Here is a 144,179-nt window from a genome sequence, read left to right as displayed (position 1 = left end):
TTAATTGTTTTCCTAACTTTGTTTCCTTTCAACTGAGAGAGACTGTAGTCACAAATACTTAATTACTGTTTTTACTTTCTAGATTTCAGTGAATGCAAATCATGTTAATGCCTATGAAATATTTCAATGAAAGTATTAAAGGGACAAGTTTTTGAAATAAGGGAAAAGTAGTGACTTAGGTAAAAAATATCAAAAGATGGTTTGTGAACATAGCCCCAGTAATCTTTTGTTCCATTAAGAAACAATACACTGTATTCAACCGATTAACATACATGCCCCACCCGGAAATTTAGCAAATATGACCACCCCATTCAGTGCTAGTACAAAACAAAAATATAAACAATATACAGATTATATGATAGCAAACTAACACAAAACTACTGTGATAAATCACAAGACGTCGTCTTGAATATTGCACACCAGATGTGAGACTATGTTTTAGTCCGAGTAACAGATACATTTTAAATGTATTAAACTAAAACATTTGGAAAGTTCACGACTTTACACGAGATCAATGATGGGCGTATTATGTTCACCAGATTAATCAACGATAGCCTGCAACAAATTTTCTAGTTTTATTTGTTCTTTTGGTTTACTTTTAGATTTCAACAATAATTCAGCTATTTTTACAGACAGACAGTTTACCGAAACATCATTCCTGGGAAAGATCAGTGCTAGGCTCCCATCCTCCGTCTATCAGAGAGATGTTATTGTAATGTTAAATATGTGACCTTAAACACATAGAATGTAAGTTTTCTAATGGCGCGGCTCATTTTGGAAATTTTATAAAAAATATGTGTTACTCTTTAGACATTCAGTGCGGGCACAATACAAAACATAAGCTATATACAGTTTATATAACAGCATGTTAGACATTCAGTGCAAGTACAATACAATTTCAGCTTCAGGGATGTTTATGTGCGGTTACGGATCTCCCTAAAATAAATTGACGCGACCATCAGAAAATATAAATAACGCCTGACCAACTTTGCTCAATAAATAAATATGTACTTCTGTGAAGAAAATCAAGATTCTACATGAAAATGAAATTCATCTTTTAAAAGATCTGTCCGAAACTTGCGACAGCACCGCACTGCAAAATTATGCCCGGTCGTGGGATAATGCAACAAGTTCAAGCTTCCTTCCAATATGTCGGCTTCCAGTAAAATGATTGCATCATTTTGTTCCGTGACTCAGCGTCTATATTAGTACTCATTTTATATTTCAAAATACTTAGCCTTTTTAATTGTCTAAATATAAGATTCGGTGCTACCTAAAAGGTAGAATTCCTTACAAAATCACCAGTGCCCCTTAAAATTCAAAGAAGTGGCGTTATTGCAATGGTTGCAAATATCTGTAATTACGGATCCATATTATGAAGTTTATGCTCTGTTATTACAATTATGATACTTATATCAATGCTAATTTATAATTTCTAAATGCAAATTACGTTCATTTTGGAAGGAAGAATGGGACCAAAGTTCGGCCAAGAAACACTGCTATGGTAGACCTCTTGTATGGGAGAATGACAAACAACCATTTACATGTACAGTTTTTTTTTAATTCAAAACAAAAACTGTTTTTAAAAAGTAATTGATCAGAATTTTACACAGAGAAAAACGCTGAACACAGAAATTCTCGAAATCCCATGTTTAACTTAGCAAATTACTAACAGTCTATGGCTTTTTAAAGGTTTATATTTTTCATCTCTTTAAAGTAGGGGTGGTGGTAGCATGTAAATTCTCATTTGTAAAGCCAACAATTTTTTCCCAAGTGTAAAACACTGGCCAATGATTACTTAGACTTACACAGTCTGTTGAGATTAAACATAAATTTCCATTCTATTAAAAGAAAAAATATGTCAACAGGCCCATTACAAAATTCTCTTTTCCTATTTCTGTGGCCTTCTTTTACTGTGGCTTATCTCAAGAGTTGGAGATAAGAGATGTTGTAAATTTTTCAAGAAAGTGCTATCAAAGAGGATTGATTTTATGGTCAAGTGCTTTACTTTTAAAACTTCTCTAACGACTGATGCCAGTCTAATGATTACTAAGCTTTATAGATGCAATGTATGTAAAAGGAGAGGGGAGCGATATGTGCTTTTTAAAAAGTCCACGCCTGTTAATTTTGACCCCCATTTTTTTGATAGTTTGATTTACTCAAACTACTGTACAGGAAGTACATTGGAATCTGAAATCAAAACAAAACCTTTTTAAGCTTTCGTACAAATGATTTTTGTAACAATATTTGCAAAATTCATGTTAAATACATAAAAAATAATAAAACTGGTGAAACTAAAAAAGTAAAAAATTCTGGTGGGGATCGAACTCCCGACCTTTTGAATGTGAAGCGAGAAGACTAACCTTTATTCTACAGCGGAACAGTGACATCATATTGTATAAACATATGTATATAGGCTGAACAACACTAAATCCAGCTCTTCTTTATTTCATATAAAATCCACTTACTTCATAACGGGTTTTCGATATTTTCTGGCATATCAGATTTTCAGAGACCTATATTCCCATAAAGAACTAGATCGTTACTTTAGAAAAACAAAAAGAAAAGGGGGTGTTAACTTTTATATAAGAAAACTACAGTTTGGTAAATACAACCCGCTGAACTTACTACTTTTCGCTTCTTTCAGTTTCTCTTTTCGAGACATTAAATTCTTACGCCGCCATTTTTACCCAGCATGCGATAGGAACATGCCGATTTCAATAGAATGCAAAGTGATACATACTGAAACACGGTAGGTTAAAAGTAAGCACGTTGCTGTCGAGAAAATGCACTAGGAAAGGAAAAAAGATTAGTACTATTTATATTTGGACTACTTGTGACTAGACCTGCGGAGGCTTACATTCTATTTGGTAGTGATCAGCCTATAAGAAAAATTTTTTGTTTGATTTTTCCATGAATTTACATTCATTCTCAAGGTACACCTATTTTACAATGATTCTGCTTTGTTTTGTTGCAAAATACTGAGAAAATATAGAGAAATGACAATTCATTACAGGTCACCCCCATCCCCAAAAATACACGAAATTTAGCCCTGTGCAACCATAATTTCAATTTATTTTATCTTATTCGTCGAATTTTCATTCAAGATCCATTTAATCGTTACGATGTTTGTCCTTTTTATTCAGAAGCATGCTAATTTTAGTAATATTTAGACAATTGTAGTGCTAAAATGCGAGAAAAGACATTTACTAGGTCCTAAAACGGTCCAAAATAGAGCCACCTGGTCGAAAATTCAATCTCAATTCCAAAATCACAGGAAATTTAAGAGTTTTCAGCCATTTGTCACCGTTTTACATCATAAAAAATAGATTAATGGCATTTTCACTGATTTTCGAGGAGTTTGACAAAATACCATGTATTGTCCCTTATAGGCTGAACAACACTAAATCCAGCTCTTCTTTATTTCATATAAAATCCACTTACTTCATAACGGGTTTTCGATATTTTCTAGCATATCAGATTTTCAGAGACCTATATTCCCATAAAGAACTAGATCGTTACTTTAGAAAAACAAAAAGAAAAGGGGGTGTTAACTTTTATATAAGAAATCTACAGTTCGGTAAATACAACCCGCTGAATTTACTACTTTTCGCTTCTTTCAGTTTCTCTTTTCGAGACATTAAATTCTTACGCCGCCATTTTTACCCAGCATGCGATAGGAACATGCCGATTTCAATAGAATGCAAAGTGATACATACTGAAACACGGTAGGGTAAAAGTAAGCACGTTGCTGTCGAGAAAATGCACTAGGAAAGGGAAAAAGATTAGTACAATTTATATTTGGACTACTTGTGACTAGACCTGTGGAGGCTTACATTCTATTTGGTAGTGATCAGCCTATATAACAAATTTCAGTTTCGGCGGCGTAATTGAAATTTATGTAAATACATTTTTCTACATAGGAAATATATCGGGAACTATTTTTATTATGAAACACTTATTTACATTGTTATTCACTGTTCAAAAGAATAAGCGGGACGCTTTAATCATCCTTAAACAGCAAGCGTCTACTGACTCCTATAAAAACAAATAAAATACTGTTAAAGTATGGAACTATTTTATTCCAACGGAGTTTTGAAATTATAGGACTGAACAAAAAACGAATAAGGATTTGTTTCCGTATGTATTTATTGGAGGAGGTGTATGTCTTCGACAACCGTCCAAAAACGAACGAAACATGTTTACACAATATCATTCAATAATGAATATCAATAACTATTCGCAAATGGCATACTTTTGCCACCCAGGCCTTACGAATGCCAAAGATTTGTCTCCAAATACTCCTTACATGGCCTTTCTGCCTTTCTGTGTAAAATAATCGAGCGTTTTTTAGCTGGAAAGTTATATTAACTTCTTCTGGAAGCTCTGTATAAAACATTAAAATATTTACAATATATTCTGCCTTTAAGTAGATACTGAAAATGTATTATAAGCTAGAAGAGATTGGAAATCTTTGTAAAAATGGCAAAGGTCATATATTAGGAGTACTTTGTGAATATTAATATCATTCAGACCATTTTAAAGCTTTGTGTGGCGGCATCTTTGTCATTGATAAAACGTATTATATTTGTTTCTTTAAATAACTATGAAAAAATGGTATGAATATGGCAGAACGTCGTGTCTTCCTTGACATGTTTTACGTGTAAGTGACCACAAGGTGACCATGTAAAACATTTTGCTGCTATGTAAAGTCGCGTCAAATCCGGTTTGCTCAAACAGCTAAGAATTTTACAAAATAAAAAAAATATATATACAGTACAACCTCTCCAGAGCGGCCCTCTCGTAAGCAACAACCTCTCTATAACAACATCATCAGAATTTCCCTTAGCTGAAATATACTATCAAATTAACCTCTCCAAAAAAAACAACTTCTACATAACAGTCAATATTTGTATCTCCCAAAGGGTGTTGCTCTACAGAGGTTGCAATGTACATTTAATAATTATCTTTCGCATAGTTATCGCACAGATCATTCACAGTAGAAACCTTAGTGCAATTCACAACACAAAGTTTAGTGTAATGTGGTTTTGGCGTGTTCAGTACTTTTTGTAAATGTTTTTTTTTTCTAAAAAGCAAGCCACTTATAATATCTAAACAGTATGCTTTCCTTCTTATTTCCCGAACAAACGTGTTTGAAGATTTGATGTTCAAGACAAAAATACCCGTCGTTACACAGTTAATACGATGAATTTTCCTGTAACAAGAGGGGCGGAAAAAATAGAAAAACAGGGATTCAAATTTGGAGAGTAAGACAGTTGTTCCACTTAACCCTTACCCTGCTCAATTTCTGTAGTGAATTTGTCCATCTTCCAATTTGTACAATACCATTAACTGTTAAAAGGGATGCATAGCAAAAAGATACCGATTGAATGGCGTGCACTGCAGGTCATGATCACACTGTTGATTATGATTTGCACTGGTCGCAAAGGAAGATCAAGCGAGTCCAGCATGACAAGTGTTAAATGACATTTTGCTGCAAGAAAGATAGCTCAATCTAAACTTTAGTGGTATGAGGCGTTGCCATGAATCAGATAAATATTATGGAAACAAACGGTCTCGCGTCCCTGGGGCTGAAATTAGGACACCTAAGTTGTTTTGCCTGAAAGAAACTCTGAAATCTTACATGTAAGCATTGTTTTTATTGGTTATATAGCACTAAAGAAATGAAATGCCTATTTGAAGGTACTGGTTTACACTAGCAACAAAATAAGTAAACTTACATGTGAATAATCTTAATAGCAGTAATAACTTAAACAATTCAAATCAACACCTGAGTTTGAAATGAACCATGTATGAGCAAGTGTGAACATGCAGCTTTGATGATGTTACATTGTCAGAGTTAAATAATTTAAAACGTCAGATCATTCTCAACACTGTTTTCATACTAAATGATTTTCAAGACAAAACTTTTCTTCATTTTGAATTTTAGTTTGACAATAAAACAAAAGAAGATATTACTCTAGCTTTGTTTTCTTTATCCGACCCACATATGTAAGAAATTTCACTCTTATTCCATTTTCCTTACTTGACAAGGAATGTATAGGCTACGTTATGGCAATAACAATGAAAGCACTGGCTGTATAGATGAAAAATTTAACACATAGCTGTTTATTTAGATAATTTGCAAAATAAGTTCTCCGTTTTAGTTTGGTGGGAGTGTTCTGTAACTTTTGTTTTTGTCTCACTGTTAACCTGCATAGATACCCATACCCTTTAAAAATAGTTTTATAAGACTTTTAGCATGGGTTTTTGATGGCAAGCCCTTATAAAAGGAACATTCTTTATTTGAAATTCATAGGGGACAGATCACTTACAAAAACCACTCCTACATTACCCCTTATCCATATTTATGAATTAAACTGTATTTAACAAATCTCTGACGTCAAGATTTTTTCCGTCCAATTTCACCTTTATGATGTGGCGCAATATTGCTGGATATTTAAGATTGCACAAGCTACTGGCATTATTGCTGACAGCTCAGAACGGCTATATGCACGGACTTTTGATTAAATCATTTTATTACTAGTTGCCTTTGTATTTGTTTGTGTATTTACTGTTTGTTTTTGATAATTTCCTTTTATCTTCTTCTTAAATGTATTTTACCAAAGACAAATCAGTAAGTGAAATAAAGCCGTTTATCTTTAAAAATAGTTTTGACCGGAGCAGGTGTACATGCACTTTGAATAAATGAAAAATTTAATTTCTCGGCAGGGAGTGTGTTTCCACTAACTAAAACCTTCGTAAGAGCCAGTCGATTCCAAACGTTCATATCTTCTTTTATTTCATTTGTTACTTGTACTTCCCGCCTTTGACATCTACAGTTCAGGAAATAATTTTACACTTTCCATTTATCACTGTCTACTCATGTCAAAACTGAAGGAAAATTACTACAGAATTAACCTACCGTAAACATAGATGAATTATCTCCCTTATGATAAGTTGATGACGTAAAACAGTCGTTCAATAAAGTGAAATATGTACTACAGTGCAAATTAAATTGCTTCATTGTAATTATTTGTGAAGTTAAGACCATACAATAGTAGAATGTAACTAACTAGGAAACATGAGCTTAGTGTGACAATACAGACTGGTGTTACAGTGGATATCATGTAGATATTTAGAAAACATGCACGTATTGCAATGACACTAATTGTTGTATTTCTAATATATCATATAAAGTCGTCCAACATTGCATAAAACATAAATCAAACTGACGCAAACGCATGCGCTTTCGGAGATGTCAATTCCAATAATATAATATGATATGAGCCGCGCCATGAGAAAACCAACATAGTGGCTTTGCGACCAGCATGGATCCAGACCAGCCTGCGCATCCGCGCAGTCTGGTCAGGATCCATGCTGTTCGCTTTCAAAGCCTATTGGAATTAGAGAAACTGTTAGCGAACAGCATGGATCCTGACCAGATTGCGCGGATGCGCAGGCTGGTCTGGATCCATGCTGGTCGCAAAGCCACTATGTTGGTTTTCTCATGGCGCGGCTCAATTATGTTTGTGCTACAATGATCGTGATAAACATTAACATGTTGATAATTTTACTATTGCTTTATTAGCTTTAACACAATAAACCAGAAAGAAGCTCCAGTTTCTGCAAAAGGTTACAGTTGCTTTAACAATAAATCAGAAAGAAACCACAAATTATACGAAATTTCACTTAAGAAATAATAAATCTGTTCCTGTAAGTTATCAGTCGTTTGGATGCTACGCACTCGTGATTCCTAGCTCCTGCCCATATTTAATTAACTGATAAAATTATGGGGACATGTTTATTATTTCGATTCTAACAACGCAAATAATTCGCATTTTACAGTACTACATTTTCAGTGTAATACATCATTCGGGTCATATGCTGTTACAATTAACCCCCATGATTAGAAAGTGACTTTAAGATATTTGTTTTTTATTAGGCTATTTGAGAAGTATTTATAAACTAGTAATCTAACAGCTCGCTAACTAATTCTGAAGTCAATACGACTTATCATAATTATGTTTTTGAAATGTTGTTTACAATGGTTTGACCGTGGAATAATTCGTATGTAATGGAACAGACGTAGAGCTCTTAGAGGGTAAAATGTATCGTCAAATCATATTTTATCGAAGATTCATATATAGACTGTTTGCTATATCTTTATATATCAATCAATGCGAGTCCTGTTAAAATCATATCACATGTTTGCTGTCAGAGATCTGACACTCTTAACAAATGGGCACAGGTTTTCAGGGCACTTTCATTTAGTCGCACAAATGTTTAGAGCTCGTTTTCTTTCCTGGGCGAGTCGGCTCACATAAGGTTTACGTACAGCTTTTTATTTGGCATAACATCTGTGTTCGTACGGGACTGTTAAAATTTACTATTTGGGGTAAATAACAATGAACAGACTTAGGAAAAAGAAGATGAACCTAACTTTCGTGGATATACTTTTCCTATTTTGCAGTATCAAACTTGGTTTTTACACATCATGCTGTTGTTTGGTATAAACTTTGTATATTGTGTTACATGTAACAATAAATGTATCTCAACGGTATTTATCAAATAAAACGCTCCTCTGGTGTTTGTAAGAAATGGTGTAGAAAAGCAGATTCGTCTCTATCTGATGAGTCACGGTATCCAGTACTGTGCCCTTACTCATAAAATCTCGAGCATTTTACCGGCTTATTTACGACATTTTGAGGGAATTTAATTTTTCCTTAATTCGCAAACTTTAAACTTAAAAAAAATATTTTTTGGATGACTCTGGCATGTATACGGACTTTTATCTAGAAGAGTACTTTCCCTTAGATTGGTTAAGACGACTCACAACTGTTAAAAGTTATAAACAGCTACCCAGCGCAGTTTCACCCTCCTAAAATCTGTCAAAATATGTTAATTTAATTTTCTTCCATGCAATAAAACGCTGGTGACATGAAAACGTTTCTTCTCACTCCGCTTGCGCATCATTAATACACTCAGTTCCAAAAGAAAGTGTGCACTTAGTTTTCTGTTATTTTTTCTCGGTTATTTTCAAGAAAACTTATAATGTTAGGTACCATAATTTAAATCAGTTCGTAAACAAATTGGTGTGCATTCTTAGATTTTGGAGTTATACCTGAGAGTTAGTGTATGAAAAAATGAAACAAACACGTCGGGGAATTTTTTGAAATATTTAAACTTAAAAAGTGCACACTTTCTTTTGGAACTGAGTATACTTTACACTAATTTATTTTAGATCAATTGTGAAGCAAGTTCTACATTGTATTAATCACTCTCGAAATCCATCGCCACGAGGGTATGAGAAAAGAGAAGCCATTCACTCAGTCATATACTTCTCGCTTCCCACACATCACCATTCTCTTTGTAACTAATACCATAAGGGTGATATTCCTTTGAAACTGAAAACTTAAGATCATGCATGTCCAGGTGGGGGTATTGGAAACTTCAAAGTTAAACTTGTCTCTCCTAAATATATTTTTGTTTCTAAATTACGATTAACAATTGTTAGATGAAGGCTAAAATGACCCTCAAAATTAATTTTTGATAAATGTGTTTCACCATTTCTGGAAATTATAGGCTCACCATATTTAAAATATCACCAAAGAACATTGTAGTTTCATTCAAAGTGTCATCAATTTTAGACTAACGAAAGAAAACCCATATGCCATATTTTTCATTTTTTGTCAGAAAATATGTAGTAGATCAATAAAGATAAATATTTCACTGCTTTCTTTTCATGCCTGGTTGCTAGGTTTCGAAAACCAAAGGCGACAGGACTAGTTAAATAAATCATTCATAACAGTTTGAATATGTATCAATCCGCAAAGATAAATGCAAAATTCATAAAATATACTTTTAGTACATTATTTAAGAAATGAAATGATTTTGTTCGGTGTTCATGCGAAATGAACGACAGAATAGGATCGGCAAATCCATTCATGTTCAATTTGCCGATCCTATTCTGTCGTTCATTTCGCATGGACACCGAAAAAAAATAGTTTCATTTCTTATATTTACATTATATTTCCTTTCCATTTGTAAACTATATAATTTTATGAGTTGCATATAATTTTCAGCATTTAGCATTAAAATCAGCTTCCCGACCATTCTGTTTACCAGTCGGAACAACTGCGACGTCATTTAAGGTAGTTCTGCACGTTTGGATCGACTTTTTTTCTACAATGTAGAATTTGATTAAACCCCGATTTTTCAAAACTTCAGAATATACCTAGAAAATTCAGCAAATAAAAAAGATAGGGTCGTGTGCTTGATTTTTTGCTAGACTGATTTGAAAAATATGGACCTCACGCAATATTTTATAATGAGAGTCTATGGGAAAATCATAACTTTCATAACATTTTCGCGAATAGAAATTTTTCTACAATGTAGATTTTGATGAAACTTCTCCCAGTTGTAAATAAACATATGGCCTATAATTTTTTGAAATAAAATGTATAGGTCCGTGTGCTTATTTTTGAGATATTTGACCATAATTAAAGCGAACCGGACATTTCACGCTAATTTTAAGACATTATTTTGAAAATTTTAACGAATCCTTTGTTTTAGTATCATATTTTGACTTGAAAAATATAGCAACAGTGCCACTGCAATAAATGCACTCACAGGCTTCGATTAATTCATAGAATGATTTTCATTTCCGTACGCCGAATCCAGGCTTTATTCTACGTTTTCCGGATAAATGACGTTACGCCATCACTTCCGGTATATCAAACGTGCAGAACTACCTTAAGGAACGTTTTCCCTGACTTTACGCGGACGTCGTCAAAACAGCGGTCGGTTATCACTAAGCAGCGATGACGTAACTTTCGCGCCTTTCCTTTTGCTGTTCATACGAAATGAACGTCAAAAGTTTCAATGGAAAAGAATAGGGCGAATGTAAATATTCGTCAATGTCGAGCTAATAAGGTATGGAGCACTGCGAATGAAAGTCAAGAACCAATGAAATGGATAATGATCTGCAAAAATACCTCAAACCTTCAGTCTTACAACTATTTTTATTGGGGAGAATCCTCTTTGTTTTTACCATGTGCATTATAATAGATCAGTCTTATGAAATGAAACAGTGTTCTTTCTTAAACTCTAGAAAATTTGTCAGTTCACACCATCATCTATTTAAACATATCTTATTTAATCTATTTCAGGTTGTAACCCTTAACACTCTAAGTTACATGAAATCTTAATTAAAATACAAGTCTTGGAGTTTGTGAACTCGTGTTTGAGATCTGGTTTTATGTGACATGTCACGACAGCGACAACCAGCAACAAAGCCGACAGAGGTGGCAGACGTCCTTTATATAATCAAGGGAACTGTGTCACGAACTTTGTAAAAAAATGATACTGTACATTGGGTAATATTCGCGAAGGCTTTACATTCGCTAATATTCGCGAATGATACTACTCGCGAATTCAAAGTGCTAGTTAGCATTATTAGGGAAACTGGCCTCTTCTCTCATACCAGCGTGACGATGGATTCTATCAGGAATGAGGTGTCGAGAGTTGTAGAACTTGCCTCACAATCGACCTAAATAAATCCTGTAAAAGCACTCCCCTTTCCCAATTTTAGACATTAAAAAATGTTGCTAACCGAACAACACTATTTACAGTACTGACATAGCTGCTTCATGTTTAGCTAGAATGGTATTAGAATGATATCTGAAACGAACTGTTACCTATGTGTAGATAGAGACAACGAAGTAACTGAATCCATGACTTAATTATATTGATGGTTTATAAAACACAACATGACTAAAACTTAGTCACAACTGAGACGGAAGTACATGAATTCGTGACAGTGGAAACAAACATGTCTCAGCAGGAATATAAATATACATTGTGAACCAATTCGTGATACACAAGCAACACGACACGAGCTCCTAAAATATTTTAATGGACAAATTGTTCCACATTTAAAGCTGCAGGCGCGGATGCAAGGAAAGAAAGTTACTGCAAAGAAAGTTACTTTACGTTGTATCTTGGGAGCTGCAGAGTTCAGGACAGGAATACGTACAAGAGAGGGTACCCCACCATCCTACCATCCTACCAACTCCATCCTATTAGTAAGGAACATAAGTATGAAAAGGTGACCTGCACTACATTTTAGTATACACTTTGCTGATGGGTACATGTAAAGGATGGCACACGATCTCTCCCAACTCTCTGGGTCTAGGCGTGTGTTTTTAAGATTTTTAATTCAGTTAAAACATTAATATTGCACCTACTGAAAACAAACAAAAACGATCAAACTGGATTCATGTGTGAAAACGAAATGTGACTCTGTTATATACCAAAAAAATGCCTGTGAAAGTAGTTTTCTCCCCTCTCCTAGTTTAAGTATGTAGTTAAAGGCCTACTTAATTTCTAAAATGGTCTAGTCTTATCATTTAATTTGGGTAATACCATTTATTATTCGGTGTTCACTGAAAATTTATTAACTGAATAGCGAACATTGCAGATCATGATCTTCTTCTGCACTTGTCGCAAAGGCAGAATCACTTGCCGCCAGCAGGCTAAAGGTTAATTGTATTTCAGTCCTTCCTAGAAGAAATAAAGATCATTTCAAAAAGCAAAATCTCACTAAATGATATAGAATAGAATAGTTTTATTAAGCAATAAACCTGACAAGATTCATGAGCATAGCATCATAAACAATTCATAATCTAAAACATGGTATGGCAAGATGACAAAAAGTACCGATTGGATATAAGTTTCACTGTCTAAATAAATTGTTTTAACGGGAGAGACATCATGTACTGGATCAAGTTGTGTTTGAAATAGTTGTTTTAACATAAGTTAGTGTTGATATGCGTTAATATCGTACAAAAACAAAAAATTCAAATTAAGACAACAGCATGTATATCACAAGTGTACGTCTACATACCTTTAGACCCTATTAGTATTATTCAAATCTTTGTATATATACATGAAAAAATTACGTACATCATTAATATTATCACTTTTAAGTAACTGCAAAAACTTAAAAAAGCTAGGATGACGCCAGAAATAATTTCTGATATTCTGTTTTCGTAGGCTTAAGAAATCCTTGCATTCCATAACGAAATGATATTCGTCCTCAAGTGCATTACACCTTGTTCATTTACGGTCATAGTAAGGAATACTTTCTGGTTTTCTCCATCTGCCTGTTTCCACTGCAAGTCTATGAGAGGCTAGTCTTAATCTAGATAGTGCAAACCGAATTTTTTTTACAGTTACGATGTCCAGATATTCGTTAAATTTGAAGTCAAATATATTTCTATAAAATATAGCTCTACTCGATTCATTTAAACTTGTTCTTAATTCTTGTACGTATATGTCCTCAATACGCTGTTTCAACTGAGTCAGACGCAGAAAGATGTTGACATCCCCTACCCCCTGCGAAAGCCAGACCTCATAATAACCTAATATATAAAGTAGAATTTTTGAAAATCTTTGATTTATATGATATATTATTTCATTTGATACCCTAAACAAGTATGAGATCTAAGCTTTGTAGTACCTGTGCGGTTTTGCAATATGTCATGTAACATACGTAAAGTAAAATTAAGGTGATGTCACTTTTTGAATTTCCGGTGAATAACAAAAAACCAAAGAATATTCAGTTCTTTCCAAAAACTGTTATATTATGATTCAACCAAATAGTTTCCATTGTCTACCAGAAAGGAACAATTCTTATATCTTAATATTGAGATTTGATACCTTTATAACAGACAGTAAACTAAAACAATAGACATTCATATGTGACGTCGGTGAGCTCAACAAAGCAATTTCAAGCACATATATTAATGTGGAATGTAAAGTAAGTTACACACTACAATATCCGTCCAAGATACTTTCAAAAACAATGCATTTGCAGAATAGAGAGATAAAAGTAATTTTGACAGCTCGTGAAAACTAATGACAAATTTTGACAGGTATATGATGACTCATGACCTAATTAATTTTTTTCTGTTATTTCTAACTTCCAGTTTGATTTTCATAAAATGGGTATTCTTTACTGTAGCTTACAACTCGTACATTAAAACAATAAAAGAATATATTGTTACCTCACTGTCGTTTTGTCTATCCATCTCTCGTACGAATTCCTATTGTTTCAGTCATTTGTCAGTAATTAGAGCAACTCACAGTGTTGCAATCAACAAAACACATCCCTTATTTTCACATAGATATTGAGGATTTATCTAATGAGCACATGTATTGGAAACACAATTTCAATACCGACTGTGTATTGTAATAATGCTAAACTATCTCAGCCGTGACATCTCCTTAAGGAACACATATATGAATGGGGCCGATTTTGATTTAAAAGGATAACTGGATGAAATCTATAATTAAACTAGCTCAATAAAATATGTTTCAGATTACACGTCAGTCCTTAGCAAAAGATTATGAATATAAAAGATTAAAAAACAACTACAAACGCTGCTATTTGTTATAAACACTCAAACCAAAAAGTAATATTATTTATTCTAATATGCTTTTCTCTGTTAAAAAACTCTTACGCTAGAATGACGTCACGTTAACGTGCGGTGACGTCAATGCTTTTGTTGCGGCCAAGAAAGAGCGCTACTGTATTTTATCTACTGTTTTACATTAGGGGCATATTAGAATCGAAATATATCATAGCAAAACCGTGTTTTAACACTATTTATACACTCGGGCGGTAATACGTCGTACAAATATATTTCCTCCATATACAAATAAACACGGGAAACAGATGGAAGAATTATCTTCAAGTTGATTTACAAGAGTAGCTATGTTCTTTGAAATGACATATTCTCATGTTTATTGCACATGAAATATCCTAACTTATTTCCTTAAAGTGATATGCCCTTTAGATGTTCACCATCTTATCAATTAATTTGAACATATATTACCTTTTATACATTGTCACAGAGGGCATTTTCAGTGTGAGGTATCAACATAATTTAAAAGACATTTAGAACTTAAGACTTTAAAATATTCAGTACAGGAATAATCTTAAATAATCGTCTCCTATAATGCCCCAAACTTTCTAAGATTTTTCTAACATATTTTTATGCATATATCTGTATATAAGATCCTATGGAAACAAAAACCTCAATGCACCAAAGGAATGCAGACTGTAAAAAGACATTTAATCAAGTGTGTTCGAGTCTGATGTTATGTTGACGCATAAAAATCAGACAAAAATGTTTTTGGATAAACCATCATAAATTCTCGACGTGAAAGGTAATCTTTGTAGGTACCAGGGATATGTGCGGGCCTTGCTGTCTTGGATGGACTGGGAAAGCCAACAACATATAGTGTTCGTTAGACAAATTTGGATGATTGTAATGCTGATGAAGCTCTCACTGAACACTGAAAAAAATGGTAACATATGTGGATTTCGATTTTATAAACATAATTATAGCAATATTAAGTAACATTGAAACTCAGGAAGTACTATGGCCATTTCACTTGACTAAGACAAATCTATGCAATGGTCTACTATCAAGTGATTTAAGCATTCGAAAATACTTCAACTTGTTTGTTATTGTAAACGGTATTAAAAGGATATTCGATATCTAAAGCAAAATAAATTGCACACCTTTGTCAGCTTCAATTAAGTGCGTAATTGTTATCAGAAATGTTGATTATGTTTACATATATTACAAGTTTGTGTATTTTCTTTCATTTTATGTCCGTCGAAAACGTATGATTGAGGATAATTATGAATAAACGACTTCTTATCTTATCTTATCTTATAAAGAAAAATAAAGTGTCTGATGCGTCTCAAGCAATATTTAAGAAAATAAACGCTCTTTGAGCCTGTAAAATATGCAGAAAATCTGCTTATTGTAGCTGCACAGTAATTTTTGACAAATTATCTTATACGTCTGAAGATATCACTTCCTTTTCTAAACAATTTGCTGTGTTGATATACATCTGGCGGCATGCCTCTTTAAAACTATGTAGTATGACCTTTGTTAATACGAAGCTCTATATAGATACTGTACATGTTTCTCTGATTGTCATTAAACTATTGCATTATACTTTGCTGATAACTAGGTTTCAAACCAGTGCAAATTAGCCTCGTTCTTGGACACAGTGTTGGTATTATTTCAAAGCCTTTGGAATCATAACGTCTATTTAATATTAATGTAAACAGAGTTTCATTTTAACCGGGGATTCTTGCACATTTCGTAACCATTGAACCTAATCTGCTATTAAGCTCCCAATCTTCTGACATATTTGACAAGACTTCACAATTGCAGACTTTAGTTTTTTGTTGCGGTAACATTAAATGATGTTATTAACAATGTACATTTGGTATTGAATGATTAAAATTTTTTTGCGAATTGCGAAATATATAAGTATCTGAAGAAAAAAGTCACAACAACAAAGGAACACCAAAATAATGCTTTTCAAACACAAAGTTAAGTTAAGACTTTACTCAAGGGAAACAACCTGTTTATATAGTGAACATAGTTTATCATCTTCATTATTTAGTAATATGTCTATCTTATCTACAGTAAATGATGGCACACTAATGCACTTAACAGTTCTCATTTTTCTAGACACTTGCCTTATACTTTGACACACTTATATATATAGGGCAAAGGACAAGTAAAGCTTTATCATAACATTTCACATTGCAAAATTCTGTGAGTTTTAACTTAAAAAAATACCGCATTTTGTTGATAAACTTTGTTAAACTTTGTTTCATAAAATGTAAAACTTCCCAAAGTGCATTTCTAAATTTGATGTTTTCAAAACTTTGAAGCTTTTATTTTTAGTTACACTGTCTGGAACATTGACCTTTTCTTTACAAATAAGTGACAATATGATAGAGTTGTGTAACGATTTATAGCAGGAGCAGCTGTGCTTTCTGTTAGTCTCTGATGATCAGATGTTTACATTCATTTTGAAGGAATATCTTTTATAAATATAGGCCTACGAACAATGACTTTTCTTGAGAGACCAACCCTTATATGATGAACTAGTGTCTGGAAATAGGTTGTTAAAAAGTCACCTGTAAGAAACTGAAAAACATAACAGTGTATCACAGTACGAGGGAGATTCAATAAGTTCAGGCATTGGTCTTCGTATGCCCATATTACCCATCAGATCAAGACAACGTTCATGCTATCCCTTCAAAGTAATCTCCTGCACAGAAATACACTTTTGGATTCGTGCTATCCATGCATCCCAAATGCTTCCAATGCCTCTGCATACTGTTGAGCCACTGAAACATTACAGACCATATGTCACTGCTAGTGCCATAGCGTTTTCATTTGAGCATTTTCTTTAGCAAGGGAATTAGGAAAAAGATCACAGGAACTTAGTTAAGGAGAATAAGGTAGGTACTCCAGCTGATAAAAATGTCCTTGTTATAAGAATTTTGGGGCATTTTCACGAATAAGCTGTATACCTTTCAGACGTTTATTTTGGCGTTTATTTTGATATATTTTTATAGCTTGTAAATACTTTATTTTGGTAGAATTTGCCGGTGATGGTTTTACACTCTACAAGGAATTTGTACAGCGGGGTCACTTAAACTAAAAAAATGACATATCAATCCTTCCTGGCTGATTTTGACTGTTTTGCAATGACTAGCCTTACCTGCCTTTTATTCAGCCTTTGTTATTTTTGCGACGCTTGGACTAAAATTAATAATATTTTTAGCAGTTTTTTGGCGCAGTCTAAACGCTTTATTTCAAAATATGGGGGAACCCATCGAGCACAATTTTTATTTTCAAACGGTCAGACAGGATGTTATGTACGGTCCCTTTTCAAATGTCTACAGTATGAGTTATTTGAGAAATAGTATTTCGACAATCTTCTTTTACCATACCCCTAACGGCAATAATGTTTTTCTTTGTTGCTGCAACAACATGTTTGTATGTAGTTAATTGTCTTGAAGATTATTTTGAGCCCCTTGAAAATGTTTAACACAACGAAGAAAAAAGTTCTGATCGTCAGGACAAAACTACCATGTATACGACACAGTTCAGAAAATATCTCTATTGGAGATATCCGCAAAGAAACCCGTGGTTTTAATGTAAGTCCAAATTTCTATGTTTTACTTTACGCTTCGTTATAACGTTGAGATATAGCCCCTGAATACGAGTGCATATAATTCAACAAATTAATCAGATCAGATAGTATGCTAAGTAAACATCCGTTTTCAGGTACATGAAATTACTATTTTGTTATGAACAATAGTTTTTCTATGAAAGACTTTATTTAACAGCCCTCGCAGTAAAGAATGATAAAACTGCAATAAAGGAAAAACGTTAGGATTTCTTTGTTAAAGACTTCCCACAAGTCAAAGACCTACTTTTCCCCCCTGTGAGCTTATGTATGAAAAGCTATACATGTACTAAAAACGCAGGTGGATGTTTTCCAGTTTCTAATTTTAGCTTTCTTAAATGCACTCAATCTTTTTTCAGTATTTGTTTAAGGTGGGATGCGCCTAATTTGAAGTTATTGGGTTCCGTTTCGACATTTTGTTTAATATAAAATTCAGCATATTCCTAATAGAATGCGTATTTTACTTATTTGATATTTCTGAAACTATTTTCTCTGCAAACCTTCAAACACGACCATTGACGTCCATTTTTTTTATAAATCATGATTTCACGTCCGTCAGACTGTTTCCATACACTGTCAGTGTGGTCTAAACGAAACTTAATACATCAATTACTTTACATATGGAAAATTGATATAGAGATACATTTATTCAACTTCATGCGTACAAAATAAATATCCGCACCTTGGCCTCATAAATGACTCTGTGAAATTGTAAAAACTGTATTTCTAGTTGTTCTTTCTTTCAATGTAAATCATGCAAAATTATCATTATGGAAACACAGTAGAATACCGTTGGCTGTAAGTATATACTGGTATTGTAGCCACCGTTTTCGGTGTTAAATACTAATTTTGCTTTGATAAATCACCTAAATCACCGCAATATAATTTTTGCTACATATTTTTCTACATAATAAATTAGCGGTTATGTATCGCAACATTGAACTGATTACATATGAAAGTTCATTCGTTATTTTTTAGTGATTAATAGCAAGCGATAAGTTAAACGTATTGGTTTGGTGCAAGGAGGTAAACACTTTGATTATATAATATATAAACGTCTATCCAGGTCATCACGAAATAGTTATAATCTTTGCTGCTTTACATTACTGGTCTCATAGTCTTCCAATTCGACTGCTTCCAAAAAGGTATAGACAGACGTTTTTTTTTTTGTCTTAGTCATGACAGTTAAATCTTTTTGTTAGCCACGCCAGGTGTTAACCAGAAAATTTACGTAATGGTCACTGAGTCACAGCCATTTATGTGAAACACAATACCACATTTTACACAGAATTGTGACAGTGAAAATATATGTAATGATATGACAGGGAACAAGTCTGAAACAATCGATGCTCTTTTAAAGTTTCAATCGAGGTGCCTTTCCTTTGATCACATACTTCTTTTTTATACTACATATCAATCGCCTATGACATACCAGCCAAATACCTACATGTCACTCTACAAACTAGACTGTGTTACTAGTACAAATATGCGACGTTGTTTCAAAGCCTTTACTAGCGAAAACAATACAGGCTTTTCTCAACATGATTCCTCAATATATTCTTAATCTGAACCTCTCTGACATCACATATTAGTCAAACATCTTGCTTCAGTTAGTAAAAGCATGTCTTGGCATTCGATTACTTACAACTATTAAAGATATATATATATTATTTTTTTTTGGGGGGGGGGGGGGGGTTAACGTCGCACCGACACAATTATAGGTCATATGGCCACTTTCCAGCTTTGATGGTGGAGGAAGACCCCAACTGCCCCTTCGTGAATTATTTCATCACGAGCGGGCACCTGGGTAGAACCACCGACCTTCCGTAAGCCAGCTGGATGGCTTCCTCACATGAAGATAAAGATATTTTATAATTTAAATGTTGTTCACGATTAATATTGAAGGTTCCTGGACACTTTTCTCATTACCATTATTATTTACGTCGGGTCTAATGTTATATTTTAACGTAAAACAACAGAATTGGCAAGTTGAAAATGCCACCAATGAAATGCTATTTTTACGTAATACATTTGGTCTACTATCCCCTAAAATTTCTCAAAATTGTACTTCTTACGTCATTTATCGCCCGGGTGTCAACGCGTCTTTGTAGCATTTTCAAATTAACTATTCCCTGCCACCTTAATTGTGAAGGACTGTATTGTCCCCTAGTACTGTCATCGTATAATAATCTCACCTTTTTTACAATACAGACAGTTGTGAAACATGCTTCAGACTAAAGTGTCTTAGCAAACTCACACTTTCACAAAAACGGTGACACCGAATTCCACCACCTATCAACACTAAATAATGTGAATCGTGTCGTAGGGATTGTGTTAAAAACCACATTAGTCCATAATTCACACGATCTTGTGAAAACAATTTTTACAGCAACTGAAAGCAGAATATACGTATAAGTTTTAGTGTTAGTTTCAAGAAAGGTTTGATTCAGATGTAATTTGTACCAGGGACATGTAATATCAAATTTCTAAAATTAACATACAAGTACAGGACCATAACTTTGACGTACTGAAGATAAGGGTGCCGTTTATTTCATTTCTCTACTAGTAAATAACCCAAATAATCTTACCTGTTAGACCAAAAGCTACATTTTCATCTGTAAAAACTTTAAAAAGTCAATTGAATGCTTTAACTTATATATATATATATATATATATATATATATATATATATATATATATATATATATATATATATGAAAACAGAGATTTGAGTATATATATGCAAATGTTAAACAAGTACGAATGTGTAGTACAATTCGGGCTCGTATGTAAAGCAGCATCGAAACTAATCTGATTGGGTTAGTGGACTTCTTTTGGCATTGTGCATGTTCGTTTGTACTGTTAGGCGCTTTGCCGTAATTGGTCTGATATATTGTGGTGGTGGTTTAGTTCGTATAAATTCTCTCTACTATAAATAATTTATAATGCGAACTTGTATCCTAGCGGATCTCACGTATGGTAAAGTCAACTGTTCTGAATATAATTATATCCCTTAATGCAAACTATCTCTATATATTCAAATTTCAATGTATCCTTGAGATCCAGTTAACTTTCTGAGACAGAAAATATAGCTTCACTGGTCCCAATCAGTTAAAAAGACTATAATGTCACTACTGACTTGTGAGACATGAAAACAGAGATTTGAGTATATATATGCAAATGTTGAACAAGTACGAATGTGTAGTACAATTCGGGCTCGTATATAAAGTAGCATCGAAAGTAATCTTATTGGGTTAGTGGACTTCCTGTGGCATGTGCTTGTTCGTTTGAACTGCTAGGCGCTTTGCCGTAATTGGTCTGGTATATTGTGGTGGTGATTTAGTTCGTATAAATTCTCTCTACTATAAATGATTTATAATGCGAACTTGTATCCTAGCGGATCTCACGTATGGTAAAGTCAACTGTTCTGAATATAATTATATCCCTTAATGCAAACTATCTCTATATATTCAATGTATCCTCGAGATCCGGTTAACTTTAAGAGATAGAAAATATAGCTTCTCTGGTCCCTATCAGTTAAAAAGACTATAATTTCACTACTGATTTGTGAGACATGAAAATAGAGATTTGAGTATATATATGCAAATGTTGAACAAGTACGAATGTGTAGTACAATTCGGGCTCGTATATAAAGCAGCATCGAAAGTAATCTTATTGGGTTAGTGGACTTCCTGTGGCATGTGCATGTTCGTTTGAACTGCTAGGCGCTTTGCCGTAATTGGTCTGGTATATTGTGGTGGTGATTTAGTTCGTATAAAGTCTCTCTACTATAAATAATCTATAATGCGAACTTGTATCCTAGCGGATCTCACGTATGGTCAAGTCAACTGTTCTGAATATAATTATATCCCTTAATGCAAACTATCTCTATATATTCAATGTATCCTCGAGATCCAGCTAACTTTCAGAGACAGAAAATATAGCTTCTCTGGTCCCAATCAGTTAAAAAGACTATAATGTCACTACTGACATGTGAGACATGAATATATATATGCAAATGTTGAACAAGTACGAATGTGTAGTACAATTCGGGCTCGTATATAAAGCAGCATCGAAAGTAATCTTATTGGGTTAGTGGACTTCCTGTGGCATGTGCGTGTTCGTTTGTACTGCTAGGCGCTTTGCCGTAATTGGTCTGGTATATTATGGGGGTGATTTAGTTCGTATAAATTCTCTCTACTATATATATATATATATATAAAGAGAGAGAGAGAGAGAGAGAGAGTATGAGAAAATATATGTTCAAACAGTGTCAAAAGTTTAATTATAAACCCGAGCGCTTTCGGCTTTTTAAAAAAGCCTTTTTCAAGGGTAGCATAAATCAAAACAATACAATACCGGCGTAAATACCGCCTATATAGTTCGAACAAAACTGATAAAATAACCAAATGTCAACACAAGAAGAGTCAACATTTTCTCTGCATCGAAATGGTGGTTGCTTGTTACATCAAGTGAGCATGCACATGTTGCTTAGGGTGAACAATTATTACCACATAGACGTCCCCACTTTGCTTCAAACGTCATGTCTTCCGAAACTTCAAACCTTTGATTTTATGGAATGTTCAGTATCAGGCTTGATTGCGCATATAAAATCGTCCTCCACTAGCGTTGATTACAGAACAGAACTCATTTGAATACCTTTTAACACCTAATTTAACTAAATTTGGACTAAAACAACCAGTAGGCCTTCAAGCCTTTGATTTTATGGAATGTTCAGTATCAGGCTTAATTGCGCATATAAAATGGATTTTATAGTTGAATGATTTTTCACTAAGTGAACGCACTTAACTTACTTATGCATAGTGTGAAATAAAAAATGTGTTCAAAATAGGTTGCATTTTAGTCTCAAAAAACAAGTCTTCCTTTTGTTTTCTTTAATCGTTCCATAACAATGATAATCATACAACATGGAATAAGATACATTATTCTTTACCTACTTTTCTCGTCCAATAAGCGATTCCCAACTGTGACACATAATCGCCCTATATGTTTTTCGTATTGGATACAGTGACTGTCCAGTATGAGCCGCACCATGAGAAAACCAACATAGTGCATTTGCGACCAGCATCGATCCGCGCAGTCTTGTCAGGATCCATGCTGGTCGCTAACGGTTTCTCTAATTGCAATAGGCTTTGAAAGCGAACAATGGCCAGTTCAAAGAGTTATAAAATGCAATGTTTCGTCATCCTTCTGGGACAACATTGTCTTCGTACACCTGAAAGTGTTACCTTCTACTGCAGCAATTACAGCAACTCCAAACACTTTATCAGTCATTAGTCGACCCTCAGATCCTTCAGGCTGATAAATTCATTTTGTTTTTGATAAATAATATTCATCTAGATCATTGCCATTTTAATGATTAATAGTAAGAGAATGTTTGTTAGGGTGAATTTTAAAAGTTTGTTTTAACTGAGGGTTGTGCCAAACTTTGTTACTTTGATTCATTAAGTTCCGAAAATAGATGTTTTCTTGTTTATTTGTTATAATATGTCTTTACCATATGTTTGTTAATACAAATGACAAGGATAACGCTTTAATGAATAGGTAAATTTGAAACTTTAATCATTTTGACGTTTTAAGCTGAAAATACGGTATTAGTACACAGCTATGTGTTGGCCGATAAATTACAACAGTGACACATTAATTGTCTACTATTTTTTAACAAGAATGCTCGCGACATAAATAATTACCATTTGTCTATAAATATGTCACAATAAAATACAGGTGTCATAAATTAGCTGATTTCAGCTTAATATAAATAATTTGTACATTTATCATACCGGAATTAACAATAATTTATAGATTTCAGAAAGGTATGCCCTACTTTAACCCAGTTACACAAGGTTGTCATCCGAAGTCGACAAATTCAGCAGTGAGTCCATGTGGTGGTATGAGTGATATTTTACTAAACAAAATTTACGTAAATGAGATGGACATATACATGTCCTTTATTATAGAAACGGATTCCTGAATTGATGGCGATACTTATCAACTCAGATGTTTACACTCCCAACCCAATGGACCTATTGTTAGGGCAATTAGTTTTCACCTTTTCAAAATCTCTCTATACTTTAGCAGACGTGTATTCTTCCCATCCTCTATTCTCTGTACTTGTGTTTCCATACTCTATCTAATACATTTTAATAGGAAAATGGGCTTAATTATTGCAAAAAAATATATATCAACATTAATAACATATTACTAGCTTTAATTTATGTAAGAGTCCATATTTCCTTTTAAAATTTATATAAAAGAAAAATTGTGTTTCTTAGAACAATTGTGATTAGAACGTTCCACTTTTCCGCATACCCATATGAATATATCTTGGCATCATGTGTTCTCGACAGTCTAACAAAAACAGGCATATTTCAAAAATAAGATAAATTCATCTTTCAAATTACCATTTCCTCAACCTTTTACCCCTTCCTGATCATCCTGCTTTAAAAAAATGCATGTTTTTATTTTCGTTGAGTTGATAGTAACACATTTTATCAATGGCCTACTTTCTAGTTCCAGGAAGACCCTGTCATATTTTCCCGAGCTATATTTAGAAACTGATATTATTACCAATTCTGTTAAAATCACTGTTGTGAAACTGTGTCATTGCAAAAAGTATATAATTTTGAAATATCACCTGTTTTATAAAAATAGCATTTATCATTATTTTCTTAATATTTCTAAACTAAAACAATGGGTATGCACAAATGATATGGTTGCCCAGCAACTTATCTGACAATTGAAACAAGTGAATGAAGTATTGCCATGCAATACAAAGTCCCCTACTGAAGGCACCTAATTTTCCCTATAACAGGATAACAATGAACTGGTATCAGTCAATGATGTATAAACAATATTGTACTATATATACAATATGTTATAACAACAGACTTGGATTAAAATGTGCACATATAAAAACCCACAGTTGTTTTCATATTGAATTGTTTTGGCTGATTATAAAAAGTTATCATATAAGTTATTTACAGTAACAACAATGGGAAATTAATCCTACAAAAAAATCTATATAATATAAGTCCACAAGAAACTCTTTACCAGGTAGAGATAGGTCAAAAACACCTAAAAAATGGATGTAACATGCATGTTCTACCACAGAAAAGTGGTCTCGATTTTTCTCTACCGCCAGTAATAAAAAAGGTACAATAAAATCTATTTATAGTAAAACAAAGGGACGTAATTCTACAAACAAGGGTGCCTCATGGTGGTGAACATTTGGTCCAAGTAACATCAAAATCCCTCCATGAATTTGACCTTTGACCTCTAAATATGACCTTGACCTTAGACCTAGGGATCTGCTTCTTGCGCATGACAATCCGTCTTACGTTGGTGAACATTTATGCCAAGTTACAACACAATCCCTCCAGGCATGAAGAAGAAATGCTCCAGACAAAGTCATTCTTGTGTCTGACCTTTGGTCTCTAAGTGTGACCTTGACATTAGACCTTGGGCCTGAGTTTTGCGCATGACATGTTTTCTCATCCAGGGGAATATTTGTGCCAACTGATATCTAAATCCTGTTTTGCATGACAAAGTTATAGACCGACAGGAAAAAAATCCTCTTGACCTTTGATCTCAAAGTGTGACCTTGACCTTTAAGCTAGGGTACTGGGTTGCGCACGACACGTCGTCTTATCATGGGGAACATTTATGCCAAGTAATATTGTAATCCCTTGATGGATGACAGTGTTCTGGATCGGACAGGAAAAAAAACCTTATTGACCTTTGACCTCCAATTATGACCTTGACCTTTGAGCCAAGGGTCTGGGCTTTGCGCACGACATTGTGTCTCATCATGCGGAACATTTGTGCCAAGTAATATCAAAATCCCTTCATGGATGGCAGAGTCATGGACGGGACAGGAAAAAAAACTCTGTTGATCTTTGACCCCAAATTGTGACCTTAACCTTTGAGCTAGGGGTCCGAGATTTGCGCATGACACGTCGTCTCATCATGGGGAACACTTGTGCCAAGTGATATTCAAATCCCTAATGAATGTCGAGTTATGGACCGGACACGAAACAGATCCTGTTCATGCTATGTTAACATTTGACTGCTAAGTGTGACCTTGAACTTTGAGCTAGGGGTCTGAACGTTATGCAGGACACATCGTATTATTATGAGGTACATTTGTGCCAAGTAATATTAAAATCCCTTCATGGATGGGAGAGTTATGGACCGGAGAGGAAAATAGCCCTGTTGACATTTGACCTCCAATTGTGACCTTGACCTTTAAGCCAGGGGTCCAGCTTTTGCGCATGACACGTCATCTCATCATGGGGAACATTGTGCCAAGTAATACTAAAATCCCTTCAAGGATGGGAGAGTTTTAAGTTCAAATGGGGACATAATTTGACCAAAATGCATATCAGAGTTATGGGACTTGATGCTATCAACTAGTTTTATAACCCCGAAGGCACATGTGAAGTTTCAATTCAATATCTGCATTAGTTTTGGAGATAGTAACTTGCATGTAAAACTTTAACCAGATTTTTTAGGTCCAAAAGGGGGCGTAATTTGCTAAAAATACATGTCAGAGTTATGGAACTTGACCCAGTGAGGTAGGTAATTGATCTAGAAAATGAAAAATTAAGTTTCAAATCTATATTCCTTTAAGTAATAGCTGTATGTACTTGCACGCAAAACTTTAACCAGGGTTTTCTAAGTCCAAAAGGGGGCATAATTTGGCTAAAATGCAGGTCGGAGTTATGGGACTTGATGCTATCAACTAGTTTTATAACCCCGAAGACAGATGTTAAGTTTCAATTCAATATGTGCATTAGTTTTGGAGATAGTAACTTGCATGTAAAACTTTAACTAGGATTTTCCAAGTCCAAAAGGGGGCATAATTTGCCCAAAATACATGTCGAGTTGTGGAACTTGACCCAGTGTGGTTGGTATTTCATCTAGAAAAAGAAAAAATAAGTTTCAAATCTATATGCCTTTTAGTAATAGCTGTATGTACTTGCACGCAAAACTTTAACCAGAATTTTCTACGTCCAAAAGGAGGCATAATTTGGCCAAAATGAAGGTCAGAGTTATGGGACTTGGTGCTATCAACTAGTTTTATAACCCCGAAGACACATGTGAAGTTTCAATTCAATATGTGCATTAGTTTTGGAGATAGTAACTTGCATTTTAAACTTTAACCAGAATTTTCTAAGTCTAATAGGGGGCATAATTTGCCCAAAATACATGTCAGAGTTATGGAACTTGACCCAGTGAGGTTGGTAATGGACCTAGAAAAAGAAAAAAATAAGTTTCAAAGGTATATGCCTTTAAATGATAGCTGTATGTACTTGCATGCAAAACTTTAACCAGGATTTTCTAAGTCCAAAAGGGGGCATAATTTGCCCAAAGTACATGTCAGAGTTATGGGACTTGACCCAGTGAGGTTGGTAATAGACCTAGAAAAAGAAAAAATAAGTTTCAAAGGTATATGCCTTTAAATGATAGCTGTATGTACTTGCATGCAAAAACTTAACCAAGGTGTGACGCCGACGCCGACGCCAGGGTGAGTAGAATAGCTAGACTATAAAAGGCTTTCCACGGCAATAGACAGAATTTGAATCGTAGTAAATGCTTTCCTTTCTATACTTATTCCTGTTTTAAAAGGATGGCAGACAGCAGTATGCATTGAAAAAATGGACAAATTTGGTGGAAAATAGATGGATTTAAATAGGACTTAACAGGGTGGCGAACCTAATTTGGCCGGAGAAAGGACTTAATCAGGTGGCGGAAAGAATCAAATCAATTAATCATACTTGAAATCTGATTTTTTCTATTAGTTTTCAAAGGCATTTCAGATCTGTAAATAAATCATGAGGAAGTATAGAACTTATAGAAGACTCATGTTGTTTGAGTTTTTTTCGTGAGCGGTAAAAGAATAAGCATCCTAGCATAGGCCTATGCAACGGAAACATGGACTGTACTTAAGGTTGTTGTTGTTGTTGTGAGTGTGAAGGAAAAAGAAGCCAAACAAAATAACAACTGGCTCTGTTTAATTCATTTTGGTGTCCTCATGGAAGCAAGTCCCTTTAATGTGGTTAGAAAAATGGTCATGATAATGTTTCATTAATCAGCTAAATAAATAAAAAATGTATGTATCGGGGGCGATCCGTCCTAGAAAGTTAATACGATTTGTTTATATGTATATAAACATGTATATAAGAAACTTGCCTTTTCTAAAATAGAGATGTTTCACTGCAATAAATGGCTGCAGATACAAATCATCCTATTAAATGAATGCTCATCTAGATTTTGATCGGACGTCCATCAACACAACAAGTATACAACCCATATAGACAATCACTGGAAACATGGCGACAGTAAGAAATTTGTGAACCGTTGTGCCAATCGATGGAATCTGTGATGACAATTATTTATCCAATGCCGCTGAAAAATATGAATGAAACAGCAGCACAACGGATGTAAAATTATGGTATTGAACTAATATGTGATACTCCTCAGAAAACAAAATTCACGAAGAGAAAATGACTTGTAAGGTGGCTAGAAAATACAATCTGGCTGTCAGACATGCGTATCATGGAAGTGTAGTCACCCATATCATTTCTGATACCTTATAACAACGACTATTTGTTTTACAAATTTAACTTTTAATGTTGACCTGGAGGTATTCACCCACAATTAGCACGAAAAATAATGAAAGAGCTGAACATTAAAGACAATCTATGACAATGCACTTGAACGCTAACTGGACAGGTCAAGACAACATACTAGTATTATGCCCGAATCATGCAAAAAATTACCAACTAAACAGGAATCCAAACTGCCATGCCCTTATGTGCGGAACTAAAATTAGCTATAAACAAAATTTACGTGTACGAATTTTGCTATTTTAACTAAAACCTACTTGTTCAAAGGACAAAAGGATACAGTACACTTGTTTATACAGTTTATCCCAAACACAGACCTGCACTGACTAAACAGACGGATACGCTTCAAGGGGGTCCTCTTTGGTGGGACCCTGGTAGTTAGAGGTTTAGTAAAGACATTTTTTTATTTATTTATTTTACTTTATTTGCAACTCTCGACGCTTGGGGACGGCCGATGAGAAGCACATTTTACCTTGAAGTATATAAGCGCAGGTCTGTTAAGGGAAGCCGACCGAGACGACACTTCAGCCGACATTTTTTATAGTCAAGGCTACCTAACAGTTAAAGGGTTTTACTTTTATTTATTTTATTTACTTTGTTTTACCCCTTAAACCAATATAAAGCATGTACTTGTGCCCCCACAACAAAAGTACATAGTTGCACAGATTATGAAGACGTGGCTGCAGGCATATTATCTGCCAAACCAGAGATATAAACTAGCTATTTTTTATTTTGGGGCACAGACTGTCCAAAATTAATGTTAAACCTTGGATATATGGGCATTCTATCCAACAATTAGGGGCCCAGCCAATATTCTAGGGACTAAGGGCTACTGGGGCCCTGCTTATTTATATCCCTGCTAACGCACGCTTACACGCTTATAATCAGTCTATATATTTATCATTACATTTTTTAAGCTGCCGTAACCACTGGACGGCAGTATATATAATTCTTTTTAGCTAATAGCACATATACAAATAATTCCGCAACCAAGCATTCATGCTGACATTTCAGTCATTACACCACAAGGTACAATGAAAGGTACAATAGCTCACTGCTTTAGCCCACAGCGCCGCTGTTAAACTTATAAAGAACGAAAAACAACTCACAGCGCCCCATTAACAATTTGCCCATATCTTTCCCCTTTTTTTATTGATTCAAAATAAGCACAAATAAAATTCACTTAATAATTAAAAAAACTATTAGAATTAGAAAACTTATCTTACATAATCAGTGCTCAATGTGGGCCTTGAACCTGTGACCCCTCACACTTCGATAGTTTTTTTATTATTATTATTATTATTATTATTGTTATTTTTCTTCAGTTTGATGTGTTATCAACTGAGCTCGCCGGGTGGTTGTACTTGAAAACAAAAATAAAACGGGCTAAAGAGTGGAAAATGATAATTATTTGAATGTTTACACTTGCTTTCATAATATAAACAATATTAGCTGTGGTTCAAATTTAACATGCAAGCAGCATTTTCAACAGCCCTGGCAGACCAGACAATATGTGTGTGTGTGTGTGTGTTCGGGTTTAACGTCTTTTTCAACAATTTTTCAGTCATATAAACGACGGTGTCTACTTGTAGCAGTGAGCACAATGCCCAACTTTATAGTGCTGCCTCACTTGAATATCACGCCGTAGACACGTGGCATGATACCCCACCCAGTCACATTATACTGACACCGGGCTGACCAGTCCTAGAACTATCCTCTTAATGCTGAGCGCCAAGCGAGGAAGCTACTAGTACCATTTTTTACGTCTTTGGTATGACGCGGCCGGGGATCGAACCCACGACCTCCCGCACTCGAAGCGGACGCTCTACCACTAGGCTACCGAGGCGGTCAGACAATATGTGCACGCTCTTGAAAGCTTATAAGCTGTATAGTACTTACGGTACATATCTCCGCCCATATACATATGACGCTATTTGGACAATTTTTTAGCACTTGGCCTACAGTTCCCTCTTTGAGAGCTACGCCATTGACCTACTGTCTACAATATATCATTCTTAAAATATTACTTAGATTCTTTTTATCACTGAATTGAATTTAATGAACTTGATTAAAGAATACGACTCACCCGGTTCACCATTCATTTGTGTCTAAGAGCTCCCATCAATGAAGATGCACTTTGACCTTAACCATTCCAAAAGCCACGATAGCTGCTTGGTCCACATCCTTATTCTGAAGATCTTTATAGGCCTACCAATCATAATCCTTCAGGTTGTGGATAACTTCTCACGACGGAATTAACTTGCATTTTCTGAGTCTTGTAGTAAACAACTTCTACATACATTTAATGAATACCACGCGATCATCGCTTATATGCAAGATAAATTCAGTGAAAGTCTAATTTGTTCCATTGCTGACGAGGATTGAAATGGCCATTCGAACCACAGGCACTTGGTTGCACTGATGGTATGTCGAAAATTCGCTTTTTAAAGAATCTTAAAAATTTGGTCTCAGGATAGATATAAAGTGAATGTAATAATATCTAACCTAAAATTTTAACTTTTTTAATAAAAGGGATTCACTTACAGTAAATAATGTTTTTGAATACAGGGAGCACTGGTGCACGTATTAAAACCAACAAACAGTAGGTACAGGCCAATATAAGAAAAAATACTATCAGTGCAACCAAGTGCCTGTGATTCGAACGTAGCAAATCCAAAAACGAAATTCACGCTTTTTTCATTACAAATTGCGTCCAAAATACAAAGGGAAATAACTAACGCGCGACTAAATACTAAAATACTGTTCTCGACGCGACCTCCTTACTGGAACAGGGGTCCATGAAAAATAAACAGGTTTATTATGCACAACGGGCAACATAAAACCCATTATTTTCATATTCATCAAAAAAACACGTTCATAGATTGTTTGCAGATCCTGATGTCCAAACAAGTTTAAATCTATCTTTTGAATTAACATGAATAAATTTTGAGCTTCTTAAAGAGCCAACTTTTAAGACCGTAGTTTAATCTTATTAGGACTAACACATTTCCCAATTATGTAATAACGTTTATTAATCGTTCAATGGAGTTTTTTGTTCATGCATTGTTTACTTTAGTGTTTAGTTTAGTGGTCTTGATCCCAGTGGTGGTCGAACCCGTGACCACCTGGTTGAGTGGCCAACACCTTAACCACTAGACAACTGCTCCCATCAGTGAGAAAAGTGTGATAAATATTTTTCCTGTTTTTAGTATTATACCTTGTTTTCCAGTACTGTTAAATTTCCGGTTTGATAAGCCTATAAAGTATTTCTTACTTTCGTTCCCAAACTTCTTTTGCGCCCGCCCGCTTAGCTCAGTAGGTAAGAGCGTTGGTGTACGGATCGCGGGGTCGCGAGTTCGATCCTCGGGCTGGGTGTATGTTCTCCGTGACTATTTGATAAACGACATTGTGTCTGAAATCATTAGTCCTCCACCTCTGATTCATGTGGGGAAGTTGGCAGTTACTTGCGGAGAACAGGTTTGTACTGGTACAGAATCCAGGAACACTGGTTAGGTTAACTGCCCGCCGTTATATGACTGCAATACTGTTGAAAAACGGCGTTAAACCCAAAACAAACAAACAAACTTCTTTTGTAGCATTCTCTTGAAACACCATCCAATCCCTGCATTTTTTTTTAAATTTATTTATCTTTCGACTTCAAACATTGTAACAGTCTTCTTCCATCATGATGCCTTTGTGCACGTTTTTATTTTTCGTTACTTAACTCATTTGTAGTGTTACTGATATAAGTGAAGACTGTCTTATATGTGTCGAGCAATAGTTTATATTTTAAATAACAAGGCTTTACGTAATACTTGACTAAGGATTAAATATTGGTTCTGTTCAACCGTTACAATGATGTTTTCTTGCATATCAGGTTCGGATTTCCTGTGATTTCACTCTGTGGTATCAGATGACTTGCGTAGATAAACTACCTCTATTGCATATGTATAATAGTTTCGTGTAGTAATTATCATTCTTTACCTAAAACCGGATAAATATCAAGTACCTTAATAGGTCCTCTTTTTGTCCCTATTATACATTTCTCGATTTGAAAAAAAAGTTACTTTATGAAAAAAAAATAACGTTTTACTGCAGCTGATAAAACAAAATTATTACATTTCCTTTGTCTTTGTAACGTCATGACATACTTCCTATTTTCTGTGGTAATTTTCGGGCACTTTGATAATACGCAGCTGAAGGAAAAAAGTACTTTAACAAAGTCATTTGTTTGTTTCTACTTTACCATTATTTTTTGAACTTGGCATTTAAGAAAAATATTCTATTACTGGCTGTAGCTGAAGGTGGGAATGTCCGGCTCTCGGGAAGCTGTTTACGCGGTAACTCAGCAGAGCCTCGTTGCCGCTTAAACAGTCAGTTATCCTGGAGCCGGATATTCCCATCTGCACCCACGATCAGTTAAAGAATGTGATAACTGAAGTATTGTGTACATTGTCAATAACTTCTGACTGGCTTTACATGAAAACGCAGATCTTGTCTTTTAGTGAGGAAAGCTGTTTTAAATTTGAATTCTTTCTCGAAAGGAAGGATATAACTAACTTTGGAAAGAAAAAGATTTTTCAAAGTAAACGCCTGTACATAAGATAGTCTCTATGGAGCACCCAGGTTTACTTTATCATTTAAAGTTAAAAAGTCTGTGTGGGTGTGACTATCACACTTTCAAATAATTAAATGTTGTAATCACGCAGCACGATGAGCAAAAAACAGAAGAATCTTTAAATACGGTATTATCTACAGTTTGAGGGCAAACCATTACTAACTGGCACAACGCGCTTCATGGAATTACATGCAATGTACTTGAAGTTCCGGTGCACGCGTATAACAATCCAGATTTCTAATTATTTTGTTTGTAGTATTGTAAATTGTTAGTTCTGCTTCAACCCTGATCAAGAGCGTGACGTAGCATCATTCACACGTCATGAACATCAATCAAACGATCTGCAACATTTTCGTTATGTCAGTAGCGACCTAAATAACAGATATTTGAAATTAAAAGTGCGCGTTAGAACATTTAACTTGAGCGTAAAAATCTGTGTTAATGGACACGTAATCTTAAGTGCAAACACTTGCTTCATTCTTTTATCTTTCCACACCTTCCGTTCCCGTTTTCTCTTTTATGTTACAAAAAGTTTATTGAAATTAAAACTGTAAATGCAAGATGACTTTTAACATACAAATGCCAACCCTTAATTATAGTAAACTTGATCAATGTGCACCAGTCGCTGTCAAGAGTTGTAAAATATCTGTTTAACATTTCCGCCGCAGTCTTTAAGATAAAACGGCCCTTTAATATCTAACGTTCTTTCTGTCACTCTGTTGTCACCGTTTTAAGATTTCTGTTTTCAGTTTTGACAGACGCATATTTAAGGCAGAATAATTTTATTATCTATATGTAAATAAAAGTCTAATTAAATATTTTGAAACTGTTACTATCACAAACATAATTTTCTCCCCCAATTTCTTGAATATAAATAATATAGATAGACCACGTGGTATAATTTAAATAAAATTCAGACAAAATGTAAAATCTCTATATATGAAAAAGCGGAAGAACCGGTCAGGTTACAAAAAGGATAGTTGTCTACTGAATTCCTTGAATTTGGGATATGACAGATTCCGTGCAGGAGGGATGTTGTCTGATACAATTGAAAGACGACCCGGACGTCCAAGAAAAGTAAGGTTTCTAGATGTAACTTTATTTTGTGGGGGCAAAAGCTTCACCATAATGAAAAAATGAATCGTAAAAATAATTGTTTGAACTAGACCTTTTCACAAATATGCATGATTTTACAACATGATAAAAACTGTTTGTTATGCAAGCGTTGTAATGTTAAGCATGAAAACAAACAACGATAACCTCAAAAATAAATAGCTGGCATACATCGTATGTAATTGTCATTTGTTACGACAATTTTGGAATTAAGTGATAACAATATTTTGTCTTACTGAGAAAACCTGAAATATTTCATACATTATTTTGTTGTAACGTATTCGTAATTAAAATACTACAGTCACCATCAAGGAAACTTTTGAAAGCTCTTGCCAAGATTAGTGTTGCATTATTTGTATGAAATGTGTTACCAAGAAAAATAGCAAATGCATGCTTAAATCGTAAACTATATGTTCGGATACAAGCCTGAAAACAAAGATATACAAACTTACGATATATCAACTAAACTGTTCTACAAATCTCATATATAGCGACAGTGAAAATAATAATATTTCTAACGGGCCATATTGAACGGTCTGTATTCTATCTTGTGAATACTTGGAAAGTAATGTTTCGGTCATTTCGAAAACAAAATATATTTTAACATTTTAGAAATGGATGATCTTTCTTATCAAAGTTTTATGCGGCGCAACACGTTGCACAACGTAGTCTGGATAACTCATGAGGCTATTCAAATTTTGTATAATTATGACCATTGTCTTCTTAAAACAATCAGAGCCAAGACTGATGAAGTCAGAACTTTTTACAGAATTATATTTTCTACAACAAAGATCTTCTAGTCGGTAGCCAGACTAGGCACAACGAAATGACATGAACAAGTACCGGAACCATCTGATAAACATCTGATAGTGTCTCAAAATTTAACTACAAAGTGATTTGTCTCACAATTTTTCGCATACAACTATGTCGGTTAAAACAGGATCACGCTGAATTCCATATTATGTATTTTTGCAAAAGAAACATGATTTTTCTTTAGAGTTCATGTGGTACATCAAATTAAAATGGTGAATAATTTACAAGATTTATCGATCCTTAATTTCTATACCAGGAACATTAAAATTAAATAGCAGGAAGCATAATGTAATTCTGTTTGCAGACCTGATTCAGACTAAGTACATCGATCTGAAAAATCTATCATATCAAGTGAATAGAAAATGCTTTTAATGTCGAGAAATATCAAATAATGTTTTTTGAGATACCTCAAAATATAACTGTCATCAAAGTAAACCCGTATAGCGCCTCAGCAAAGAAAACCCCTTCACAAGAAATAAACTCTAAAACAGTTTGAATCCAAACTTTGGTATAAATGCTTGATTGAAATTAAGCAACATGCGCCATTTTCATTCATCTTTCTTTTTAGCTCACCTGTCACATAGTGACAAGGTGAGCTTTTGTGATCACTCTTCGTCCGTCGTCCGTCGTCAGTCCGTCCGTCCGTGCGTGCGTGCGTGCGTCAACAATTTCGTGTCTGCACGATAGTGGTTTCATTTATGATTTTTTTTTAACCAAACTTGCACACAACTTGTATCACCATAAGATCTCGGTTCCTTTCTTGAACTGGCCAGATCCCATTATGGGTTCCAGAGTTATGGCCCCTGAAAGGGTCAAAATTAGATATTTTGACCTTGTCTGCACAATAGCAGCTTTATTTATGATTTGATTTTTACCAAACTGGCGGCACACAACTTGTATCACCATTAGATCTTGGTTCCTTTCTTGAACTGGCCAGATCCCAATATGGGTTCAAGAGTTATGGCCCCTTAAAGGTCCAAAATTGGCTATTTTGGCTTTTGCAGCCATATAGAGACTTCGTTTATGGTTTTATTTAATACAAACTTCCAAAATATCTTCAACAACAATAAATCTTGGATTCCATGACAAATCAGATCCAATCGTAGGTTCCAGAGTTATTTTATATCTGACTACCTCCCCTGATTGTAATCAAAATGAATTTATATCAGTAAGTACTTATAGGATTATTTGAAATTTCATTATTGTCATTAGTTGGACTGAGCCAATCAGGGTAGATAACTATGGACTGATTTTATGTCAAATTACCTCCCTTTACTTCAAATTAAAATGGGTATATCTCCGTAACTAATGAAGATACTGATCTGAAATTTCATTTATGTCAACAGATTTATTTGGCAGATCCTTCTTTTGTTCACTTACAATAATCTTTTTTTAATTACTTCCCTTTTACGTTACTATAAATAGCTTATTTTTAGTAACTTTTTTTATTATTGGCCGTAGGGAAAAACTGAGACCACTTTTCTGTGGTACAACATGGATGGTATCTCCAATTTTTAGGTGTATTTTGACATATCTGTACCTTGTAAGATTTTTTTTCTTTTTGGTTAAATTTCCTCCCTTTGTTGTTCCTGTCCTTTCGTGTCCTCAAGTACAGTGATAACAGGTTAGCGATATAGGGCCATCATGGCCCTCTTGTTTTATATTTAGAATCACATGTATCAAATGATAGGCTTAATTACATTTACAGGGACACATATTTGATAAATATGTTCAAGGGAACAAATCTAAATATGTTTTTAATTGTTTTGATATAGTTAAGGTAGTTCTGCACGTTTGATAAACCGGAAGTGATGGCGTAGCGTCATTCATCCGGCAAACGTTTAATAAATGTAATAGTAAATGTATTACAATGACACTGTTGCTATCTTTCTAAAGTTAAAGTATGATACTAAAACATCTGACATGTTACGAAAGTTATGATCTTCCCATAGACTCCTATTATGAAGAATTGCGTGAGGTCCAAACTTTTCAAATCAGTCTAGCAAAAGAATCAAGCACACGATCTTGTCTTTTTTCTGCTGAATTTTCTAAGTATATTCTGTAGTTTTGAGAAATCAAAGTTTAATCAAATTCTACATTGTAGAAAAATTCGATCTGAACGTTCAGAACTACCGTAAGCACCAACATGGTCACCTCTCTATATGCGTTTTATTTACTCTGAACATATGCATTTGCTGCAAAAGTCAGTGTAAATGACAAGTATTTGATGTTTTGAAAGAAGCGTTAAGTATGTGTTTTAGTCGAATCTGATTCCCAATCATACATCAAACTGTGTGCTTTAAGAAATGATGATAAAAACATTGATAAAGTTTCAGCTGTTTTTCAATGAAATATACATATATGTTTTTCAGTTCTTGTTCATGTTGTTATACATGTAGCAGATATACTGATTTCATACAAGAAGGCACTTTTAAAGGATAGCTTTATTGTTGTTAGATGACAATTTGTTTGTGAAACTTTGGATATTTATGAATATTTATTTACGTTATTTATTAGATAAGTCATAAATTTGGTTTTCATACGTCAAACCTTGTCACTCGACCTCTTTATACTAGAATAATACTTTTTGATTCTTTGTGTGAAGATGTAACTGTGTTATTGCAGAATTAGGTTAAAGCAAGCTGGACTAAAGTCTGGCAAACAATTTTGCAACCAATGCATGCCTGCTCTATATATAGGAAGGAAAGGCTTGTGTGCAGCAACTTACTCAGGCATTTTCTGCTACTTAAGTCGATATATTATCCAGCATTAAATACATATATTGCCTTTTCTTCTTAAATGATCAAGGTTAATAACATAGAGGATATTTGTTTGTTTGCAGTGAGATATCGAAATATATCATCACCGATAAGGGAGACAATTGAATATTTTCACGAAGGCGGAGCCTGAGTGAAAATATCAGAATTGTCTCCCTTATCGGTGATGATATATTTCGATATCTCACTGCAAACAAACAAATTTTCTTTTTATTTTATGCTAGTTTGTGAAGATCAACGAATTATCTGTTTATTACGTGCATAAATGTTCATATAAATCCAATATTTCATGACGAAATTCGGATTTATTTAGGCTACCGTGTTACATATGATACAACCGCTAAATTACCATGGACACTTAGGAATAATATCGAATTTATACTGTGATTAGGTTCATAATCAACAGACGATTTTGTATTTTAAAACAAAGACAAGACATTTAAATTTTTGTGAAAATCAAAATCCGCAAACATTGACAAATCGATTAATAGAAGATATTAAAATTTCGAGGTAATCCGTCATTCTAGAATAACGGAACTTGTGATTTAGCCAAACACACGCTGTAGTCAGAAAAACATACAAGAAAAATAAACACTGTGACAATGCGTAGTTGGAAAATAGCCAATTTAAATTGTCATCATGGTTAACCAATGAGAAATAACTAGGCAAATTTAAACTAACTGAAGAAAAAAAGGATGACATTTGAACACAACTGGTCTGGCTTGATGAGTGGAAAGTAACTCGAGAAATTGATATAGTAAGGTATGATGTCTGTGATAATACACTAAGACATTACAACAGCTAAATGTGCTGGCATACTATCTCCACTATCGATAGAACCAAGAATAAAAGTCAGTAGGAATACACACATATACTGTAGCCTGACATGAATGGCAAGGCCTAGCAACCAAGCTGACAAAGGTAACATTATTTCTTTTGCAAATTAATTATATAGCTAGCCTGTTCTATATAGGATTGTCTAGCAGTTTATGACTAGTGTATGGCTTGAGTATTAGTGTAATCCAGTAATTTTAAAGGCAGCAAAGGGAGGTAATTAAAGAATATATTTCAAGGGAGATAATTCATCTGGAAAAAAAAGAAGTTCGGCACTGTGAGTGATATCGATTTATATCTCACTGCTATTTTCCAGTATTTCACCAATAAGCATAAAATAAATCAAAATTTCTTAATTTGCAAGTATGACGTTAATCCTAGACAAAAAACAAATTCAAGTACAAACCTGTACTGAATACATTCATAACCTGCGGTCATTTGTTAAAATATTCATTTCTTAATGCCAGTTTTATGTCAGTCGCTTCCTTTACAAGAGGCTAATGCGATGCAGAAATTTATAAAAAAAAATGTCCTCATATTCTATGTCATGAGAAATCTTTAGCTGTAATTTATAGCTTTATGTTTTCCGTTAATTTGAACATAACCGACACTTTGTACAACTTATATCATTTAATGATTGTTGTGAGACGACAATTGTTAAATCTGTCTAAACGTGGTTGCCCAATTTACTTTATTGCCAACTGATTAATTATACAAAGACTGCGTTATCAAGGTGTCAGTAATTAATACTTTTATTGCATCTATTAATTCAATATAAAAATGGACATTGTCTTGATCATTTATAGCTTTTCCCGATACTCGTAAAGTATATTGTAAACTAGCGTTTGCATGGTATCAAATTTAAAGGTCCATTACTAAGGGAAAGTGAGTAGGCAATTTTTTTCATAGCCAGTGCATAGACTTCTGCAAGACACTAAATAATGAAGATTGGCAAGTCAAAATTTACAGAAGGTCTTTGGAACTCAAAGAAATGTATGTGTATTATGTTGAAATTTCAATGAATCGACAGAATGACCCCCCAGGTCTTTTTAACTTTCTTCATACTTGATAGAAAAATAATTGTACATATACTGCGATTTATTTCGAATTTCTACATACCAACTTTCATTTTCCAATAAAATGAAATAGTTTCTGTGCTTTTTAAAAGAAATTAAAATGTTCACTTTCCTTAGTATTGGACCTTTAAGCAGTACTAAAATCAAGGATAAAGCAAGACCACTTCTCAAAACCGCATTCCTTTAACGAACTCCACTACAACAGAATGTGTATTAACGCAAAATACACAAAATAATGTTTGTATTTTGCATGAATTTATAATGTACATGTTGTTGGATTTTTGAAGCAACCCGTCTACAATATTTTTCCGTTACAACTTCTTTTTGTTGTGGGCCTACTTTGCGATGAATGGCTCTATGGTTGTGTTTTGGGTGCTCTATGCTTCCGGGAAATCTACCCCTACCTTTTATTTTTTATTAAAAACAAACAGACGAGAATCAAAACTTCACACAATATTCTGACGGTCCTGATTTTAATTAACCCTTACCCTGCTAAATTTCTATAATGAACTATTCCAATTTTCAGTTTGGACAGTACCATTAACTGTTTACAGGAGTGCTTACCAAAAGCACATTGACTGAATGGCGAACTGTGCAGATCTTGATCAGACTGCAAAGATGTGCAGGCTGATCATGATCTAGACTGGTCACAATAACAACAACAACAACAACAACAAACGTTATTAGCAAAGGATCCTTCGTGTCCAGAGTGATAAAGGTTATAATTGGTGTGCTATCTAGTTCTTTAAGGGTTTAATCGTTTATTGGTCTAATGACTTTAAAAAGCATTGTTACACAATATGATTTAGATATATATCAGAAACAAGAATGTGTATAAAAAGTGTTATATACTATAACTAACAACGACTTTTGTGTTAAAGTGTAGAGTATGAATATAAGTGAACTTCTGATGTTGGGTGTTGTTACTTTTATCATGATTACTTAGCTTTTCTGTCATACTACTGTAACCAAGATTTATTGACTCAATTGACAATGGACAATGGACACTGTCCGTATTATTAAAGCCTTTAATAAATGTACATGTCAAAACTAATTGAGGAAATTAGTCGTAAAATGAATATTTGCAGTTTGTTCAAATAATGTATACCGTAAGCATTTCATGTAAATGTCAGATTGTATTGCAATGTTTAAAATCAACGAATCTTTTTATTTACTTTAGATTTTACATTTACTCCAGTTTCACTTATCACCGCTTTAAATGCAATATGGCATTTAAGACATATTATTTCTTTTTCATTTATCACCTTACGCATATTTCTTACCGCCCTAATCCTTCTCGTTCTTTCATCCAAATTCCCCAACCCTTCCATTGTATAAATATGTACCTTGTTGGTGGACAATTGGAGCACTCTGTTTGCCATATCTTTCAATTAAGGGGTTTACTTGTAGATGGCTTGTTTTAAATTGTGGCTCCGGTTGCTTCACTTCACTATGTTTAGTTCTTCCACAGTCTTTTCTTTCATAAAAACATATGCGGTCGATTGGTAAAGGCCACTGCCTTCCAATGACTTGCCTCTCGCACTTATGGGTGCTAATTACGCATAGCCTTGTGTACACAGTTCTTTCATGCTAGGAAACAATCAGCTGACTTACTGAAGGAAGGCGGCCCCTCTCAGGTACCCTTCCGTGCCTTAAATATTGCCCGGAGGGGCGCCTGGAACCTTCATCCACAATAAAAACTAAACACTTTTTCAAGTTCTTAAACAACTTATAAATGTATTTACAAAAATAGTTTTGAGCAGATCATGCAATGTACCATGGAATAAATGTAGGTCTTTTGTAGTGTCTGTTTGGAATAACTGATAAAGTTTGCTTATTTCGCATTGTAAACTGAATATAAACAGAAAGATTGATCATTAGCCAACATGTTTACTATGAAATGCCATACACTTTAGGGCTTAATACATCAATACAATGTGTGGTTTTGGAAACAAATTTTATATAATAGAAATAATACTATCATCATTCTGAAGCACATAGAACAAAATTCTAAAAGACGGAGAAACAAATTCTTAAGAAAAACAACCAAAGAAAACAAATTTAACTGGCATTGACAAATTTTATATTATCATATATGAAGTTGATATCTTGAGACAATTCTTAAACAGCTATATTATTAATAAATATTGCCTTAAAGTCTAAATAAAAATAAACAATAGTGTGTAGATCACGTATTAAGTCTTTCAGGATGTAGGAACGAATTTTTTCTAAAGTTTAGAATTTTTTCATATCCTGTGAGCTTGAAGAACATTCGTTTCCAAGACAAACAAGAGAAGAAAAAACAGGTCATCGAACTCATTTTAATTTTATAGGGCATTTTCTTCACCCACTGTTTAAGCATTTCTGAAATTTTGTAAAATTTTAAAAATGGTGGTACTTTATAAAACATGTATATCACATTTGATGTTATAGGGATTTCAGGTCTTAGAGGTTAATATGAATACAAGGTGATGTCAGTATTATATATGCATAAATGTCACTAACAAATCTTTTTCATATTTACATATTGACCTAATTACCCCACCCACTTTATTTTCAATGGAAAGAAAACGTATTTAGATCTACAAAAGATGACGTTCAGAATTTTCAAAATATTTTGCAGCATTAATGACATACTAGAATGCTTCAAAATGGAAAGAAAAAAAGTTGTAGTCACCGTGCATCTAAGGGATTTATTAAGCAAAAACTGTTAAAATCTGGTGAATTTTGATACTTTTTGTTCTTTTTGTTTTAATTTATATTTTCTAGATAATATAAAGTGCTATTTTGAAAACTTTTTTTTCAGTTATAGCTTCTTATTATACGTATCAGTCAGGAAAATATCAAAACCAAACCTTATGTACTTTAATAGATATTTGAAATTACCTACCCCTACCCCATTGTAAATCTTACGTCAATTTTAGGCAAATACCAGCCAAAAATAAGGATGATTTTTTTTTCGCAAATAGAAGAATCTATTTGGTTGAATAGTACATTATTAGCTAAATTTTTAATTATTTAGCATTAATTTTTGGCAAAACTTTTGTTAGAAAGCAATATTCGAAGAAACATTTTTCAAAATGGCGGATATCCTGGGAAATAAAACCGCTCATACATCCTTAAATAGAATGGCGAAACAAACACCCTCGGAATAAGAGTCAGGTAAGAAGTCCTTCCAGTATTACAGCTACTTTATGGTATTGAAAGAAAAAGCTGTACGGTGGAGAAGAATAACAATACTAGATTGCAAAGGCCTTTTGCTTGAGCATTAAAGACCTATTTAGTTACACCTGAAATATTCTATAAAGAAACACTGGATATAGCGGTCAACCGCAACAAATACTGTGCGGTAATTTGGAAGCAAACTGAATGTATTATTTAGATATTATGCTTATTTTAGTCGCTAAATCTCTAAAACAAACAAACAATCTAAGTCTAGTTTAAATGACCTGATTCTGTGGTTGGATGTAACAGGTTGAACGCATCGCATATATATATACCCTTTCTTACAATCTTACCAAAACAACACGTGGTCTAACAACCCAAACACACTTCATCGCACGTTACAATTGCAGTCCAGTTACAATTGCAGAATGGTCAGTTGAGTTTTGTAATGGTTAGCGCTAATATTGCTTTTGTATGTTTAGTAGTCTACATAAGGAAAGAAACGTAGTATTGTTCACGACAAAGAGGTTTCATGTCCGGTGGAATAATTTCACGTTAATTAAAACTAAAAAATATCAAATACGTTTCTGTTTTATTAAAACATTTAAATGCCTATCTGTCAAACAGTAGATGAGTTATGGTAGCGCCGCGTTTTGGTCACTTTTAGTAGGTCTACACAACGTCATCGTATGAATATTATAAATGCCTATTTCAAAATTTCAATGCATAAGAAAAATGTGTTTTGAGATAAGCGGTTTTGAATACTGGGTTTCTACTGTATCATATATTTCGTGTAAAATGGAAAAAAAAATCTCAGAATAAAATTAATTCGGAGTGCTTCCAAATGATAAGCCGTTAGGGCAACAATGAATTATACAATAGGTTCTAGAAAGAGTGATTTGACTTTAATAACAATAAAATCGAAGTCGTATTTCGTCTGCCTAATGCCTAATGCCTATTTGAATTTTCTTTCTGTTTTTGTAAAATAGCTCCAGTTCAGAGTATTTTTCATGAATATAGTTTAAATAAGTCCGGTCTCTGTGTTAATATGTGTTATTTGAAACAAAACTAATGTTAATAAGTCTAATTGCCAAAACAGTGTAAATTGAAACCAATTGCATTGAGAACATCTTCATAACTTTATAGCAAACAAGTAAAACTCTGGTCTGTAGCGTTTCAGTAGTATGCTCCTAATATATGTTTACGCTTATTTAAAGGGATTTTGTTGTCCAAGTTTTGCTCCAGGGAGGAGATGTACGTAGGAAAAACAAACAAATATATGCTTGTTACAACCAAAAAAATCTTGCTTCATATTTGTATAGACCATGTTCTGTGGACATTTTGAGACAGTAAGCCGCGAAAGTGTGTAGGCGAAGAACAAAAATAGTTTATATAACATGATGCAAGAGGTTGACACCTTCCAGTTTACACGATGATTTCAGTAGAAACAAGCACAACATCCGCTGACATGTGTTAAACACATATAATAACACCTTATAAAATGTTCTAAACATCGCAAATTAAGTTTACACTTAATTCAAACTAACTCACCTAATGAACATCATAGTTTTAGAAAGAAAACAAAAGACTTCTTGTTTATAAATGCATTCAACATCTAGATGCGTATTAAGTTTTTTTTGTATGCATAATTATAATAATTATGACATTGCACAATATAAATCATAAAATGTGTCTGCTTAGACAGAAACTTTGTTACATTTTTATGGTACAAATTTCTTTCATTTGTACTTTACATATTCTGTTCATATACATATGTCCCTGTCCAGACAGTACTTTGATGTTCTTCGTCTTGCATTTTATTGTAAGGTTATTTCGTTACAAGGATGTAGTCTTAAATCGTGGTTTTGATTATATAAATCGCAAAAATTTCAATATCACTTCTAAGGCTTATATATTGAAGGACGAAGTAAGTGTAAACGTGACAAAGAACAGTTATTGAATGCTGCAATTCTTAAATCTTATTGCAGTTAGGAATTAAGCCTGTCATGCATTCGCTACAAAGAAATTAAGTGCCTTCAGACACGACTGGCTTTCTTTTTCTTTTTCTTCTATAAGTAAATTCAGAAAGAAATGCTCTAAATTATTTTGGAGACAAATGCTGAAGAGCAGCCTAAATTCGAAGGTTGTTTTATTAGAGTTAGCAATCTTGTCAAAGAAAAATGATAACGAGGATATTTGAATTTGTTTTTATTGTCTTTTAAGGTCTATAAACTTTCTATAGCAAAAGGAAAATGCGCGAGAAAATAATGGTTGTCTCATAATCACGGATTCCAACAGTTCTCAACATTTCCTACCTTTTGCAATATCTTTCTGAGATCACATCACAGTTTTTTTCCTATTTTCATTATGTGGAATTTTTCATTAAAACTAAGGTCAAACACCACCACTACAATTTGAAAATAGTAAAAAGCACAGGTTGCCTTTCACAACATAAATGAAAATGTTGCAAACTCGGTTGATTGAGTTTGTTCATGGACAGTAGTGGAAATGCAAGCTACCGACTACGGCCTCAAGCCCCGGGATGAGCTGAACTCAACATTTACACATGTTACAAAGTCTCAAGTTACAGAAGATGGTTTAGTGTGCTTGATTGACTGAAATGCTTTTGCATCAAATACGACCTCTAGCATTCAGCATGGACCATGTTAAACATAAAAAAAGGTTATTTGGCATCTAAAAATGGTACTGGCATGTACTGAAATTTCTCAAATTTATATTGAACAAAGAAGTCCAACTATGCAATGTTTTAATGTATTTATGCCTAACATTTGATACGATACAAACGATATAATAAATATACGCGTACATGCTTTTATTCACACACTTTGACGAAACGTGACTATAGGCATGAATGCCTGCTGAACGTTTTCAATGAGTCTCCTGCAAATATGCTACTCGAACTTTAGAAATCTCTCTGTACAATTTTTAAAATTTTATTTTTCTCGGTATTGAAGGTATTGCAACCGCATTACACATTATCCGTATTCGATTTCAGCATTTCCCGGTATTTACGGAACGTGCTCTCATTGAGCTACATTTAAGCAGTGTGTTAAAGCCCTGTTAGAGCGAGCTGCTGTGTGTAACTGTATGAAATTTTACAGCTGTAAACTACCTGTACTTTTGTTTAAAATTACAGCCATGATTATTTCAAATTTCCACCTGTATATTTCATATAACAACATTGATTTTACAGCTGTAGTTTTCAATTTACAGCTGTAAACGACTGTAAAACAGTTCGAATTATGCAAATGAGATACAGCTGTAAAAATCTTACATTTGTAAAAATGAAAAAGTTACAGCTGTAAAAATGCATCAAGGTTACAGCTGTAGAAATAATACAGATGTTGAAAAAGAGGAAACTATTTTAAGGGACAAAAGCCGAGGTACAAAATGTGTTAGGATGAATTGTTATTCTCTAGAAAATGTAGCAGTTACCACAAAAATGGCAAAATGAAAGATCTTGTAAGTAAACAACAATATGAAATATGTTTACAGTATAGCATTTGCAAAATGCAAGAGTAGAATACAAAGGAGAAACTTGATATTGTTTATAAAACTTTCTTTGCCATGAAACATGACAACTTTGTAATTATCTCTCTTCAAATATAGTGTAAATAGTTAATGCATGTACTTATATATGTCCTTGTACAACTATATTACATGATAAAACAGTTGCACTAACTCAATAACGGTTAAAATTCCAATATCTTAGAAGATGTGGTGTGTCTGCGAACTTCAGTTATATCCCGCCAAAATTAAATTACAAATGGCTGACTGTACTCGTGTTTCCCTCCAGAAAAGTTACAGCTGTAATTCTGAGACATGACCATTTTACAGCTGTAACTTTCAACAGTATTTTTACAGCTGTATTTTTTAGAACTGCATGTTTTACACCAATTTCAACAATATTTCTGGTCATTTTCCATTTAAAGGTCTTTTACAGCTGTTATTTCAAAATACAGTTCATGTACAGATGTTTTACAGCTGTAAAACAGTTTCACTTTGTACAGGTATTTGCCTTTAGGCCTGTTTCGTCCGTGCTTATGTTTTTTTGTTTGTTTCTCTGCTATCCTCAAATGCATTGAGTACATGCACATACAGATTTTTAGTGTTTTTAAATATATTTTACACGAGCATTTTTATTTACATATGTGTCTCTTTGTTACAAATAGGTGTGGATAAGTTTTATTTACATTGTACTGTTACTTAAGAAAACTTAATAGTGTCCGGTAAATCTTGGAGATGGTGGGATAAAGAGTGACTGTTTGTGCGCAATCGTCAGTATTAAGCTTCCCAGTGCTGTTCTGCCATTTACAGTTCTAAGATGAAGCTTCACTGTGTTTTTAATAAGTCGTTTTTTCTTCTTGTCCTCTAACTTTTACTCTGCCTTTGTTTAAATATGGTAAAGGTAAAGGTCTTGTTTATTATAGCGTCACCCCTATTGAAAGGGCCAGCCAATTTGGCTTATAAGACACCTTTATAGTGCGTACCAATTACCTCCCAACTCCTACCACTATGCCAGGCGCCAGGCGGATAAAAGTCGGTAACCATTCATTTAACTAGCTCGCGGCTCACGAACCGGCCTTTTCGGAACGAGTCCAATGACAAACATCCCCCGGACGAACGGTCCCCATGGGGCTCGAACCTTCGACCTAACCAACCACTGGGCCACGGTGACCGGTTTATATGTATATAATATGTATAGGTCTATCGTTTATATATACATAAACGGCTGTCAAGTTTTGATTTTGGGATGTTGTGTTCTTTGAAAGTGGCTTATCTTGCTGTTTAAGATCTATATCGTTGTTTTCATTTTATTCGTATACATTTGTCTCGTGCAAGAATTTCTTGTGTCAGAAGTGTATCCTTTATATGCCTGAATTTGCTGTGTTACGTTTCACTGTGCACTTCATCGACCTCTATGTTTGTAATGTAGAAGCATTAAGACGAGAACAGACTAATCGATAGGACCTCCGAAAGTTAATATATCAATTAAGATAAATATCCATGTATCCTTTCTTAAATCAAGCTAGATATGATGATTACCCTGTTTTATCAACCATTAGAACTGACATCTTCAGTAAACAAGTTTAACAAAACTTCCATTTTTTCTGATCGCTCGATGTCCGGCGTCTGTCGTCTGTCTGTCTGTCTGTCCGTCTGTCGTCTGTCAACATTTGGCTTGTGTAAGCGATAGAGGCTGTATTTTTCAACTGATCTTCATGATATTTGGTCAGAATGATAACCTTGATGAAATCTAGGCCGAGTTCGAAAATGGGTCATCTGGGGTCAGAAACTAGGTCACTAGGTCAAATCAAAGAAAAACCTTGTGTATGCGATAGAGGCTGTATTTTTCAATTGATATTCATGAATTTTGGTCAGAATGATAACCTTGATGAAATCTAGGCCGAGTTCGAAAATGGGTCATCCGGGGTCAAAAACTAGGTCACTGGGTCAAATGAAAGAAAAACCTTGTGCATGAGATAGAGGCTGTTGTTTTCAATTAATCTTCATAAATTTTGGTCAGAATGATAATCTTGATGAAATCTAGGTCGAACTCGAAAATGGGTTATCTGGAATCAAAAATTAGGTCACTAGGTCAAATCAAAGAAAAAGCTTGAATATGCGATAGAGGCTGTATTTTTCGATTGATCTTCCTGAAATTAAGTCAAAATAATAACCTTAATGAAATCTAGGCCGAGATTGAAAATGGGTCATTTTGGATCAAAAAGTAGGTCACTAGGTCAAATCAAAGAAAAACCTTGTGTATGCGATGGATGCTGTATTTTTCAATTGATCTTCATGAAATTTGGTCAGAATGATTGCATTGATAAAATATTAGTCAAGTTTGAATATGGGTCATCTGAGATCAAAAATTAGGTCATTAGGTCAAATCAAAGAAAAACTTTGTGTATGCAATAGAAGCTGTATTTTTCAATAAATCTTCATGAAATTGTGTCTAAATAATAGCCTTGATGAAATCTAGGTCAAGTTTGAATATGGGTCATCTTGGATCAAAAAGTAGGTCACTAGGTCAAATCAAAGAAAAAAAATTGTGTACGCTATACAGGCTATATTTTTCAACTGATCTTCATGAAATTTGTTCAAAATGATTGCCTTGATAAAATCTACGTTGAATTTGATTATGGGTTATCTGGTATCAGAAAGTAGGTCACTAGGTCAAATCAAAGAAACACCTTGTGTATGTGATAGAGGCTGTATTTTTCAACTGATCTTCATGAAATTTTGTCAGAATGATAGCCTTGATGAAATTTGGGTCAAGTTTGAATATGGATAAGCTGGGTTTAAAAACTAGGTCACTAGGTTAAATAATGGAAAAACCTTGTGTATGCAATAGGGGCTGCATTTTACACTGGATTTCATAATATTTGTTCAGAATGGTTGCCTTGATGAAATCTAGGCCAAGCTCGAATATGGATAGTCTAGGGTCAAAAACTAGGTCATTAGGTCAAATCAAAGAAAAACATTCTGTATGCGATAGAGGCTGTATTTTTCAATTGATCTTCTTGAAATTTGGCCAGAATGATAACCTTGATGAACTCTAGATTAAGTTTGAATATGGGTCATCTGGGATCAAAAACTAGGTCACTAGGTCAGATCAAAGAAAATACTTGTTTATACTCAAGATTTGTTTGCTTCAATTTTAATGATAATTGGTCAGAATATTTTTTCCATGAAATCATTAGGTCAAACATGTTTACACTGTTATGGTGTGTTTCCCAGGTGAGCGACCTAGGGCCATCTTGGCCCTCTTGTTTACTGTATTGCTCCGAACAACGTCTATGTATATCTACGTTATTTGTACCTTTTCTCAAACACTGTAGAAATGTTTTCAAAACGAAAACGCCAAAATAACATAAAAAATACACACACAAAAAAGATTGTGTGACTTTCCTGCTCTGTTCGTGAAAAAGACCGAATGTCTCCCCGGCATAACTTCAAACTTCGGTACGCATCCTCATACAGGCACTTGCCATCCGCAAGCCATCTTGATTGCGTCCTGAAATTGTCAAGATGTAACACAAAAAAAAAACTCCAAGTAGTGAGGAATGAATAATTAGAAGTTTGTGATCTTGGCTTACATAAAGTTCAGTCTTAATTTTGTAATTTACTAATAAGACGACATGCTATTTCAGGAAAATATGCGTTTACATCCTGAAGAAGATGTAAAAATGTGACCCAGCAACTTATTTATGCAGATCGCTAGGCGGTTAATGCGAGCCAAGCCAGGAAGCTCCTGTAAATACTGGTTGACACATGAAGGCCTGATGTTTATCTCATCTTTTTGGTGTGTATGTTTGTGACAACACATTTTTTCTTACAAGAATAATGCATTTTACTTGTCATTTTTCAAAACGTCAAGCTTTTAATTTGTTATGAACGAATGCAATGACATAATATGCACAATGTGAAATTTTTAGGTGTATTTTATGTATGCTTGCTTATAAAATGACACAGAGTGCGCGTAAAATAAATTGTATAAGCTGTGATTTTCACTAGTTGCACTTCAGCGTTCTCCTTACATTGTTCAAACACTGCAACGATACATTTGAAGCATGTTTTCTGTGTATAAAAAGGGTGTACATATGTAATAATTTACATGTAGCTGCACACTGAAACCATTTTTTTTTTCTGACCGTTTATTTCGCTCACGTTCGCGTCATATTTAAACAGAAATAATATTGATTTTGCAATTTCCCGTCTTTAATACTTGTAGATATTAAACTTATTTATCAAAAACTGTTCCTTTATTTTATTCACACCAACACTAGCTATTCTATTGCTAAAACATTGTTGAGACTAGGCGGGAAATAGTGACTATAAGTTAATTATGTTTTAGTAGTATGTCAAATACCTTATAATTTAACTTCTTTTTCCACACTTTTATCTTTTTTGAGACATAACGAGCATAATTTCACCGATGTTAGTATCGTCTGGTTGTTTTACAGTGCTGCCATTTTTCATATGTATGAGCCTTTGATTCTAAATTAGAAATGCCTATCTGCACATATGGCAACTATCACTCCGGTTGAGCATATTGTACCGTAAAATTTGAAAAGGCATTGCTAATGAAACTGTCTTTACTTTGTTCGTTTTATGTCGAGACTAAGAAATTTTCTGGTACATGCTCTGGGTCATTAGATCTTGAGTTTTTTGTATACATTGAACTTTTGCTTTTTTAAGAAATTCTGGAAAACAATCTATTGGCAACGTTTGTCACTAAAGTCTTATCATTTCTTTTTGAAAACAGACAGATATATAGATTTTTGTTTCTTTCAGCGGAAGACTGAATTATCAGATGCAATAGTTTAACAAGTGGTGATAATATGAAAAATATTTGATATTTTATGTAAAACATTACCTCGTTGTTTCATGTTTTTCGGTTGTTTTAACACAAGTTTTTGAAAAATTGAAAAAACGTGACTCGCCACCAAATTTCATCTTTTTTTAAAGTTACTGTACACTGAATGATAACCTAATATCAAACTGGTACAAAAATTTATGTTAAGATAGTAATTTGACGTTCTATAGATAGATACTGCGAAAATACTTTCGTTCCTTGCTCGTTCGCTTAAAGATTTAAACATGCTAGGACTTGCATGTATAAATTCACATATAGGTTATTCAAAAGTTAATGGTTCAGGCTTATATAACTGCACGTGTGTGATATTATCATTTAATAAAGTCTATGACAGCCATATAAATGATTTCCTGCAAGGGATGGTGCAAAAAAAAAGAAAGAAAAATATTGTTCTGACCATGACATGTTGAACTATATGGAAGGTGACACCAGGAAAGAAACCTTGTTTCATCATTTATAAAGCAAGTGTCAAAATGATTAATACTTGTATACTCTGAAGAAAAAAAACCGCTTCCTCTTACTAGTATTAAAGAACTGTACCAACATGTACAGCGTCTTTGTCACGGAAGGAAAAATATTAAGGATATTTAAAGTTTTATACCAAAACGAATGCGTTACAAAACAAAACGACAAAATCAATGCGCTAAAGGAAAGTTTAAGATTTTTGCTAAAAGGGCCAATAACCAAAGGTAAAGAAATTTTGTAATTCATAAACGTTTTATATGAATGCCATATGTATTGAGCTTTCGTTTAATGCGTTACTGTCAAAAGACTACCAGGCTCGAATACAATGATACATGCTCTTGTATGATCACCCCCTGTAACGGAAATGCTCTTGTATGATCACCCCCTGTAACGGAAAGGAAAAATACATCACAAGTGACAAACTAGGTGCGATCAAAGCTAAGTATGCTTAACTTGATGAGTCGGAACGCTTATGTCAACTCCAGCTTCATGGTTGTAAAATGCAGTAAAAATGACAAATTCAAACTGTTTTATTGTTAAATATGCATATTATGCGTTATACTTGTCTTTTTACATTAAACATGCTAATTTAAGCACAGTTTTACGTATTTCCGTGTAAAACAAAGCCAATGAATAAATTCACACTGAAATTTATTGTTCTTGGTGGAGAAAGGGTCAGTTACGACAGATTGTGTAATTCATATAAATATGCACTGTTAAAAGGTTTTCACTACGTCCGGTACGTAAGGTTGTGAATGTATGCCACTTGGCACAGAGACAAATGATTTGTGTATGAAATTACTGCGTTTCCCTTTGATAACAATACATAACATTAAAATGTTGACCCAATTAATTGTTGGTTTCCAAAACGTCGTCATGTACATTCTTAGTTAAAAGGGTCATGTTACAGAGTTAAATCTTATTGATGCTGTTTCGTGTTAACACGTAAGAGAAAATTGTTTGCTTTCGGTAACATGCTAAAAATGTAGGTTAGTTAGGTTGGTATTCTTTTTTTTTTTATTTGGAGGGTGGGGGGTGGGGGGTGGGTGGGTGGAGGTGTTTATTATGTGGGACTTTTCGGAAATTATTTTTGTGTCATAAAATGAATACACATAAGGGGGTTATGCTTTTGGTGCATCAGTAAGGTGATTTTTAACCTCACTGACCATGTTTAAAGCATAACAAGTGCAGATTTGTAAAATTTCCAAGGCCATAAGAACATTTAGGGTCGGGCCAAAAATTTAGGGTAGGTCGGGATACCGAAAACAAACAATTTTCCATGATATATATATATGATATATATATGCCACATTATTTTACTTAATATTATAAATGGGTATTTGTTTACTTATTTAAGTGTATTGTATATTTTTAGTGGGTGCTGTACTACTTTATTCATTAATGTGTACCGTACTAGTTTACTCAGTAATGTGTACTGTACTAGTTTACTCAGTAATGTGAATTGTACTAATGTGTACTGTACTAGTTTACTCAGTAATGTGAACTGTACTAGTTTACTCAGTGATGTGTGCTGTACTAGTTTACTAAGTAATGTGCGCTGTACTAGTTTACTCAGTGATGTCTGCTGTACTAGTTTACTCAGTAATGAATGCTGTACTAGTTTAATCATTAATTTGTGCTGTATTAGTTTACTCATTAATGTGTGCTGTACTAGTTTACTCAGTAATGTGAACTGTACTAGTTTACTCAGTGATGTGTGCTGTACTAGTTTACTTAGTAATGTGCGCTGTACTAGTTTACTCAGTGATGTCTGCTGTACTAGTTTACTCAGTAATGAATGCTGTACTAGTTTAATCATTAATTTGTGCTGTATTAGTTTACTCATTAATGTGTGCTGTACTAGTTTACTCATTAATGTGTACTGTTCTAGTTTACTCATTAATGTGTGCTGTACTAGTTTACTCAGTAATATGTTCTGTACTAATTTACTCATAAATGAATGTTGTACTAGTTTACCCAGTAATGTGTGCTGTACTAGTTTACTCAGTAATGTTAATTGTATAATGTGTGATGTATTAGTTTACTCAGTGATGTTTGCTGTACTAGTTTACTCAGTAAGGTGTACTTTACTAGTTTACTCAGTATTATGTACTGTACTAGTTTACTCATAAATGAATGTTGTACTAGTTTACCCAGTAATGTGTGCTGTACTAGTTTACTCAGTAATGTGTGCTGTACTAGTTTATTCTGTGAGGTGTGCTATACTAGTTTACTCAGTAATGTGTTCTGTACTAGTTTACTCAGTAATGTAAACTGTACTAGTTTACCCAGTAATGTGTGCTGTACAAGTTTACTCGGTAAAGTGTGAGGTACTAGTTTACTAAGTGATGTGTGCTATACTAGTTTACTCAGTAATGTGTAGAGTACTAGTTTACTTATTAAAGTGTACTGTACTAGTTTACTCAGTAATGTGTACTGTTCTAGTTTACTCATTAATGTTTACTGTACTAGTTTACTCAGAAATATATGGTGTACTAGTTTGCACAATAATGTGTGCTATACTAGTTTACTCAGTAATGTGTACTGTACTAGCTTACTTAGTTATGTGTATTGTAGTAATGTGTACTGTAATAGTTTACTCCTTAATGTGTACTGTACTAGTTTACTCATTAATTGATAGTGTACATGTCTATTCATTAATGGTACTGTAGTAGTTTTTTCTTTAATAAGTACATTTGCACTGTTAAAGTGTACTGTACTGGTATGTTCATTAATGGTACTGTACTAGTTCTCTTATTTATGTATACTACTCTATTAATTTACTCATTATTTTATATATTCGTAACATCAAACCACAAGAAGAATTAAATCGTTCAATGTCTCCCACAATCTTACAATATGAGAAGTCTTGAAAAACAAATGTGACAAAAATCGTGCAGCTAAAATCCATTTGTCTTGCTAGTCGAAGATTGTTTAATTTAAGAACATATGCCAGTAAAGCAAAATCAAGAATACTTTCATGGAAGGTCAAAATAGTTTAATAAATGTCTTAATTATGTGCACCAGTAAAAATTAAGACGAAAAAAAAAACAGACACCAAAAATATTTCTATTACAGAAAAAAAGGATTCTTATACTTACAGAACGCTGGCACGAGACCAGACGTTAAACGTTCACTCAAGTTATACAGAAAATGGAACATTGTTAATTTTAATACAAGTTTATAAAAGAAGTAAGAACTTCAAATTTTGACATGGGGAGAGAGATACGAAATCGATGCTGAGTACCTGAAATTATTTAGTATGTGTTTATTAGCCTTTGCAGCATTTTACACATTTTTATCTAGTGTTTGTCAGGATACTGGTTATATGACCCAGAGAAGTGCCTACGCCTTTAGTATCTTGAACAATGGTTTGGGTCCAATCGCTAAGGTGACTATGTCTTAGACTAGCTGACAAACGATGTAAATTGTCCTTTGTTAAAACGTAGAGCTGGTGAGACCAAATATCTCATATATAGAATTTTCCTCTGGCTATCTTGCCTAAATGATTCGTGTACCAATGATTCGTAAATGATTTCTTATTATGAGCTAGACAATTTCAGGGATCAGGCTAATCACTAAATGTTTCAAACTAACAATCTTTAATTAATAATGATTAGCTCAAACTCCTATAGGCTCGAGACTCTATACTTGACTAGTCTTTATGTTGAAGTTCCCGTCAGACAATGTCTTTGAATCAACAACATACGAGTCCTTTCGCATAGATGCTCGGCCTCTGTCCTCTCAAACTTTATATGACTGCCCTGACTCCTGGATGCTCAGCGCCTATATGCTTTCACATGTAGCAATCAACTAACATAAAGGTATATCGCCGATGCCTTGGCTGTACTTCGCCAATAATGCTGAACCGTCTATAAGCTGGAACACTCCTACTATCTCAGTAGATTACCAAACTCTGGGTCTCTGTCTCAGCTTCCCGATGCTCAGCCTATATATGCTATCGTCTATAGCATTCAATTACCTTTAAGGTAAAACTCCTATGCGCTGGCCCTATAGCTCGAAACCTTATCGAAATTCTGCTACTCTTCTTTAGTCTACGAACTTCCACAGTCTTCTTTTTAATAATTTATCCGCCCTGACAGGGTAACTGCAATAGTCTCCTTCTCAAGGTACTGGGATAAATTATTAGTTGAATCCTCGATGTGTCTTCTTCAACCGCTGGATACCGAATGAGCTCTCTGTCATCCATCTATCTATTTATACCCCAGCAGACGTGCTATTTTTAGAACTTGTTTCTGATTGGTCCAAATTTAAACATAACGTCTTACAACGAGTACCTGCTCTATTAAATATTTGGTTCCCTTTAACCTTTGTATATGATATAATGTGCGAAGCTGGGACCCAGCCATCCACATAATGAACCCAAATCAGCCATAAATGACCCAAATTCTATTATTAACAGCAATTCAACAATAACTATAGCAATGGTAACCTGAAAAGGGAGTCAAGCACTATCTGTGCTTATGTGTTACGTTATCAATTTATCAAACATACCAATTATTCTGACAGTGTTAATGGTTTAATATTTTGCAAATGATCAACTTGAAATAGAAATGTGTACTTCTATATTTATATTTACACACCAATGAAATAAAACAGACATTACAGTCATGTATTCTAATGTACATAGCTATACTACTAACTATAGTTATAAGAGACTAAATCATTATTCAAAGTCAATTCTTGAGACTATTAAATCATTATTCAAATTCAAGTCTACTAAATCATTATTCAAAATCAAGTCATGTGAAATTTCTAGCAAGATGCGAAAATTCGATCGTAACAACTTAGTAATTCAGTGAACATTATCAACTTTTAAGAACCTAAAGGCATCAAGAGAAAAACCTATGCTCGCCTTAGATTTTTTTTTACTGAATCAAAACCAGCTTTTATTGGACTAAAGCACAGCAAGACGTTACCAACATTAACACAGGGTAGAATCAAAAGTAAATTATGTAAATACGTAAGGTCAAATATATAATTATAAATATATATAAATATAAAAAATATAGATGTAATATACTAAACCAGATTTTGGTACAATACAGTAAGTTGGTTTGTTTTAAACATCAAGCAAAAATAATATCTAATATTGATGATTTATTGTCATCATACAAGGAACAATTCAGCACAATGTTGCCTTCATCTTCAACTATTCTTACATCACAAAATGAACAAGTGCAGATTTTCTTCTATACGTTTCGTATATCCTATTGTTACAATTCCAAAATCGCAACTGATCATCAAATATTTTAAAGTAACTTTCAGTGTCAAAGTTCATCTGTTCTTAAGGCGAAACCACTTCTACCAGACCTACTATAAAGACTACGTACTGGTAGAAGTCAATCAATTAACAAATAACTTATAGCAAAAGAGTGTTTTAACACTATTTATGCACGATGGGCGGTTATACGTCGGGCGTAATAATTTCACGAGGGCGCAGCCCTCGTGAAATTATTTGTGCGACGTATTACCGCCCGAGTGTATGAATAGTGTTAAAACACTCTTTTGCTATTAATTATTTCGATTCTAATATGCCCTTAATCTAAAACAGTAGATAAAATATGTAGCGCTCCTTCTTTATCGTAACAAAAACATTGACGTCACCGCACGTTAACGTGACGTCATTCTAGCGAAGAGTGTTTAACAGAGACAAGCATATTAGGATAACTATTAAATAACGAACATTTTTGCTTTACACAGTTTCAAAAAAGCAATACTAAGTTTTATTTTTATTCAGATTATAAAAGTTTAATTTTCAGACACTGTGATTATTTCTGTACAATAAAGTACCAATTTCTTCAAGCTGCAGCAGAATCCTTTAGAACCCAGAGAGATATAAATTTATTCAGTCTAGTAAGACTCATACAAGACAGACATCACAGGTATTTTAAAATGCCTATCCACTGGTTGCCATGATATTTTGATTTTTTGTTTGTTTGTTAAAATTCTTGTCTACTTTGAGAGAAACAGCACTATTTTATTATATAGATACTATTAAAGCTGGATGTTTTGCAACTTTACTGGAATAACACAAAAACTATTGTCATTCTAGTGCACTTTTATTGAATATTGAGGTCTCCACAACAAATAAATAAATAATGTATAATCTCGGTCAAAAACCTCGATTAATATCTTTCGTGCACCCCTAATTTTTTACCTCGACCGTGGTGAATATATATTATAATTTAAGGGGTGGTATATGTTATAATGTAAGGGGCGGTGAATATATATTATAATGTAAGGGGTTATTGTCCTGTAGCCATCACTTCAAATAAGTTTAACAGCAAACAAGCGTTTCTTCACATAATATCTCTACACGCTTTCTACTAAAAAAGCGTCAACGCATGTTTGCCATGTTTATTTTCTGTTGTAGCATCTATAAAGTTCCTCGGTACTCTGCAGATATTATTGAAAGAAAAAAAGCAAGTGTATCTAGATATTATAAAATATTATACTTGTTTAAATATTTTATTAAACAGAAAAATCTTTTTGTCGCAGTAGCATTAAAGGAATTTAATGACATCCGAATGAGTTTTCAATACAACAAATCTAGCTATTTCATATTTATAGAAATTACTACTTTCTTTTTCTTCCGTGTTGAGGTGATTGCTTTGTTATTCATTTAATTAATGTAAACTCGTGATTTTTTTTCAAAAAGTCTTCAACTTTTTTTTTTCAAACTTTTGCAATAAGTATGATAAGTATGATGTGCGTGAAGCTAGCAGCCTAGAGGCTTACTAGCCTAGCAGCTTACTAGCCTAGCAGCGTGAATGTAGAATATGTAAGTGCTGGAGCAAGTTAAAAACATTATGAACAGATGGTAAAGAGATGTGTTTATAGTGCTTTCAATTTATCATCTATTTTGTAGCTTTTGTGTCCGTAGTTTGTGATATCTTTCACCCTGTGAAACAATTTCTTTAAATATAAAGATTTCTTTAATTTAATACGTGTGTCTTGCAAAACGAATAAATTGTGATATATTAACTTCGGACGTCCCTATCCATGTGGGGGATATTGACATTTTTTCTCTTCTTTTATAAAGTTTTATTTGTAAATTACCATTTACAATTCTTAAAGTAAAATCAAACATGACACTTCTAAATCAAAGGTATAAGCTTTGTGTTAAAGTTATGATTCTTTTGGATAAATATGTTTCAACAGATGTGAAAACATTGAGGCAGTTCAAATAAAAACATCGATTTATCTTAAGGTTTCATTGGAAGCTTTAATAACGTCAAAGGTGGTCTCAATGGACACATTAAGAATGAAATCTTTTACAAATCAACAGTGGAGCGCAGTTTGTACTCATTAATAAACTATAAACACTGTCTTCAGCTGTTCAATACTGAAAGTTTTATCATGTACTTTGTTCCATAAACAATTCAATTCAGCTGTTTCATGTTTTAAGCTTATCTTGTACTAACTTTGTAATAATAAAACACAAATATTGCAATTTAGTTGTTGTATGTTGTAACTTTTATCATGTGTATACTTTGTAATAATAACCATAAACATTGCAGTTCTGCTATTTCACGTTGCATACTGTAAGTTTTATCATGACTGTAATTAGTTTGAAATAATAACCATAAACGTTGCAGTTCTGCTATTTCACGTTGCATACTGTAAGTTTTATCATGACTAATTAGTTTGAAATAATAACCATAAACATTGCAGTTCTGCTATTTCACGTTGCATACTGTAAGTTTTATCATGACTAATTAGTTTGAAATAATAACCATAAACATTGTACAGCAAGAACGTGTATGTTTCACAACAAATTGGGTATTTTCTACATCTGAATGAATCTTAATGTAAACACATACATGCCAATAAAAATTTGAAACAAACGAAACAAAATAAGGCATTTGCAATTAATGTGAAGGATTTAATTTTGAATGCTGTTTACTTACAAAGTTAACATATGTAACAAACACATAGACATTTTCCGACATAGTTTTAGCATATTAAATTGATGTATATTATAAAAGTAACATCTGGGAATATTTTGTGAGATAGCATAGAGTAATAAATACGTATGGAACTAACAAATTTTGCTTGGCAGGTGTTCAATTGATTGGATGGCCAGGCAGCTAAATGGTTGTGTACTCCATTTTTTTCGAGATCTCCATCAGTCTTTTAGCACTTTCTGATATCATCGACATCGTGTAAGAATACACGACATTTTGTCAATTGCAAGAATTAAGAATAGTAAGTTTTAAACATAACTGGGATACAAATGCATTTAATGTCTGCACATACATTTATGTTCTATGCACCTTGTGAGAAATATGTTATAATGTAATACGTCTTTAATTAGATCATTATTCGTATTATTTAAGTGGGATACATAAGTCTTCGTATCATTTAAGTGGGTTGTATGAAGTCTTCGTATCATCTAAGTGGGTTGTATGAAGTCTTCGTATCATCTAAGTGGGATACATACAGTCATCGTAACATTTAAGCGGGTTGTATGAAGTCTTCGTACCATTTAAGTGGGTTGTATGAAGTCTTCGTACCATTTAAGTGGGTTGTATGAAGTCTTCGGTACATTTAAGTGGGTTGTATGAAGTCTTCGTATCATCTAAGTGGGATACATGAAGTCTTCGTAACATTTAAGCGGGTTGTATGAAGTCTTCGTATCATTTAAGTGAGTTGTATGAAGTCTTCGTACCATTTAAGTGGGTTGTATGAAGTCTTCGGTACATTTAAGTGGGTTGTATGAAGTCTTCGTATCATCTAAGTGGGATACATGAAGTCTTCATAACATTTAAGCGGGTTGTATGAAGTCTTCGTACCATTTAAGTGGGTTGTATGAAGTCTTCGTACCATTTAAGTGGGTTGTATGAAGTCTTCGGTACATTTAAGTGGGTTGTATGAAGTCTTCATATCATCTAAGTGGGATACATAAAGTCTTCATAACATTTAAGCGGGTTGTATGAAGTCTTCGTACCATTTAAGTGAGTTGTATGAAGTCTTCGTACCATTTAAGTGGGTTGTATGAAGTCTTCGGTACATTTAAGTGGGTTGTATGAAGTCTTCGTATCATCTAAGTGGGATACATGAAGTCTTCATAACATTTAAGCGGGTTGTATGGAGTCTTCGTACCATTTAAGTGGGTTGTATGAAGTCTTCGTACCATTTAAGTGGGTTGTATGAAGTCTTCGTACCATTTAAGTGGGTTGTATGAAGTCTTCGTACCATTTAAGTGGGTTGTATGACGTCTTCGTATCAGTCTTCGTATTATCAACATTTTACAAGGAAATAGTATCCTAAGGCTTGATAGCTGTCCTGTCTGATTTCTCTGAATAAAAGTTAAGAAGCATTTTGTCATGGTTTCTTCGAATGGAAGGCAATTAAAAGGCTTTTTTCTGGTTTCTTCGAAACAAAGACAATCAAAAATTCATTTTTGTTTCTTCGAAAGGAAGACAATTAAACATCGTTTTTATTTCCCGGGGAGTGATTGTTGATAAAATTACATCAAAGCCTGGTGACAAATTTACAGCTGTGACTGCGTTAGTTAATAAACGAACGCTTTGATCTCACAATGCAAAACAAGCACACCTTCATGAACCTAAAAATGAAACATGTCTCATGTTAAATGAAAAGTATGATCTTATCCAAGAAAAGTTATAGATAGGTCTTAGGAGTATGCTACGATGCTCGCCAGCATCAGTAAAGACATCGTTCGTGGTTGTAAAGCATTTTTACATATTTTGAAAATCAGACAATAGAAACAGCTGAGGGAGTTAATCTTTGTAATTTATTTTGGTATAAACAGAATACGCGGGTTTCTCGGGAACGGAAACACGTACATTTCTAAGTTTGATTGCAACAATACTTTGAAAATACTTCGAAAACGTCATCTGCTGGCTTTGGAATAACTGTAGGTGTTATGACGTTAGAAACATATTATTACCTTTTGCCTCCAGTAAGTAATTCAGTAATTGTTTCACATATTCGTTGAGACAAAATGTGTTAGAAGTTTTATCGAAAATTACACCACTATGTAATGTTGCAAGGAAGAGAATTTTAAAGCAAAATATTAAATGTAAGTAATTTGCTCGATATTGAATTCTTTTTTCTGTTCTTTTTTATTCTTTCTCACGTAAACCACATAGATACTATGACACTTACATATTACCAACATATTTACCGGGGAGTCACTTTAATCCTCATTATCAATATTTACATTGCAATAAATTTAATAATAGGTATTGTCAAACACAATGTACAATGTTATAACTGTCACAGGTTTTCTAAGTAGGATGTAAATACAATTTAACCGCTGATATAATGTAATTTATACACCGGTTCCAACAACGTGTCTTCGGTCACTTTAATAAAGACAAACAAACGTGCAGCTCTAGCTTAAGTATTATGTTATACTGATTTCTATTTGAAACAGCCGGTACTTTGATCGCTGGTGTTGGAGTTTAGCACAACGGGAAATTATTTGTTTACACTGTATCGCCCAGCAAGTTAAATGTAGTGGCGCCATCTGTTCTGAACATTCAAAGGCAACGTTCCTCTTTTAAAGCTGCCTTTGTTAGTTGCGTTAAGACCATCAGACGCCCAATGGATATCAACCTTTCTCCTTACATAGCACTAACCACGCTTATATTGATTTTTATTTATTATACAGTATGCCTTAAATCAAGCTTTTAGTGATAGGTGTTAAAAGTTATTTCTTGTTAATAAGTGACGCAGCTCTGAGCGTATAGGATGTGCCGATTATATTATAGACTTATACATTTTATTTTAACCCTTATCCTGCTGGCGGCAAGTAATTCATTCTGCCTTTGCGACCAGTCCAGACACAGATAAGCCTGCACATCCGTGCAGTCTGATCATGGTCTGCACTGTTCGCTATTCAGTCAATAACTTTTTGGTAAGCACCCCTTTATAACAGTTAATGGTACTGTCCAAATTGATAGAAGGACAAGTTCATTATAGAAATTTAGCAGGGTAAGGGTTAAATCGAGTTGAGACTGACAATTAAGAATGAAAGTGTGTATTAAAGAACAACTCTTTTATGTTATGTGACAGGTATAAAATGATCCGATTTTAGCGATAATGGTATTCGTCACGGACGATTCTTTGACCAAATAAACCCTGAAAACAAGGTCGGAAATCTATCCTCAGTATCTTAAATGAACAGGATGCGACAGGTTGATGCCGTGTCAAGTGCTGAAAATAGATAACATCTGGTCAACGTATGAATAAATTAATTACAAAACTCATAAATTAGCCTGTCGAGTACATGTCAAATAAACATGTGCCTGACAGTTTAATTCAGTGAGTTAAATAATATTCTTAATGCCTATAGTAAACGGTGTCTTACTTGAAACGCATGGCAACATCTTCATTATCATATAAGTCGTGTCAAGGGAATGGGGACCTCGCAGTAAAGTGACGTTGAAATAGTTTCTGGAAAAAGAAAACAACAAGACTGCACAAGATGATACTATAATTTGAAATAAATAACAGTAGAAAAGTTGTGTTACATTGAAAAAATGTAAACAAAAACCAAAAAAAAAAAAAACAACAAGAGCTCGTAGAACATGAAATGCACCCCCTTGATGCATTCAGTAATTGCACAAGGAACAGAAATTATTTGCTCACTGTAACCAAAGATTCTACTGTTCTTGTTCAATGTGACCTTGACCTTTGATTTATTGACCTCAAAATTAAGAGGGGTCATCTGTTGGTCATGATCAACCTCCTTATTAAGTTTTGTGATCCTAGGCATAAGCGTTCTCAAGTGATCTTCCGGAAAGGGTTTAACTGTGACCTTGACCTTTGGTCTTCTGAACTAAAAATCTATACAGGTCATCTACTGGTTATGACCAATCTCCCTACCAAGTTTTGTGATCCTAGGCCCAAGCGTTCTTGTTCCTGGTCACTGTGAACTTGACCTTGACCTAATGATTTCAAAATCCATAGGGGTCATATGATGACCTACCTCCCTATCAACTTTCATGATCCTAGGCCCAAGCATTCTTGAGTTATCATCCAGAAACAGCCTAACTATTCCGGATCACTGTGACTTTGATCTTTGACCTACTGACCTCAAAGTCAATAGGGGTCATCTGCTGGTTATGACCAACCTCCCTATTAACTTTCATGATCCTAAACCCAGGTGTCTTAAGTTATCATCCGGAAACCGTTTAACTGTTCAGGGTCACTGTGATCTTGAGCTTTGACATACTGATCTCAAAATCAATAGGGGAAATCTGCTGGTGATGACCAACACCCCTATCAACTTTCATAATCCTAGGCCCAAACATTTTTGAGTTATCATCCGGAAACCGTTTAACTGTTCCGGGTCACTGTGACCTTGACCTTTGACATACTGATCTCAAAATCAATAGAGGTCATCTGCTTGTGATGACCAACCTCCGTATCAACTTTCATGATCCTAGGTCCAAGCATTGTTGAGTTATCATCCGGAAACGAATTGGTCTACATTCCGACCGACCGACCGACCGACATCTGCAAAACAATATACCCCTCCTTCTTCGAAGGGGGGGGGGGGGGCAAAAAATATATGCTTTGAAAAAAAAAATACTCTGTAAGTTCTTAACGACATTTTTCTTTACTTCTGTGCCTTTGTTTATTGCTTATAACCATTTCCTCAATACTAGCAAATACAAAACACTGAGTTACGCCAGTTTTTCAAACAAATGCCATATTAATGGAATCTAATCTAATATATTGCTTTATATAGATCAAAACTTCAGTTTTCCTTCTGAAAAAAATATCAAGACCTCACTTTTCATTAAAGCTATAATATCGAATTATGCAATTAGCACACTTAAATGAGTGGGAAAATGTCTACGTTTAAGACTGTTCGACCATATTTACTTCACTTTTCATTAAAGCTGTAATATTTGATTATGCAAATAGCTTACTTACTACAACTTGCTTCAAGGAATTTTAACATTGTGTAAAAATTGCTATGTCACGGTTCGACCATATTTATTTGCAAAAGCGTTGAGAAAATGTAAAACTGACCTTTGATATATACATGTTGGCATGTGATTTTGTGCAAAGTTTTCCATTAAAATACTGTAACACAAACATTGAAAACAACAGAGAGCCCGAGACACGGTAGAAAGTACCAAAAAGCGGACTAATTAAGAATTATGCGGTTGTTTGGCTCTGCACTATTACTATGTCAAGCTTTATCCCATATCCGTCAGCAGTGGAAGGATTGGGGAAATAAAATTATCAATGGGGATCAAACCGAACGAGATGATCAAACGCATAGCGCTAACGGGAAGGTTTAATATGTGGAATTAGTATAAGCATAAAGCTCCCCGGGTGCTTTCTGCCGATGTGAGGTGCTCTTGATGCTCCCATGGGAGTGTAATTCGGATGGAGCGTTATATAAACTTTCAGTCAAACATTGGACCATGACTGCATATTCTTCGAGAACGTTTTTTCAATTTTCATTTTTATTGGGTTCTCTGTCCATTCGCAAAGTGACGAATAGGGTACTATGTGACAGTATAGAACAATCTAAAGCAATTAGGTAGATAAAGTTGTCCAGTAGCTCAGTCGGTAGTGTATCGGAGTTCTAAATTTGTCCTAGACTCGTACATGTTCTGCTTATACTCAAGGTCTATACCGTGTTTAAACCTACTCATAAGCATTTTCAAATTGTTAACTGTCCTATGAACGGAAAGCTTTACAAATAGCTGTACGGTAATGATAAATCTAATAAAGGTTCTGTAAGATTAAAGTCGGTAAAACAACTAGCAGTCCTTCGCTCCCATTTTCATACTAGGCAAAATAATTTAGTTTTCTTCCAGTTTTGAATGGTTCTTTTTTTCGCTGGTTAACAACTTAACAAATCAGAAAAACGTAAAATAAAACCGAAAGCCCTTAAAACTTGCACGAAACAGACCACCTACTGCAACAAAAGCATACTGTTACATACCGGAGATAGCATTTATTTCAGTAAGAAACGCTTCAACTGAACTTTAACTAAACAATAGCGATTCTTGAAAATATCACTTTTTACAGAAGTTATGGAAAACGGCATGCAGACTTATCTAAATGTCTTTCATTCAAACGATTTTAAATGACAAAAAATAAGGTAAAATAAACATAATAGGACCTTACGTATAAATGAACAAAATAAACTTGGTCGACATCAGTGTGTCAATCACACTGAATAAGGAGGAGTCAACCATACATAATGCTTAAAATGCATTTTTGTTTGTAAGTGTGAATAATGAATACAGTTTGTCAAAGGAAACATAAAGAAGACACTTTGACGACCAGTTAATGACATATTTAGTAAGTGCGCAAAGCAAGAGGGAATCCAGGGCTCATTCGGAAGACTTTTGTTAACGTGGTTGAAAACTGAACTTAACGTTGGACTAGCAGACACATGCATTTTATTATAAATAGACTGGAACCGTGGCGAAATTTTCTTTTTCAAAAGTGACACATAGGCCTTGTGATGTGCTGACACTGGAGCCGGACTCATCTGAGGCATACAAGTATCTGGATTAGTTTATTGAATCATTTTTGGTAAGACACTTTTAAGTTAAAACCCAGATCTCTTTGATTTTGCGTTCAAATATATAGTTATGTTTACATTTACTTCATTTATTTAGATCTACTTACATTTTTCTTTTCAAATCTTGTGACAAAAAATGAATTTTGCCCAGTGTTTAATGCAACATCATTGTAAATTGACTGATAGTTTAAAATTGACGTTTATTTGGGTTTTTTGTTTAGATATAGTAGATATAATTGCTTCAGTATGTGTATATAATGTTAAATCAACCAAAAGTTAGATTAAAATACAAGTTAAATTTTCGCTTTGTTTTAATTTAAACCATGCATTTCTGCATATTTTCTGATCTCCTGTTTTATCATGAGTCACTTTTCATACAAAAAAAAAACAAAAAACATAACAGTTGCAAAACGATATAAATATTACTTTTGTATTCTTTTTTTTTTTTTGTACTTTGTTTATTTTGTTATTCTCGTTAGATGTAGCTTTATATTTAAAACTAACAATAGAGCATTACCATGTAACATGGAGTTAACTACACTTTTACCGTGAATTAATTAATTGGGCAATAGATTGAAATATATTTGGTAATTTTACAGTAAACATATACAAGACACGTTTTCATTGCTACAGAGACAAAAAGCTGAAAAAGTATTAGTTAAAACACAAAATAAAAAGAAACCATAATTGAGCCGTGCCATGAGAAAACCAACATAGTGGGTATGCGACCAGCAAGGATCCAGACCAGCCTGCGCATCCGCGCAGTCTGGTCAGGATCCATGCTGTTCGCTAACGGTTTCTCTAATTGTAATAGGCTTTGAAAGCGAACAGCATGGATCCTGGCCAGACTGCGCGGATGCTCAGGCTGGTCTGGATCCTTGCTGGTCGCAAACCCACTATGTTGGTTTTCTCATGGCACGGCTCAATTGTTTTACAAGTAAGATCACTTTTATTTCGGACAACATATCCCATATTGTTCACTCATGGCTATGCTGTAAGCTGTACTGCATCATGTATTCGCAAAGGAAATTCTATCTCAGATATTCTCTATTTCATTACAGCATAGCTAATTTTAAGATAGTGGAACCATTTTAAAAATCGTCCGTTTGATTGCATTTTTTCCATATGTGATTTCGGCACTTTCCACTGGCCAATGAAGCCATTGCTTGCATTTACGGCGGAAGAAAAAAAAAACAGACGAAAATACTAAACCGTATGCCACGACCTTAAAATATCAGAAGTCGTAAGTTTGTGTTATTTTAGTCAATGTATCGCATTACTTGGCGCGATATAAGGTCCGGTTAAATTTATCATAATTTACATAAAAATTTACCGCGTGGTTAACACAGTATAAAGGGTTTCTATAAATTTACAGGTTGACCGCCAACATATTTTTATTCATGAATATTACATCGTCATTTAATTCTTATTACAACTTTTTCATTTACGATCACTGAAGAAAGAAAATTCCCGTTTTTAAAGAAAGGTAAGGCAAAAATCTGGAGGCAATGTCCCTTTACATAAAACTGAAATGTTGCAGCAAGTTCTCACTGGACAGCTAAAAACTTATTGTTTCAGTCTCGTAATGATTTATTGTCTAATAAAACTGTACATACGTGTTACCGGAATGTTGCGGAGGAAATAAAACATTACTGTTATAACTACTACGTTTGTAAAGCCAAAACAGCTATTTTTCATGTAGGGTCACTCGCGAATAAGATATAATCAACGCATTGTACAGGTTGCAATAATTCACTTTTCTGATATATGTTATACGTCCGATGTGGCACTGTATATAACGCTCCCACGAGTCTGAATAATGCTACTTAATCCGCATAAAACTACAATCTTAGATGAAAATAAAAGATAAATTATTATTGTTATTATTATTATTTATCATCATCATTTTTATTATTATTACTATCAAAATCATCTTCACCATCTACTTCATCTTCTGCACCCAGCGTCAGAATATAGAATAGGTATATGTCCCGGGTTGAACCAGGTCAAAAATCTTCAAGAGGTTCTGACCATCTCGGTTCGCACATGTAAAAGTCAATTAAATGCACTTTAAGCTAAGATGAAAACACGTTAAGAGTAAAATTAACTTTATAGATTAATGTTACGCATCAAATTATGTTGTTGTTTTCTTCATACCTTTTACGCATTGAAATACGTTGTTTCTCTATATGTTACGCATAGAAAGATGTTGTTTCTCTATATATTACGCATAGAAAGATGTTGTCGGTATATCTGAAAGGATGGTTATTCTTTCGGCCTGTACTGTACAGTACCCATGGCCGTTAGATATAGGCTCCTTGCCTACAAGAGTTTCTTTCTTTTCTTTCTCCGCCTCGTGGCAAAGGCTGCGGGGATACTACGATCTATAAAAAGAATAAAAATCTTGTCAGTTCCAAATAACATTTATTTTTCTACGAAGCCAGAGTTTTGGCTTTCTCGGGGTAGCTGATGTGCTTATAAAGGATTTGGAAACGACTGATTTCTTCGAAATTATCCAATTTAAAATCTTATTACAAATTCAACTGAGCAATGAAAAATGCGTAAACAAAAGTCGGTTCGTCTCGGACCCTAAAACAGGATTTGGCAAGTAAGCAAATTAACTGCCATAAAACTGCCCGTAATACAGAAAAATGGTGTCTAAGTAAATCTTTGATGACACAATCTAATCCCTATTTACTGATTAAAGTCATGTAACTAGTATGCTAATTGTTAAATGTTTGACATCTCAGTTAGATATTTCTGTTCAAAGGTCCTTATGCGTAATCGCATCTAATGTATCATTACACCGACATAGCGCTAGACACCTTCAGACAAGAGATTTCCAATTTGCAAAATTTTATTACCGTTATTCAATTATATATCTATCTTTTATTTGTATAGATCTACCTTATATGGCTGGACATCTCGAATTGCTTAGACTCCCAAAGACATACAATTATTAGAAATCAAAACTAAAAGAATTTCATACCATATAACAACAATTTACATCCCCTTACTTATAGTTATTAAAATTAAAATTAATAAAGAATTTCATAAAATATACCAAAAATTTACCGCAGAACATTAATGTTTCCTGTTACATGCTGCTTATGACTTAAAATAAATATATTTCTTTCAATATGAAATGTATTAATTTTTTTCATGTTTAAATCAACTAATTGCTAAAAGGTTATATGCATGAACGTCAAAATATCAGCTTAGATCTATACATGAAAAAAGCATTGTCATCTTTGTGACGTATTTTGCCTTCGGGGTACCTTGCATAGTAACGACCTTGTCAAAAATGTGACATAAATAATTAGCACATTTGTAAACTGTCTTCAAAAGGACTTTGTTTTGATGCACTTTGCTGCACCGATTGGTTTGACGAATGGGGTAGTCAAAATGTTTTTGCAGTTTTGTTTATTAAGCAAAACGTTCCTTAAAAGCGGTCAATGTAAAGACGTTATACTGTCGAGGCCGTTTGTACCTAAAGCCTCAATGATATGAGATCAAAACTCATTATTCGCTTGCAGTTTCTACTGTCCGCTATTTCAATTTTTCCCAAGCTATCCTTTTAGTAATAAACGATATAAGTCTCAATTTTGCATTTACATATCCACAAACAATTACCCAGTAAGACCATTCTTTTACAGAAAAAAGGTAGCAATATGATAAAAGTCATTAATATAAACGGCCGTATTGCAAAAGGATTTACAAAATGCCAATCCCGAATTAAATTTATATCAATAATAAGCCAAAAATCTTCCATAAACAGGGGGAATAAGATAGACAATATTATCAAAACATGTGCATGAATTCAGGAATGACTACGACAGGTGAAGTCGACTCTTGATAGCGCATCTTCTTAATCTGAATACATTATTATAAGGCATTGGCAGACTACAAATATATTGACATGTTTACTACGTCAGTGGTCTTAACCCTTACCCTGCTAAATGTCTATAATGAACTTGTCCAACTTTACATTAGGACAGTACCATTAACTGTTAAAAAGGATGCTTACCAAAAAAATACTGACTGAATGGCGAACAGTGCAGATCTTGTTGAGACTGCACGGATGTGCAGCCTTATCATGATATATATTAGTCGCAAAGGCAGACCCAATCGTGTCCAGCATGATAAGAGTTAAAACTTAACTGTAGTTTTTCTTTTTAAGAACGATTACCATAATTATGTAATGCTACAGATAAATATGTAACTACATTTTTTAACAGGAAACCTTGCACTTATTTTTAAACAAGACAAATTGCTTATTGATGTAACATTGGCTTAAAGGTATTGTAAATTGCTTTAATTCCATTTAAAGTCAACTCACGTCATATAGTGATATATCACATATGAAAAGGAAAACAACAATAATTTAATAATATTTCATTTTACATATGTTTAAACGCCTTTTACATCAGTTAACTAGGATTAATTGCCACTAAGAATGGCATTTATGTCAATTGAGCTGTAGATTTTATGCCATACATGGCAGGCAATTTATCTAAAATCTGCAACTGTTACGAAACTAAAAAACAACTAATGGTCAATACGTCTTCATCAGTAAAATGCTCATTATTTTCTTTTAAATAGTTCATTGCAACTTTTAAGTAGTTTAATTGCAAAAATACATATATCAACCTACATCACGTTAAGTGCTTTTTATACAGGTGCAAAATCACTATTGTGGTTGTCATTGTTGTTCATGTCCCTTTTAATAAACACATCTAAAATGCATATTATTTGAAAATGGAAATAAAGTGATAAATTTAACAAAATGGAGTCTGGAAAATTACCATCCCAAAAGGTAAGGGGTGAAACTACCAGTAACTGTGTACTGTGATTTAAATGAGTCGCGCCATGAGAAAACCAACTTAGTGGCTTTGCGACCAGCATGGATCCAGACCAGCCTGCGCATCCGCGCACTCTGGTCAGGATCCATGCTGTTCGCTTTCAAAGCCTATTGGAATTAGAGAAACTGTTAGCGAACAGCATGGATCCTGACCAGACTGCGCGGATGCGCAGGCTGGTCTGGATCCATGCTGGTCGCAAAGCCACTATGTTGGTTTTCTCATGGCGCGGCTCAAATATTCTTCACAAAGGCACACATTATTACTTACATAAGTCCATTATGCGTAATAAATGATATTTAAGTACTGAAGATTAATTTCCCTTGTCAAAAATGAAAAATACTTTGTCAGCTAAAGAATAAAATATCATCACTCTACTAAACACTGAAACTTAAACAAATAAGTATCACTTAACGTTATGTTACCTTAGCCCAGTTCTACACTTTTCAAAGAAGGGGACACTCTGTAAATGAAAGTCCATCGCTTTAGTTATTTATATCAATAAGCAGTATTTTCTTTAAGACTTGTTTGAAATAGTATACAAGTGTGTGAAGTTTCAATCCATTCTTATATGTGAGCACTGAGGTACCAGCTTACATCCAAAACTTTACCAAAAAAATCTAAGTCCACAGAAGGGCATCATTTTGTAAAAACAGGAAAATAGAGTTATGAAACATGTGCATTACTTGTCAGTTTGTCACAGTGAATAAGAGTATGAAATTTCGATACATTCTAGAGGTGTACTGGTTAGGAACCCAGGCAATCCTTGCGTGTATCAGTGCTATACACTGGGAACGTCAAAGAACCAGGCTGTCTATTCGCAACGAGCTAGGCTAAGTTAGCCGGACAAGCCTGTATCTGATTTCTGATCTCTCTGTCGTGGGGGCTTTGTCTCACTCTGTCCCTCTGGTCAGATCGCTCTGTGTCTGTACTAGTAGAGGATGAATTATGCGCCCTGTGTGGCTGCATTTGAACTATGTAAAGCACTTTGAACGTGAAATTGATCATGAAAAGGGCGCTATATAAATCTGGTATAATAATAATAATAATAATATTCCCACTAGTGGTCAACGAGATAGCAGCTTACATACAAAAAATTAACCAAATCGGGATGCCGACGCCTCCGCGGACACTGACGATAGGATGAGTGCTTTTCTTCAAACAGTTGAGCGAAAATGGTGTATTAACAACACCAGCACACCTTGATTACTCGCATGACACCAGTTGACAGCAGCAATAACGACAGTTTTATTCTTAGACGGGTGTAACAATAAGAGAGTAAATGTGTGTTAACAAGAACTTTATTTTTATGCGCGTACGACGACGAAACGTTAACGTGTAACGACGAATGACGCACAATTAAAAGAAGTCTAAAAGGATGAAAGCTTATTGACAATATATTCATATAATTAAGTTTTTTTACAGATGTAGTATTAATCTACTTTAGATTTTTATAAATGTAGTATTCATTTAATTAAGGGGTTTACAAGTGTAGTTTGCATTTGAGTAAGTTTTTTTACAGATGTAGCATTAATCTAATTCGGCTTTTTATAAATGTACTATGTAGTGTTCATTTAATTAAAGATTTTACAGTACTGCATTATTTATGTGGTTTTTTTTAAATACTGCAATTAACTTACTAAATGTTTTCTTCTTTTATACTTTTCACAGTGGACTTTTTGAATGTTGAAAATATGACATAGATCTGCATGCAGGCTCCTAAAATTGTCTGGTTGTATTTATCAGACTATAGCACATTTTGCAAGGGTTATATGTGTTGAAATAATATATTTCTCAAGTGTATAATATCTCTGCATAATAACTTCATAAAAGCTTATTTCATTTACAATATATGGTACTCCAATTGGTACAATGTTCTGTGCTTAACATTTACATAAATGGATATTTCTGAATGTATATCGTGTCAACAAATTTACAATTTTCAACAAAATACGTCAGGACTTTGCAGATTAATTTTCTGCGTACTAAGATGAGAAATAACTGAAGTTGTTTGTTGGAAAGAATGCACTTTGTCACGTTCATTATGCTAGACGGGAATTTAAATCCAAATTTGACAAGAAAGAGAGAATTTCAGATTTTCTACAAAGCATCCAGTTATGAATCTAATTTGCCATGATACCTGGTTCAAAACGACTCTATAACATTCAAGAATTTCTCCGCCTTGATGGGATTCATGCCCACCCATGTAATTCGCCTTCAAATAACTTTAAATCAGCATATTTTGACTTTGTCTGAAGCGCTCCTGGCATTTAAAGCAAATAAAAAATAAATGTCATTAATATATGATTATGAAAACTAACAGCGAACAGTTTTACAGAAAACAGGTTATCTATTGTACCTCCAGCTACAATGTGAGGCAGATTTATGGCTTACAGACACTCCAAAGCGCTAAAACTGACATTTGACATACTAACCTGGTGTGAATATGAGCCGTGCCATGAGAAAACCAACATAGTGGGTTTGCGACCAGCATGGATCGAGACCAGCCTGCGCATCAGCGCAGTCTGGTCAGGATCCATGCTGTTCGCTTTTAAAGCCTACTGCAATTAGAGAAACCGTTAGCGAACAGCATGGAGCCTGACCAGACTGCGCGGATGCTGGTCGCAAAGCCACTATGTTGGTTTTCCCACGGCACGGCTCATATAGTTTTTGTGCCTTCGTTTAATGTATCTAATCATGGTTTGTTACGAGAAATAAAATAAAAGCAAAATGTTAGTGACATTTGAAAAGTATACAAGTACAAAACATGCATTATGTTTATTATATTCGGAGTCTGATGACCTCCACTTGTCAAATGAACTGCTTTAGAGTATATTTTTAGAATTTTCAACTGGTTAAGATGTCAATTTTATTTCAAGTTTATTGGTGTATATGCAAATATGATGTTTTCTTACCAGCAAAGAGGAAATATTTGGTAATAATTCCATCAAAGGTTGAAATAATTATATACATAGACTTGTGTGACCTGGTTTTATTGTCAAAATGGTCTTTGGACTTTCCTTTCTGTATTGTTTAAACGTACGTCATCTGTCTCAGCCCTTAAGGTTATGGTAACTACTTGTCCGAAAAACAATACCAACATTTGATAGAAATCCTGATAATCTGAAGGTGGTATTACTTCACCTTAAATAAAATTTTGTCGCCAGTCATACTTAAAACAAAAATAATTGACTTGAAAGGAAGCAGTTACAGGAGATAGAACGGTGTTAAATGAAATCTATATACGTATATTCTCATTTTGTTTTGTATAAACTTGTGTCATTAAACAGTGATGTCAACTCATATTCATTTCAAATCAGTTTGACTTTAAATTCGACCAGGCCTGAAGTTGATAAAGGCAAGACTAAGATAAGGTCAGCAGGACATTAACGAAGTTTTCAGCTGTTTCAGTCAGCAAATTAATTTTATGCTAAAAGTGTATCATTTTGTACGATAGGAAGTTATGATGAACCGCATCCTTTTTACCGTGATGATATATACCTCGTAATTATCCATACATTGTATAACTTAAGTTATTACATGATTCATATGAATCGCCGGTCCATAGTTTGTGCTATTAACCGAACAGCATACGTACAGTTCAACACTTATTTTTTCCGGGCTAACTTGAAGAACTAGAACAAAAATATGAAAATTAGATTTTGAAGTCATGTGATAAAACACTTATTAAATGGCTTGGCAGCCCTCGGTTAAATACGTCTGACTACTGGCCGGTTAGTCATATAATATATTAGTATTATAATGCAATGGTAATATAATATCATACTACTTGGGTCAATGTAGCAACATTATGTAAGTAACGATTTAAAAACATAAGTGTCTAGGGTAACTCCCGATATAACAAGCAAATTAAACTTCCTTTAATAAAAGAATTATTAAGCGAATGAAGATCAAGGCAAGGAGATCGGGGAAATGTAAAAAGCTGTGTTTATATTGTGATGTAAGCTGCTTATCATTCAGCGTCACAAACAAACCGTCAACTTCCAGCTGCAGCCCATTTATCTTTTAAAGATGAAAGACGCTTTTCACAATGCGCATTAATATATAGTTAACAGGCCAGTGACCTCTCTTGCCGTTACAACACTCTAAAACTTGATACAATCTGTCCGATCTTATAACTGGAGATTTTTATTCTGATACTAGTAGAATAAACAGGTTTTTCAAAGCTCGGATTATTTTCTGAACTTGATAAAACATACATAAATTCCTACAAAGTTGATCAGAGGGTCTAAAACAAACGTAATGAAGCAGTAAATGAAAATATTTAATTATGTCGTTGTAGGTAAGGATCCGAGCCACTTCCGTGACCACCAGGATGTCAGCAGGGATGCGGTCTGGATCGCTAGACGCTTCTGCCGCTTATACCAAGAAAGGACGTCGTTTCTCCTGTCCCCCTACACTAGTCGAAAATGCTGTTATGATAAAAAGAGCACCATTTACACAAACAGCCTTCGATGAGATTCATCTTAAAGCTGAAGATCATGAGAAAAAGACTTTTGCGGAAAAACTGCGGTCAAAATGTACTTGTTCCCGACAGAAAGTGTTCAAGTTTTTCTCCGCCTATCTTCCCATCATTAAGGTGATGCGGTACTATAACATCAAAGATTATTTAGTGACAGATATCCTGGCAGGTGTAACGATTGGAATATTGCATATTCCACAAGCTTTGGCATTCGGCTTGCTTACCTCTGTTAAAATAGAAAATGGGTTATACACATCAGTTTGGCCAGTAATCTTGTACGTTTTGTTCGGAACCTCTGCTCACGTCTCCATGGGAACCAGCGCTGTTATCTGTATCGTTACGGCCGCTGTAGTGGATCGTCAAGCGGACGTTTTCAAGGAAGCAAATCCTCATCTCATGGCAAATGTGACTGGTAACCAGACCTTTATATGGGAAGACATTCCTGAATTCATGGATTTCAAAGAAGAAACTGCAATGGGAATTGCCTTTTTCACAGGAGTAATTCTCATGGTGATGGGATTTTTGAAACTCGGGTTCATTACTGCCTATCTATCGGATTCTTTCTTCAGTGCATTTACTTCAGGTGCGGGTGTTCACATTGCAACTAGTCAGATTCCTGCGATCCTCGGCTTAAAAGTTCCACGATTCAGTGGCGTCTTCAAAATCATCAAGACGTATACAGCGATATTTGAGGCAATAACCGCCGCGAATGTAGCTGCATTGATAATAGCTTTGTTAGCAATGATTGCTATTTTGTTCGTAAAGGATTATCTCAACGAAAAATTGAAAGGAAAAATACCGATACCGATACCAATTGAGCTCCTTGTTGTAATTGTTGCAACAGTTGTTTCTTATGTTGCAAAACTCGCCGAGAATTTCAACGTAGATGTCGTGAGCAGCATTCCGAATACTATCCCACCACCAGTAATGCCAAGTTTTGATGGAGTTGAAACGTATATCGTCGACTGTTTTGTTTTGGCTATTTTAATATTTGCCAATACCATTGCCATGGCCAAGATCTGTGCAAAGAGACATAACTATGAAGTGGATGATAGTCAAGAACTTATCGCCTACGGAATGTGTAATTTCGCTTCATCATTCCTCCGCTGTTTTCCATCAGCAGTAGCTCCACCGAGATCAATGGTTGCCAGCGCAATGAACACGAAGACAACAATATGCGGCGTCTTTTCGACGGCTCTGATAATACTCCTGATTCTAGTCATGAGCACACTGTTCGAGCCACTGCCTAAATCAGCTCTTGCAGCCATCATTTTTATCTCTTTGAAAGGACTTTTTATACAACTGAAGGACTGTGTGAAATTCTGGCATGTCAACAAAATCGATTTCGTTATCTGGTTCTTTACCTTATTCAGTGTTGTCTTCCTCGACATCGATTTTGGACTAGGCATTGGAGTTGTTGTGTCACTAATTACTGTGGTATTCCAAGCTCAGTTTGCAAGAGGCTATCGCCTTGGAAGAACCATGAAGGATGTCACCGTCGTTGAGCATAAACGATACACAGACTCCATTGAAGTATCTGGCATTAAGGTGTACAGATTCCACTCAAACTTGTTTTTTGCTAATACAGAAATCTTCCGAATGGCTTTATATAGGGCTACAGTTAATCCACGCAAGATTTTGAAATTCATTAAAAAGCAAGAAAGGATTAAAGCGAAAGAAGAAAAGTCACGAAAGAATCCTGTTGACGGAGAAAGCTACATGTATAAGCCAGAAATAAGTATAGACATTCCAGGTATAACTGTAAATGATGATAATGCTAAAACCAATGGTACAGCAACTGGCCCTTCCACCGTTACCAACGGAAAAGATTTTATGCGACTTGAAAGTACTTCATCGGTTGCTTCGAATGGATCACGTAAAGGCTCACTTGTCGGAATAGATAACCCGGTGTACACGAACAAAGAAGACCAGTTAAATACTCTTGACATCCCACTTGAGTATAATCTGTACCGCAGAAACATGAGTATCGCGACAATTACAACAATCGGCTCGCTAGATGAATCGATTGACCCGGAAGATGGACAGGAAGTTGTTACTGATGAGAAAATTCGGCGCTTGCGCAGAATACATCATGTTATCATCGATTTTTCAACAGTGAATTACATGGACATTTCCGGTGCCAACGTTATATCTCATATTTTCAAAGAATATGCGCACGTTAATATCAAAGTCTTTCTTGCAAACGTATCGTATGACGTTCGGCAAACCATGCATTTTGCTGGTGTATTTGACACAATTCCAAAAGACAATATATTTGTTGACATTCTTGATGCAATAGCAGTTGCAAAACTTGAAATGGTCGTACCTATCCCAGAGGAAGGCCTCGAAGACTTCACTATAGAGGAAGCAGCTGAAGATAAATATGTCACAAACCTCGGATAAACGGAAAAGAATTGTATTGGTGATATTTATCCTTGTATATTGTGTATAAACTGTAAATAACCAGTATCTCTATAGAACAAATCTACTCAAGGTATTATAGTATGCATTTTTGTACTACCAGAAAAACCTTTGTATTTTTGTAAAGTGTTTTTTTCTCTGTAATGTCGGGTTTTAGCACATTCGTTTTTTCTCTCCTTAACATGCTTTTCTGCACTGTCTTTTTAATTTATACGTCGATTATTTTGATTGAGGCACTTTAATTGCATTACATTTAATGTTTGTTTCTTTCTGTTTTATAGAGTAGCTAGAACCTTGAAAAATGAATAACTAAATAAACGTATTTGATAACGGAAATTTTTATATCATTTTCTGCAAATTTATGATACTATGTAGCAGCATTTATATAGATTATAATAGTTATATTTAATCCAGTAATTCACGGATGTGTCTTCGAAGAATATGTAAAAAAGGGTGCTGTTGGTACAATTTTATTACTACTTTTAACTACCTTTATTTAATGAACATTTTACTTTACTGACGTAAGATTTCTGTAAGTATAGATGAAACACAATATTTTAAAATTATCCCATTGCGTTATATTCCAATAATAGTGTTTGCACGTTTATGATCATTTTACCATTGTTTGTAAGTATTGTATATAAAAATATAAAAGTGAGAGCACTTTCACTATCATGACATTTTCATTGTCGTACTATTGCCAGGTATTGATTGTCAACAAAACCAAATTGTCGAGTTTTCACAATATACAATGTATCGTTTGTCAAAATATATCATTTTAAATAGTATGTAAGCATACATTCAAAATATACAGTTAACGAAAAATGGTATACTATGAACATAATGACTGAAACGACTTTTTGATAGTGAGACTATGTTCTGAAATGCATTTAATTTGATGTTCATTGTAGACTTTTGTTTTGATAACTATGTAAATACAAACTGATCAAAAGAAGTTAAACAGGGATCAGAGATCGTCTCTGAACGACACTTGTATTTCAAGTCAGTCTCCATTAGCTGTTTTTTTTTTTGCTATTTTTTTGATATCAAAGAACATTATATTGGTTTCAATGACTAAAATGTCTCATTATTTAATCATTAAAGTTAAATCTTTCTTGAAATTTATTTGATTATTTAAAGTCATTTTCTATACTATAAATATAAAAAGATAGAAGGACCACAAGTCAAACACCGGAAAAAGTTTAACTATTTATTTATTTAGACCGACCGGTTTCGAAGTATTCTACTTTTTCATTTTCTAGTAAAAAGGGTGATAATCTTTATTCCTAACATAGTTCTGTTGTTTTTTCTCTCCATATTTAGAGCAGGTTCATGTCCTTTCCTTTTTGTGAAAATAAATAAGCGCGATTGTAACGTGGTGTGGTATTGACAAACATCTAAGCAGGATACACCCGAGTCATAATTATGCAGTAGCAATAGCAAACTTATAAATCACTTGTACTGTGGAATTTTAAGAAGATGAATTGCCAACTTAGTATTAACACAAATTGTTACATTCACTGTGTGAAACGTATGGTAAAATGACATAAATTATGGTAAAACTCCATTAATTATGGTATAATGATATAATTTAGTTACTAAAAATAAAAAAAAAGGACTATATACTGAGATTTTTATTAATAGATTGTCCCCGAGCGAATTAATTATTCTAGAATATGTCTTCATCGACTACTTCCGTTAGTTGAGTATAGAATGTTTATGAGGTAGTGAAATGTGCAAAACCTCTCGTGGGATCTGCTTAAGTGAAACTTGAACAGATTCCATGTTTCCTGACCCAAGAACTGTCGAAGTACTAGTTACTACACGGAAAGTAAGACAGTGGTTTAGAAGGTAATTATATCTATAAGATTATCATTTGAAACCAGTCCATTTTAGAAATTTAGCAGTGTAAAGGTTAAAGAAACGGTTTTCAACAAACCACCTGCTTGGTATAACTGCTTCACATGATAATTTCTGAACAATGTTTTACCCGTGCAAAATAAATTGTTTTACACTTGACGGTATTATAAGATGAAGACTTGAGTGTGCCAAACCCTTAACACCCAACAGAACCAACTTAAACAGAACTTAGTTTGCGTTTATACGGATGTACGTATAAAATACATGAGGTCTTCCAGCGAAACGTGCTAGCGATTCTAGGATGATTTGCAAAAAGTAATGGTGCGTTTTATCCCATAAAACACGCAATAAATAATATTAAGACCTTATGATTACATTTTACATATTAGCTTACTATCAAAATATGAGGTCGTTTTCATAAATAAAAAAATCATAGAATAAATCTTCGGCTATCGATCCTTTAGGGAATATATAGAACAGCCAAAAAGACACATCCGCGTTAAACTTCAACTTGCCTTCCGGTAACATTACAGGCCTTTATTTTAGTTTAAAATATCCTTTCATCCAAGGAAAAATGGCATAGCCGTGTTGATTCAATTCTGAACTTTACCGTGAGAAATGAGTTTTAGCATTCATACATTATTTTTTGAAATTTGATTGCCGATTTCCAAAGATTGTTTTGAACGATGCCAATGTGTATGATTGTGTAATTATTGTTAACAATGTAAGGTCGAACGTTCAATATCGCGGATAGTGCCGTCGTGTCAATGTTCTCTATACAAACATAAACTTACATTATTTTCTTTCTATAAAGTGAATGTAAATATTGGTAACCGTTTAAGCCGTTGCTATTGCGGGGTGGTGGATTTGGAACACATCAGACAAGCGTATGCAAACATTTTATTTTGTAGTGATCAGCCTTATAAGCTCGCTTCATGCGGGTAAATTACGCGAACATTAATTGGGTACACCTGCAGGACATACCGAATAGCCCGACTGAAAGGCAATGTCACATTTCAATGTTTCGATCATATGGTCGGGATATCCCAGCGCTGTAAATCGTCGCATACAGCATTGTCAACCCTTTGTTTATAATGAAAGAAAACAGGTACTTAGGGTGTATAAATAGTCCAACAGACAAGCAAAAACAATCGTACCAGTCAGATATAAAAGGTGGTGAAATAAGAATATTTCAAATCTTTGTTGAGTGCAGTTTTTATTACATAAGATGTGCTTATCCTTGCAGTTTTGTAATTAAAACCTGCTGCACTCGCAGCTTAAACTGTTTCCTTGTACTGAACTACAGAATTTGTAATTCAAATTATCTCGTTTATTACATTCTTTGGACTAAAATAGAAATCCAAGTTGAGTTTACCTGTCAACTGATTTGACTTTTTGCTGACATATATTGTCATTATAAAATTCAGCTTTATTTAAGTAATTAAAAATGTACCTTGAGATCTGTGTACTAACGGTGGAATATTTATGCATTCTAATAACGGAAAAACTATTGTGGGCAAGTTAGGATACTCTGTATAAGAATCCCTGTTTTGTTTTCTCTTATTTTTAAAATTTTGGAAACGTTGGTTCGCTTTTCGGTGAAACCAAACATACGGATCAAGAATGTCCATTAATTAATTAATTAATCAAAAATTCGGTTGGTGGTATATTTCAACCTTTTGTGTCAACAAGCCTTCTTTTAATGACAGCATATTTTTTAATAAACAACCCTGATAACTTTTCTACTGCTAATTGATATAACTAGAGTTGGTTGGATTACAATACTAGTTTGATAAGTCAGTTCTGCTTTGTGGTGAAATGTATCCTATTGCTTTTTTTTCTTTTACGAACGTATTTTGAAAAGCTATGCTATTATAAAAGCTTATATGTCCCCTATTAAAATTCAATATGTTGGATAATTCTTGAATTTCAAAATGGCTGCTGCAATATTTCAATACAGTAACCTTCAAAATAAGCCTGTTTTTCTCACTAAGACACACAACTTCACATTTTTAAATGATACAGGCTTGTATATATAATATCTATATTAAGTGTAATTAAAATATTGACGTTAAATAGACGAAAAGCATATTTTTCAAATTCAAAGTATATCTTTACAGGTACATACTCAAGACATTCATATCAAACATAGTATCAATTATTCAAAAACTATTTATCTTCTAATTTTGAGTGACAGGGTGTAGCAAAAAAAACCTGCTTCAATGCAATACCTATCACAGTGACAGAAAACACGAATATGGAGATGGAATGAGATTTACTTTCACTGAAATATCATCACTTAAACCAGAACACTCTTAACATGTAGAGTACACTGTTGAGTCTGTTACTAATAAAATCATACAGTGTCATAAATTGGTTGGGATAAACAAAAAATTACATTTGTAGTTTTTAATTGCTTTAAGTATAATAATAGTTACTTTACTGGACTGTCTGCAGTATTACAGAAACAAGCGTTGTTAGATTAAAATGCGTGCATCTAAATATGGAAATAAGTACGTCTATAAAAAATTCAAACCCATCCCCTTTTCCCAACATACTCACTACATATTCTTTCATTCTATCTATTTAGGCCGGTCATATTACCACAGATTATGTCAAAAGGTTAAACAAATTCCAACATCAAATATTTTTATTGTTTTATAATCTTTAGATATTAGAGCATTTTAGAAAATAGGTCCTCAAAACAATTCCCTTTGGAAAATCTAAAAAGATTGAGATTATGAAGGGCACTCTCACTTAAATTGAATGATTCAGACGAATGAAGAGTTCATTTATTATTATTATTATACCAGATTTGTTGAGCGCCCGTTTCATATGGAATATACGTTCAAAGGCGCTTTACAATTAAACATGTGACATATCGCAGATATGTAGGAAAATAACAAAACATGACATATGTAATCACAAAACTGAAACCAAACAATTTGATTAAACGCCTTTTTTATAAATGGCATTGTACATAATAATAGAAAATAATAGTCATTACAACAATATCATAAATGAACAATGATAATATTTACCGCCTTATTGTAACAAACAGCCATGACCGCACCCCTCCCCTTGAGGTCGCTTTACCCCTATTGCCAATACCAGTGCTTTAAACACATAGTACGCCCAGACGGGCTGCATATAGTGGTTCAACCTCCCGGTAAACGGTGCCATCATATACTGTATTAGATAGAAATACCACGCACTTCAAGTGAAACTAAAATGTGACATGATGAAATAAAAGATGAATTGTCAATTTAGTTAATTACATGATGAATTGTACAGTTAAGAAATCTTCGTCAGCTACGAATGACTTGCCGTAGTTCTGTATTACAAAAATAACAATGGCATATTTATTATGGGTAGAAACAGTCACAGTTGGTATCTATGTGTTGTAGAAAATTTTGAAAAGGTGTGTTTTGAGAGATCTTTTGAATGAATTAAGTGATGAATCTTTTCTGAGATTGTCAGGGAGAGAGTTCCATAGTTTTGCGGCGGCAACGCCGAAACTTCTATCCCCGTAGGTAACCAGTCGACTTTTTTGTGGCACAAGGGTTGTTGCTGCACTTGCTGACCTCAGGTTTCTAGTTGGCACGTACACCTCCAGTAAGTCTCTCATATACACCGGCGACTGCCCATGAAAGGCCTTGAATGTTTGAATGAGAATTTTGTATTTGATTCTATCTTGTATTTGAAGCCAATGAAGATCTTTAAGGACTGGTGTTATATGTTCAAAACGGGTTGTTTTCGTAATAAGACGTGTAGCTGTGTTTTGAACATTTTGCAGTTTGCTCGTTGTTGATTTTGGCACGCCGTACAAAAGAGCATTGCAGTTATCTAATTGTGAGGTCACAAGCGAGTTTATAAGGTTTTTTGTGGCTTCAGTTGTCAAATATGGTCGAATATGACCAATGTGTCGTATTTGGCCGTAGCATGTTCGAGTCACAGAATTAACATGATGGCCCATGTGCATGTTCGAATCAAGCGTAGCACCAAGGTTTCAAACAGTTTTTGATAGTCTTATGCTCGATTTACCAACTTTCAGTTCTAGATTTTCAACGTGTCTGGAGTGCTTTTGACTCGAAAAAAGAATTACTTCAGTTTTGTCTGCATTCAAATTTAACATGTTTGAATTCATCCATGAGATGATTTCTTTCAGGCATTTTTCAACTCGTGTGATTGTGGCTGCCTTTGATGCTTGGTCAACTGGTTTAAACGATAGACAGAGTTGGGAGTCATCTGCATAAAAGTGGTGGTTTAGACCGTGGTTTCTACAGATGGACCCGACCGGCTTTGTGTACATCGTGTAGAATTTTGGGCCTAGAACAGATCCTTGAGGAACACTGACTTTCATAAGGACTGGTTCAGAGAGTTTGCCATCGATGCATACTGTTCGGTAGCGGTCTGTTAGATATGATGCCATCCACTGAAGATACAAGATACAAGATACAAGATACAAGATACAAATTTTATTTAAAGTCGGTGTTAATATACAGACAACATTAGCTATGTATAGCTATTGACCGACATAAATAACAATAGTATATTTAATAACATAATAAAAATGTACCTATTAAAAGAGTTACAACAATTAGCAAATCAGGTTTATAAATAGTACATGAGTTATACATACAAATTGGTTAAACCTGAAATACATCTGTTAATCTTGACCTAGGCCTAAAAACTAGTTAAAGGCAAAAGATGGTAAAACACTGAACTGAAAAAGAACACTAATGCGTTTTTAGAAAATGGTTTAAGACATTTACCAAATCAAATCAGAATTGTTATGGACTAATTAACAGCTGTATTTCAGAAGTCAGTAAAAGAAACTTTAAAAGAAACTTAAGGACTACTTAAGAGCAGACAAACATGTTACAGACCAAAAATAAAACCAAACACTGAGCAACTAAAACGTGCATAATTAAGTACAAGCAATCAGCACATTAATAATACTGAATAAACTAAACACAACATGTTTGACAGAGGGCGGAAAAAGCAATAGTGTACATAATAGAAATTATATGAGAGCAACAAGAACAAAGCAAACAGCACACGCATAATATTAAGCACACTAGGAAAAACAAGAACAAAACCATATTGGTTTGCAGAGGGCGGGAAAAGCAAGAACTGAAAAATAACAAATATAATTTAATTAGAGCAACACGAGCATCTACAATTCTGCCCGTCCCACGAGCTAATCAGACTCCGGAACTGATTTAGCCCCGTAACATCTCTCAAATGTTGGGGTAATGAGTTCCAGAGTCTGGGTGCCGCGGAACGGAAAGATTTGAGACCGTGCTTCTTACCTGTGGAATTTCAGCAGTGTTAGTATATCTAAAAGAATAAGAATTACTTTTTATTTTAACTAAATCATGAAGATAAGATGGTGACTGCTTGTTAATAATCTTTAAAGTTTCTATAGCCATATATCTTAGACGTCTAATTTTTAAAGTTGGGAGTTGGGATTTACTTAATAGCTCTTCGTAATCTGAATGATAGTCGTTGTAGATGAATCTTAAGGCCCTTTTCTGAATGTTTTCTATCTTTTTGGTATTTACTTCCCCACAGAAATGCCATGTTAAAGGACAAAAGTTGAAATTTGATAGAATGAAAGAATAATATATATTTAGTTTCCCTAATTTGCATAGATGCCTACCAATACGTTTTAAAACATTTAATTGTCTGGAAGCTTTCTTACAAATATTTGAAATATGAGTCTCAAAGTTTAACCTAAAATCAATAGTAACACCTAACAGATTTACTTCATCATCACAGTTTATTTTATTTCCAGCCAAATCGAAAATAATATTACATTTCTTAGTTTTAGGTCCTATAGCTACTGCCTGAAATTTGTCTGGATTGGCTTGCATTTTATTATTTGAAAACCATTTTATCAAAGATGAGCTGTCACGCTCTAAGGTGGATTTAACTGTGTCTAGGTCATGATTTGCAAAGGATAACATATTATCATCAGCATAATTATAAAGTTGACTATCTTGAACAAAATGAAATATGTCGTTAAGGAAGATATTAAAAAGCACAGGACCTAATATTGAGCCTTGAGGAACCCCTTTATATATTTCTTGAAAATCATTTTTGACCTGACCTAATTTGATACACTGTTTACGTTCACTTAGATAGCTAACAATCAAGTTCAAAGAATTACCAGATACACCATAGCTTTTTAGTTTAAGAATAAGTAAATCATGTGGTAAACAGTTGAATGCTTTGGAAAGGTCCATTAGAACTGATGCTATATATCTATTATCATCATGTGCTTGTTTCCAGTCCTCAATTAGCCTGAGTAGGGTTGTCTGACAGCCATAACCTGATCTAAATGCTGAGAGATAAGTATTGAAATGTTGGTCAAAAAACTGAGATAACTGTGTATTTATTGCTCTTTCAAAGATTTTTGATATAGCAGGTATATAGTATACTGACTGGACGATAATTTCCTTTGTCTAAAGTACTCTTTTTCTTATGTAAAGGTGTCACTTGTGCTATTTTTAAATTATCTGGGAATGTTGATGTTTCAAAGGACTTATTTACCATAGAGGTTATATGGCATGAGACAGTTTGCTTTGATAACTTAAGCAACTTTGGGGAGATACCATCAATGCCAGTGGCTTTTTTATACTTAGTTTATCTATTTGTTTATCTACAAAAGAAGGTTCAACTGAATGGAAGCAAAGTTCTGACTGAACATTATTATTTGATTTTATTGCTGTTATACTAAGGTGTTTTTCATCTACTGGTATTGTATCATTTCCAATATTTCGAGCAACATTTACAAAGAACTGATTAAAAAATTTACATACTTCTTACTGGTCTGTAATTATATTACCTCCCTCACTTAAAATAGTATCTTTTTGAGTTGCATTTCCCTTATTTGTTAAGAAAGGTTTTACAGTAGACCAAACTTTAGAAGATTTACAGCCCTCCACACAACGATCAATGAAATATTTATTCATGGATTTTCTCCTGATGCTAGTTACCAAAGGGTTTATCGGCGAATCCAAAGTTAAATGCGAGTCTGTGAAGAAGGGTGTTATGATCAATGGTGTCGAATGCAGCCGACAGGTCCAACATCACAAGTACTGTGACGTCACCTTTGTCTAGGGATTCGAGAATGTCGTTCTGAACTTTTAACAATGCGGTTTCAGTTGAATGAAATTTTCTGTATGCTGACTGGTTTATTTCATGTAATTGATTGTTCGTCAGATGTTCCTCAATTCTTCTGTTTACCACTTTTCAAGGATTTTTGAGAGGAATGGCAGATTGGAAACAGGTCTGTAATTCTTAAGTGTGTTTTGTTCAAGACTTGGCTTTTTTAACAATGGTTTTATTCGTGATGTTTTAAATGATTCTGGCACGATTGCACTTTCTAGAGAGATGTTAACAATTTTCGTCAATATTGGGAGAAGTTCGTTTATACAAGATTTCAAGAGCCATGTAGAAGAGGGTCTAATTCACATGACTTATTAGCTGACTTTTGAACAAGCTCTTTCACCTCCTCCTCTGTTGCTGGACTGAAACTAGTCAAACGGGCGGTATCACATAGTGATATGCGTCCGTCTTCTGATTCATTTTGATCCTGGGATGCAATATTAGTTTTGATTGTTTCTAGTTTATCTATGAAGAAATCTCTGAACTCCTGTGCTAGTACTTCTGGGTTCTTGCCTGATGGAAGTGCAGCTTCACTTGGAACGTTCAATAAATGTTTCGTTATTTTGAACAAGTTTTTTTGGTCTCGTTCACTTGATTCTATTTTCTCTGAGTAATAATCAATTCTTGCCTTTTTTAACATTTTGTTAACGATTGCACATTGGTTCCTATACATTAAGTGGTAAACGGTGAGTCCTGAAGTCTGCCAGTTACGTTCTAGTTTACGTTTCAAATGTTTGGCGTCGTGGAGCTCCTCCGAGAACCAGGGACAAGATGGTCTTAATGTGATAGTTTTTGAATATAAAGGCGCATGATTGTCAATTAAAACTGAAGATTCACTGTTGTATAATGAGACGAGAGTTTCTGCATCTGATGTACTCTGTGACAAATTCAAAAGATCGGATGATAGAATATCAGCTTTGAAAGTTTCAACGTCAATCGAACGGAGTTTCCTGTATGTCACAGTTCTCTTTACCGGAGAGGGTTTCGCGGCAAGTGCATTAAACATTACCGCGAAATGGCCCTTGGCTATTTTTCCAGAGCTATCTGATAACCCAGGATCAGTCAATACTACTGCCGATACTGTTTTATCTACGTCTCTGGTGATGACCACGCCCAGGGTATGACCGTGGACGTGGGTGGGCCCTTCCACATGTTGATACATGCCACAAGATTGTAACACACTGTTAAATCTGATGGTGTCACGATCAGAAGGAATGTCTAAATGAAAATTCAGATCGCCAGTTATAATGATATTCTTGTCAACTGCGGCGTATTTTGATAAGAAATCTAACCACTCGATATCCAGAAAATCATTTGTTTTCAGACCATTTATGTTTGATGGAGGAGGTCTGTAAATAACGGCCATGAGCAATGTGTAGTTGTTGATACTTACATTACACTCAATATGTTCAAATGTTGAAAAAGTATTGTCACTAGTTGAAGAGACCACTTTTACATCTATCACCGATCTATAAATGAGGGCCACCCCACCTCCACGCCTACTACCAGGGCGTGGCACATGCTTGATTTTGTACTCATCAGGTAACAGTTCATCTAGACATGCTTTATCGATGGAGGTGCCTAACCATGTCTCAGTCACAGCAATAAGATCTAGATCATTCGAGATAATAAAGTCACAGAAGGCTGTCGTTTTGTTTTTCAAGGATCTTGGGTTAATGCAACAAATTTTTATATTTTTCTGGCCTATAACTATTGTTTGAGTTTGATATTTTATGTGGGATAAATTCATTGTTCTTTTCGAATCTAGCACTTCTTTGTTGATTTTTTTTTTTGTTTATTAGGTAACATACATTAGCTTAAACCTATACGTTGGTTTATTTCTTCAATGGGAGGCATTGATTGAGATGAAATATCATATAAATTAAAGCTGATACTAAACTATGTTGTGACATTTACTAATAAATGCATTAATTTACACTAAAGACTTACCCAACCCATCAATTTTATTTGTCTTGGGTTTAACGCCGTTTTCCAATAGTATTTCAGTTATGTAACGACGGGCAGTTAACCTAACCAGTGTTACTGGATTCTGTACCAGTACAAACCTGTTCTCCGCAGGTAACTGCCAACTTCCCCACATGAATCAGAGGTGGAGGATGAATGATTTCAGACACAATGTCTTTTATCAAATCTTCACAGAGAACATACGGCCCGCCGAGGATCTAATTCACGATCCCGCGATCCGTAGATCGGCGCTCTCCTTAGAGAGCTAAGCGGGCGGGACCACCCATCAATAAAATGTGCATGCAATATCTTTAAACTATTTCCTTGAAACTCGCACTAAATGTTACAAATGTTATAATATCAATAGCAGTATATTAAAAATCATTAAGGAAAAGAATCCCAGATCATCAAAACCTGCGATGCGATATACTGTAAAATTATGCTCTATTATGAAGTTAGTCTGTTGTCCTTAGTAATAAGACATAGTTCTTTAAAACGTGTTAACTGTAAATCCAGGAGTTTGTAAAACGTTTCATTGCTCTCTCTCAATATGATGAAAGTCAGTTAAGTTAATGTCACCATTCTATTTCTATAACATCTACAGCCATCCCATTAGAGCAATCTGTGCCAAGGAACAAGTTTATCACCACGTTTGTAACATCCCCAGTCAAGAGGATTTGTTTCCCTTCCAATCCATGTTTGACTTTAATGGCAGTACACTACTTTGTAGCTGCCTCTGTAGGAGGTATGGTCTGTATCTTTACTACCGATGTGCTTGTTGCCTTCGTATTTTTTCTGTACCTTAATGTGTTTAATGTTTCATTTGTTTTACCTTTGTACAAACATATGATTGATTTACTACAGCTGTTTCAATGTCATCAAGTGAAGAGTGTTTATTCACAAAAACTTTTGCCTGGGATCTAAAATTATACTAGTATTCATCATTTAATTTAAGTTATTTGTTCACTTTCAGTGTTTTCAAAATAATGCATGGTTTTCAAAAATGCCTCTTCAGATGATTCTTTTGTTGGTCTATCTTTACTACGTTTAACATTATTTTGAGGTGTCTGATGTTGAAACGGAACTTGACATCATGTTCTGAAATATGTGCTACACTTTTGATGATATCTTGCACCAACTGCTGTTAGATCATGTACGGACTCAAGTCTACAGAGAACGTCTCTTCCCCATACATCATTTCTGTTACATACATCTTTTATTGTTGACTGAAATGTTGATATCTTCACTTGAAAAACATCATATGCCTTTTTGTCATTTCGTTTGGTATCTGTACCACAGAACAGACATTTGAGTTGAAAAGAAAAGTCAGATGAATGTTTCCGTTTAGCTATCTTAGAGGTACCTTTTGCATCTCGAAGTAGATACGGGTGGCAATAATTTTTCTCAACAATAACCAGAAATTTATGGAACAGATTGGTGTTCCACACAATTTGACAGCTCCAATGTTTGCTTCTTCCCGGAAGTGGAGAAAACATAGCAAACGGTGCATGATAACGGACATTGGAAAATATATTTTTCCACAATAAATATGATGTCATATCTAAGTATCCTGTAGTGATATTTTTGAGGATTTTTTTTCTGTGTGTTTTCTTGTGTAACTCTACTCATTCCATGTTAAATATCTCATGTTGGATTTAGTTTGACCATACGTTTTACTATAACCGGCCTAATTATATAGTCTTAAATATCTATATCACTTAAATATCCGTTAAGCTTAGGAAGGTAGCAGTCGACCTGTGAATAAATACATGCAGTTTAATAACAAAATGTTTTGTTTTTCACACACGGAAGCATTTGATACGTGTTCCTCTTGTAATGTGGCGATTTCAATCATATTTAGTCTCATATCTTCAAACAACTACTAAGTATAAACAGCCCCAAAAAGTGGCACACGCATCTATGAATGATTCTTGAACAAGGCCGTCTTATAGCATGTTCTTGAAGAAAAATGCAGTGGGTATGACCACTTGATTATTAGATATACATTTTAATTCCAAAGATTAGGACCAGTTTTACTATAAATGGTGATAAGTATAAATATTGTCATATCTAGTCGAAAATGAATCTGACTGAGCATTACAGAGTCCTTATCTGGTACTGCACTCTATTCTCCCTAATATACCGCCATTAGTCCACTTTTGTAACCATATTTCATTTATTTTAGTTAGGGCAATATTGAACTCTTTCTAGATTTCAAATGAATGTGATTGTCCTACCAAATGAATAACTGATTATTTGTAAATAATTGACTATATGTACAGTATTACCTACATAAAACGATTAAAGCAAGAATAGCAAGCGGAATATCTTCTTTCTCTGAAAGAACGACGTTTGGCGGGCCGGAGTTTAATATGGGGACGTTCGGCGGTGCTACGTTAGGCCAGAGACCACCAATTCAAAAAAGTACAAGGAACGTACTGAGAATAAGGTAATCGTATTCCTGAGAATAAGGTAATGTTTAGTCCGTTCTGACTGGTCAGTAACGTAAACAAATACAAGAAGTGATTTATTTCGAAATTAATCTCTTTAGTGCATTTAAAGTATTTTATTCTATATTTTGACATTTTTTGCTTCCTTTTATGTGTATTGAAAACAGTTTGATGAAACATTATGACCGGCATGAACGAGCACCTACTAGAGGAAAGAAACCACCAACATTCCACAAACATACTGTACGGCTTAAAAGTACAGGAACAGGATGAAACATCGCCAGCAAAGCACAACCAATTAAAGGTACACACCAAGCCTAACTCTATCCACTAACATTCCAGTGTTGCAGGGCAGAGTATACAAAAATTGTCATCAACAGGGGATTTCCTAACGTACACAATGGGGAAAAAGGCATCGTATGTTAAACACAGGAATGTAAATGCGAATATGCGTATACCAAGAGAACCATGTACAAAAAGACTTACTCAATGCCTTCATGTATGCTGAAGGCATAGTAAAAAGAGAAATATCACCAAGAGCTGTATGAAACAGACTAGATTACAAGTATCAGTGCAACTCAGTCTCTGCTGGCCTTGAACAGTAATGTCGTCGTTTTGAAGACAATATACCAGGAAATGTAAAAAAAAAATGTTTATCATCTTGTACAAAACGTGAATGAAATAAACCATGTAATGACATTTGTCTTTATTTACAAAACATTGTATTCTGGTAACTGTGTTTTCCGCTCAAATCAAATGTGAATTTCTAGTTAATTACACTTTCTATGTTTTGATATCTTTCTTTTGAATCCTTTTACAACAGTATTTGAAGCAATACGTTTGTATTTTTACGTTTCATCAACTTTATGTCATTATCGGCAAGGTTTACACAATGATGCATGAAATGTGGTCACAAAAATGTCCCTACAGCTCAATACATTACTGTCGAATTTCCGGAGAGAATTAAGGGCCGGCAAAATACGACCTTATGCTGCGTATGGACCTAACTATATATATCAGAGCATCAATACATCAGGGACGTTATTTTAATTTTAACTTTGCATTAGCAAGTTAATAGCATACAATGTACATGCATCTTCTCAGTTATTCATTCACCTTTTTTTGAAACAATACAATTAACAAAATGACAAAGATATTTTTACTTTTGCTTATACATGTACTTCACCTTGTGCCATCAAGAGACCGTTTATTAGCCTAATTACCTACCTTCAGAATTTATTCACTTTAACAAAAGTAGTCAAAATAATTGAGAGTACTGGATATTTACTCCTTGATATAATATGTCTGCAACAAGAATTTTATTTTCTGTATTTCTCTTTAAATCACATATACAATACTGGCAGAACCACGATCAAAATGACTCCGAGGGTGGAAAAAAAACAACACTTTTTTTATGTCTTGCTAAGTTTTAAAAGTTTCGTAAAATACTTTGAACGGATATTTTGTCAGGTTCTTTTGTAATTGTCAGCCATTTAGGGCAATACATTTTCATTTCAGTTTTCACTTGATTATGATAACTTACTTAGCACAGGAGTACGGTGGTATGTTTAGGATATGCAATTAATTTTTAAAAATTAAATTATCTCGTGCGCACGACATCTTATCTTGAGCGATCAACATCTTATCTCGTGCGCACGACATCTTATCTTGAGCGATCAACATCTTATCTTGAGCGATCAATATCTTATCTCGTGCGCACGTCATCTTTTCTTGAACAATCAACATCTTATCTCGAGCGATCAACATCTTATCTCATGCGCACGACATCTTATCTTGAGCGATCAACATCTTATCTCGAGCGATCAACATCTTATCTCGTGCGCACGACATCTTAACTTGAACGATCAATATCTTATCTCGTGCGCACGACATCTTATCTTGAGCGATCAACATCTTATCTCGTGCGCACGACATCTTATCTCGAGCGATCAACATCTTATCTCGTGCGAACGACATCTTATCTTGAGCGATCAACATCTTATCTCGAGCGCACGACATCTTACTATATATATTTAGGTCCTTTGTGTGTGTATTTAGGTCATCAGTAAAACACACAGACAAGTTGATAATTAGGTTCCCGCCTATTCCGACGTTATTTAAACTTCCCATAAGTACATGTACATGTTTTTCACATCATTTGGGAGAGCAGTGCACATAATTGGTCATCCTATCTTCAAAATTAAATGAACATAACCAATGTAGATATAACGCATGTTTTTTCGTGTTATAACATCTGCAGAATCCCGAGGGATTGGTTTTACCCGAGCTCGTAAGGGCGAGGGTACCAACAATTCCCGAGGGATTCTGAAGATGTTATAACACGAAAAGATCATGCGCTAACGCTATTCTAGCATAAAACGCGAAAAAACCAGGTAATTGAAAATATTGCCCCTCAACGCCATTGATTTCCATGAAATGCGCGATAAAGTCTACGTTGTTTTTTCACGTTGACGTCATTTCATTTTAAATAATCCGTTTTGGGGCCGTAAGACGTTTACGCTTTGCAGCGGAACGCGCATATATAAAAAGGTGTTATAGCAGCACGTGAGCGCGAGAATCTCTCTGTTAACACACGTTTTCTGTCCTGTTAAAACACCCCCGAAAAGAAACAATAACAACAGTTTTATGCTAGAATGATGTTTTCTGCATGTTAGAATAGCAACAAATTGCAGTTCGACTGATAAATTCCCGCAGAAAAGTTATAAAATTGCATGTATGAATTAAGGGAAAACTAGGAAATTCTTTAATATATGGGCGAAGCCTACATACTAAACTTTTATTTTTTTGTCAAGGTCTTAAATTTATTTCTATGCGTCATCACTGAATTTTTGCTGCCTTTTTCTTTTATCAATTTGCGTATTTAAATTATAACCCTGCAAACACGTGAAACGTTTATAAGTATAATCGAAACAAACACAAAAACGGTCACAGTCGTATGTTTTTACTAATGCTCTGAATTCACACAAAGGGCCTTCAAATATATTGATAAGATATCGTGCGCGCGACATAAGATGTTGATCGCTCAAGATAAGATGTCGTGCGCACGAGATAAGATGTTGATCGCTCGAGATAAGATGTCGTGCGCACGAGATAAGATGTTGATCGCCCAAGATAAGATGTCGTGCGCACGAGATAAGATGTTGATCGCTCAAGATAAGATGTTGATCGCTCGAGATAAGATGTCGTGTGCACGAGATAAGATGTTGATCGCTCAAGATAAGATGTCTTGCGCACGAGATAAGATGTTGATCGCTCGAGATAAATGTCGCGCGCACGAGATAAGATGTTGATCGCTCAAAATAAGATGTTGATCGCTCGAGATAAGATGTCGTGCGCACGAGATAAGATGTTGATCGCTCGAGATAAGATGTTGATCGCTCGAGATAATATGTCGTGCGCACGAGATAAGATGGTGATCGCTCGAGATAAGATGTCGTGCGCACGAGATAAGATGTTGATCTTTCGAGATAAGATGTCGTGCGCACGAGATAAGATGGTGATCGCTCGAGATAAGATGTTGATCTTTCGAGATAATATGTCGTGCGCACGAGATAAGATGTTGATGGCTCAAGATAAGATGTCGTGCGCACGAGATAAGATGCTGATCGCTCAAGATAACATCTCGTGCGCACGAGATAAGATGTTGATCGCTCAAGATAAGATGTCGTGCGCACGAGATAAGATGTTGATCGCTCAAGATAAGATGTTGATCGCTCGAGATAAGATGTCATGCGCACGAGATAAGATGTTGATCGCTCAAGATAAGATGTCGTGCGCACGAGATAAGATGTTGATCGTTCGAGATAAGATGTCGTGCGCACGAGATAAGATGTCGTGCGCACGGGATAAGATGTTGATCGCTCAAGATAAGATGTCGTGCGCACGAGATAAGATGTTGGTCGCTCAAGATAAGATATCGTGCGCACGAGATAAGATGTTGATCGCTCGAGATAAGATGTCATGCGCACGAGATAAGATGTTGATGGCTCAAGATAAGATGTCGTGCGCTCGAGATTAGATGTTGTGCGCACGAGATAATTTAATCTTAAAAAAAAAATGCATATCCTAAACATACCACCGTACAGGAACAATGTTTCTATGCAAAATTTTATCAATTGACAGAAATGTAGAGAGAAAAAACCTCATAAAATTTTAACGTCATTAGGCAATTTTATTTTCATTTGTATTTCGTTGCACAATTCACTCTGACTGAATGAAAATTGGTGTCCATTACAGCAAAAACAGAAAACATTCAAAACAATAGATTCTTCTTTTTATGTGATTGGTACGGGTAGGGTTCAGTCATCTTTTAGTCATGATCAATACTTATTTGAAAGGCACTTTCCTCGGAAATCGGAAACTAAGCCCAGAAATAGATATTGAGTATTGCTGAGAGGATAAAACTGTGTTCGCAAACGCTTAACCCTTACCCTGCTAAATTTCTATAATGAACTTGTCCATCTCCCAATTTGGACAGTACCATTAACTGTTAAAAGGTGTGCTTACCAAAAAGACACTGGCTGAATAGCGAACAGTGCAGACCATGATCAGACTGCACGGATGTGCAGGTTGATCATGATCTACACTGGTCGCAAAGACAGAATAAATCGTGTCCAGCATGGTAAGAGTTAAATGATAAAGTCCTTGTCGTCTATAAAGGTAAATCTGTTGCTTCATATCCTTCATCGAAGTTCTTGTCACATATAGGCAGTTAACATGGTCTGTTACGTTAATCTAGATATTGCAGCTTACAGCAGAACAATTGAAAAAATTGTAGAGTTAAATCAAATTATTTGCTTTCAAATTAATTGCTTTAGATATATCTTTGAATACAAATAATATTGGCCCTGTCTTCGAATGGAGTAGTAGAATTTTGTAAAGCATGTTTGAAATTATTTCTCTGGTAGCAGCATATGAATTGATAACGTTTAGTGTTTTCTTCGTGTGTAGGTTTTATTCATCAAATCGGCTCAAAAATGCACTGGCATGAAGCCCAAAAAGTAATTAATGAACGGTCACTGTTTGTACTTATTATGGTGAAAAATTCAGTAAACAACATATTTCCTCATCCTCATGAAATCAATCTTAAATGTTTACAAAATTTTTAACAAGCGAGCAAATGATAAAGTAAATATTAAGGAACTACGTACGTAACTTAAGCTACGTAAGCATGCATTAGATGTCACTCTATGAAGGAAATACGTGCTGCTAGGCGTTACGCTACATGTTTTTTCAACGCCAGGGTTTTCCCCACACGTTCATCGAGAAAAATAAAAACACCTTACACAAAATAATAATGTGTTGCTTATTGCCTTGTAAACAGAGTTGTTATCGATCCATAGGAGTGAGGGGCCCAGTACTATGCTATGAATGTCGCTAATTTTCAGTAACTTGCTCCTTATCGCTTTGAGTATAGAAACTTCGTTCGGGGTGAAGATTTCTTCCAAGTAAGAAACTCACCAAGTTACTTGTCTGAAGTAACACCCGGAGAAGCACTCTTCTTTCAACATCGAAAGCTTGTTCTTAAATAGTGTGGATGTCATTTAAAACTAAACATACAAAGATTAATAAAGCAGTATATCATTATCTTTATTATCGCAGTTTGTAGAGACTGCTGTGGTAGACCATCCGGATATGGATGAATATGTCGTAATTCGTTCCACTTTGAACTTTTTCTGTTTTGTTTTAGGGGAAACATTTTTATAGGATAGGAAATAATCTATAGTATTTATTTTTTGCTCTATTTCTGATGAATTAGTTCACCATAACGAATGTTTATATATGTGAACCCTTATCATGCTGGACACTATTGGTTCTGCCTTCTCCGTGCAGTCTGATCAAAACATAGACGTTTTTTTAAAAAAATACAAGTAAATAAACTCTTGACAAAAGATATTATCGCTGAAAAATTAATTGCTGTTTACTTTGCGAAAGGTATATTTAACGTCATCAAAGAGAAATAAATGATGCAAGTCTGCTAAAAATGAACAAAAATGTAGAAATGTAAAAGGACGGAAATAATATTTTTGAATGCTATGTAAATTAAATTTAATTGCAAACTGTACTTTATGAGGAAGTATTTCGTAAATGTGTTTTTAAAATTTCAGTTTTTATCAAGTCTTACAGCATATTTTTTGTTTTGTTTTTGTGGTTAAGAAAATATAATTTTCAACGAGTGTTCAAAGCTTATTGTTCAGAGTAAACCTACAAAACGCACTTAATATTCATTACTTAAATGTATGCCAACTATTAATTAACACATCGCGCTGCAGAGTGATTAAGTCACATGTTTTACCGTCGAGACATAATAGATTTTCAGTAAAATTCAATATTTTTAATAAAGTTCAATAATATGATATACCATGGAGACATACATGCAATAGGTTTTCTGTAAAATTCGATATAATGTCACTCAATATCATGTCACACTGTCGAGACGTAATAGTTTTTCAAAGAAATTCAATCTTAAATTATACCGTCGGCACGTAATAGTTTTTTCAACAAAATTCAATGGTTTCAGTAAAATTCAATAATATGTCATACCATGGAGACATATATGTAATTTAGGTTTTCAGTAAAATTCAATAACATGTCATCGTGGAGAGGTAACAGTTTTTCAGTGAAATTCAATAGTTTCAGTAAAATTAAATATGTTATACCGTCGGGGCAAACATATAATAGGTTCTCACATGTTACAGTCGGTACGTAAGAGTTTTTCAATAAAACGTAATAGTGTTTCAGAAAAATTCATTAGTATATTTTACTATCGAGACATAAAACGTTCTCAGAAAAAAAAATCAAAAGCATGTTATATCACTGAGACGTGATAGGTTTTCAGTAAAATTCAAACAGAAATTTTCTATAATATGTTAAGGTATTTTTATTACATATGTTTCAGTGAATGGTATTTTAACAGTGAAAAATTCATTTGTAAGAAACTTAAAACTGGATATATTAAGTCAAAACATAAAATAAAAAGAAAATTTGTTTGTTTTAAATGTAAGATTAAGATATCTTTCACTCATAAACTTTCACTTGTGGCTTTGCCACTCGTGAAAATATTGCATCTGGTGTTCACCCGTGAAAGATATTTCAGTCTTACACTGAAAACAAAACAAATTTATATCCTCTATATATCATGTCTAACAGATTGCATTTTATTTATTTATTTATTTATTTCAGTCTCTTCCATTTACAAAATACAAGTATATACAAATATACATCATAGCATTAAAAGCATATGTAAATTGCCATTCAATTTAGAATTATAAGAGACATATAAAACGGTAAAAATACATACACCAAAAGCAACCAGATTACTTAAAACAGTACAGATTCAAGCGTATAAACGTGTGTGTGAATGTGTGCTGCATGTGTGTGTGTGTGTAAGTGTGCGTGTGTGTCTGTCTGTCTGCAGTGTGTGTGTGTGTGCGCGCGCGCGTGTTTGTGTGTGTGTGTGTGACCAGATTACTTTAAAAAGTACAGACATGTGTATAAGTGTGGTGTGCATGTGTGTCTGCATTTGTCTCTGTGTGACCGTGTGCGTGTGTGTGTGTGGTGAGGGAAAATTACCTCAAAGTAAACTGATATGTTAAGTTAGGAAGTAAAATCCATATTTCAATAAACACGTGACCAATGTATTTCAAAGAAAACGGCTAAAACATTTAAATCCCTATTAATCATTTTTGTTCCTTTATAAGACATCCCTCCTATCTTCAATGTCGCTTTTATTGAATATGAGTTTTCTAAAGAATTTAACTTTTATGGTCAAAACATCGCTTTTACTTATACAATTTAAATACAAAATTGTAAATAGATATAGTTGCTATTTTTGATATATTTGTTTCAGTCGATTCTTGCATCAATGTATGGATGATACACGTTGTTTTAGGGTAGTAACGTCTGTAAAAGTCCAGGGACCGAAGGTCGAGATCACCAACATACCCTGAGGGTTTCTGCAGACAATCATACACAAAAAAGTGAACTGACGTTATTTGTGCATAAAAAAACATGACACGAAAAATTGTTTTCGTAGGTGATTGCTTTGCGATTCCGGTACATATTTTTAGTTACGGTGACGGCCCGGAATCATTTCTACTTCTTTGATGTTAAGAAGAACAAACATTTCTGGACATGAATTGTAAATATCACACTAAATTACAGCAATGACAGCTCTATCCAACTTATATGCTATACTTCAACGCTTACAATCACTCTCCACATGTGCATACACGTCTGTTATGGCTGACTAGTACGGAGTAAATTTTTAATCCTCCCGCGCAGAAATGTAGCTCTGCAGAAAACAGACAAAACAAAATGTAAGCAATGACTCAAAATGTCAAAAATACATTTGAAATATAACCGGTCAACATAGGAATAACTTTACAATTTTAAAGAACTACTTCCTAGTCACAGATGTACTTCAATACCTGAGTTTAACCTTATCATTCTGTTGTTTTTGGAAACGGTTAGCATGTTTTGAATATCCATAGCCGGGGCGCACAAATCAGCAATACCATGAAAATAATGTACAGTTCAAGGCTTAAAGGTTATTGTTATTTTTGTTTATTCCAAACATGATATTAATCATATCATTACACATAAGTTAAAGATTCAGTGAACAGGAACACAATTTCAAGAAATATAATTAAATTTTATTCATAGGAGTTATTTAGAATTACCAACGTGTTATGCCTGCTTCTAAGATTTAGATGAATTCTATGAGATATTAAATAAAAGCATACCAATAGATAAGAGCAGAAATTACATACTTTTATTTATATCACTTGAAGCGACAGCAAACTAAGGTTTTATCCCCTGCTCCCTTAAATGGTTTTGAGAACCCTTGATTACTTATTTTTTACATGAAAGTGTCAAGATCAAACAATTACTTTTCTAATACATGAATTTGTCATTTGCATGAACTTTTATACATTTGTATCGGATTATATACGGAATTAAAAAAGTCTTAAATTTTCTGACAAATAGGTTAATTCAACTCACTGCTTTATCGGGTTATGTCAACCAAGTTGAATATAAAAGATTCTTCATATTTTGTACAACAAGATTTTGTCATGTTTTCTGAAACAAATACAATGACACTTATGTCTAATAATTCAAAATGTGCAAGAAAATCAAATTGCTCTTGTAGTTCACCTAAAATTTGAGACTGTTTTGACATTTTTCTCTCAAAGGCAGCTACGTAATCTATGTACCTCATATTTTACGATTAATATGTACTTTTTATTTTTCTCGCAAAATGTAAGAATCAACTTTTTTTTCACGCGAATTGGCTGTTTCTTTGAAACAAAAACCTGTACCGAAAATATATCGTTTATCTTTTTGCTTTATCCACTCACTCTATATTCTATTTACTTCTGTCTTTCAAACTACTAATTATACATATATATGCTCTCCTTGTGAACAAATGCAATATGCCATCGGATCTTGTAACATATGAAACTCATTATTAAACTATATATATATATTAAACTATATATATATGGCTGTTACAGTAAATGTAGATTTGTACAAATGTTATCAATTTACGCAGCAAGCAGTATTCTGTATCTTATTTTTCGTCCTGTTTCAAATGTCCTGACACTTTAGAATCACTTCCCAAGCATAATTCTTACTATAAAACAATAGAGAATTTACAATTCATTTAACAGCTCGACATCATTACAGGCAATCACGTATACGATACATACTATACCAGTACATTTATGACGATACACCAGGCAAACAAGAGAAACTTATTAAGTACGGGAATGCAGAAGTTAGAAGAACAAACATACATAATACCAACTCGTATACCAGATTGATGTCCCTCAAACAACGAAAGCGTATTTGACCTATGATACTGACATCCAGTCTGAGAGTGATCTTAATATCTCAAAAGCCTGTACAGGCATAACACCAATCCTATACCATTAAAGTTCTTCGGAGACAAAATAGAAATCTAATTTCGCGACTTGTACCTATTGCTGACATAATAAGGTCAAAACGAAATCCAGTTTTAATTCAGACTAGTAGCTGGTCATTTGTGTGCTAGCGTATAAAATCTATGCAAACCAGTAATTTACTTTTGAAAAAAAATCAGGATATTTAAGAAATGTAGTAATGATATAATGCAAAAGAATAAATGCTTTGTTTTTATGGTTAAAAACTTTTTAACAAAGATTTTTTTTATTTTTCCGCTGTTCGCAACAAAAGGTATATAGCTAATTGATGTCTATTAATAATTACTTACAATTAGCTGTTGGTGGTATACTTTAACCTTTAGTGTCAACGAGCCATCATTAATGTCATATCAGGCTTTAAGGAAACTAAACATGACAAAGAAGATATCTCCCTTTGTCTTTTTTTAATTGTGAAATAGGGTTTGACTTTCTTTCGAATATAACAATTATCTTGTGACTTACTTATAGTGTACGTGCACATGGCATGCGCAAATGGAAGGAGAAGGTCAAACGCAAGGACGGTACGCGAGTGACGTGAGTCGAACCGTTATAAACCAGGAAACAACTATAGTGCAAACGCATTTCTTCACGAAGCTACGTATGAAAGACGCATGCTTGACTTGTTGATAAGCATACATTGTCTACAAGTCGAGCATTATAGAGCTCCATAAACAATGTATATGGGTGAAGTTGCATTTAAAACTATATGTAATCGTTTCGAAAAGAATACGTAATAAGGAAATGTTAACATCTGCAATTCATCGCGTACTAAACGTAAATGAAATAAATCATAAAATGAGCCGCGCCTTGAGAAAACCAACATAGTGCATTTGCGACCAGCATGGATCCGGACCAGCCTGCGCATCCGCGCAGTCATGTCAGGATCCATGCTGTTCGCTAACGGTTTCTCTAATTGCAATAGGCTTTGAAAGCGAACAGCATGGATCCTGACCAGTCTGCGCGGGTGCGCAGGCTGGTCTCGATCCGTGCTGGTCGCAAACGCACTATATTGATTTCCTCATGGTGCGGCTCAAATGACATTTGGACTTTATCTTAAAACATTGCATTCTGGCTTCTGTGTTTTTCGCTTGAATGGAATATGGTGAATATCTTGTCATCTGAATTAAAGTCTTTTTTGAGGTATCTTTCTTTTTAATCCCTTTCCATTTATTGTCGATATTTGACTTTTCCGTCTCATTAATTTATTGACATTACTGACAGCATTTGCATAATGTCGTATAAACATGGCACAAAAAAGACTTTTAGCTTTTCTACTTAGTTCCTGGAGAAAAATGCTGCTAAATGACTTTGTATTGTTCATGGACAAAACTATACATTTCTAACCTTCAGGTAATTTTCATTTTAACCTAACGTCAGCGAGCAATGTGCATTCTTGTTCTCCCAAATAATTCTCTGCCTTATATATCTTATATAATATTTTGTAAATATCAAGAATTATAAATGATAAAATTTGCATCACTTTCAAAGATATCACCAGAATATATTATGATCACTTTAGACTTTGGGCTTCAGTTCACACAATTCTGTCATTGTCCATGCGGATATCAAACTTCTCCTAAATATTAAGTGTTTCGAACAGGTAAAATGGGTTATATAGCTTTTGAATTAAACGGACAGGAAATACTTAACTTGCAGTTATGTACATGTGACAACTTCTCGGGGTGGAATTTTCAGTACTGCTTTTTCCTCGCAATTAAAAACATGAGATCGTTTCATCCATCATCCCGTCCTACGCCTCATATTGTTTGCAAATGAGTGCATTGTAGAATTTGAAAGGTTAAGGAGACTGTTGTCAATGTTGCTATCTGTTTTGATAACTTTTCCGTTAATTAAAGAGGTAGTATAAATTAACATTTGTTTGTGCGCATGCGCAACTGGAACCTAACGTGACGATTTACGCCTACGTCTATTACGAACTAAATGTGTTTGAATATCTATTCTTCGTAAAATTAATTAACCTGTCTCTGATCTCATACTTAATGGTTTAATAATGCCGAAATAATGAATAAATTACCGCAGAAACGCTACAAAACATTGTTGCCTTAAAATGACGAATCGAAGTCATGACGTTACGTGTCAGTTACCGCGAAAAATTAATAGCTTTTATATTGAAAGCACGTAATTCTGAGCTATTTTTTTATTTGAACTATTTTAAACAGCCATTATTTGCCGAAATATTTTAATGAGTCTTACGCTCTGAATAATGATCAATAGTTTCCGGCTTTTATGTAGTTATATTGAAATTTTATGAAATGGATGATGGTAACCGATGTTATTGTGAATATAGTTGTGTGAAATGTTACTTATTATGGCCATTTTTTAAAAATTGGGCAGTTTGATTTGTAATACCTATTTTTCCCTTGATAATATGGTACTTATATACTAAAACTATGCTCTAAAATTGTTCAAATTTCGGTAGATAATAGTGATTTCTTGAATTAAATTATTGTTACCATGGAAACGAATCCCGTAAGCTATATTATCTCAATGTAAAATTCAAAGGCGTTGACACTGGTCTATTTAAGGAACACAGCTTCGGCTTTTTATCTGTTTTTCAACACTATTCATGAGAATGATAATAGCAAGCACAATGATTTTTCCATAAAAATGTCAGTCGAGGGGTACTGCTATAAGTATTTTAAGCTTTGAAATGTGTTTAAAGAAATGCAAACAACATGAACATATTACTTAGTTTAGAAATAAAATGTTTTTAAGCTACATTTGTCGTGAAATACACGATATTTTTGTATTTTGTTTAAATTTTACTTTGACGTAATGAAGTTATTTTGAGAAAGTTTATGTATAAGAATACATTCATTTGTAAGCATTTACATGTCAGTATATTGAAGAATAATGAACAAATGTTAATATGTAACTATTCTGTATAGTTTGCTCCTCTCATTACATAATATTTGTTAAATGTCTTTGCTCCTCATTATTATCAATTTAAAGGCGGGAAAAATTCACACTTTTCATGATTTTCATACTTTTCTTGAACAATTTTGTCTTTCGGCGGGAAAATGCCTTATAAATACACATGTTATTAGCCGCTTTTTGAGATTCGTTTAGGAAATTACAAAAAGGAGAGTACAGTCTTTTACTTTGGACAAAGGTGCGTTAAAATTATATTATAAAGATTTTATTTGTAAAATTACTTGCTAATTATTGAGAATTTAAAAATAAAAGAATCAGTACAGAAAAAAATTAATCTTTGTATTCAATGTTGGTAATGTGAATCTCCACCACAACATTAAACGAAAAAGATAATTATATTTAATATTTTTCTAAAACATTACGATAAAAAGCAAGATATAGGATATTTAAAAAATCTCTGTTGCCATGGTTACTTTCAAACGTTAAGATAAATAGAGTACCATGTAAGGTATTTTGCTCATAATATAACCCTGATATCCCATGTTGGTCACTAACAGAATGGCACCGAAGCCGTCGAAAAACTCGTTATCATACATAGTTGTTTAAAAATGAAAGAAAATGCGTTACCATGGAAACACGAGCCCCACGACTTATATATTTTAAGCTTATATTAGAAAGCTAACGCGCGTACTAGAAAATTATCAACAACGCTACAATGAAACCGAAATACACTGAAAATGTTAAATATCCGTATTTTCCTTCTTTTTACAATATAAAATACCTATATAGGGTCATGTTCTTCAGACCTAGATAATAATTATACTTGAAGGAACAGAGGTAAACTAACTTGAGATTGTAGCAGCTAAAACATTCATTTACACAAAATATAATAAATTGCTCCGGTTAAACTAACTTGAATCGGTGAAATTATGCTCGTTATGTCTCAAAAAAGATAAAAGTGTGGAAATGGAAAATTTCTAGCCTGTAAACAATATATATTACTTAACTGAATAAATAAACTCATAAAAAGATTTTTCTACCCTGGCATCTATTGGGGAAGTAGAACAAAGTAGGATTTGGAGTATAGACATGTCAATATCGGCACAAGCTGTTAAACTTTCCAAAAAGTAGGCATGTCAGTTTAAACTTTTTTCGTTGTTCACATAGAGCCACGCCATATTGAATTCAGTGCACTTCAGTTATTTCAATAGATCATAAACTGTGCTAGTATTAATCAAATCAAGCCAAAAATCATGGCTGAAAAAATTAATAAAGATGATAATTCGAAAAAACGAGGTAGAAGTGAAACAAGCAGTCTAAGTGAGATGGATTCAAGTATCAGTACACCACCGGCAAAAATAAAAGAGCATAGGAAAAAAGAAAAACATTCAAAATCTCAAAACAAAATGGAAACAGATATGACTCAAATACAATGTCAGTTAATGGAAATAAACAAGAAATTATCAAATGTGATCACAAAAGACGACGGCAATTTAAGGGAAATGATAAGAAATATGATACAGCAATTGAAAGATGAGCTACTACAATCTGTTGAGCGAAAATTAGAAATTTTAGAAGGTAGATTGTTTGACAAAGAAAAGGAAAATGATGAACTTAAAAAGGATTTGAAAAATGTTAATTCGAAACTAGAAGAACAGTATGAAGAAAACGCCAATATACGATACGAGTGCGAAAAAAGCAGTGATAGTGCTACTGAATATCTAAATGATATCGAGCAATATAGTAGAGTGAATAATATCCGCATCAATGGAATCTCGGAGGATGAAAAAGAATCAGATGAAAAAACAATAGGGAAAGTAGTTGAAAGCTTAAATAAGCACATAAAAGACTTGAAAATATCAGCAGCCGATATCGATATAGCACACAGATTGGGCAAAAAAAAAGGGACCTAAGAAACGTCAAATTATTGTGAGGTTCATGAGAAGATCAACCAAAAACAAAATTATGAATAATTTAAAAATGTTTAAAGGCAGTAAAATGTTTATTTCGGAAGATCTCACTCAATTAAACCACCATGTATACAGCTGTGTTAAACAAAAAATGCAAGATGAAGTTAAATCAGTATGGACGCGCGGAGGCAAAATATTCTATCAAAATAAGACGGGTAACATTCACAGGGTTAAATTCAAAGAGTACAAGCATTGGATGGATCTGCCATGGCCTGAGGAGGTACAGATGAACTCTGGAGACAACAACCAATAGAACTTGGGTTATAATGCAAATGAATTATAAAAAAAAACACTCAGTATTAATACTTACAGTGTAAACCTAATGTACATCATGAATATGTTATGTGTTGTGAGAAAACTTTTTATATAGCTATATGTTATTAATAAATGACAGACATCACACACAAAAACGTTGAATATTGTAACTATTTTATAGATTTCAACATGAAAATACAGTTAATACGGTATTGTAGATAAAATTTTCCTGCTTGCCAAGTTAAAAGCACAATGAGTGCTCAGAATCAACATACAGATAAACTCAGAGAGTTACCTGTCCGAATAAAATATATTTTTGAACGATATGTGCAAATAACATTAATTATTACTTAATTAAAAACTCTGTTAAGTTCAACAGAAACTGAAACTTTTCAATATTTTCCATATTGATATTCGAACTTTCTTAAAGGGTTTGTGACATCATATGTGATGTCCCGATAAAACATATCTTTAGACGAGGTATGAAGATAACATTCATTATTAGTTTCTAAATTAAAACGTTGCTAAGTTCAATGGAACCTGAAACTATTCAATATTTCCCATATTAATATGCAAATTTTCATAAAGGTACGTGACGTCATTTGTGATGTCAATGACGTGTATGCCACGCCCAATGTTCTTTATCACTCTACTAGGAAAATTTTCAACTACAGTTGTGCTTAAAGAGATTTTTCAGTATTTTCCATAGTGATAGAGGCAAATTTTCATAACAGGATGCGACGTCAGTCTTTGATGTCAGTGATCATTTGTGATGTCAATGACGTGTATGCCACGCCCAATGTTCTTTATCACTCTACTAGGATAATTTTCAACTACAGTCGTGCTTAAAGAGATTTTTCAGTATTTTCCATAGTGATAGAGGCAATTTTTCATAACAGTATGTGACGTCAGTCTTTGATGTCAGTGACATTGTTTGCCAAGTCCAAAATTCTTTATCACTTTAACAATAAAATGTACAAATACAGTCATGCATATTGAGGTTTTTCAATATGTTCTATATTGATACACGAATTTTCACAACGGTAAGCGACGTCATTTGCGGTGTTAGTGTCATGTTTACCACGACCAAAGTTCTTTACCACTTTAACGGTAAAAATATCAATTCTAGTTATGTTTATTGAAACTGTAAATATTTCCAAAATTGATACGCAAATTATCATAACAGTACGTGACGTCTTTTGTGATGTCTGAATAAATACATTTTTGAATAATGTGTGTAGATAGCAATCTTTTTTTATGATATTAATTAAAAACCTTGTTAAGCTGAACTTAAACTGAATTTTTCAGTATTTTCCATATTGATATGCAATGTTTTAAGACAGGTATGTGACGTCATTTGTGATATCAGTGTTATGCTAGTCAAGTCAAAAGATAGCAATCTTTTTTTATGATATTAATTAAAAACCTTGTTAAGCTGAACTTAAACTGAATTTTTCAGTATTTTCCATATTGATATGCAATGTTTTAAGACAGGTATGTGACGTCATTTGTGATATCAGTGTTATGCTAGTCAAGTCAAAAAGTTCTTATTGACATATTTTATATTACTTTAAAATATAAATATCATGACCATACTTTCTTAAGTTAAAAAATAGGTGATTAAATTTTTGTAATACCCTCATAGAAAGTATTATTATAATGGTAAAATTAGCGATGTCAAAAAATACATTTTTGGCCTGAACAATCGAGCTTTTTAATATATTGTGATAAAATCATGTATATATTACACAATTTAAAAAATGCCTGTCATATAATACTGTCATATGTAAATTTTATAATAGAGCTTAAAAAGGCTTTTTGATACAGTACTTGTAATATCGCGTACATTTGTATGTATTTAAGTGCTGTACTGTGTTATTCACAAATGTTGAGGTAAAATCATGTATATATAATATCATACAATTTAAAAATGCCTGCCATATAGTACTGTCATAAGTAAGTGTTATAATAGAACTTAAAAAAAGTTTTTTTATATAGTACTAGTAATATCACGTACATTTGTATGTAATTCAGTGCTGTAACATTATGCACAAGTTTTCAGGTAAATTCATATATAATATTATACAATTTAAAAAAAAAATGCCTGTCACATAGTAAATGTCATAATATTATGTAAGTTTTTAATAGAGCTTAAAAAGGGTTTTTTTAAATAGTACTTGTAATATCGAATACTTTTGTATGTGTTGCAGTACTGTGACATTATACACAAATTTTCATGTAAAATCATGTATATATAATAGTATATAATTTAAAAAATGCCTGTCATATATGATATAGTACTGTCATATGCAAGTTTTTTAATAGAACTTAAAAAGGTGTTTTTGATATAGTACTTGTGATATCATGAGCATTTGTGGGTATTTCAGTGTTGTAACATTATGCACAAATTTTCAGCTCAACTTGTTGAAGAAAAAGCAGAGCTATTTGCACTCATTGTGGCATTGCCATTGTTAAAGTTTAGGATACAGTCAAATACATTTGTATCACTGCTGCTATCAAAGCTATTGACTGGAAATTAAGAATGGTTATCTGCAACCAAGTATACATCATAATAACTCTAATTGGATCTCTTACAGAGTTATACCCCTTTTTAATTGAGAATCTTTTGGAGTATGACAGAGATATGTCCCTTAAATCTCGGGAAGTTTTAATTTAAGCCTTTAACAAAGTCAAATATCTCTGTTACTATCGTAATTTGTTACTTGAAACTCAATATAGTGTTAAGCAACTATAGTCAAGGTCAAATAATTGAAACATATTTTGTTTTAATTTTAATTTTACATGCCTGATATGTTACCTAAATCTTTTTCAGTCATAAAAACGGATGTATTATAAAATTAGTAATATATATTACTTGAAAAAAAGTTGTTTCTTAAGTATGCATGTAGTAATATTATGTAAACCGTTTTCAAATCTTAAAAACGAAGTCCTATCAAAACCTTTAGTTAAAACATATATACTTGTTCTCGTTATAAAATGAAAAATATCTTCGAATATGATATAATAAATTTTCTCTCTAAAAAAAAATTATGTAATTTATAGGATATGTTACAGAAACAAAAGAAACAATTTTATTATATTCTTAAATGGTTTAAATGCTCAACTCACTTAGATAGTAGATATGGCATTGGCTCAACAGTGAACCTAATTTAAACCATGAAAAAACATTGTGGATGTATGATCGTTTCCAAACGTCTAATTATCAAAAAAAAAAACCTACTAAGTTTCGAGACGGTTAGGATTTGCTCAATCAATGTAAGAGGATTAGGAAATTTTAGGAAAAGGCAACAAGTGTTTCAATATTTAGAATCTAAAAAATATTCTATCTGCTTATTACAAGAAACACATTCATCTACACTTATAGCTGAAAAATGGAAAAGGGAATGGAGGGAAAATCTTTTTTTAGTGGGGACAAAAGCAATAGTGAAGGGGTAGCAATCCTTTTTAATCGTAACTTTACAGGAGATATTTTAACATATCATGAATTACTTGAAGGGCGATTGATTATTGTTAGCATGATTATAAACGAAAAACAAATTAATATTATGAATGTATATGGGCCGAATGAGGATAAAGCTGATATTTTTACGATTATTGAGAAAGAAATTAGTCAAAACTTAGAGGAAGATTTTATAATTGGTGGTGATTTTAACACCATATTGAATACAAATACTGACAAAAGAAATGGAAAGATTGATAGCCATAAAAACTGCAGACAGAAAATAAATGATATCATTAACATCGGAAACTTAATAGATATTTGGAGATTATGTAATCCATCAAAATTACAATATACATGGCATTCAAATACAATTCCAATCATCTCCAGTAGACTTGACTATTTTTTATTATCTGAGTGTTTAACGCACTATGTCAAAAATTGCACTATACAACCAGGCTACCAAACAGACCATTCATTGGTTGAACTAGAATTGGATTTTATTAACACAAAAAAAGGCCCTGGTTATTTTAAATTAAACAACAGCATTTTACTTGAAAAAGAATATCAATCAATAATAAGAAATGCCATTCGAGAAACCGTAACAATTAATAAGGATGCAAACCCAAACATTCTATGGGAAGTCATTAAAGGCACTATAAGAAATCAAACAATAAAATATTCCACCCATAGAAAACGAGAAGAAAATAAAATTGAAAAAGAAATAAACAAAAATATAGAAGTATTGGAAGAAAAGATTTTAAGCGAAAATAATAATAGCATTAATATAAAAACTTTAAAGGAAGAACTTGACAAAAAACAGCAGGAATTAAATCAAATCATTGATAACAGAATTAATGGAATGTTGATCAGAGCAAAAGCAATAAGTATTGAAGGAAATGAAAAAAATACAAAATATTTTGCAGCCTTAGAAAAAAGAAACGCAGAAAAAAAAACAATATACAAATTGAAAATCAACGATAAAGAAATAACTTCTCAAAATGAAATTTTAAAGGCAGAAGCAGAATTCTATAAACAGCTATATAACAAAAAAGAATCCAAAACTTGCGATTATGATTTCTTTAGACCCAATTCGCGAACTTTAAATGAAAACGAAAAACAAAAATGTGAAGGGATATTAAACGAAAATGAATGTTTCGAAGCTCTTAAGGAGATGAAGAATCAAAAAAGTCCAGGTTCAGATGGCATGTCTGTTGAATTTTATAAGATATTTTGGACAGAGATTAAAACGTACTTTATTCAATCTATTAACTACTCTTACAACACCGGACATCTGACTAGTTTGCAGAAACAAGGTATTATTTCGCTTATGCCGAAACCAAATAAAGACACACAAATTTTGAGTAACTGGCGCCCTATAAGTCTATTAAATGTAGATTACAAAATTGCCGCCAAAACCATAGCAAACAGGATAAAAAAGATTATCAATTCTATCATAAGCAGTGCACAGACAGGATTCATAAAAGGCAGATATATAGGGGAAAATGTTAGGTTATATATGAAATAATAGATTTCGCACAACAAAATAAAATACCAGGACTTTTACTGTTCGCAGATTTCGAAAAAGCTTTCGATACACTAGATCATAACTTTATGATAAGGTGTTTAAAACACTTCAATTTTGGTGATTCTCTTATACAGTGGGTAAAATTATTTTATAATGATATAACCAGTATGGTAATAAATAATGGCTATCTATCAAAACCCTTTTCAATACTACGTGGAGTGAGACAAGGCTGTCCTCTTTCCTCTTCCTTATTTATTATTTGCATTGAAATCCTCTCAAATTATATCGAGACTGATGAGATCATAAAAGGCATAACAGTTAATAATGTTGAAATAAAACAATCCCTGTTTGCAGATGATGCAACCTTTATCAATAATGGTGCAAAACATTCATTTGAACAACTAATAGATGTTATATCGAACTTCGAGTGTATATCTGGATTGAAACTTAATATCAACAAAACTAACATACTAAGGATAGGATCATTAAAAGATACAAACCTCCAGTACTGTAAAGATAAAATGTTTAATTGGACATCCGAGTCAGCTCAAACATTAGGAATGATATTTACAAATGATAAAAAAGACAGCATAACGTTAAACCTGATACCCAAGATTCAAAATTTTACTAACTGTTTAAAACAATGGGAACATAGAAAACTAACACTACTTGGAAAAGTAACTGTTATAAAATCATTAGCTTTACCAAAACTAATTTACCCTCTTACAGTGTTACCAAACCCATCAAATGAAGTAATGAAAGAGATTAAAACACAATTGTTTAAATTCTTGTGGGATAATAAACCAGATAAAATTAATAGGGAGATTATTATACTGGACTACAAAATGGGTGGTATAAAATGATAAATCTAGATCACTTCATAAATGCTATAAAAGCTTGTTGGATCAGAAGGATAATAGATAAAAGTAACCAAGGACAATGGAAGATCTTTTATAGGACATTATTATCTAATGTTGGAGGAGAACTTTTATTTGAATGTAATTATTCTCAGAAAGAAATTGAAACTATATGTAAATCCAACATTTTTATGAAAGATTTATTGATAGCTTGGGTAAATATTAATACACAGGACAACAATAAGAGCATAAGTAAACAGGTAATATGGAATAACACAAGCATAAAACTTGAAAATAAAACATTTTTCTATAAAGACTGGTACGAAAAGGGAATAAAGCATTTGGAACATTTATTTGATTACAGAACAAAAGCTTTCTATACTTTTGACGAATTTAAATTTTTATATAATATAGAAAACAATCAATTCTTGAAGTACTACAATCTTATAGCAAGCATTCCACAAACTGTTAAACAGGTGCTTAAGCAAGAGAATATATCTTATGCACGAAATGAATTACTTATAGATAAATTAAGAAAGACAAAAGAACCAAATAAACTACTTTACGACACGCAAAAGAAGAACAGACCAAAACCAATAATTAAGTCGGAAATGAAATGGTCAGCGATTATATCAGAGAACCCCTCTTGTTGGTCAAACATATACATGCAAACACAGAAAGCAACAATAGATACAAAAATACGAAGTTTTCAATACAAACATCTGATGAGAATTCTCCCAACAAACAAATCATTATTTAAATACAAATTAACAGAATCAAATTTATGTTATTTCTGCAATATGCATGTTGAAACATTAGAACATATGTTTTGGGAATGTAACTGTGTACAACAACTATGGAACAAATTACATATGTACCTTGACAAGAAAAATCTCAAAACACAATTTAGCTTAGAGGTAGTCAGTTTTGGTATCGCTGAAAGGAACGTAAAACGAAAAAATGTGATAAACTTTATAATATTTCTAATGAAATCTTACATTTTTCAAATCAAAAATAGAAAACAAACACTCAGTTTTGACAGTTTCATATCATATCTTAAAATCAGGATAAAACTTGAAAAAGAAATTGCATTATCAAATGACAAAATAAACCAGCATAATATCAAATGGTCTGGTTTTGAGGTATGAATGTAGATGCTGTTGGCTATAATAATAATAAAAAAAATAAGAAAATATCTTACATATTTTATTCTTCATCTATATAATAAAATGATACTTTCTAGACAGTGTGCCTACAAATTGATTTTTACATGATTGTAGCATAAATAACCATTACAATTTTTAGACAATTATATGAGTTTGGAGACGATCTAAACATCCAATAATATCTACTCTTTTTAACTTTTTTCTCTCTTAGATGTTTTGTTCTCTAATTTTTTTCATCTAAAAATATATATATAGAAAAAGTCTTCTTTTGACATCCATTACTACAAATGTTTGTTTAATCAGATGACCATAAAATACATGTTTTGTATCTATTGTTAAAAACATTTGTCCAAGTCATCATATTTTGTAAATGTATGAAGATTGAAAAATAAATTATAAAAAAAAAAAATAAACTAACTTGAATTGACCCTAGTAAGAAGGTATACTGCCTCCTTAAAAGGTGTACTACCTCCTTAAGATTATTTACGATATTTTGATTTCCTGTCTCCAGAATTTAGAGACCACGAGAAGTAATTACATACGAGGAGTGTTCGATATGAATTGCTTATTGTCCTCTAGCTCGATATCTACGTGGGGCACGATAAAAACAAATACCTACCTGTATAGGGTTATTCAATACCTACACAACGGTGTATAAATGTACATGTTAGACTAAGTGTAAGACATAAAGTTTGCCATTTGAATACACGCAATCATTGACCACTGTAGTAAAAATGGTTGGTAGAAGCGTCGACAAGAAAGATGAAATACGGGCTTACATCAAAGCTCGCTCAAAACTTGGTTATTCTTTGAAGCAGCTGATGACTGAACTTTCTACTGCTTATGGACCTTCTTGTGTGTCTTATGACACAGTTCGGCGGTGGAAAAAGAAATTTGAGTCTGGTGTAGAGTCCATCAAAAATGCACCGAAATCAGGTAGGCCAAAATCTGCATCTCGTAAAGAAATCGTTTCCAAAATAAAGGAAATCATTGAAGGAGATGCCAGATTTACAGTTCGTGATATTGCACGAAAAGTAGACATATCACTATCAACGGTTCACCTTATTTTGAAGAAGCATTTGAAAGTCTGAAAGATTTCTGCTAGATGGGTGCCACATCTGTTGACTGATGAGCAAAAGAGGCAACGGGTTAAAGTGGCCAAAAAGCTGCTTCAAATGTTTCCAAAATATGACAAAAAGCAGTTTGCCAACGTCGTCACAGGTGATGAAACCTGGGTCCATTATTTTGAGCCCGTCAGTAATAAGATCTGGGCCACTAAACACAGCAAACGCCCAATAATTGCCAAACGTTCTTTGAGTGCAAAGAAGGTTTTGTATGCAATCTTTTTCTCTGGAGAAGGAATCGCAATAAAAGTGCCGGTGAAAAAGGGCAAAAGCATCACCGGAAAGTACTACAAAGACGTAGTACTGAAGAAACTAATAAAAAGTATTATCAGAAACGACGCCCTGCCACTGGTTTTAAACATGTCCGTCTTCTACATGACAATGCCCCCGCTCATACCTCCGCAATAGTTACGGCGTTTTTGAAGAAAGAAAAAGTAACTGTTTTGCCTCACCCCCCGTATTCCCCAGACCTTGCCCCATGTGATTTAATTTTGTTTCCGAAATTGAAATCATTCCTTGCTGGGCGGAAATACCAGTCCCGACAGGCACTTGGATCTACCGTGACGCCTTCAAGAAGTGGATACATCGGCTGAAACTTTGCATTTCTAGCCACGGGGAGTACTTCGAGGGCATGAAATGAGCCCTTTTGGGCTAACTTGAAATTTGAAGTCTCTAGATAAAAATAAGCAATTCATTTCGAACATCCCTCGTATATGCGAGAGAGAATGCATACTACTAATTATGTCAAATTATTTTCAAAACTTTATTGTTAAATATATATTTTTTGCAAAGACATATAACATTGTTATTTGTAGAAGAAGTGATTTTGTACAATCAGTAACTTATTTCTCTGGAAGTATTATTTTGACGTTTGGATCCACTCAGTATTTTATCATAGTATGAAATTTATTCATTCCTATCATTCCAAAATATATTTGCAAACAGCCTTTAAACTTAATTAATGGACGATCATTGTTTATCTTGAAAGGTTTATACTTTTCATAATAGAATTGAGTAAACATATTCTTGTTTCTCGCATCTGACATTAATTTAAGATGTTTACAAAACATATTACATGCGTGCCAATGCGAATGTTATGGAACTACGTAGGTGTTGCGTAAGGACATAATATACATATAAACAACCGTAATTTTGTTTTGTTTTTGATGGGGTTAGTCACTATGATACAATTTAGATCATACAACGACCTCTCAAGCTTTCGGTGGTGGAGAACCAAGGTGCCCTCCAAACATTGTTTCCGGTATGAGCGAGCACCAGTGTAGAACCATGGACCTGCCGAAAATCAGCTAATGATGTCCTAAAATGAGTATTCTAGATCACACGCAAGATTTCGAAGCTCGTGAGGGGCAAGTGATTCGAAATCAGTGGCATAAACCATTCAGCCAAGGAATTCTCTAAAAATGTGTTAGATGCCACTGCGAGAAAGCAGTACGATCTGTTTGGTATTATGCTGAAAGGATGTTTTCAACGTTTGTGTTCTACAAGACATTAAAATTTATGAATGGTTTCCTTACATGATGAACTGCACGCCCCAAGTAAGATTCGAACACAAATTGGTGAGAAGCAGGAAATTCGGATTCGGCGACCTTTACCATTTGGTTACAGAAGCTCCTTTAGTTGTCTTTGTCCTGCAGTAAAGCACTGAAAATGTAAGGGCGTTTTAGTTCGTTAACTGACTTTGCAAAATACACAAATCTGATCTTCAAGTTGTTTTCATTTTTATAATTAAGACGTTTTAAACCACAACAGGTAAATGAACTTTTGACAAGCTATTATCGCTGAATATTGAAATGTTGCTTAATTTGCAAAAACAAACAGATAAATTAAATGTCAAAAAATTAATGAACGATGCAAATATGCTCAAAGGAAACAGGTAACAATATAAACGGACGGAAGTAATATTTCCGAATATTAAGTCGTAAAATTTAAGTGAGAGTTTTGACGTTATTAGAGACCGTCTGGTTAATGTCTTTTTAAAATTAAGTCTTAGCTATTTGTTATGTGTAAAAAAAAAGTTTTTAATGAGTATGTAGCGTGTAGTGTTAGCGTTAAGCAAAACAACTCCAAAAGAACATTCGAAGCAGATGTAAGTACTTTACAAGATGATTTCTCTCAACTGACATTTAGATTATATTATTATAATACTTATACCGTTGTGATATGTTTAGCAAAACCTTTCTTTAATATGATAATGAATTACATTTTATTTCAAACTCCGATAAAATACAATTCTTTGCTGCTGTAGAATAATAAAAATGCGTTTTCTCAATTAAGATAAAGACTCAATGACTTTAATACTTGAATCTTTCTCATGGCTTAGTGCCGAGCATTTTATCAATTTCATTTAACGAGTTAAGGAGGTAGGTTACCTTAATATTTGTATGTGCGCATGTCCAACCGGAAGCTAACGTGACGATTTACGACGACGTTTACGACAAACTAAATGTGTTTGTATATCCATTCTTCTGAGAAAAAAATCATGAACCTGTCTCCGATCTGATGCTTTATGGTTCAATAATCCAGCAATAATGTATAAATTGCCGCAGAAACGCCTCAAAACAATGATGTTTTGAAATGACGTCATTGACGTTATGACGTTACGTGTGAATTACCGCGCAAAATTAATAGCTTTTATTTTGAAAGTACGTAATTCTGTGCATTTTCTTTATTTGAACTATTTTCAAACAGCCATTTTTTTGCTGAAATATGTTTTATGAGTCTTTTGTTCTGAATAATAATCAACATTTTGCTTCTTTTATGAATTTATATTGAAAAGCTTTGCGGAATGTAAGAAAATGGATGATGGTAACCAATGTAATTAGGAATATAGTTGGTTGAAAGGTTACTTGTTACGACCAAGTAAAAAAAACCTGGCAGTTTGATTTGTAATACTTATTTTGCAGTTTCAGTTGATAATTTGTTATTTATATACTAAAACTAAGCTCTAAAATTGTTCAAATTTCATTAGAAAATTGTGGTTTCTTGAATTGAATTGATGTTACCATGGAAACGAAGCCCGTAACATATATATCTTAATGTAAAATTTAAAAGCGTTGACACTGGTGTATTTAAGGAACACAGCTTCAGCTTTTTCATTTTAACAATATCCATAAGAATAATATCAGCATGCTGAACGATTTTTCCATGAAAAATGCAAGATGGAGGGTACTGCTGTAAGTACTTTTAGATATGAAATTTATATAAATGAATGTAAATAACACGGAAATATAACTTACGTTAGAAAGAAGATGTTTTAAAGCTACATTAACAAGAAAGATAATTTTATTCAATATTTTTTATAAGAAATAACGGCAAAAAAACAAGATATAAGCTATTTTAAACATATCTGTTGCCATGGTTACTTTAAACTTTAAGAAAAATAGGGTACCATGTAAAGTGCTTGGTATTTTATTGATAATATTACCAAAATATTCCATGCTGGTCATGAACAGAATGGCACTGAAGCCATCGAAAATCCCGTTTTTATACATAGTTGTTTAAAAATGAGAGAAAATGCGTTACCATGGAAACACGAGCCCCGCGAGATATACATTTTAAGCACATATTAGAAAGCTTACGCGCATACTAGTACAATTATCAATTACGCAGACTTCTACAAATATTAATGAAACTAAAATACACTGAAGAATGAAAAATATCCGTATTTTCCTTCTTCTTTCAATATAAAATAGCTTTGGAGGGTTATGTTCTTCAAACCTTGATAAAAACTGAACGTGAAGGGACAGAGATAAACGAAATTGCGATTGTAGCAGTTAAAACATCATATTACACGAAATACAAAAACTAATTTGAATTTACCCTGGTAACAAGGTAACCTACCTCCTTAAATAAATTTAATGTGTAAAGACATTAATGTGATATTCTTTTTATCACACGTTATATTTTCTGCTTAAGCAGCAAAACTTTCTTCCCTATTGTAAGCAAAGTCAATTCAATCAATGTCTTTTATACTTAAAACGACGTCATCGCAACATGTGCAATATAACTGTAGTTACATTGTACGACGTCAAACATGTAGTAAACAAGTTTATCCGAATAGTATCTCTCATCATCATGACACCGGCTCCGACTTGGTAAAATCAATCAGATCGTTTGTAAAGAGTAAACTAATACTATTAAATGTAAAAAAACATATACGAGATCCCACAAATTCAGAACAGTCATGTTCCAGAAGTAGTCTGCTCTGCCATTCACGAAAAAGTAAAATTAAAACAAATTCTGGAAAAATGATCAAATGATCTTTTATTTGATCATGTTTACTGACATTTCTGACCATAACTACGAATTTTCTAAAGAAGCCAGTACTCATTTAGGAAACTCTGTGCTTTGGTATGTTAGGAAAGGGAAACAACCAAATAGTGTAAATCAGTTCTTAAAGTAGAAGTTGTCTACATTATACGAGTACTATTCAAGTATCTAAGCTTTTGATAGGGAATTCTGGTACTATTCTTAATTTCGGAAGTTATTATTAGCACGACTTAATCTGTATTTACCGTTTTATAAATGCTTATATTTCTTAAGTGCGCATTCAATTTCCTAAAACGCTTTAAAAACCCAATTTCATTTGATAATTTACACTTATCATCCATGTACGTGCAAAGTGTCCCTCATCTAAAACATCAAAGCTTAAAAAAGTATCTTTTTGATTTTGAAATTGAATCATGGCAATTTATTTGTTGTATTTTTTTTTCTATCTAGCTATTTTTACTGAAACTTTCATCCATTGTTTCAAGAAATTTCGTTTCTTGGATATAAATACCACAATCAGTGTATTTGCACACATGAGTAGTTTAACAGTATTACTTTTAACCTTTTTGGACAGTTTATTCAGCATGCTAAGTACAAAATGTATTATAGACTACAGTGTTAAGTTAAGTTAAAAATCCCATCTGTCAAATTCATACCTTACACTTTAAAGAGAAATAGGTGCATCCACTTCAGCTTTGTAGCATTGTTGTATATGACTTATTCGAACATGAGAACAACCGCTTAAGCGAAAGTTCGTGATTGGCATCAACATGCGTGTATAATAATGAAAAAGAAGGTGTTATAATGGCGATCCATTTTGGTATAAGTATGTTTAGATGTGTCAGATACTAACAATGCAGTGGCAATAAACAGTCTCGAACAGGTGCTAAACATTCACTTAAACCCGTCAAAAAATAAATATTGGGGAATACCACTTCAGTTAAATGATATAACCTATGCTAGATGATACAACATTGGGGCTGTAGTTATAAAATTTATAAAACTAAAGCTCAGGACAAGTAGAATATGTTACTGTAACCAGTCAGATACATTTCGAAATAGCCGAGTTACATGCATCAGTTGAAGATGTACATATTCTTAACTAAATCTTGTAGATGTACCAGGCCTAAGTAGATGTACCCTTGAAACAAAGGATTTGGCAAAGTTTCATATATTTCAGCTGAAATGTTTTTACAACTGCTTAAAAATGCAACGATTGAATTCATTTTGTCGCTTTAAATGTCTCTCCTTTTCTTAAATATAAGGTACCATAGCTTCATTTGATTCTTTTTTGCAAAGATGCTATATCAGCTAGTCGTTTCATCAATGTTATGCACTATCATTAGCGTTCCCCTACGGGCATTATTACAGACTATAGCGGACAATTGTATAGAACATACAACCTTTCGTAAGCCAACAAGCTTGATGGATTTGTACGCCCCATGTAAAGTTCGAACGAAAATCGATGACGGGCAAGTGATCCGAAGTCAGCGACCTTAACCACTCCGCCACGGAAGCCCTTTAATTTGCCGTTGTCATGTAGTATACGAGCGTTTCAATTCGTTAACCACCTGATCCTTTACAAGGTTTCAAGTTGTTTTCATTATAACAGTTTAGCAAACAAAAACGTTTTAAAACGTCACAAGTAAATAAACTTTTGACATGCATTTATCACTGAATTATTAAATGTTGCTTAATTTGCAAAAAAAAGAACAAAGTGATGATTAAATGTTGAAAATTAAATGTACAATGCTAATGGGCTCAAATGAAGGTGGTAGCAGTTTAAACGGATGGAAGATTTCCGAGTCGTAAAATTTACATTATGTAATTTACCTGAGAGTTTTGACGTTATTAGGGACCGTCTGTTTAATGTCTTTTCGAAATTAAAGTCAAAGTTAATTATTTGTGTAAAAAATGCAAAATGAATGAGTATTTAGCGCTTATTGTTAGCGTTAAATATAGATCTAGAATGTCTTAACCCAACTTAAATGCCAGTATGCGAGGTGTTCGGGCGTATAAGTGCCATAAACTGTGCACATTAAAGAACCCTACTGTCTCTTTGCAAAAAGGCTAAGTTAGCAGGACATGCCAGTATCTAAAAGAATCTGGAGTTTCCCCTCGCTCTTTCCCTCTAAGTCAGAATGTTTTGTGTCTGTACTGTATTCAATTTGGCGTCATGGGTATGTAAAACATCTTGAACGTACGTATCAAAAAAGGTACATAAAGATCCTTCCTACAGTACATACTATGAACTGGCAGAGTTTAATTACAATATGATTCATGATATGCTACCCTTTATTTCTACAAAGTCGTACAATATGTTTGAACAAGTTTTTTATGGCAGTTTTTTTTGCAGTTTTCTTTTTTACGGGAGGGGGAGGGGGGGGGGGGGGGGGGGGGCTTCCATTTTGGTGCAAGGTCTTGGAGTCTAAGAGATTTATTTGCACAGGTAATATTTCACATACAAAATTAAGTACAACATATTATACGAGTGTATTCTCATATTCAATTTATTAAACGAGTTGAAGAAATTTATCAAATACGATGCGCTGAAGAGTATTTATCACATGTTTAACGTCGCGGGCGTGAAAAAAAAGCAATTACATAAATTTGATAATACACTAGTTGATGTCGTTTTAACTGTAGGAGACGTTGGTCGAGATTACTTGCACTATAATAGGTATAGAAAGATGAAATTTTGCGTTTCAGCATGTCATAAAAAGAATATAATTACATTTGTGTCCTTCCACACTGGATTTATTAAACTCGTTGAATACAATTAATAAAATGCTCGGCAAGGATTTTAATTAATTTATTGTGGAGAGACAAAGATGTAAAATCACACGTTATCTTTTTGTGCTGAAAAAGAAATCAAAATATCTTCTTTCTTTCCTTTACACACCATTAATTCAACTGACATTTCCTATACTTAAAACGACGTCAACGTTATTGCACTAGTGTAATAGCAAAATTACCATGTAATGATCTCATTTTCTGCTACTAGATACGCTTTAAACATGTTTTAACTTTGAGCTGGTCTTGCAAGATTTTGGAGACATTCACGAAAAACTAAACAAAAAATCATGAAAAATGTACAAAGTGCACGTTGTATATTGGCTCATTTTAATGTCATTTCTGAGCATAACTTCAAATTTTATAGAAAAGAGATTTCTAAAATCAGACTATTTACATAGCAACAATAGAAACCGAAGCACAAAACAAACCAGTGCTCAATGAAGATCTTCTGTTCTTTAGTATGTTAAGACAAGGGAAACAATCAAATAAAGTAAATAAGCTCTTAATGTATTAATTGTCTACATTACATTAGAATAATTCAGGCCTTAAACATTTCGAAGGTATTTGTCTCGAATGCAAATTTCAGTTATCAAATATTAAGCAAACAATTTGAATGAAACAACATTTCGGCTCTGGCATGTAATATACCCTTATTAAACGGCGACGGCAGGTCCGAAGTGGTTATAAACACGACCCAGCTCTCGTGCAAATATAGGTGTAGCGGTGCTTAGGATCAGTCAAGGTCCTCCATTGCCCTTTAATAGACGCGCATTTTTAGATGTCTTTAGTATATTAGATGTTGTACAATATTCTAAAACTATTGTACATTCTATTTCCTAAAACTCCCTGAGGATACGCATTTTAAGGCTATTCATCTTATTTATTTACAATAATCATCCATGCACGTGCTAATTCTTATTCTTAATTGTTGGATTTTGATATTAAAGCGTAACCATTAATGTGTTCGTGTTTTTTTCTATCTAGTTATATTTACTTATTGCTTCAAGAAATTTCGTTTCTTGTATATAAATACCATAATCAAATTACTTCCACATACTGTAGAACTTTTAATTCTTTTGTTTTAGATAGTTTGTCAAGGTTGCTTAGTATAAAACAGTGTTAGCTAAAACCCTTTTTTTTTGAAATATAGAGTTCTTACATTTTCTTCACACTTCTCACATAATGTTACACCTAACAGCGTACACCTTTAAAGAGAAATAGGTGCGTCCCCTTCAGCTTTAGTAGAATTGTGTTATATGTCTTAAAAGAGAACGACAGCTTAAGCGAAGTCACGAACATGTGTATATTAAAATTAAAAGGAAGGTGTTATCATGACGATATTTGGTATAAGTATGTTAAGATGCTGACAAAACAGAGGCAATAAACAGCCTCCCTCGGAAATATATCTGTGAACAGGCACCAGAGTTTAAGAGGTACATATCCTTAACTCAAAAAAGAAAACACCCAAAAGAATTCAGCAACACGCATTTACGAGGGGTGTTCAAATATGAATGCAACTAGGCCAATTTTCAGAAGTTGTGGCGATATTTTTCTTTCTTTAGTTTAGGACTGTATGTCATCTCATTAAACGCCACATTGGATTTATTTTATTCTCATCTAAAACACAAACAATAAAATCCATCCAGTTTCACATAATTTATTTTAGTGACGAATAATTTACATTTAATTTTCCAGTTGTTTTTATCTTCCTAACTTCTCTAATTTTAACAGTGAACCCTTTAATACCTGAACAACAGCCTTTTATACTCTTACAAAAACATTGTAAAATCTGTGAAACACGTGACCTGGAAATCATGAACTAGGTTCCGACGACGACGTGGTTCCGGCGGACACCCAAAAGATGAACCAAGGCTCCGACGGCACCAAGATAACGTCGCAACTGTAATTATATATGCAAAACAGACTCGCAGTTCGCGACAGAAGTACTTAACAAACAATGCCAAAATAATTTTCTCAATCCTTCAAAATACTCATCACCATGTGATATAAAAAGTTTCAGTTTTTTAATCCAATTTTTAAAGGTGTTTTCATAATCTTTTCGAGGTATACTGTTCACACACTGGTAAATAGCCGAGCCACGATTTTTGCGCGTTTGATATTTTCTGACAGCAAGGTGTTTTTTGAGCCTCGGAAATAGGAAAAAGTCACAAGGGGCATAATCTGGCGAATAAGGAGGGTGAGGAAACTCGGTAACCTTTTCCTGTTTCAGATATTCGCGTACAATGGCCGCTTTGTGTGACGAAGCATTGTCATGCAACAACCTGACACCACGGAGACCAGTTGCTGGTCGACGGTTTGCGAAATATTTCTTTAATTTATGAAGGACCTTGCCTTTGTAAAACTTGGCATTTACAGATTTACTCTTTCGTATGGCAATTTGAATAACAGGACCTTGGTTTGTAAAGAAAATTACATACATTACCTTTCTAACGTTTATGGTGCGTTTTGCTATGCAAGGTCTTTGGCTTCCTTTGGTTGCCAATATTTTGTTCTGTATCTTTCGCTTGGGCTCATAAAAGTGAACCCGCGTCTCATCACCAGTGATGATATTTGCGAAAGATCGATTATTGTATTTAGGGAACTGTTTCAACAGTTGTTTGGCGATTCTTACCCGAGCAAGTTTTTGCTCTTTTGTAAGGAGATGGGATATCCATCTGGCACTTATTCTTCTCATTTTTAAATCACGTCTGAGAATTGTATGAGCAGCTCCTACTGAGATACAAACGCATTTAGCTATATGCCTAGTTGTAAATCTTGCATCGGTAGCAATCAAATCCTCTTCTTTTTCAACTATTTTTGGCGAAGTTGCAGTTTTCGGACGGCTTGCATAAGTCACATCTTTTACTGAATCTACACCACTTTTAAATTTTGTTACACCACCGTGTGACAGATGAAAACGAAAGTTCATTGTTCCCGTAAACACGACATATTTCGTTAGATATGTCGTTTAACATAAAGCATTTGGTATATAGCTTTTAGATTGAAATATTTTGTAATTAGCATGTAACATTTGGCATTTAGCGCTCGAGTGAGTAAGACATTTTATAACAAAAAGATACTTTCATAATGATAATTGAACATGCTATGAAATTAGTACAAGTACATTGAAAACAGACTTTGAAAGTAATATTTTTCCATAATGTAACAACAAAAGTAAATGAAAAAAATCATTAATGAAATAGATCAGCTGATTTATGTGTTATGTCAAGGATGTAAGCTTAATTTCATTAAATGGAATCCAACATAGCTGCAATCAATCTTTCTTGATGCACCATGAAGAAATAATGCAAAATGATAGCTTGCTAAAACAAAAACAAGCCTAGTAGATGTACCCTTTAAACTTGTTAATTTTCATTCAAGAAAAGGTGAAGACCTAACAATTAAAAGTCAGAAAACTATCAGGCTCTTTTCCCTTAACTGAATAGGCATAGTATTAAAAAATTAAAAAAAAAATAGATTTTGTTTCCAAAACGAATCCTACCTTAAAAATTCTAAAACAATTTTTCTTTTTTGTTTTGCTCATGTTAACACTATAATCACTTTATTCTAGCTGTAAGACTGTGAGGTAAATCAGTTCAACATTAAAAAAATTCGAAATACTGTTATGTGATCTACAGTTCTAAAAGGTCTGTTCAGAGACAGCAAAACTAGAATAATTCAACTTACAGTATTTTGGGATAAGAATGCACCAGTCAGTTATGGTAGTCAGGTCTATGTTTAGCCGAAACTGCATGGAGCAGTCTCATCTTTTTTATGCCAAAGCCATGTATTCACCCTTTGTTTCATTAATACATAAGTTTTGATTTAAATTTCTGCAATAGTACCTTGTGCAGTGAAAAGCTTAAAAGAAATTATTTTGCCAAAGACCCAGTATTTACACTTTAAACATGGCTTATTAATATTTTATCACTAATACATACTCTGATTTAAATTTCTGCATTGATTCGTGTGTACTAAAAATTTTCGTTACATATATTAAGATTTAATTTGTGTAAATTCAGCTGGTTTTCAATGCATTTTCCCAATTCTAAAGTAAAAGGCCATGATGTATCTTATATATTTTAGAACTGATCAAATGATTTGCTGATCAAATATTGTAAACTGATGAACAATATCTGGAAGACAAATAAGCCTCTCCAAGATAATATCTAAAACATTTAAAATAGCACATGATTATTAGCAACATTTGAAAGTTGTGCATAAAAGTTCCTTAAGGCTTATTTATGCACTTTTAAGCATTATATATATATATATATATATATATATATATATATACAGTATTTTCTGTCTTTGATTTGATATATCAATAACCTGAAATAACCTAACACTAGGTCACAAAAAGTAAAGTATGCCGATACAGTGAAACACCGCTCGCTCGAGGTCGCAAGGGGATGAGCAAAATGCTCGAGTTATCCATGGTTTCGAGCGACCCAAACATTGACCAACATACAAAGAAAATTGAAGTTTGTTTTACCAGTTCTCATCGAGACGATTTGCAGAGGAAACGGTGATGCGTAGTAATAACACACTCGTGACATTTTCACAAAAACATATTGCAAACGTTATTTATGATAGATCGTAAATGGCACATGTGAAGAAACAGCTAAGACATTTTATTTTCATGTTTTTTTTTATTTCGAATACTGTAATCGAATTCGCAATTTTCTTCTCCAAATTAAGATCTCATAATTATTGTCTCAATTTTATGAAAAGGCTGTCTTATTTCCTTTATTTGCGTGCAAACAACTGTTGATTAAAATATTAAGACCTCATAATTATCCCCTCGATCCCGCAGAAAAAAAGTAATAATTAATAACAATTTTGATCAGTAAAATTTTTCTTCCACCTTTCATCAATAATTAATCTCATTATCAGGTCAAATATACCGACAAACATACATTTAAGATAGTCGGGGAATAGACCATGCAATTCTCACGGCGTGCGAAAATGTTAAATTAACCGATACATTCTGACCGCCGAAGGTGTGAAAAATTTTGACACCTCTGCTCGAGTTTGCCATAAGCAACAAAGAGTAAATTAATACACAGGGACCAGGTGTCATGCTCGAGCGATCGAGTTATCGATGCTCGACCCAGCCATGGTAATTTCACATAGAAAATAGAAGGAAATCGGCCGGGACCACATGAATTGCTCGAGCGAGCCCGGGTGCTCGAGTCATCGATGCTCGAGCGAGCGGTGTTTCACTGTATTAAATACGTTTCAGTCTACAAGTCATTTTCTAGGAAGCGGAAGGATTTTCGTGGAACTGTAAATCATAAATAATTTCTAGCAGCAATTACTGGCAGTTTAAGACGCTTGAGCGTATATATTTCTGTTTTAAATCTTATGACAAATAACTTCCGCATGTCAGTATCCTTTGAAAGGAAGTAAAGTTGCAGTACAATCCAGACTTTCTAGAAATTTACATTCAGTTGACAAGCCTTCAAATTTAAGTGATAAACAAAATTAAGAAAGTTCATTATTTTCTAAATACAGTTATTCAATGGCTTCAAGGCAGTATTTATTTTATGAAGACGTCCACCATTAAATTTGTTAAAGAGGTAGGTAAACAGAAGATTAAAGTGATGAAAAGTAGACATATTTAGCTGAACTTTATAAAAACTCATTAAATATCAACTGAAGTTATTCATGTACCTACTATTTATTGTTTTAGATATTTACAACATAATGTTGTAAGTTTTTTTTTTTTTTCTTTTTTTTTTTTTTTTTTTTTTTAAAAAAACAACAAAAAACATGTGTTAATCTGTAGGCAGGTCCCCTTCAGATTCAGCATATTAAAAGTCCAAATTTTTGTCTAGATGTTTTCCATCCAGTTTTAATTTTCCAATCATAAATGTCTCCTCGTTAGAAATATTTAGTAGACTTCTTGCATCTCAAAATGTCTATTATATTTAAAGGAATGCACAATGTATTTGAAATAAAAGATAACTTCTCTATTCGCCATGGCATTAGTTTTCAAACAGACTTTGTATCTGGCCAGCCTCTAATTTAAACATAAGAAGGATTTAACGAAGTTGAATTCTCGATTTTTTCATGATATGAGCCGTGTCATGAGAAAACAAACATAATGGGTTTGCGACCAGCATGGATCCAGATCAGCCTGCGCATCCGCGCAGTCTGGTCAGGATCCATGCTGTTCGCTAACAGTTTCTCCAATTCCAGTAGGTTTAAAAAGCGAATAGCATGGATCCTGACCAGACTGCGCGGATGCGCAGGCTGACCTGGATCCATGCTGGTCGCAAACCCACTATGTTGGTTTTCTCATGGCACGGCTCATATGATGATGCATTTTATATGACTTGACTTCGTATCATAACTGAGCTAAACAAACTATCGCATCTGGCATGACTAAGTGTACTAACAAATTGTTCGAAAAATGTCACAGATTTTATATAATATTAAAAAGTAAAGGTCTTGTTTATTATACTGTCAACCCTATTGAAAAGGCCAGCCAATTTGGCTTATGAGACACCTTTATTGTGCGTACCAATTACCTCCCAGCTGCTACCACTATGCCAGGCGCCAGGCGGATAGAAATCGGTAACATTCATTTAACTAGCTCGTGGCTCACGAACCGGCCTTTCCGGAACGAGTCCCAAGACAAACATCCCCCGGACAAATGCTCCCAATGGGGCTCGAACTTTTGACCTCCCGATCCCGAGGCGGACGCCTTAACCACTTTAATATTATTAAATAGTTTATTAAATATTGCCTTTGTTTTTTGTGCTAAAACGGCCAAATTGACTATGAAATAAACTAACTTATGACTATTTTATGAATAAATTGCATAGTATTTATCTAAAACCACTGGCGCCAGATCAGAAAGAAAATGCCTCTGTACATGTTATACCCTACCCCTAGGTATTCTATAAGAACCATGGTCATGAACGGGAAAGTGCACTAACCCGTTTCAATCGTACATTTCTCAACTTAAACGCGCAGTTCGGTGAATGGGTACCTAGTATATTGAACAAGCGATAATTTATCTTCCATCGTGCACCAGTCACATTGTCTCAATATTCCATATTGCTGAGATTATCAACATATTTTATGCTTTCGTCAACGTTACAGAAAAAACTTGCTTGAACTTCCCTAATGAACATCCGGTCTAGAGGTCACGGCAGTGCGCACATGTTTGGCGAAACGTAAACAAACAAACACAGATTTTAAAAAAATCAAAATTTTACACTAAAACTCGAAATGATGAATGAAATTCATCTTGTATATGATCTTTAATTTGAAATCGTACATTGGTCTGCGTCTGTTCTGTATATTTTATTCATTTTGCACATTTTGCTGCATTTTCACATTTTAGCGAACACGTGTAGTAAAATGACGATTGACATACATTTTTACAACAGCCAATCAGAATGGTTTTGTAATCTAGAACGGAACTTCACCAGGGAAGTTCAAGCAAGTTTTTTGTGTAATGTTGAAATTACTATAAACTACGCGTTGTTTTTCTAAGATAAGATGTATTGAAAAATGTGACCGGTACACAATAGAAGATAAATTACCACCTGTTTGATATCCATAGTACACATTTACCCAACTGCGTGTTTTAGGTATGAAATGCGCGATTGAAACGGGTTAGTATATTTTCCCGTTCACGACCATGGTTCTTATAGAATACCTAGGGGTAGGGTATAATATGTACAGAGGCATTTTCTTTCTGATCTGGCGCCAGTGTCTAAAACTTTATCGTCTCTTATTACGTGTGATGTGAACAGCAGACTTTTTCATTTTATGATTTCTGAATGCATTTTAAAATACACATATATGTAACTTGTTTTGAGGCTGTGCAAAAACTCATATAAAATATTTTGAATTTTATGCGACGTGTGAGGCAAATTAAAACTGGTAAAAATATTTTCTCTTTCAACTACCGGACCGAAAAACATTCATTTCACAGAATTTTTAAAAATAGCATTTTTAAAAATCAAGACACACGAGGTGTGATTTTACGACACAGTTTGAAATGCTGAAGTTCTTCATTCAAAGAGGTTGATTGCGTATACGATAATTATACGTGATTATGAAATTGTACATACAGTGCTACGTCCCCAAAATAAATTTAACAAAAATGCATTCTTTAAAATGGAGTTGTTCAGAGTTGTGATAGGTGTGCGTTTTCTAAGCTGTTCAGTGTAGTCGAGATCAAATTCGATATTCAAATAACCGATAGGATTAATCTTAAATATACGCGTCTGCTGTGTCTGAAACGCAGCCAATCTCAGGTAATAAAGTTGCAATAGGCACCCTTCAACAACCAAGAAACCAATAAGCTTGGATTAATTTTACAGTGCAAATGGCCACTCGACCAAAAACTGAGGACAATTTACAACTAATCAATTAATTTTAAACAAGAACGTTTCGACTATTCGACCACTTTGCAATTGGACGAGGTCGTAACTCGACTAAACGTACATACATTTGTTATTTTATTACATTTTTTTAACAATTAAAATTCTCTTATGGCAATTTGCGTTAAAAAAAGTCAACCAAATTTCAAGTCAAATAACAGTCTTTATTTGAATGAATTTGAACAAAGACTTCCCATAAGCGGGACAGTCTACGTCCGAACTTCTAGATCAGAGGAGGAGAAAGTAAAACTTGGCAGTTCCATGTGCTATACAGACACGTTCGGTGAGAAGGATGTCGTGTATGAAGTTTCAATCCAATGTATTTTGTTGTTATTGAGATAAAACTGAGTAGCTGAAAGCAAAATTTCGACCGGATGTTCTAAATGAAAATGGAAATAATTAACGATACATCCAACGAAAATAACTTACTTGGTAAGTTCGGCCGACCTAATGACTCGGAAGTATTGCCCTATACACATTGTTGTAGCTGAGATATAGCTTAATAGTTAGCTGTATGCAGAACTTTAACCAAATGTTAAGTAAAAACAGGACCGCAACTTTCATTAAATTCGACCAAGTGTTAATTTTGGTGTTAACTATGGTTTTGATGACAGGGAGCACTGTGAGAAGTTTCAGTCCAATACATATAGTCGTAACAAATTTTCTGTGTTGAAAAGGAATCTAAACTGGAACTAAATTCAATCATAACTAATCGTGTTTTGTTAATTCAGGTAGTTGCTTCTAAGACACATTGTGAAATTTAGCTGTACGCAAAACATTACACACAAAGGAACACAATTTCTATTAATTCCCAATCAAGAGTTACCTAACGTGTTTGATAACATAGAAAAGCATGTTATTCTCAGTCCAATACAAATATACTAATCAAAACTTTTAATGCCACCCGATAATTTTTTGCCAACCTTTTCATTCAACAATATCTGATATTGCAATTATATCATTTTATTCATTTACGATCACTACCTATTTTCAAAAGGTCATAAAATAAAAAAAATCCTGATCTTTTGCTTTTAATAATTGTGCGAACGGCATTTTTATGAGAATACTAAGTTGTAAAGTTTAACATTGAATTATTTTTGATATATGATAGAATATAGAGCCACATTAAATTGTTATCTAATATCAGGCTGTAATCATTTGGTTTTTGTCACGATTTACCTGCTTTATATTGAAACCGTTATTAATTATAGACGTGTTACACTTTTGTCTACTGCTGTGACCTTTTGAAAATGGGATGAGAAAACGAGAATTACATGGTCCTCAACAAGTTTTCTGAATGGGCATCTGTAGGAATATCACAATTTTGATACCATTTTCGTGAATAGATTTTTTTTCTATAAATGTAGATTTTAATTAAAATTCTCACAGTCGTAAATAAAAAATATGGTCTATAATAAGGTGAGAAGTCTGTCCGCTAGATATTGATATACTTACCCGTGGTTAAAAGGATCCGGACATTACACACTTTCAAGATATGATTTGGAATTATGTTAAAATCATGTCATGTTAAAAAGGAAATGGGAGGGAAATACCTCTGGTCAGTTAGAACTGGTAATACCGCCACATGACGTTTTCTCGTCAGATAGACAGTGCCTAGGCGTGGTAGACTATTACTATTGTAATGCCATCACTGCACAAAAGCAAACCTTGCATTCAGACCGGGACTGAACAGGTGGCCTCGGAATACCATTTCGGTGCACTACTGAATGAGCTGCCAGGCCCATTACGCCCATTTAAAAAAATATTTATGTTCTCAATAACGTGACACAATTGTACAGACCAAGTTTAGCGAAGGTCTTTCTAGTGTTTGGTGAGATGAATTTGTTTAAAGTTTCGTTTATGCGGAAACAAGACAAAGAGAGAGAGGTAAATGTAATAATGCTAAGGAACAAGCTCGATGAAAATTCTCAAGTTATTCATGAGAACAAATCGTTTAAAGAAGTTTTCTATATTAAGCTCTGGCAGTCCCTTTAATGGGTCGAAAGGAATCACTTGAACAAAATTGAGAAGAGACCATTTAAGCATACTATAGACTAAGTGTAGTGAAGATTCATCAAATGATCCTTAAGAAGAAATTATTTTTTGTTTCTATTTTAAGCTCTAGCGGCCACTGAAAGGGGCAAAAAAAAACAACATTTGCACAGTTTTAGGAAAGGTAAACACAGCGATGCATCTGACTGACTTTTATAAAACTGCATCAATGGGTTAATGAGAAGAGGTCGGTCAAATGTTTTTTCTTTTTTTTTTTTTTTTTTTTTTTTTTTTTTGCTTTTTTGCTGTTTAGCATTGGTGGTCTTTGAAAAGGACCAAGCGCACTCAAGTGAACAATCTTGAGGTACGTTTATTCTTTATGAAAACAATTTATTAATTACACATAAACACCAGTCTTCTAAGTAACCACTTCCTCTATATCAAACTATAATATATGAAAAACAAAAAATGTCAATAACGACTTCATGATTAAATTGTAAACCAGTGTATGCAAACCGTAACGTCAAATTGACCAACATATAGGGACCTAGAAATAGTGCTATTTATTAACAGTTCAACTATTTATTCAATATAATTCTATAAAAAAAAATGAAAAGATATGTAAGACACAAAGACATAAATAGAATGATTAAAATATATTAAAGTTACGCTCCCGTAAACATATTCCGCGAGAAATACTTTTCTGCTATAATAGCTCTCTTAAATATCAAAATTATTCTTTTGAAGCAGTCTTATGGAGATTGGTCTTATAGATCTTAATAAGGAAAGAATGATATTTATATGAAAATTGTACATCAAATTGAAGCTATATCAATGAGATGTCTTCCTGAGACTTTTTATGATTAGTCTTCAGTTGCGAACCCTTTGATATTTAAACGTAGTTTAAAGCACAAAATATTTTGATCAAAGGTAGTGTTATTAAAAGAATACTGCCACATATGCGACTTATCAGCTTATATAAAGATGAATAGGAAACGTAAAATATAATTTCAATTTTTTCACTCTTTTTCATTATTGGCATTAGTTATGAAACGCCACATGAAAAATATTGACATGAAACAAATTCTATAAAACATTAACTTGCAGAGTGAAATAAGCTTCCAGCAAAAGATATTCAGTAAATTTGACTTAATATAATAATAATGTTAATATATCAAAATCACACATACCTTTCTGATCACTATTGCACGGCTTGTAGGTCAATAGTCAGAACTTTTGCCCGAAGTTTGAAGGACCTTCAAAATGTAGTATTGAAAAATTGACAAGTCAATAATACAAATGCAATATGAGGAGACATGCAACAATATACAATTACTGAATGGCTTGTCGGTCAATAGTCAAACGTTGTTTTGAATATTGACCGGTATGTCGTTCAATGAATGTTTTTAAAGACGCTCGCGGCAGTTTCGTCATTTTTGTTTTCGCAATATTTGATTTTGATGAAATGTTCTAGTTATAAAACTAGCAATGTTTCAGTTTTATTTATCCTCAGATATAATGCTATTTTGAACATTTTTCAAAATTTCAATACTCCTACCATTTATATCAGTAAAGTAAATAACTAATATAAATTTGAAATCTAAGCATTTTTATGATAGAAAACAATATTCCTAGTGGAGACATGCTCAGAAAAATCAAAAGAAATTGATTTTGTAAAAAAGAACAATAGTTGTTCAGCAGACTGATGGTTATTTTTTCATATTTTTGTCACAGTTAAGTTGGTATTTCTGCTATTTTATCGAGTTTCACATAATAGAACTAATCAAACTCTGCACATGTATTTGCTTATGTCTGTCAGAATAATTCTTTGTTGCTTGTTGCAAAACGGCGTTAAACCGTAAGAATATATACTGTATACTACCTTAAATGGCTGATGAAAACAATTTTATCTACATTTGTATATTGTACGGATTGTCAACCCTCTGATAAAATAATCACTGCAGTATATATAGAGAGAGGGGGCCAAATAAGAAAGGTGTTGACAGGTAGACAATTTTATGAGAGTTTATTATTTTTGGTTAAAGCGAGAGAAGGTCGCATGCTGTACATGCAGTTATAAAGTGTGTTAGAGTCAATTGGTGGCTCGATTTTTGAAGGAAAGATTTGTTTCTTGGTTTATTTGTTGGAGATTGGTGGCGTACATTTCATTGTACATAATTGTTGATTTGCTCGGCAATTATTTTGGTTGTTTGGTTGTTTAATTTTGGTTTTGTTTTGAAGGTTGATGGTTGGAATTGTTGGTTCTTTTGTGAATTTGAAGTTTATAATTTGGTTGGTTGTTTGAATCTGTGTGTTGAAGGGTTCTTTTGAGTTTTAGAGGCGTATATATTAATTTACTGCAGTTTGGTTGTGTGTTGTTTCGAATATGTATTTTACTCTGAGTTTTGCAGATTATTTGTTTGGTTGTGAATGTTTCTTGATTAAAGCTAATGTGCTGGCCGAGCATAAGTATTAAAATACATGTACTTGCGATATTTTATTCATCATATATACCTGCGTACATGCGATAAAGCTTGACGAAAAGCGGTGCAAATTTAGTTATGTTTGTGGACAGAATGTTTGTGGTGTGTGTTTGATTTAGGTGTTAATAGTACGTCGCCATGATTAAATATATAATGTATATACAGTGAAAAGAATATACAGAACAACTAAAAAACAAATACACACACGAAAATAAACAGGCAAACAATTAAGTGCTAGTTTCAAAGGTAAAGATTAGCCATAGTCAGGCGGTGCACTCTACCTCCCTAACCATTGGTAACGCCTCTCACCGACCACCAGAAATCCTGACAATGTCTACCTAATCTAAAACGAACAGAAAATGTGTAGGTCACCGTATTAGATTTGGCCTAAATTAAAATACAACGAGATGTGGTGTGGTGGGCATTTATAGAACACAGGTTGGTACGAAATACATAATCAATTTTTATTTCAAACAAGGGCATATATTCAGCCAATTTTTAGCTCGACTATTCAAAGAATAGTAGAGCTATTGGACTCGCCCATGCGTCCGCGTCCCGATTTCGTAAAGTTTTGTATGTAAGTTGGTTTGTCAGCTACCACTTGTGGGAATGGGTTGAAATTTCACACATTTATTTACTGTGATAAACTGACTTATATTGCACAGGTTCCATAACTCTATTTTGCTTTTTTACAAACATATGCCCCTTTTTCGAAATTTTTGGTTAAGGTTTTTGTAAGCTGGTATCTCAGTACTCGCTAATGGGAATGGATAGAAACTTCATACACTTGTTCACTGTCATAATCTGACATGCACAAAGCAGGTCCCATAACTCTATTTTGCTTTTTTACAAAATTGTGCCCCTTTTTCAACATAGAAATTTTTGGTAAAGCTTTTGTATGTAAGCTGGTGTCTCAGTTCTCACTTGTTCACTGTCATGATGATATGACATGCAGTGCAAAGGGTCAATAACTCAACTTCGCAATTTACAAAATTATGCCCTTTTTTCTACTTAGGAGTTTTTTGTTAAATTTTTATATGTAAGCTGGTATCTCAGTACCCACTAATGGGAATGGATTGAAACTTGACACACTTGGCCACTTTCATGAGCTGATAAGCACTATGCAGGTTCCATAACCCTATTTTGCTTTTTACTAAATTATGCCCCTTTTTCGACTTTCGTATTCATTCAATCGACAAGGCTGTTGAATAGTCAAGCGTTGCTGTCCTCCGACAGCTCTTGTTTTGACAGTATTCTGTTTTTGTCCACAGCTTAAGACAAATATAGTTAAAAAGAGGATCAAATGGCCCTAGGTCGCTCCCCTGGGGAACATCTGGAATAAACTCGTCGAAAGTGTGACTGAAGAAACTGCTTTTTTCTGTATTTTTTAAGGAAGAAACAGAGAGGAATCAATCCGGCTGCTGCATCCTTAACCTTTAACATATTTATCTTAAAAGCAATAGGGGTTATCTACTCCATTTGGCCAATCACCCCACTAAGTTTGAAAGGTGCAGGTTAAAGGCTTCTCAAAAAATGCCACGGAAACTTTTTTCAGTGTTTAGAAGTCAATGATTTGAACATGTGACCTAGAGATATATCAAATTATCAAACAGCAGATTTCTTAATAAGCGGATTTTTACGTGTTTCTAAAGTATTTTGATGTCATAGATGTAGGTTTCCGCCATTCTCCGAACAAAATCGAATACGGATGTACGGTACGGGAACGGTACGGGGATTAGGAACAACCAACTTGGCACGGTGTTGGGGTAAATATTGACCAGTCCGAAAAAACTACCGCGAGCGCCTTTAAGATACATCAGAAATAAATTTTCATATATTTAACTTTAAGTATGATTTTAGCCCAACAAAACTGACTTTTGAATTTACTGTTGAACTATACACCGGTCAATAGCACAAACTATGGGCCGGTAATTTTTGTTTAAGGAGTAGCGATTAATGTTTCATTTGTCAATCCTATACTGTCGTTCATTTCGCATGAACTCAGAAAAAAATTAATTAATCTTATATTAACATTATATAACCTTTCCATTTGTAAACAAGATTATATTACATATTGCGCACAATTTGTTGCATTTAACATTAAAATCAGCTTCACGGCCATTCTGTTCACCAGACGGAACAAGTTTGACGTCATTCAAAGAACGTTCTCCCTGACTACATGTGGACGTCGACAAAATAATAATAATAATAATCACTAAGCAGCATTGGACGCCTTCCCTTTTGATGTTCATACAAAATGGACGTCATAATTTTCAATGACAAAGAGTAGAACGAATGTAAATATAACATTGTATAAATGGTCAAGAGAAACAAGAGGACAATTATTGCCTTTATCGCTCATCTAACTCTAATGGGTACAACAAACGTCATACAGGATGTCTTCACAATGCCAAATGCCAAATTTCTAAGCTCTTGCCCTTGAGGTTTGGGACAAGATTATTTTTAAGTCTTTTAGTATCTTTTTATATATGTAAAAAGTGTCCACTTTGGGCAAGATCAACGTTGACTTCAGAGGCATGATTTGTACGAACTCGGTACAGGACTATCATACAGCGCTACAAACCTAACATCTAAGGTCTGGGCCTTGCTATTTTAGAGAAGATTTCTAAATTTTGTTTTGATTGTCACGGCACCCAGAATTTCCTACAGAAGAATAGAACTCATATATTAGTAGGGGACCACCCACCAAAGGAACATTCTTGTGATGTCTGGTTTAAATTTGTTCTTTGGTTTAGCCGGAGATTTCCCTCGAAGCAATTGTTGGTGGATTTTCGTCCGTATAGACGGACGCCGGACATCCAACAATCCTAAAAGCTCACCATGACCGCAATGTTCAGTTGAGCTAAAAATGAAAGTCAATGTTACATAAAGACTAACGTGTTTTTGTAAAAGGATTTACATCGTTACCTGCAAGCAGAAGGGATTTCCTGTTGAATTCTAAATTCCACTACGACTGCACAGACCAGACCCGTGCAACCAATATGACATGGAGGAAGTTCTTGCATAAATTAATATTTAGTCATGCAGTTTATCTACGCAGGAGCGAAACATTTCGTGATTCTTGAAGATGTTTTTTTTCAAATAACCTTTCAGTGTTTCTTTTTATCAACGCAGTCAGCGTGTTGCATTATGTTTCTATTATTTGAAACGGGAAGGAAGTTGCCTTTTATCAGGAGTAGAAACAATATATATATTCTATTTTGTCAACAAATATCTCTTTCTAGTTATATTTGAACTGCTTCAGGGTTGATTGAAATAACTAATAACTCTGTTTCTAATGAATGACATCTAATAATACTCATGCAGGATGTTGGGTTTCATATTTCATATCTGTTCTAGCCACTTTTTACTTATTTCATCACTTAGTTTTTCAAACATTAATGTATATATATATATATATATTAATTTCAAGAAGTAACTTCCCGAAAAATGTTTTAAGCGCATTTTCCATGTCTGTTGTCGGAAATGTGTACATGTACATATTCGGAGTAATATTAGTTAAATTACATTAAAGAATGAAGATACGGATCCATGTTCGGTTATTTTACGTCCCTGCATGTAGTTTAGCGTAATAGGAGGAGCCTGCCGGGAAACACAATTCAAAGGACTCTCTCGATTGGTCAACGCTACCTGTTTCGGTCTAATGGATGATTCGCTTTATGAGGACGTACGTATTGTGCGGTCATGCGGCACATTTGCGGCCAGTCTATGTTCACCGATAAGAGTTGTTTTGTATTAATGATAATATCCATAGCACCTACCGTTTTATACTGCACAACTAGACAACACTAGATTGTCTAAAATCGTTTAGATTACAGTACTACGTGAAATTATTTCTTGTTTAACTGTAAGAGGTTACCGAAATATATTTGGTTTTACTGTAAAATATTCAATCCTTGTCTTATTCCTTGTGACACAGGTCAAAGAAAACACAATAAAAAGGTTTGTGCTTATTATTTATATTACTTTTGCAAAGTAATTGAATGAATGTAATGTAATTATTTTTCCCTTTAATAGATTGTGTTGTTTATCAATGATACATATCTGTTGTTGTTGTTGTTGATTTTTTTTTGTTGATTTTTTTGTTTTGATAGTGGGTTGAGGGATGAGCAAGCTAGGATGGTAATGAGTTAAATAGTTTGACATAATACGAGAAAATATCACTCCCCGTTGATTTTTGGACGATTATTTCATATCTTGTTAAAAATTTTATGAGAGTCTACTATTAATTCTAGGGTGTACAGCTTGAGCAAAAAGATTTTTAAAAATATATTTTAAGAATATCGAGTACATATATTACATTTTCAAGCACCGAACAATAACTTACCTGAAACAACCGCCTTCTTTTGTAATATACTTCCTCCACTAGCCGAGTCATTCCTTTTAAGAAGGAATTTTTATTGTGGGTTAATGTTGGTATAAACCATATTTGGACTTCTTGCGATTCAATTAATCGTGCTAGCTTTGTTTCGAGAAATATGTACATGTTCTCTTGTTGAATGAAATTTCGCTCCTAAAGTCGCACAGAACTCATACATATTTCTCAATACAAAGCTAATGATTAACCTATAACTGGTCCAAAATTTTCTGTGAACCGCGCAGTTGTCAATTTCATAATCATGGTGTGACTTTTATCTGGAGCCGTCGGGATAGAATTAATTTGTCAAGTTTGGTATATATATATATTTCGATTCATTTCAGGGTTTAGCAACATGATATAATAAATGGTGATATTTATAGTGACACATATGTTAAGAACAGTTATATCTATACCAGCATTCGAGAGCGATAAATGCAAACAATACAACTGATGCACGAATTTAACACATTCATTGTATTTCGTGCATGTAAGTTGAAACTTGCAGCCTCAAAATTTATTTAGGAATCATATGGCTTTCGCGTTTCGCGTTTCCCATTTCGTATCTGTCCAGGGCGTATCTTTGTATGGAACAGGCGTTCGTCTTTGTTTTGTGAATATTAAGTATTAAAAGTATTCGAGTATTAAGAAAATAAAAGACAAAAATGTTACCTGAATCGAGCCAGGTTTTGTCTGATTTTACTCGCAACCTTAGCTATGAAGTCACGTGGGTTTGCCACCGTGATAGAACTATTTAAAGTTTTTCTACAAAGATATCCTGACGTCACGACATTATGACATCATGATGCGATGCATGTGACGTTGCGCGGACAAACTGGATATAATTTGGTTAAAACCATTAAAAATATATAAAATAAATAGAAAATTGGTTTGTTTCAGTGTAATATCGAAATAAATTTCACTCGTGAACACCATAATGTACATTATAGTGTTCACTCAGTGAAATATATTTCGATCTTACACTAAAACAAACAAACATCCTCTATATAGTTCGTTCCCAAATGTTGAGCTGCATTATTTGCTGGCTGCTAAATTGGAAATATATACTGAGCATTTTACATACCTATAATGATAAATTGTTATTTTATGACATCATTGAACACACATTTGACATAAAATGACCATTTATCACGAAAAAGTAAATTACATGTAAAGTTCCTGTGAATTTATATCTTTGTTTACGTTACCATAACTATACGTTATCGCAATTTAATAATCATACTAAGAAAATAAAAAAAAGTTGAAACTCCACAGGTCGCTCAACACGACAAAGACGAAAATGTTGCGCGTATTCAATTGTCCATTTGTAAAGCTTCGACTTACAGAGAAATTAACAAAACCATTAAGTGTAAAGAACTCAAAATTATTATTGTTATTATTATTATTATATTATTATACCACATTTATATAGCACTCTTTTCATGCACTTGTACACGTTCAAACGTGCTTTACAGAATAAATTGCAAAAAATACAAACAAATACGTATACAAAGATAATGCATTCCACATTAACAAATATCATGAATGAAAACAAGTATAATTTAAAGCAAGATGAAAACATAAATGTGTCGGTCAGTAAACAAAATATTGTACAAAGAAGTGGGTTTTGAGCAGGCTTTTGAAAGCAGCTAGCGTGTCAGCTTCCCTGATCTTGACAGGAAGGGAGTTCCAAAGCTTTGGAGCAGTGCACGAAAAGCTGCGATTGCCATACATCATGGTTTTAGATTTTGGCATAACCAGTGACAGCGTGTCTTGTGATCTTAGGGTCCTGACCGGTTTATACACTTCTAGCATATCCCTAATAAAGGCAGGGGACTGATTGTGTAAAGCCTTAAAGGTGTGGGTCAGAACCTTGTACTGCACCCTGTATTTAACTGGCAACCAGTGAAGCTCCTTCAGAACCGGTGTTATATGATTGCGACGGGGTGTCTTAGTGATTACGCATTGTTCTGGACAAGTTGCAACTTGTTAAGTATGCTGTTTGGTATACCACTTAACAAGGCATTACAGTAGTCTAACGGTAAAGTAACCAGGCTGTTTATAAGGGTTTTTGTGGCATCACTGGTAAGATACCTACATGTCATGTTAATAACATCTTCAAAATAATTGAAATTACTTACCAAGTCCATACATAAGTTGATTGTAATTGACATATTTTTTGTAGTTCTTGTAACTTCGATTACAAGAGAAGATTCGAACTTTATTGCGCAGGGTGCAATTAACTACTATAAAACATCTTTGTTTACGTTAGCAAATTGTTGAGACTTTCTCAACAGATATGAATCAATAAAATTGCAGGTATTTTTGCAGTAAAAGGAGATTCTGTGTGTGTGTTTTTTCCACATTAATTGAAATAAGTTCAGATGTAGTACAAATCATAACTCGCAAACATATGAATACAACAACACTACAAAACATTTCTTATAAATTGTTGATTTAATGTGTTTTCTAAATGTCTTCTTGCATGCTTCCAGTTCTTTTAAAACTCGTTTCCTGCATTTTTGATATTGACTAACAAGAAAAGGAGAAAGTTGTAAATTTTATGCAAAATGTCAAAGGAACGTGAAAGTCATTGGTAAGCATTAAATCCACTTCAACCACTAATGACATTTCAAAAGGACACTGATAATTATTTCCTTCAGAAGTACAATGTCTTTGGTAAATGTCTCTGATTTCTGAAAACGGTGACTGGAAAATTTATCAAAAGAAACATTTTATCAACAACGTTAATGAACGCTAATGTTTGAGAATACCTGACCGATTTTAATTTATCACTGTGGTCACAAGTTGTAATTGTCCATGTTTTTATTCTAGATATTTGAGATCTTTGGTTACATTTAGCGTAATTATCTAAGCCGGTTTTGGGTAGATGAGTCAGGGTGCTGGAAGCGTGTAGCACTTTCCATTACCTCTCATCACGAAACTCAATCAAATCGGGTCTGCTGTACTGATGTTAGGGGCTCGAACCAAAAAAAAAGGGTATAATGTTTAATTATTCTAATCTCGAACACTAGCCGCTTACCTGTTATGCCATCGATCTAAACTCAAGAGCTACCACAATCTTGATCTCAAACGGTAGCTAGGACCTATAACTACCCGTTCGGGTAGGGGTGTGTGGTACGGATTTTTATTCTTTTCCCTAGAGCTCGAACTGAGTCGAAAACATTCCAGAATTATACATGGTTGAAAAGTTATCTTTTGTATGTGAAAACGTTTATAAGTCGAAATTTCGAGATAGACGAACTTTCGAGGAGATTATAAGTCTGTTATAAGTTGAGTTATATATCAAAAGTTCGATACAAGTAAACGCTGAAGCGAGGCAATTGCAATGTCAGTCTGATGTAGTCTAGGGTTTCTGATACTTGACTATTTCAGACTTTAATAAAAGTTCCAAATTTGCATATAGTAGATCCATTTTCACGTTACGTAACAATCCTGATTCATGTTTCTGAGGTCACGACATGTGACCTGAATGTACTCAGGCCGGCACGTTCTTGAACAAGGGCATCCTTGTAAAGATTGTGTTTAAACTTTCATTTAGTTACCAGCATTATACTGTACGTAATCCTTAAGGAGTTAGATTTTGCTATTCCGGGGTCTCTCAAGTAAACAGCTATTCTCAAAACTGGTATTGTAAAAAACATAAAATTTCGCTACAGAGAAAAGAATATAACCTAAACTCTTATATGTTGTTGCGTACTTTTGTAATGTCATGACTTTGTTTCTGTTACTGACGTAACAGTTACCGACTGGTGGCAAGTGATTCTGACTTTGTGATCAGTGCAGACCAAGATCAGTCTGCGCGGACATGCAGACTGATCTTGGTCTGCACTGCTCGCTATTCAGTCAGTAAATGTTCAGTAAACACCCCTTTGAATGCCAGAACTGAATTATGGATCTGTCCGCTTTAGGCTAACGTTAAGAAAATGACATTGCAAAGGAAGGCATTCGCTTTTTATTCTTTTATTTTTATGATTCGTAACAGAAGAAAAAACACCTGTCCCTGGAAGTAAAACCGGTTTAAAATATCCGGCTCTCATATTAGCTGCTTTATTGGTTCCTTGGAAAAGCCTTTGTTCTGTTTTATAACAATAAAAAAGACATAATTATACAGGTTTATTTGCAATCAGGCGAAATGCCTGCATTTTAAGCAGCTGTTTGTAGAGAGGGTAGTTCAAACAGCTCAGTACTGTAAAATAGTAGCAAATAATTAGCAGATACCAAGATTATTTGCTTTAAGTGGTTGGATGTGGACATTCTGTTGCTATGACCTAATGAAACTGAGTGGATAATCGAATTTATTCAAATACGTCTTCAAGTAACAGTTTCTGGAGGAATTTTTGCACTTTCATTTCATAAATAGAGTTGGGAACTAGCATTGAAAACAGTTGAACCCACGTTAGAAGCAATCAGTATTTAGCAACAACCTTTCCTAAACGGTCAGTTCACAAACATCCCTTATTGACAGTTTGTGCCCTTAAGAAGCCAGACTATGCTGCTGCGTTGGTTGGCTGCTTAAGGAGGTAGGTTACCTTAATATGTGTATGTGCGCATGTCCAACCGGAAGCTAACGTGACGATTTACGACGACGTTTACGACAAAATAAATATGTTTGTATATCCATTCTTCTGAAAATAAATCATGAACTTGTCTCCGATCTGATGCTTTATGGTTTAATAATGCAGAAATAATGAATAAATTGCCGCAGAAACGCTTCAAATCAATGTTGCCTTAAAATGACGTCATTGACGTCATGACGTTACGTGTCAGTTACCGCGCAAAATTAATTGCTTTTTATTTTGAAAGGACGTAACTT

At 33.9% G+C, this 144,179-nt stretch overlaps 1 protein-coding gene across 3 annotated transcripts; it reads left to right on the top strand.

The window, feature by feature from the left end:
* The first annotated feature begins 34,286 nt into the window (after positions 1-34,286).
* LOC123536362 (prestin-like) lies at positions 34,287-79,592 on the top strand. 3 transcript variants are annotated; one of them, XM_053528289.1, is made up of 3 exons: positions 34,287-34,422; positions 50,302-50,453; positions 75,709-79,592. In XM_053528289.1, the coding sequence occupies exon 3, from the start codon at positions 75,742-75,744 to the stop codon at positions 78,289-78,291; it is 2,550 nt and encodes an 849-aa protein (XP_053384264.1). In that variant the 5' UTR covers positions 34,287-34,422; positions 50,302-50,453; positions 75,709-75,741; the 3' UTR covers positions 78,292-79,592. The 3 variants fall into 3 exon arrangements, with proteins under 3 accessions (XP_053384264.1, XP_053384262.1, XP_053384263.1); XM_053528287.1 differs by lacking the exon at positions 50,302-50,453 and having other exon boundaries at positions 34,293-34,427; positions 75,714-79,592; XM_053528288.1 differs by lacking the exons at positions 34,287-34,422; positions 50,302-50,453 and adding an exon at positions 66,265-66,557.
* The last annotated feature ends 64,587 nt before the right edge of the window (positions 79,593-144,179 follow it).

Source organism: Mercenaria mercenaria, chromosome 17, assembly GCF_021730395.1.
Source record: "Mercenaria mercenaria strain notata chromosome 17, MADL_Memer_1, whole genome shotgun sequence".
In the NCBI taxonomy this organism is placed as follows: domain Eukaryota; kingdom Metazoa; phylum Mollusca; class Bivalvia; order Venerida; family Veneridae; genus Mercenaria; species Mercenaria mercenaria.
The sequence above is the reverse complement of the archived record's forward strand: the minus strand, read 5'-3'. Positions and strand labels throughout refer to the sequence as shown.

What these genes read in the sequence shown, in the direction of transcription:
- LOC123536362 (XM_053528287.1), top strand. Translation starts at nt 34,378, where the DNA reads ATGTTGTCTGATACAATTGAAAGACGACCCGGACGTCCAAGAAAAGTA. An exon ending in GGACGTCCAAGAAAAGTAAG is followed by an intron (nt 34,428 to 75,713) that starts GTTTCTAGATGT and finishes GTTGTAGGTAAG; the next exon opens with GATCCGAGCCACTTCCGTGA.